At 44.4% G+C, this 126774-nt stretch overlaps 3 protein-coding genes and 1 long non-coding RNA gene across 7 annotated transcripts; 1 reads left to right on the top strand and 3 right to left on the bottom strand.

The window, feature by feature from the left end:
- The first annotated feature begins 50991 nt into the window (after positions 1-50991).
- LOC108925523 (amphoterin-induced protein 3-like) lies at positions 50992-52431 on the top strand. The gene has a single exon (XM_018737539.2). It carries the CDS (start codon positions 50992-50994, stop codon positions 52429-52431), a length of 1440 nt encoding a protein of 479 aa, XP_018593055.1.
- A 30784-nt stretch (positions 52432-83215) lies between these two features.
- LOC108925516 (inositol hexakisphosphate kinase 1-like) lies at positions 83216-89641 on the bottom strand. 2 transcript variants are annotated; one of them, XM_029257748.1, is made up of 5 exons: positions 89348-89641; positions 88060-88234; positions 86694-86875; positions 86269-86444; positions 83216-85424 (listed from the first exon to the last, which is right to left on the bottom strand). In XM_029257748.1, the coding sequence occupies exons 1-5, from the start codon at positions 89568-89570 to the stop codon at positions 84912-84914; spliced, it is 1269 nt and encodes a 422-aa protein (XP_029113581.1). In that variant the 5' UTR covers positions 89571-89641; the 3' UTR covers positions 83216-84911. The 2 variants fall into 2 exon arrangements, with proteins under 2 accessions (XP_029113581.1, XP_029113583.1); XM_029257750.1 differs by having other exon boundaries at positions 86694-86872.
- Positions 89642-89704: 63 nt separating this feature from the next.
- LOC114912177 (uncharacterized) lies at positions 89705-92047 on the bottom strand. The gene is made up of 3 exons (XR_003798131.1): positions 91923-92047; positions 91707-91754; positions 89705-89733 (listed from the first exon to the last, which is right to left on the bottom strand). It is a non-coding gene; the product is annotated as an uncharacterized LOC114912177 (long non-coding RNA).
- Positions 92048-105999: 13952 nt separating this feature from the next.
- LOC108925561 (protein TASOR-like) lies at positions 106000-123381 on the bottom strand. Of its 3 annotated transcripts, XM_018737597.2 has the most exons (24): positions 122990-123381; positions 118856-119001; positions 118551-118643; positions 117017-117089; positions 116704-116795; positions 116212-116340; positions 115926-116056; positions 115786-115817; positions 115482-115596; positions 115135-115238; positions 114939-115039; positions 114755-114827; positions 114586-114660; positions 113616-114263; positions 113197-113510; positions 112961-113075; positions 111251-112704; positions 110889-111011; positions 109812-109971; positions 109553-109661; positions 108880-109058; positions 108469-108627; positions 107507-107560; positions 107001-107139 (listed from the first exon to the last, which is right to left on the bottom strand). In XM_018737597.2, the coding sequence occupies exons 1-24, from the start codon at positions 123201-123203 to the stop codon at positions 107084-107086; spliced, it is 4749 nt and encodes a 1582-aa protein (XP_018593113.2). In that variant the 5' UTR covers positions 123204-123381; the 3' UTR covers positions 107001-107083. The 3 variants fall into 3 exon arrangements, with proteins under 3 accessions (XP_018593111.2, XP_018593112.2, XP_018593113.2); XM_018737595.2 differs by having other exon boundaries at positions 106000-107560; XM_018737596.2 differs by having other exon boundaries at positions 106000-107560; positions 109553-109631.
- Positions 123382-126774: the final 3393 nt, after the last annotated feature.

Raw genomic sequence — 126774 nt, 5'->3', positions numbered from 1 at the left:
ACCTTCCTTCATGGTGTGTGTCCCTCAATGACATGAATCAGACGTGATTGGATGACCAGATCCCACACAGTCTTCATGCCTGGCCTGAGTTGCTCATGATCTGTGACTGCTTCATACCTCCCACGTCAATGACATACTCCCCAAGAATGAGTATTTTGGGCTCACTGGTTATCAGCTCATCTCATTATTTAGGTGCACCCTTCTAAACTCTAAGATCTGTGCGTGCTTCCTAAAATAATGAAAAAAATCTGACTTTTTATTATGAATTGGATACTCATTTCTCTAAGATTATGCATCCTGCAGGAATAGATATGACTGCACAGCACCATGGGAAGTGAAGTGCTGCAGAATAATAAATGACTAACAGTTATGAGCTTTCTCCGTAAAAGCAATGAAGGCTCGCCCAGACACCAGTCACTGATGGTGTGTCTGCAGTCTACGCAAGGGCTCAGACATACTCTTCTTGATGAGAAAAGCTTGGGCTGGCTTCCTGCCCATGTATGGAGCACCCTGAGATCCATCAGAGCCCATGACACATGATGAATGATGTAACAGCATGAACCCCTGTATATAGTTGCTATGTACAAAGTCTGAACTGTTTAGTTCAGGCTAAGTCCCCACATCATTTTGTTTTTCCTAATTAAAAAAAAAAAAAAAATCTGTGCTCCCTGCTCATCAGTGTGTATCATAAATCAGGTTGTTATGTACCATTCTCCCCATAAACACTAACATGTCTGCAATACAAACATTTAAAGTTTACAGATGATTAAATTAGCTGATACTCTTATCTAGAGCCACTTACATGAACGTGATTGTCAAAGTTTCTGTGCAATAATTAACATATTATGTTCTTCTTTGAAGAAGACGATGAAACTGAATAAAAAAGGTTAAAAAATTGAATTTTAATGATGTTATTTAGACTAATCTTCATTTAAAAATTAACAGGGTTCCCATGTGATTGAGATTTACATGCTTTTTGTTTTCTTTGGGTACTTTATTAATCAAATGCCATGACAACATATTGATGTGCCACAGTTTTATGCTGGACATTAAAAAACACCTTTTGTCTAACACAAGCGGGTAAGGGTACAATTGTGGTGTAGCAACATTTTTTTTCTGATAATTTCATACTGGCTAAAAAGTTTTTTTAACTTCACTCCCAACTGAAGAGTTCTGTTGGATATTTGCATGTTTCTTTAATGATGCAGTAGATCAATATTAAGAAATAATTGGCAAAATATAACTTTTTTTTCTTATGATAGTATTTAACAACTTTTAATATTTTGTTTCAAGACTTGGAAAATGAAAAAGGTCAGGTAAGTAATGAAAAAAGTAATACTGCCATAAATTTCTTATTGAATTATTTAAAACATCGTTATGGCTCACGGCTTCTTGGAGAAGGACAATATAGATTTGAGGCATATTTGTAACTGAAACAGGGAATGGGGCGGGGAATAAATCTTTAAAACATGTCCTGTCTGAGTGGGCATGAATTTTTCTTATTATTCAGGATGTGTCTGAAGACAACAGGTAAATAAATAAATAAAGAGTCACAGTGCCAATTAGCATAAAGTATGTCCCTATATCCCTACCTCCCTTTAGAATCAGTATAATGTGGAGACTGTGTGTAGATGAAAAATGTCATGTTTTCTAAAAGACTATGAATATCCTTCTTTCTGTAATTACTCACCAAAACATAATTGGAAGGTCTAACAAAAAGGTTCAGACAAAAAGCCAACAGTTACAAGCATCAGAAGAATTAACTGCAGCGCCTGGCTAATGCGGTATCCATTCCTATAAGTCCGTGTTTACTTGGTTCTCAATGAATATATTCTTGGGAAACTGGGTAAGAACCATAAACCATGAAAGAAAATCCCTACAATCAGAGGAATCATGACCCAAATTCTACACGGTGCCAAATCGTTCTCAGAGCCGCGATGATAAGCTGCAATCCGACTGGCCTTGTGCAGTGGGTTTCTGTTGAGAGCGACTGTCACATAGAAAATGACTGTCACATTGGTGATCGAGCCCCCTGTTCCGTTGTACCAGAAGATTAGGATTGTAATTTGCATATATAACGGCACACTGGGGGATTTAGCAGGGCTGTTAAATATTCATTCTACAGCAGAAATATTCAAATCACAAGGAAGACAAAACAACATGGGGAAAGTGTCTGCATCTCTACCTGTTTACTGATTGTCTGTGGCTGTCCTAAGACTGTTGAATGATTCCACCAGTTTCAGTGCTAATTCCTGTATGGTATCATCCAACCACACAGGTACTCCTTGATGCCTTAATTCCCACTAGGGATTCTCAGATATATAGTTTTCTATAAAAAAACCCTGGGTCTCCAATCATTAATCCTGCTGTCATAAACAGCAACAGACGATGATTACAGTTGAGGTCAACAAAGAATCCAAGTAATTCAAGTTCAAGGAGTACAAGGAATCAGAATGTAGTACACTGGCTACATTGCGAGGGAAGGCACAGTGGCACAGCAGGTAGTGCATTTCCCTCATAGCTCCTGTGGTTTGGACATGGGTACAAGTCTGGCTCAGCCTGCATGGGTTTTGCATGTTCTCATGTTCATGTGGGTTTCCTCTGGGTGCTCTAGTTTCTTCTCACAGTCCGAAGGTATGTGTCAAGATCCTAATAATTTCTTGCTTTCATTCCTATCCTCTCTTGAGTCTGTCCTCTAACACCCAGACAACACGTCCTACCTTCAACTTGTGGTTATTGGATATACTCAGTGCCAACAAGAGCTAAACTCTGCACTGCTGAAGAGAAATGGAGTAAATCTAAAAATCCGAGTTAGCAGTTCATAAGAAGTCCCTTGCGTCCTTTCATTCTGTTTCCCCAGCAAAAACTGCTTTCTTTGTAGAATCAACTGCAGTTTGAAGAAATAATCCCCCTTCAACTTTTCTGCACTTTTTCTTACATCCTTTCCCTTCCTCCTTCTTCCGCCACCCTCACTGCTGATGACTTTGCCTCATTCTTTGGATTCAAAGACCATCACAAACAGTTTCTTAACTTCCTGCTATCCCATCTATCCAAGGACTTCCCATGTCTTATGTCTCATTGCCTTCATTTCAAACCCTTTCTGCATTTCACCAAGCCACGACTTGCTCTCTTCATCCCATCTCTGCTCCTCTCTTAAAGACCATTTCCATAGTTTATTCCTTTTATTTCTTCTATCTATAATTCCTCACTGTCCTCTAGTTGCTTCCAATCTGACTTTAAAACTGGTCACATATCACAACTGATGAAGAAACCTTCTCTGAAAACAATCTAGAATCGCAGGTCAGTCTCTCTTCTCCCTCCAAAACTCTTGAATGTGCACTCTAAAACCAGTACATGCCCAGAATGATCTCCTTGACGGTTACTAGTCTGGATTCAAAACTGGCCACTCCATCCAGATGGCCTTCGTTGCAGTGCTGGAAGCTTTCCATTTGACCAGATCTGTTTCCCATTCCTTGGTTCTCAATCTCCTGAATTCATTTGCTGCATGTGTCAACTATTAGATCTTACCTTCCGTAGTGAAGCAGCTTGAAACCAAAGGATCTTCGCTGAAATGATTTCAGTCTTATCCATTGCATAGATCTTACTAGGTGGCTTGGCATGGCTCCCTGTCTTTCATGCAGTCTCCCTAACCTGGTGGTACACAGCATCCTTTGGCTCTGTCTTTGACTTTTACGGATTCTCCAATAACTATTGTGTTGATGATACTACATTCTTCCTCTCTTTTCCCCTAGCAGTTTTAGATGTATTCTCATGTATTTCAGCCTGCCTTTCAGATATTTCTTTAGATCTCGTTTAGATGACTAATCACTATATAGAGCTCAACTGCTCCAAGACCAAAATCCTTCATCTCCCAGCAGCTCCATTCATCTATAAGGAACCCACTATGAAACTGGACAATTTGCTCATTTCATCTGCTATATTGGTAAAGAGCCTGGAAGCAACGATCAGCTTAAGCCTTTGCTTCTCCAAAAACAGGTCCATATCTCATAAACAAACTGTACTCAGTTGCTCATATCAAGTACGAGACTCTGGTTACAGCCTGCAAGATAACCAAAGGATCTACACCCCAATACTTTTAGGACCTGATCACTCCCAACAGAACAGCTGTGCTCTACGACCTCTGATTGTTTGGTGGTGTCATACTCAAGGTTTTATTACAGAATTCATAAAGGACGTCAAAATGTCAAGATACTGTCTTCTTAGTTGTTCAAAGTTTTCTCTGCATGGTCATGGGATTCATTCTCCGTGACAGGGTGAGGAGTTTGACCATCTGGGAGGAGCTCAGACTAGAACTGCTACTTCTCCGCATTGAGAGGATCCAGTTGAGGTGGTTCGGGCATCTGGTAAGGATGCCCGCTGGGCGCCTCCCTTTGGATGTATACCAGGCACGGCCAACTGGGACGAGACCCCGAGGTCGGCCCAGGACCTGCTGGAGAGATTATATCTCCCAGTTGGCCTGGGAGTGAGCTGCAGGAAGTTGCGATGGACAGGGATGTCTGGGCATCTCTGCGCTCCCTTTTGCCACCGCAACCCTTGCAGGACAAGCGGGCAGGAAAATAGATGAATGGATGGATGAATAATTGTTCAAAGCAAGTATAAACAACAGAGTGGTGCAAAGAGAGCCTTGTCAGCCTGGAGGAAATGATCCATAAACACTGCATTAATTGTTCTCCATCTTCAGGTGATACCTCATGTTTAAACAGTAATTGAGTATCTCATCTGTAGTTCTCTTCTCACCATACACACACAGTCTGAAACCACTTGTCTCAAGTGGGGTTGTGGCAAACTGGAGCCTAACCCAGCAACACAGGGCGCAAGGCTGGAGGGGGAGGGGACACACCCAGGATGGGATGCTAGTCCGCTGCAGGGCACCCAAGACAGGATTCGAACCCCAGACCTACCGGAGAGCGGGACCCAGCCAACCCGGCTGCGCCACCATGCCCCCCTCTTCTCACCACAGACCATATTTATTTATAGCTGAAAATCATTTACAATATATACTTGTTTGTCTTATGATCACTACTTTATATATATATATATATATAAGGAATGCATCCTCATTAAGCATTATATATTGTTTTAACTTGTGGAATTTTTTTATTTTTCAGCATCACAAATTTTTGCATTAATTTTTTCAGTGTGTCATAAAACCCTACATAGGTTACTTTTATTCTCTTTATTACTTATTCTTTTATGCTTTTGCAAGTTCTAGTTAGAACTTTGTCGTTGACCTGTGGTGATTACATAAATAGAATGCCTCCAGAAAGTTTGTTCCTCCACTTGTGTCTTTAGACTGGAAATCTGCTCTGACTGAGTCAGATCCACTTTATTTCAGCACTGGTAGTCATGTAATTTGCTCAGAAAAGTGCTAACCAAAAGCTTCTAACCAACGACATATGACATTCATTGTCATATGTTAGTCTCCGCATAAAATCTGGAATATATAACATCTAACGGACCTCGCTGAGAGCCACTGCAGAAACTCCAAGCGATGTTAAAGCATGACTTGCTAAACCACCACCTGAAAAAAGGCACAATTTTAAATTAGCCCCACCACACCAAGATCATCTGAATATTAACATTTTCCATTGATTCAGACTTTTCGCTTAAATGCGCATCATTATACTTCATTGGTGTTAACCACGTCTTTCTTTTCCCTGGGGTTTCTGCTATGCCAGGTGATACGCCAGAGTGAGCCGTGATTCTGTGCTTCTGTCACAAGCTGAAAAGCCTGTCTTAAAGAAGCAGATTGTCACTGAGAGCCCCAGGCTCAGCCGGCATCTGTTTGGAGGGGTAATGATCAAACACATTAATTCTTTCTAATACAGTGTGCTCTAATTGTTTGCGTTTCGTGCAGTCTGAATAGTCATTTCATTCTCTGTCACAGCTATATTAATTGTTTCACCTCCTCCTCAGCAGAAAACAGTATAGATGTCTATAGGGGATTATTTTCTCTCAGTCCTGCTAGGTTTCAACACACCAGCAAGGCACTGAGACAAAACTCCGACAGGAATCATCGCACCTCCCATTTTCACCTTTCTTTCTTACGCAGCAAATAGCGATCGCTTACCCGTTCCTTGATGAAGCAAGACCCGTCTAGCTTCTTGAATCACATCTTGAGGGGTTAGGTGGTTTTTGGGTGGGGGTGGCTGTACATATAGGATCGTTAATGGATGAAAAACAAAAAAAAAAAAACCATACCATTCTTGCTTTCCCTAGAGATTTCCACCGAGGCAGCTACCCACACACACTTTGAATGTGCTGGTAGCTAAAACTCGCAAGATACTGGGACCGACGTTATTAGTTCGTCTCTTGAACATTTCAAAGAGTTTTAGCTGCTCTTCTGCAGCTAATTAGCACGGTATCTGATGACAGAAGTGCAGGTAAACACAGCAGTTTTGCTCTTTGGAGAAACGCTGCTGGAGAGACTGTCAATGCGTTTAACAGATTAATGATTTAATTCAGCAGGGAGGAGGAATCGATATTGTGAGATGAGATGCTTAACTTGTGGGGCTGGTTTCACCCCTGGGGAGTGAGCGCTATGAGGCCAGCGGGGTGGAGACTGTGCAAAGAGAAGGGGGCAGGGGCACGTGGCTGACTGGTGTGATGCAGCAGAGAAGTAACAGAGTCTACAAGATAAATATATATAGTTTTTGAACTGTTTGCTATAATCGCTCCACAACAACAGTTACATGCTCTTAAGTTGCTGCTCATCGCTACCAGCTGTTCCCCAATCTGTTCTTTTCTGGCAAGAACAGTTTCATGTCTTTATTATGTTTGGTAAAAACGCAAAGGTACACGGCCAACAGCGTCTGCTCCTAAAGGAGGCTGATGGCGTGGGGTGCGTAGGCCCCGCAGGTGCACGTGCGGGAAGCCAGTGTGGGAGGGAGAGAGAGATGTCAGACTGGGTGCCAGCGGGCAGGCGGAGTGGGCACAAGCAAGCAGACGGAGCGAGCAGCACAACGCCTCGGGGTGTACTGGATTGCAGACAAATGCAACATCCTGATCCAGGTGATGTTCAGAACATGGAAAATGTAAATCCTGTAACCTGGCCACTGCCCACACTGGGAAATGGGAAAATAATGATGATGATGCTGATGCTGATGATGATGATGCTGATGATGATGGTGTGCTCTATCCCAATATTAAAAGGGTAATATCTGGAATGTTTATGAGATCCACAATAAATTCCACTCCTATGGCGTATAGCATGAAATGCTCTCAGGTAATAAAACAGATTAATCTGTTCAGGGTAAAAGGAGCCCTTGCCTGTTATCTCACTGTGCAGGCAGTGTGTGCTAATGCTAACATGCTAAAGAGCATCATTAATGAGCTGTCAGCCTGCTTATTCCCATTTTCTCCATGCTAATAGAAAAAGGAATAAAAATGGTTTTACATGGGGTATGTCACAGACTGAAGCCATGCAAGCGCTAAACTGTGGCTCCATGATAAGTTCCACAAAGGTAAGGCATTTATAACTTTTCAGTTTCTCGTTTAACTGGCTGTCAGCGTGTAACACTTGTTAAGGGAATTATAATGAGAGGAGGAAACACTTACTTGCGTTGCAGTGTTTTCAAGTGTCCATCAGATCCTCTTGTTTAAAACTTGCTAACAGCGAAGGCAATGAAACTGTTAGTGATGTTTATGTTCAGTTTTAAGCTTGTTCTGAAATTAATGGGCAAAAACATGATAGTGATTCCATTGGCAGTTTGTATGTCGTTCTCTATTCTCGTTTCTTTTCCGTTGCTGTCGATCGTTTCGGCAAAATCAACACATTTGCAATTTCTATCCGGCAGGACGCAACTCAGCGGTACGGAACTTTTTTGTCAGGTCACACCTTCCAATATCCCCTTCCTTTGAAAAACCCCGGTAAGGGAATGAAGACAAAAGCAGGCCACCCATCTCATTTATAATTCAATCTATATCCATGTACAGCGCAACAATGGGGGCTCTGACCTTCATTATAATTGCAGATCCTGAAAGCCGCCGACCCAGAGGTAATGTAATGTTGCTTGTCGAGGGACCCCCTGAAGCGCTTGTTCAGACGTGTACGGTGTCTGGGTGGCCATCGCATACAAATATCCATGCTAAAACGCTATCAAAGGGGGAAGGATGAAGCATGAAATAGATGGAACCTGAGACATCAGTACACCTGCGTGCCATATGCACTCACATAACATGTCTCATCTGAGCACCTGAAGGGTGCGACCTAGCTGTGGAATCAATGACATGCTGTCGGTTTGGGTTCCCTGTTTCAGGTAGACGAAAAACAAGCTCAGCCTCAAGAACGGAGGGTTGCTTGATGGCATCTGTAGTGTCATCGCAATCGGTCAGCAGTAATAATGAAACAAGAAACAAAACTACAATTAAACGCAACAGGGACTGAAACCAACAAGGATGACCACCGCTGTGATTTATGCTGAGAAGATGAGAAAAGCAGAGCTGTCCAGTGTGAAAAACCCTCCGACCATCATCTTTCAGCATCCAGGTCTAGGCCTCTGGTCTTGCACATTTTATTTTTATTTTATTTAAATATATTATACAAATCTATTTAAATGAAGAGTAGAGATCAACTCAGCAGCGGGAATAGGAAAGCGTTTTCCCTGAGCAGACGTGAACTTACAAACTTTTGTATACTTGGGTAAGGATGCTTATAGCAGCAAAGCAGGGAGCTCAGCAGTTCAGGCAGAAGTTTAAGGATAAATATTAGTGTTGTGTTTACTTTCCTATTGAAACCGTCTCAGGTACTGAGCCCATGGGAGTGAAAGAGAGAAAGTGGTTTGCGGAAAGTTTCCAGAAGCTCTGTCTTGTGTGGCACTGAAGGGCACCTGTACACCACTGTGACTCATTGCCGAGGGCTGAGGACAGACACATCCCTCACGATGTGGCCTTGGCATGCCTCCCCCCCCGCTCGCGAGTAGACCCCGGGGGCAGAGCTCCACAAAACGACCGGCATCGGTAAAAAGATCCAGGTTCTTCCGACGACAGAAGTCACAGCGTACGTTATTCTACACTTTCCAGTCGACTCGTTGTTGAATACAATTAACCATTTGAAATAAAATTGAGGTACAGGTGGTATACGCGTTAAAGCATAAAGGGTGGACTTGCGCGCACGGAGTACTGATTCGCATCTCGCATCTTCAGACTTCAGCAGAAGTGTTGCTTTTCCACCGCCGAGCGTGCGACTCGAATGGCCTCAGCCACCGCATGAATGGGCAAAGCGTAATTGTAACTGTAATCAATCAGAACAAGAGCATCTGCCGAGCAAATAAAATGTAATTTAAAAACTATCATGATCGGTTGGCATTGATTAGGGTATCTTTATTGCAAGACGCATTAGATCGCATTAACAGCAAGGCGGCCATCGCTAAAATCCAATAGAGAGAGGACTGTAAACTAGAGCTGATGTTGCCAGGGACAGCAGGGACGGGGACAGCTCTACGGCCAAGCCGGCACACGGAGGCAGAAGAGATTCAAAAAACGGCAAGCTGTGCGACTATCACACGGCTTTCAGCAGCCTGTGACACCTGTGTCAGTCAGATCAACACCCCCCCTTATGGTTACACAACCACCTGGCAATTGCCTACCTCTTTGAGTGCTTTTATACAGTTAAGTTGGGTCCTGTCAGAAATGACTGAAATTGCAAAGGCAAAACACTAATAAGAAAATTACTGATGGTTACATCACACATGATCATTGAAACCAGCAGATGCGAGGAATATTTTTTTCTAGTCACAGCTGGATCCGGAGACCTACCATTATCAGGGTAGGTACGGTTTATTTTTTTTTATTTTTTTTTTTTTTTTTGTGCTGGTAACATTGCTGTTTAGATAATAACAAGCTTTAAATCAAACTTCGGTGCGTAAACCTGCAGTTGCTATGCTGCCGGACCTGGATAGCAACTGAATATGTCATTATTTAACTAAGCTGTTGTTCCATTGTTTTCTATCTCTGCATCCCATTGTTTCCATACAGGTGGACACGTAGATCAAACACTGCGTCAGATGTGATTCATACTTAGCCTGAGAGCATATGTCACATTCCTCATATCAGACATCAGAAAAAGCACTGCAACCAATGCCTCATTGGATCCCCAGTATCCAGGCAGTGAGACCTTTATGTGTTTTACTTATATACCACAGGTGTGCTGGGTTGAAAAAAATGAAAATGAAAAAAAAAACTTCAGATTCTTTCCACTTTTATTCATTTAGCTGACGCTTTTCTCCAAAGCAATTTATAATGTTAATCTACCTGCAATTATTTACCCATTTGTACAGCTGGGTAATTTTTTTTTTCATGGAGTAATTTAGGGTAAGTACCTTGCTCAAGGGTACTACAGCCAGAAGTGAGATTCAAGCCTGCAACCTTTTGGGTCCAAAAGCAGCAGCTCTAACCACTATGCTACCAACTGCCCACAAGCTGTCTCTTTCTAAGTACATTTTTACTAAAACAGCACAGCTGAGACTAGTCATTGATTTCAGAAATGCCAGTTCCTCTATTATCCAAGAATGTGTTGATTACATAGTGCTGGCTAGCAAGTTCCTTCCATTCTAAATCAATGGGAACATGGTCTTGTCTGAACTCCTTCAACCTTAACAAAAAGCGGCTTCGGAGATTGTCTGCAGAAAAAGTGGGCACAGAGCATATAAAAGACCTGAAAAATGCTAATTATGAAAGCTGATCCATCAACACCTCAGACACTTGAAGACTTTCTGCCTCCAATTAGAACGGAAAAGCAATTAAAGTCCGTCATGTGAATCTCGAAGTGTCTTTGTGTGTGCACGCTCATGGTCTGATGAAGCGTTGATGGATTTTGATACTTCTCGGTCCAGTTTAATTTTTTTGGAGGAAATGAACACTTCACTGAAATGACAATAAGAGCAGAGGAAAATGAGCCAAACGGTAGTTGTGGGCTTGAGGACCGCATGTCTCCCTCATTCACTGGCATGACAAGACTAGCTAGACCAACAAATTTCACTGGTCCTTAATTACGTTCCTGTTTAATTGCACTTGCACACTATTTATGCAAGAGGATTTCAACGCAAGCTTTGCAGTACACATACAATAACAATCCATTTGACTGTATTTTCAGGCAGTGCTGCGGAGTCGGAGTCATGGAGTTGGAATCGGAAGCAATTATTGGGTTACTGGAGTCGGAGTTGGTAAAAATATACTGACTCCAACTCCAACTAAATGCACAGTATACTGTATGCCAGCATATAAACTGATCCTGCATATAAGTCGACCCCCAAAATAACGTTCAACTTTTGGGCAGTGCTGTGGAGTCGGAGTCATGGAGTCGGAAGCAATTACTGGGTTACTGGAGTCGGAGTTGGAAAAATGTACCGACTGTGACTAAATGCACTGTATATACCAGCGTATAAGTCGATCCGGCATATAAATCAACCCCCAAAAATTAGAGGTGTAATACAGGTTAGGCCTATGTTTGCCGTATAAGTCGACCCCCAAAATAATGTTCAACTTTTGAGCAGTGCTGTGGAGTCGAAGTCGGAGTTGTCGAGTCAGAGTCGGAAGCAATTATTGAGTCATTGCAGTTGGAGTCGGTAAAAATGTACCGACTCTGACTAAATCTACTGTATATGTCAGTGTATAAGTCAATCCGGCATATAAATCAAACCTCGAAAATTAGAGGTGTAATATAACTTCAGGCCTATTTTTGCCAGATAGGTCGACCCTCAAAATAACGTGCAACTTTTGGGCTGCGCTGCGGAGTCGGAGTTGGAAGGAATTACTGGGTTACTGGAGTCGGAATAAAAGGTTTTGTGTATCGACTCCACAGCCCTGTTATCAGGGTAGGACAAATAGGAATGTATCCTGATGGGTTTTTCTGAGATATAGATATAGATCAAATGTGTCTGTTCAATTTTTTCTCCCATTTTTTGATTGTTAACTTGGGAATTCTCTGATGGAGTTGTAATTCCTAAGCAGCTAAAACACATTTTAAAAAAGTACTAGTCACGGATATAGCCTATGTTAAAACCTGCTGCCATCACTGTTTACACCTGATTTTAAGAAAAAGTGGATATGAAGTACTTTTTACAAAACAGTCAGCTCTTGAGAAACGGTGAACATGAGTAAATAAATTTAGAAACCATGAAATAGAAAACAGAAGAAATGCCATAGTTCCCGTGGTGCAAAATGCTATGTGCTTCCTTCAAAAATCATTGCTCTCTTAATGTATGCTTTCACATCTCTGCTCACACGTGTATAGGTACATGTATGTATATATATATATATATATATATATATTTTTTCTTTATGATACTTTCTCTACCTACTGCTTTGTCAGCTACATCTCTGCCATGTTTCACCCTGTTCTACCTTCTTGCTCGTGCTAGATATGAATGAAATGAGACACAAACCAATTAGAGTACTCCCAGTGCAGCATGGGGAAATCACACACATTTAGTTCCAATCACAAAGAAAACAGCAGGGCCATCATCTTGTGGGAGACACTATGTCTCATGCTTCCATGGCAACCAGCAGAGAGATGGCAAATGCGCCAAGGTATGGGTACATGTACCTGACTTTTGACAGAGGTGTGTGCTTGCATTGTTACCGTGCTATTGTCAGGCAGGGTAGCAGAAAACGAAGAGTGGGATTTTCAAGGAGAGTTTGTGTTTCTGTGAAGTAAAGTCAGATGTGATGTAAAAAAAGAGATTAAGGAGATAATTAGAAATATCATCAAGCTGTGTATTTGAAAGGTAATTGTGGTCCTAACCTTCTCTGGGTTACATTTATTTAGCAGACACTTTTCTCCAAAACAACTTCCAATTAACTCTATGTAGTGTTATCAGCCCACACACCTTATTCACCGTGGTGACTTACACTGCTGGATACACTACTTTCAAAGGGTCACTCATCCATACATCAGTGGAACACACACACGCTCTCTGTGACTCACATACTACGGGTGAACCTGAACAGCATGTCTTTGGAGTGTGGGAGGAAACCAGAGCACCCAGAGGAAACCCACACAGACTGAGTGGGGATCAAACCCACATCCTCTCGCACCACCCAGGGGATGTGAGGCAGCAGTGCGACTTGCTGTGGCACCGTGCCACCCAACTGAATATGTCATTATTTGAAGGGTTAAAGAAACTGTGCTAAAAACAATGGAAACCAGACCTTAAAGATTCACCAGAGAGATCAAAGCCGAGTGCTGCTGTGTCACAATTAATGTAAGGGTTTCTTCGTAGGAGGTCCACCAGGTCTACCAGATGGTGGGACAGCTTGGATCACACAGATGGATCTTATGGCTGACACCTGGATTCCCCACCAACCTTTGCTCAGTCCACAAGTCCGGCACTGCAAAACTTCACTGGTTGGAACTTTTTACATGTGATCTTTATTGTCTAGACATTTATGGAAAGAAATAAGACCCACTGTATCTGACACTGCTTATACTCTGGTTATGCATCGCTCAGCATTCATTTTTTTTCTTGTACACGACTTAAATATCCAGGAAAAATGCGACTTTAAATTATGCTGGTGGATTTAAATAAAGTTTCCTATGAAGCCAAAAGATAATACATACATATATAAAAGTATAATGCTTCATAGAGCGCTTAGCCTCTGTTCAGTACTGTACATTATGGTAATACGCTGTGAACATGGATTAGCTTTTGGATTAGATACATTAAGGCTCTTCCTTGATGGTGGCTTTCCACTTTTACTTTATTTTATTTTTTTCTATATATTTTACAGAACTTGTCTTTCTCACTCATTCGTGTTATTCTTTTTAATGTACTTTTTTTTGCTAAGTGTTCAGATGCAATTTTTTCTGGTATCTTGTTTTTTGTGTTATATTAAGAATGTTCCCTGGCACTCATACTGTTAACGTCGCTGCGTAATAACTATGTGAACTGTTTGTGGAGAGCAGTCTAACTTATGAAGATTAGGTTTCAGGGTTTTCTAATTTTTCATCCGTGCATGCTAATGCCAAAACAATAATTCTAAGTAGTCAATAACAAATTATATTGCTGTGAATTATATCTGGTAACATGAAGTAGATACATATACATTACATAAAAATGTTGCCACTTTAAATAAACACTTCTAATTGAGTAACATAATGATAATCATTGGATTAATAAAAAGGTTGGCCAGTTTTAGTCACTGGTTTTATTTTACTGTTTGAATAGTCTGAAATCACTAATTATTATATTTTCACTTCCTGCAGAAAACTATAATACAGGAATGTAATTTTCCAGCTTTGTGACACTAATTGTTACGTAATAAGTATTGAGAATTCCGTTTGCCACACTGTATTAGCATGCAGTTCTGTTTCAATTTGTTTTCTGTTTCCTATTTTAGAGATCAGCAAAAAAAAAAGAAAAAAAAAAAAGATTGCGAGAATGTTATTTTCAAAGATGTGTAACATTTTAATAAACACAAATTTCTGTATCAACAATATTCTGAGGGAAGCATTTATTAGCAATATCAGTAATATAAGCAATATAAGCGGACTGACATCTGAATAAAGAGGGGAACAAAAAATATTATGAACAAAATGCTGGCAAATGTTATGAGCCAAAGCTATAATTATGCCTGCAATGCTAATATCCGGTGATCACTGTGCGTTTTCGGGGGATTGAGTGTCCTGCAGGAAAGCTCAGCACTGCCCAGGGCTGTAATAGGTGTTTTCGTCAATCCAGGTTCGGAGCAATATGAACATGCTTAGACGTGCGCACAAAAACACACACATCCACACACATTTTCCTATCATTGTAGGGATTTTACAGTGAATTTCACTCGTCTCACCTTTGTGAAACTCGGAAACGTACAATTTCATAAAAAGTGTTTACACTTACATTTTACATTTACATGTAGGGCAGGATGGTGGCACAGCCAGTAGTGCTGCTGTATGACAGCGCCTGGGTGGCGAGAGGGGACATGGGTTTCATACCCGCTCAGTCTGTGTGGGGTTTGCATGTTCTCCCCGTGTCTGCATGGGTTTCCTCCGGGTTCTCTGGTTTCCTCCCACACTCCAAAGACACGCTGTTCAAGTTCATCCATAGCGTGTGAGTGAGAGAGTGTGTGTCTTCCACTGATGTATTGATGAGTGACCCAGTGTAAGTAATGTATCTAGCAGTGTAAATGACATTAGTGAATAAGGTGTGTGGGCTGATACTACATAGAGTTTACTGGAAGTCGCTTTGGAGAAAAGCGTCTGCTAAATAAATAAATGTAAAATGTATTTTACGGGGGGCATTGTGGCGCAGTGGGTTGGACCAGGTCCTGCTTTCTGGTGGGTCTGGAGTTCGAATCCTGCTTGGGGTGCCTTGTGACAGACTGCTGTCCTGTCCTGGGTGTGTCCCCTCCACTTCCAGCTTTACGCTCTGTGTTTCCAGATTAGGCTCTGGCTCCCTGTGACCCCGAATGGGACAAGCAGTTCAGACGATGTGTGTGTATTTCATGTTTTCTCCATCTTGCATATAGCACAGAGGCTGAGAAAGAAAGATTGAGATGCAGTGTCGTTTGCTCTCTGTTCTTGCATCACCTAAGGACAATGTGTAGACAGGAGCAGCAAGGCCACGGAGCGAGGGGCTCCAAAAAGGCAAGGTCCTGGAGGCTACTGACTCAAACAGGGTCACGGAAGATTCCAGAGCTGCAAGCGCTCCAATCCATACTCGGGGACAAGAGGGTAGACGTCACCGTCATGTTACAAGACAAGGCCTACATACGCAATCGTCTGGTAAGTGTCCGTCAGTTTGTCCCTGCCCAAGGGTCCACGATCACAAATAAACACTGAAAAAAACAGACAAGGCTAAATGTTACAGCTGCATTCTTATTTTTGTTGTTCTGTGGTATGACAACTAGCACTCTGGACTGGGGATTCGGCAATCCAAGTGTACGTTTAACTCCACCTTAAAGTCGGGGGTGGAAAAGTGCTCTAAAAACTGTCATGTTGCTTTCGTTGAGGTTGGTCTAAGGTGAGAATGTTATAGTCTGGTCAAAAATCTACTCTGTTGCAAAATACTGAACATACTGTAGTCTCTCCAAGTCCGTGTCTGCAAATTTCATAACTTAATATTATAAGGACATTGACCTCAGTTTTTTCCAGAGGGGGTTTGCAAACTACAAAAAGGAAAAGCAAAACAAAGACTTGACAGTATTTTCCAGCTGGGTAAAGATATAAGAATATAGGCCAAAGTACATAAATAATACGAAAACAAATAAAATATAGATTGATGCTGCAGAATGAGCTGATTTATAGATGTATGACAAATAAGACACAAAAACTGGAGCTCTAGACAACAGGGGTAGGGAATTTTTAGTATGAACAGATGCATGAAGCACAGAAACATGAAGCAAACCGTCTCACGTGTACCGCAGGCCAGAAGGACCCAATAGTCACAATTCTGAGATGCAAAAAGATTAGAAATATCTGTAAGCAAAGTGAATTCTTCATTAGAGACAATTTTGATTTCCGTTCTATTAATTTAGAGAAGTCAACGGGGACAATCTAGACCTGAAACTCAGTAAATGACTGTATTTGAACTCCTCTTCTGAGCAAGAAGACAATTATTGCTTTATTCTGGGCAGTAACAATAATCAGGCAAAGCCCTGATGAGGCCCTAAGCAAGTCTCTCAACTGCATTTCGGAAAGTTAGATCAGCCCAGGTCAGTTCAACACTATTTAATCTAAGACAAATAGTTTTTGTTAAGGTGTGAGCAAATAATGTTTGGAGGGAAAGCGGCATTATTTAAAACAACCAGGAGTGTAATGCCACAGCAAACAGAGGAAAGTAGACTAAATGAAGTAAAAGGCCATGTGGTGGAAAGAAAACTACTTGATGCGTATCGTAGAAAGCATAAAATGTCCAGCAGATAAGCAATTTCCAGTATAGTATCATCACTTGCACATAAAGGCTAAAGAAAAGATCACAAACCAAGAAAGTTTTTACAGGTCACCCTGGAAGCCAATAGCAATCCTAAAGATTTCTTTTACTATTATTGCCATAAGAGTAATGTTAAAGAAAAGCTGAGAGGTAACAAACCTGGGAATGATGTCTTAATGCACAGGTACATAATCAAAACCATTGAAGTGCAAGATGAAATGAAAAGAAATGATACATGCTGTACTGTATATAATGGACAATCTTTAGAAATGTAATCATATAGGTCAATAATTCTAAGAACTGCTAGGTTTCCTCAGGAAGCTATACAACAATAGTACAACAACAACAACAACAACAACAACAACAATAATAATAATAATAATAATAATAATAATAATAATAATAATAATAATAACAACAAAGAGTTCTGACATACAAAGCTCTAATGTAATTAATACAAAGAATTAAATGAAAAGGATTATGTCAACCAAAGGATAAATTACACAAATCAGAAACATAAGCGTAAATTTTAAGGGTGAATATGGGTGGCACGGTGGCAGAAGCAAGTAGTGCTGCTGCCTCGAAGTGCCTGGGTGATGTGAAAGAACATGGGTTCGATCCCTGCTCAGTCTGTGTAGAGTTTGCATGTTCTCCTTGTGTCTGTGTCAGTTTCCTCCTACAGTCCAAAAGCAAGCTGTTCAGGTTCACCCATAATGTGTGTGAGTGACAGAAAGAGTGTGTTCCACTGATGTATGGATGAGTGACCCAGTGTAAGTAGTGTACGTAGCAGTGTAAGTCACCACGGTGAATAAGGTGTGTGCGTTGATAACACTGCATAGGGTTCATTAGAAATCGCTTTGGAGAAAAGTGTCTGCTACATGAATCAATGTAAATGGGGATCTTGAGAACTTTTCTGCACTGCATACAATGGGCATATCCATAAAAATTTGTTGAATACATGGAAAAACACAAGTTGCTTTGCCCCATTAGAGAAAACACAGCACTGGTGTACCGCAGGGTTCTGTTCTGTGTCCGTTGTTCTTTATATGAAAGCTCCACTTATGAAACCACTTACAGTAAACCACTCGAATCTGCAAATGATGACGTCAGAATAGGAAGTAATATCGAGAGTGCTGGAGACAAATGACAGACAAGTGGTTGATTACATTTGGAATAATACATTGATAGTGGAAGGATTCACCAGAGCTGCTTTGCAGGGCTGATCACTTTAAAGACTGAAAAGTATAACGAGGTACAAATTAACATTATTCAAGATGTAATCCTTGCAGGCAGTAGAGGTAAAACTGTTCAATACACCTTTAAAAGGGAAACAAGTGAAAAAGGGTTGTGGCAAAGGACCACAACTGTATGAGGATAAACTACTGTATGAGGACAGTCTAACAGAGCTTTGTTATGCACAGATTAAGACAAGATATGCTGTAAAATTACAAAATCTTTTCAACAGATATGGCAGTGACAATGCTGTCAGCCTAAGGTCAGTGAAATGGAACAAAAGGGTGGGAAAACAGTGGACACATTTTCAGAGCAAGAAACTATTTTTTATGTGGCGGTTCAAAACTTGCAATATAAAATTCATGGAATAAGATGCGAGTTGCAAGCCTAAGCCTCCGAGATCAATAAAAATGAAGCCTGATACTATAAAAGGTTCAGTCTGAATTAAAGGGAAATGACAAGGTAAGGTGGGCCCAATAAACACATTCTTACTGTTTATTCCTTGCCATTAAGAATTTTATTATACTTTCTGACAACAAAAATTCAGCCAACATAACATCCACTAATTAAACTTTTAAAGTGGCAGATGTTCTAATGGATTACTAGCAAAATCTGCATTACATCTGGTGGTGTTAATCTTCTAGCCAGATGTATGAAAAAAGTTTATTATAACATAACAAACTGCCATGTGCCAGAATTAGCTACATTACCAATGTGATGAAATAAGTTAAAACTTTTTGTCAGAAGAGGACAAATGAGAGCTCCTTCACGCTCGGGCTATGTTGGGAACTTGTTTTACCTGCCACGGGGTGCAGCAGCTATACCTGGGAGGCATACTTTTTGGAGGGTGGTCTGGCTGCATGGATTTTTGTTCCTCTGCAGGATTCTTTCGGATCTTCACTCCTTGTTTAATCAGGCCGATCAAAGGTTGCTAGGCAACGGCTTGAATAATGAGCTGTTTTCCATGGCGACAGCAGCTCTACTGGTAGATGAAATTAATCCCATTAGGTGCAGTGGGTACAGCCTTGATTGTCTTTGTCAATGTGCCGCAGCATCCGCACCCACTTCCTGGCAGTACTGGCCTTCCTCACTCGGGCAAAGGCCGAGCAGGTCACCGAAGACCAAGTAACACGGGAGGCAAACACTGAAGGGTTTCAGGGAAGTCTATCTGATGTGACTTTCCTAGTCTTAACACACTCAGTTAACACCTGTGTTTAAGGATCTTAATACTAGCAGCGGGCCGGAATCTACCCAGCATCATCGGACTCAAGGCCAAAGGGGGAAGGGACACACCCAGGACGGGACGCCAATCCATTGCAAAGCACCCCAAGCAGGGCTCGAACCCCAGACCCACCGAAGAGCAGGCACCAGCCAAACCCACTGCACCACCACGCCCCCCTATGCCAGGCCTACGCAACCTAAACTACTTTTCCAGTGTAAAGGCAACACGACTCATCATCTGACACAAGCGGCATTGAACAACATCCATTCCAGTGAAAACCCACTTTAACTTTAGTTTCCTCTGACTTGGTGCTACTTTGAAATGAATCTGCACGACCCAGGTGTTGTAAGGAGTGCAGTCCTTATTGACATCAGCACTCCTTGCCCTGGGGGCCAACTATGGGAGGAAGCGGAGCGCTGGTGTCAGACGACCAGTAGGAGGACAGTCTGACATGTCATGTTCTTTCCCTGCTCCACTCTCCAGCAGGGAATGTACTTCTCCAGCAGCCTCTGCTGTCTCATCAAAGTACGAATGTAATTATCTGCAGAGAAGAGCGGTGAATGGAGGCTGGATCAGGCACAAGGGTTCGATGAAGTCTACCAGAATTCAGCGCAGAAGTGGTGCATTTCAACACAGATCTATCCCTAATTGACATGCTGCGGAGGTACATTAAAATACGCTTTGAATACAAGGCTAAATAGCTCACCGGCGAAGCTGCTGAAATGCAGAGTGATGGGAGGATCAGTACCGTGCTTAACGGCTTTCGTGGCCGTTTTTTCTGCACGAGGCAGCGAAGCGAACATGCTAGCGGATTTCTGATTATTTCACCATGAATTCCGATGATTTGATTTCCACGTACGGCTCGCGGGTCAGTGTCACACCAGGTGAGAGGGAATCGGCCGAACAAAATTATTGCCATCCTCTGGGGAAACAAACGTGGTTTTACTACCCCGCTGCCGCAGTTAGCGGACGAGTGTAAATCAGAAAATCGTGTTCTAGGCGACTATATATGGAACAAACTTGCACGATAGCGGTAAAGAAATCTCTTTCTATCTGTCTTGTGTTTCACATCACCCACTTTCCCCCACCTACATTCCCACGTAGTTTTAGGGGCCTTTGAAACTAGACGAATGTGTTGATGGCAAGCTTTCCAGCACAGCCTACTCGATAATCTTGTTGCTGCTGTGTGAAAAGCCAAGGTTGTGCAGGAGAGAGCTTGCCTTTGGCCATCCCCATTAGTGACCTCTGGCCGCAGCAAAGTGCGGTACTACCACACCGGCGAAGAGCAGGAACTGAACTAATACAAGTGATCAGAGACACGGCGCTGAAACCTGCTGCCGTTCCTAGGCAGCAGCTCACAGGATATTATTAGGTTTACTAAGGGCGGGGGGGGTCTTTCGAAAAGTTGGGCCATTAAAATCATGTAGTGCTGCTGTGTCGCAGTGCCTGGGTAGTGTGAGGGGACATGGGTTCGATCCCCACTCAGCCTGTGTGGAGTTGGTATGTTCTCCCCGTGTCCGCATGGGTTTCCTCCGGGTGCTCTGGTTTCCTCCCACACTCCAAAGACATGCTGTTCAGGTTCACCCATAGTGTGTGAGTGATGGAGAGTGTGTGTTCCAGTGATGTATGGATGAGTGACCCAGTGTAAGTAGTGTATCTAGCAGTGTAAGTCACCACGGTGAATGAGGTGTGTGGGCTGATAACACTACATAGAGTTCATTGGAAGTCGCTTTGGAGAAAAGCATCTGCAAAATAAATACATGTAAATGTAATGTAAAACGGACTGAGAACGGCGCTATTAACGACCGCCTGAGAGCGCCACTGTAAACTCGAAGTACACTTTCCGTTTTCCTTTTATCTCATTGTACCTCATTATATGTTGAAACAGTAAACATAATTAAGTCTGTCTGATGTATAAAGCCTCTTTTCGCAGTGCGTGCTAAAATGATTAACTTAAATTATAACTCTGACGCACCAAAATTGCTGAACACAGGCCTACATATTAATGGCGGACAGCGTGGTCTGTATGATGTAAAATAAATGAATGGACACTATAACATGAAAAAGAAAAGTATGCATCTAATCACCACAAAGTCAGGGACCTCTGATAGATAAAAAATAAATATACTGAATTAAAAAAAAAAAAACACCCTCTTCGGAATTATATTACATGCTGACCACAATATTTGCTGTGAAAGATGCATTTCTTGTATGTATGGGAAATTTCAGTTTTTTTTTTTTTTTTTTTTTGCAACATATATTTATTCTCTAAATTGAAAAGGAGCAAATGGTTAAGACAGGAGTGAATGTTTAGCTTCTCAGCGCTCTGTTAAAAAATATAAATAAATAAAAACCGGAACAGGGCAAAAGTTAAATTTACTATCCGACACCTTTAAATCACTACACTTCACAATTCACCAGCAAAGACCCAGAGCCAGGTATGCATCAGTCACGCTCTCATCATCCATCACCCACCATTCGCCGTTCCGCAATGCTGCAGAAGTCAGAGTTATGTTCGATCAGACAGAAGAATTCAGCAGGGATGAATAGAAATTTGCATGTGTACTCCTTGCAGAACTTGCTAAACATGACATACAGAAAACAAAGTCATGTCTGAATTTAATTAGCAGCTTGTAGAAACTGAATAATCGCATGAAATACATGTGGTCAGACAGCAAAGTGGGCATAGACTTGTAACTGCTTCAAGCCCCAGATGGGGCCCTTTTGTAGAACCCTTGTGCAAGGTAGTTAGTGCAAATTGCTCCGCTAAAATATCCCGAAATAATACAATATAAGTGTCAGCATGCAATGAAAAACGATGTAATAATGCAGTTAGGGCTTTTTGTGAAAAGGGTAGATTTATTTCATATTGTGGAAGGTGTGTGACCATTTTTTGAGGGGGGATGAGTGTTCACTGGTCACATTGAGTATGTTCAATATTCAGACACGCAGCATATGTGTCCTCAGAAGGTGATGCTCCTCTAGCAGATTTAACATAAGATGTGAAAAAATGGCTTTTGTCCTAGGGGCCATTTGACCCCCGCGAAATAGAGGAGTCTCCTATTACTTTTTAATGAAAAGCTCTGTCATGAATGACCCCGAGTTCTGTCCTCCACACTCTCATGTTTTGTTTCTTTAATTGGTAGTCATAAGCCTGGCAGGCGAAAATGAACCCCAAAGGACAGTACCATATATTTTGCTGTGTCGATAAGGCAGTGACAATAAGGCCGGAGTGAAGCAGGCTGGTCCTTATGCGGGCCTGATGGAAAGCTGTGGTTGTTATGACCTTTACTGCTCCTCACACCTGCAGTCCAGTCCCACCTATAAACGATGCATTAATATTGATGTAATTATCATGTTTGTTCCGATACATCATGCACCTGGTTCGGCAAAACAACATGCTGCATGAATAAAGGGTAAAATCAGAAAAAATAAAAGCACAAAGCAAGGTGGTTTATTCATGAAATTACTGATTTTATAAGCTCGATAATATAATATATAATATATAATGTATTATATATATATATATACACACACACACACACACATTTTCAGAACCGCTTGTCCCATACGGGGTCACGGGGAACCGGAGCCTACCCGGCAACACAGGGCGTAAGGCCAGAGGGGGAAGGGGACACACCCAGGACGGGACGCCAGTCCGTCGCAAGGCACCCCAAGCGGGACTCGAACCCCAGACCCACTGGAGAGCAGGACTGTGGTCCAACCCACTGCGCCACCGCACCCCCCTATATATATATATATGTATATATATATGCAAAACATGTAGAATAAAGCAAATGTCCTAAAATACTGTACATAGTGCATATATATAGAATGACTATATTTACTGCTGAATTTAAAAATGTCCTCTAACACATTACTGGATTGTAGTAGAATAGAAGGGAAAAGGAGACAATTAAAGAGAAAAGAAAAACACCCTTCTTGGTACAGTTCCTTAACTGCAGCTGGTCCTTAACTTGCAGTTGCGCAACCCTTCATCCCGCCCCGATGATGATCTTGACCGCTGAAATATAACCATGTTCCCGCAGGATCGTCACAAAGTCGTCTTACGGTCTGACTTTGCAAAATTCCTTCGAGCTCGAGCTGTGGACATGAGGGATATCTGTCATTCTGGTAGCATTTTAGAGCAGGTTATAATGACCCGGCAGCATAGGAAATTTCCTCTGCAGAGAAGTTGTATTCCACACCCAAAGGAATTTTCTCCCCCGTTCTGATGATGCTCCCATTTGCAGCCCTTGGATGGCACGAAATAACAGTGGAAACGGTATTTCCACCATAATCTTTTTCTCCCTATTAACCTAATGTGTAAATGCTGGGTGTTTGTGCAGAGCCGCTCCATGTTTGCTGACAAGCAGCCAGTGGTGGAGCGGCAGCTGCTCCCGATGTGGAGGCACAAGAGATGGGCAATTTTTAGAAGGATAATCTCCTTCAATGCGATGAACGATTAAAACAGTACAACCCAGCTGGGAAAGGGATAAACGTGTTTAAATGATGGGTTGATTTGCCAAGCGATGACTCACATCTCATATCACAAGCAAAAATCGAATATAAACAAAAATCTGATTTAATTGCTACAAAGAAACTCATTCCATCTCCAACTTTGAATGGCTCAGGCTGTTCATCTGTATGCAAATGCCTTAAATTGATCAGAAGACATTTCTGGGTTCATCGAAACCACGCACAGATTTGTCACATGCAGAGAACATGGGGACGCATCTCACCCGATTGTTTGAGATGAAAAATTAATATTTAAATGACGCTACAGTTCAGCCAATGGCGAGCCAGGCTGCAGCATAGATAACGAGGCCCAGATGCTTGACCCCGCCTCTTCGCAAGAATCTCCTCTGGGGTGAAAGGGAGGGAATCTTTGCAGAGATGTTGATAGGGAACATTAACAACACCTTCAGGTGGATTTCTCTCAGCAGAGACACGAAAATGCTCAACTCTCTGAGAGCCGGCCAAGTTACGCCGTTTTCCGCAAAACGCCTTCGTTTCTGCCCTGGGGGGGTCGCAGAGTTCTGCTGCAGCGGGTCCCGTCGGCTCCCTTGCTGGAGCATTACACAAGACGCTGAAGGCGTGGGAGGAAGGAGAATCGGGGCCCCACTGACCGGGCACACACGTGACACCCGATGTTGTCGGTGGCCCTAGGCTATAGATGCAGCCTACCCCTCCTATAAGACTGAAAGCTCTACTTTCCGCCCCATGGTCACGCTTCCTTATCCCAAGTTGTTTTTCTCCCCTCTGCACCTTAACAGAGACGCATTTTTCAGACACCATCACGCGTTTATTTACCCAAAGCAAATGAAGACAGGGGATCTGAAACACAGCCAGCTCCTAATTGGCAATCTTCATAAAAAGATCCTCCAAGTGAATCTGTCCAAAGACCGAAGAAGCACGTCGATGTGTCACCACACCGCAACAGCTTCCTCTGCATAAAATATCGCTGGCAAAAGGCCTCGTCGAACCGTGCTCAAAACCACAAAAACTACATCCATCCCCTGCGTCGGAAACCACAGCGGTTACAGCAGAAGTGCGACGTCTGAGACTCGGTGCGAATCGAAGGAGAGGTGGAGTGAAGGCCTCATGGCTCAGCATTGTACAAAGACCCCGTGTGGGTCTTTTTACTCTTGTTTTCCATCAGTGTTGTTGAAGGGAAGTTTTATTTTTCGCCGTATTTATGAGGTTCACTCATAATTAAAGATGACAAACAGAGCCGGTACGCCCAACCGGAAGAGAGTCCCACTGGTCTGCAGTGTGATGACTGTAGGCTGTGGGTTTGCTGGCTGTCTAGTCATCTCTCTTGTTCTGGCCCCTCTGAAGTCATATCTCAGCGGTCAGCCGGGGCCAATTCTGAATGTTACGCTCTGTTATGCTGCTCCGAAACAAGAGCAGCAGCACCGGAGAGGAGGGATATTTATTTTACACCGTGAGCCTCAAACGCGTGCACACAAAACTTATTTGCATGCGCACACACCTGCGCATACGTTACGTCGAACCATCGCACCAGTAGCCGGTGTAGTCCTAAATCCAACAAAATGTGTCGCCAAGCTTACTCCCCCGGTCAGATTTCAGTCTGCCTTCCAGCTATCCAGCCGGACCTTCAAATCAACCACAGCTGGGAGCAGAATTATATCTGTGTGTGTGTGTGTGTGTGTGTGTCCATCCAAAATAACATTGCTTCCGCAGGTTCTGGGCCCCCGCAGCTCACCGCCATCATCTGGCCCCCGATTCCTGTTGGAATCGATAGGTGAAAACCATCCGACGGCCCTCGACGTTCTTCGAAACGAGCCGAAACGGGCGTGCGTGTTGGAAGATGAGGGAAAAACCGCGTCGACGGCAGTCGAAGGGAACGAAATGCGGCTGAGCTGTGGAATGCGGAAACGTAAACACGTTTGTGGATTTTCGGGGAAGTTAATTCCTCTTTTTTTCTTTTTTGCAAAGTTAAACTGCCGTACCTTTGATGCTGACGATCATTTCTGGATTGCCTTATCTGCTGTGGGCTAAGAGAGAATGGAGTAAAAAGAGGCTATTTCTGAAATGAGGCATTTCACTTTTTTCTTAGAGCGATGTACAGATTTCGCCTTTTTTCTTCTTTCCTCCGAGAGCCAAGAATCAGTCATACTGGTATTTTGTTGTAAAATAAAGCCACTGAGATTATTGATTCAGGAGTCTCTTTCCATTGACTGTGTTTTGAATTAAAACTAAGTATAGTACCACTGGATTGCACCTACGTTGTGGCTCTATAAATCTTGCTCCGCATACCATGTAATTGCCCTTGGGTTCCTAAGCTCTACCAGGCTTCTTATTTCTTTGTATAGCGGTATGACCCATGTAACAAGCAGTGTGCGATGCATCCCCCGCCCCCCAACTGATTGTTCATTTTAGGCTCCGAAAGGATAATTATCACTCGGGAGAGCAGGAATTGTTTACCTTCAGTCAGCAGGGTTTCTTTGTACCCTGTTGGTCACGTTTGACAACACGAAAGATTCGTCCGCTGCCTTTAGTTATTTAAAATCCATACAGTGTTTTGTACTCCTACTTGCTTTTACTTTGAAAAATCATGCCCAGATAAGCCTTTACACAGCCTTGTATCGTATGCAAATGTTTGTGTGCCTCAAAATAAAAAAAATAAATAAATAATTGTCAGAAGGTGATCGGGAATCGTCTGTTGGGTTTTATACGGCTACTCGTGTGATGAACATCGGTGCATATGGTGGAAAGAAACTATCTTTACTTAAGAAGCACGTCTACTACTACGTCTTTCTCCTAACGTAATGCAAGAATTGTATTCTGAGATATACGTCGCTTTGGAGAAAAGCGACCGCTAAATGACTAAATGTACGCAAACCGTTGAGTTTATTTACTTAGCAGACACTTTTCTCCAAAGGGACTTCCAATGAACTCTATGTAGTGTTATGAGCCCACACACCTTATTCACCGTGGTGACTTACACTGCTAGATACATTACTTATACTGGGTCACTCATCCATACATCAGTGGAACACACTCTCTGTCACTCACACTATGGGTGAACCTGAACAGCATGTCTTTGGACTGTGGGAGGGAACCAGAGCACCTGGAGGAAACCCATGCAGACACAGGAAGAAGATGCAAACTCCACACAGACTGAGCACAAATCAAACCCACATCCTCTCGCACCACCCAGGCACTGTGATAGAGCAATGTTACTCGCTGTGCCACCGCCCCTAGAATTGCTGAGTAACTAGAATTAACAAAAGAAATCTGTATGTTAGGGTTACAGCCAAAACCTGACAGTTATGCTAGAAATCTTGCGTTTCTCTGCACATTCTGTACACACCTTCACCAGCATAGAAACAAATATTAAAAATGAACCTTCAACAAACAAAAAAAGAGTTCTGCACACCTAACAGGATCATCCATGTAATTCTTCAGTGAGGTGTTTCCCTTGTCTGTTTCGCTGACTGGCATGTTAGAGTAACCAATGTCGCTTTCCCTCCACGGCCAATTTGCCGGCAGAAAGCTTTAAACATTTTTAAGAGGATTTAATATTCTGAAGCCCCCTCGGTTTCGCAGTTACAGGCTAAACAAGCTAAATTAAGCAACTGAACATCTGACCCGAGCTTCTTGGGAATTATTTATTTAGAACTCCCTTATTTAAAGTGGGGATGTGGTGGCGCAGCGGGTTTGGTTGCATCCTGCTATCTGGTGGGTCTGGGGTTCGTGTTCCGCTTGGGGTGCCTTGTGATGGACTGGCGTCCCGTCCCGGGTGTGTCCCCTCCCCCTCCAGCCTTACACCCTGTGTCGCCAGGTTAGGCTGCGGCTTGCCGCGGCCCCCGCTCGGGACAAACGGCTTCACCAACTGTGCGTGTGTGTGTGTGTGTGTGTCTGTGTGTGTGTGTGTGTGTTATTCAAAGCGAGATGCGCTTTAGAAGCGGAAACCGTTGAGCAGGGCAGTGAGGAACCCGAGGCCCCCATTGAAAACCTCCGTCATTTTGCGCGATTCCTTCAGATGTGCCGCAGTCAGTCGGTGCTGACTGTCACCTGCCACGTTCGCGCAGCTTCAGTGCGTTTCCAGACGAGCTCCCTTCCCCGAGACGATGGTCTCCAGCTCGCAAAACGCACGATAGAAAGCAGATGGTTAACCGCAGGGAGAAAACGCGTGACATTCATCTCCCATACCTAACCCACCAATAACAGCGGTGGCATTGATGGGATCCAGCTCTGAAGAAGACAGATGAGTTCTCCCGTAGCCGTCCCTCCAGTCGCGGGGGGACGATCCAGTGTTTAAGCGTGGGCTCTACAGGGTGACAGATGGTGCTCCCAGCCACAGCGACCTTACTGGATGCTGATATTTCACCCTGAACATAGCACACCCCCACCCAATGTGCAGCGGTGTCGGTCGACGCGGAAGATGTGCTGGAGGAGCGGTCGACAGGAGTGATTAGACACGGAGAGAAACTGCATGGTCTCTGGACAAACAAGGCAAGGACAGATTGCGGGAGAGAGTCCTGTTATTGGCAGGCTCGGTGCAGGCCTGGATGCCAGCGTGCCCTTGCATTCATCACAGCGCCGGAAGCAGACGGGTGGGAGGGGGGCGGCTGCCGACGGACGGGTCGGAGGGCGCAGGATGGGGCCCGGTAAATTTCGGATGGCTATGCGACCACGACCGCGACCGCATCATCGCCTTGTGCAATTTCGCAGATATCGCTCCCCGCTGCACAAACAGAGCAGGATATTTCCCGTATCAAGGGCTCTCAAAGGATGCTTGTTGAAACAAACTATTGCAGCAAGGATCTCTTGAATTGGAGTATTGATCAATTGATCTTATGCTATATAACTGAGGCAGAAAGCCTGTTTATATATATGCCCTCTTGTCTCTAAACCAGTGATTATATCTCCCATTAAAAAAAAAAACACCCCACTGTCTCTTAAATTCATCCTGTCACCCTTTCTGTCTATGGATGGGCTCTCCTTACGCAAGAAATGCTGACGGGAGCACGTCTTTCCAAATGAGCTGTGGGCTTCCTCACTGTCTCCGCGGAAAAAAAATTAAGGAATAGATGTTGTGAGTAAATAATAACATTGAGAATGTGAGACAAGGTAAAAAGAAAAAAAAAGAAAGAAAGAAGGCCTTAATAAATTGGAGCGACTTCTTGCATTTTGTTGTATCCATTTGAGCCCTGGGGCCACGGTCCACTGAACGGCACGGTGACGGGGACTTGAGAAGAAGAGGCACCGAACGAGAGAGCCCACCAGACAAGGCCGCCTGCATAAAAACAAACGTTTCCTTATTCAGCGTGAGTCTTTTGTTTCGATTTGTTGCTGCCAGCCATCCAGTTGGCAGAAGTGATCTAGTGATCATCTGCCTATGAGCGTCGAGGACCTAAGAAAAAAAACAGTTTGGTAGGTATTGTCGTGAGACCTATGGACACCTAATAACTCTAAAGGCTCTGGGTCCGATGTGGCGGAATGACCTCCCCTATCACTCAGAACTGCTGAATCTCTTTCAACATTTAAGAAGAGTCTTAAAACTCACCTCTTCCAGACTCACTTCTCCCATGATCTCTTAATTCATGTATTGTGTAAATGTTCATGCACTATAATTTTGAGATCATAACCGCTGAACAACAGATAAACCTTTATGTAGCTACTCATGTGATGTACATTAGTTTATTCTTATTTTAGAATCACGCATCTACATCTAAGTCTCTCTTTCTGCTGATGTAATGAACACATAGTATTTTCTCTGAGATGTATGTCGCTTTGGAGAAAAGCACCTGCTAAATGAATAAATGTAAATGTAAATGTAAAAAGTGAGTAAACAGTAACAGCAACAAATGATCGCTGCTGTTATGGTGGAATGTTGGCCAGAATTCTTAATGGGGAGATTTTATTTATTTTATTTAATCGGCCACTGAATCCTCAGCTGAGTGCGGCCAGGAGACACTGACTGCGCTGTTCAGCGTTACTGTCATGAACAAATGTAACGGCTCTGGAAGGACATCTTCATGTCACCAAAGTGTGCAGTGCATCGAACGTTCGCGGTCCTCTCACAGCGGAGTTCGGGGAGCCGCTACGTGACAGCAAGGCGCCGCTCTTTCCTTCCGCGTCATGCTCCGCTACATACCTTCTCAAAAGAGTCACATCAAACCTGCAATCTGGCACAAAACAGGAACCGTAATATGACCTCTCCCTCTGTGAAATCCATATCCATCCCAGTCCTCTCCAAATGAAGGGTATAGCAGAAATAATCACGTTTGAAATAACATCTTTGTACATCCTATCAAAACTGGCTGACATTTCCCATTTTACTGAGGTAGATATGTATTAAAGTAGTGCTGTCGCTTCACGGGTCCTGGGTGGTGTGGGCGAACATGCATTTGATCCCCATTCAGGCCGTTTGCATGTTCTCCCCATGTCTGCATGGGTTTCCTCCAGGTGCTCTGGTTTCCTCCCACAGCCCAAAGACATAAATTGCCCTTAGTGCATGAATGCTGTGGGCGGCTGTGCTTGTATGTGTGTGCATGTGTGTATGGCTACCATGTGATAAACTGGTGGATGAGTGGTCCAGGGTGTACCCCCCCTCTGCTTTGCACCTAGTGCATCTGGCATAGGCTTCGGATCACCGCGACCATGCTCAGGACAAGCAGTTATTGAAACTGGATGGATGGATGGATGGATGGATGGATAGGTTGGGTTGGGATGGATGGATGGGTTGGGTTGGGTTGGGTTGGGATGGATGGATGGATGGATGGGTTGGGTTGGGTTGGGATGGATGGATGGATGGATGGATGGATGGGTTGGGTTGGGATGGATGGATGGATGGATGGATGGATGGATGGATGGGTTGGGTTGGGTTGGGTTGGGATGGATGGATGGATGGGTTGGGTTGGGATGGATGGATGGATGGATGGATGGATAGATGGATGGGATGGATGGATGGGTATTTATTAAAGCAGTTCATGTTAAAAACATCACATCTGGGAGATAAGAGCAGGACCCCCCCCCCTCAGAGATAAACTAGCAGTCTATCAGTGCTAGTCATTCAAATCACGGTCCTGGCCCAGCGCCCCACACTACCCACACTGCTCCATATAATTACGGCACACATGGCAAGGCCTGTCAAGGGCTGCGCCGAGCCCCTTGTGGAGCACCGGGACACTGAGGAGGGACCTGACAGACTCTTCTTGTTTTGGAGAGTGAATTTTTACTACAAAAAGCGAATTCGCTCTGATCCCTCGGAGCCGAAGCCAAGGCTCACTCAGGTACAGCCTGACATCGTACCTTTAATCAAAGGCTTTGCAGATGGTAGTCATTGCTAGCTGTCACTTTAGTTCCCTCAGTCCCTCGATGTGCGAAGGGCAGCAAACATGAAATCAGAACCATGATGGAAAAAAAAGAAAAAAGCTTAATTTGGCAATGGATGGTCGTCACTGTATTTTTATTGCTTGCAGAGGACTGGGTTTTGTGAAATTTACAGCAAATTCCAATTCCCGTTCCCTTGTCGGATTTGCGAAAGCCAACAAATAAGAACTGCGCCGACGCAGCCTGACAAAATCCTTAATAAGAGTCTAACAATTCGCTTACAAAAACATCGTGCCACCCTTCCTATGCGGTCAGATGTTCGAGGAAACGCCCAGGAGATGTTGCGTAAACCTCCCCTCTAAAACTGACTTTACCACTTCTCCGTTTGAAGGCAACGTCCCCTTTAAAAAGGAGGGGAAAATGTTCGCTGCGCAAAACAAACCCAGGTTGCTCCCCCATCTGCCGCCACTCCCAGATGAGCACAACAGGCTGTTTGATTTGATCGCGCCCAATTTCTGGTACCATTGTTGCGGTCAACAGGGCCGCAATCGTGCAGCTCCTAGAGGGAAGAGGTATAGGAACGCGTGGAGAGTCATCTGCTCCTGGTGGCAGGAAGCTCCGTAGCGACGGAATGTAATCGGTATCAATCACCCAGGGGTGAGCCGGGAGGGTCTGGTTAGCCTGGCTATCTCATTTGGCACCTGTGTAGGCACAGGCCTGCCGTGTTTGTTGATCGTTGCCCACGGCAACCAGCTAAAGGATCGCACGGGATGAGACCGCCTCTGCGTTCGGACCACTGAGCGGACGTGGAGGAGCGCGTGGCGCACATCTCGCCACTCCCCCCCCCCCTTTTCGATGCGTGACTGGAGCATGTGCACAAGTTCAGGGACATTTCTAATTACGGAAAAAAAACGCACCAGAGCACACGGGCAAACGCTGGACGTGGCTGTCAGCCCAACGGAGACGGTCAGCGTGCTGCATCAGATCGGTATCGGGATGCGAGCGAGGCTGATCCCTCACTGACACGAAGGCACCCCTCCAGCTGTGAATATATCCGTTCAAAAAGCAATTAGTGTGTTTTGCCGGTTGACGTACAGCATCAGCCATCAATGCTCGCCCGCAACTGGACCTCATGGGGTCGACAGGACCGCTTGTCCCGCCCTGTGCCGAGTCGAGAACCCGCTTCAGGTACCACGGCTCGCAACTCATGTGTCCCAGTGCTGTTCGCACAACAGTGAGCGCATCAAAGACTAGCTGTGGCGGCCGCCGGGCTGTCATGCCAACCTGCCCAAACATAGCGGCGATGGCCGCTCGTGGCGGCCCTGCACCCAGCCAAGCTCCCGCCGCTATCCTAGAACAACACGCACCCAGCAATAAGCCGTGATTTAGAGCACTAATAACACTAATCACCCCTCTTGCCATTTGTGGAAAGCAAAAGGCAATAAAATATTTTATTACTATTATCTGACCAGCTGTAATGCCTTTCCATAACATGCAGAGGAGGAAGCACGGCGGCCAAACCTCCCTCCACGTCCCGCTCTGGGAAAATCTTCCCTTCGTCTCACAAACACAGGGAACAGGACTGAAATCTCCCAGCTAACGTTTGGAAACCACGCTTCGAACGTGGTTAAAAAGCATCGACTGGAGAAACAGTCATAAAAACATATATCTTTATATATATTATTACTTTCACATTGTGTTATTATCATTATTATTATCATATAATTACACACAGACATCATCTGAACCGCTTGTCCCATACGGGGTGACGGAGCCTAACCCGGCAACACAGGGCGAAGGGGACACACCCAGGACGGGACACCAGTCCATCACAAGGCACCCCAAGCAGGACTTGAACCCCAGACCCACCGGAGAGCAGGACCTGGTCCAACCCACTGCGCCACCACAGCCGCCGTATAACTACATTACTATGTTACTATATATTATTGCGTATATCCTTATTATATATTCCATTTTTGATATTTTCCATTGTTTTACATCTGTTCTTCTCTGAGATGCACATCACTTTGGAGAAAAGCGTCTGCTAAATGAATACAGGTAAATGTAAATTTTTGGTTTCGGTGGCAGGAGGTTTCCGTGGACTCAGACCAGGACTATGATGCATTTGTCGAATATCCATATTTGCAGCCAAAGGCGATGTCCAAAAAGACCTTAAATCATTGCTGCGGGCAGGTCAGCGTCCTGAGTTAGTGCTCCGTACGAGAGACGCGTTCCGGAACCGGCGCTTTCCACCGGACACCGTGGACAACCTCCGCTGCGCATAATTTCAATATTTGAGTTGCAAATCATGGGGGAAGCAATACCTGCTGTCATATTCCAAGGTAAGACTTTGTGTGATGCTGCGTTGTTCTCTCATTTGTCTACCGCTGACTAGTTTAGAGAAAGGAAAAAAAAGCCGTGTGGATTGCAGAAGATTCTAGAATAAGAGCGTCAGCCCTGGAGTTAGATTTTTTCGATGTACACATCAAGATGCTGTGTGAGGACCCCAATCCACTGGAGTTCCAAAAATCAATACATAAGAGGCCCACATCAGCGTAAGCCCCGGGGACAGTGCAGCCTTTCTTCTTTCCCTGCCTTCCGAGCTTCTCCTTTCATAAAGCTTTAAACTTTCTGGAATAATTCAGGTCGGCTCTACAGCTCCAGCTTCCCTCGGTGGCGCTCAGCATGGGGCTCGAACCAGCGACCTATTCGGTCACGTACGCTCCTGCGCTCGCAAGCACCGACCGCAGAGGCCATAACAGCGATTTGAAAGGCCCTCCGTGAAAAATCGCTCTTTAGGATGAGTGGTCGATAAAGACGCCGCGGTCGAGACGTGCATTGGACGCGCTGAGCGACGTGGTACTTAGCGCTTGTCCCTTTTTTTGTACACAGGTTACATGTAAATCTGTGTTTTTTTTTCCAAGTATTTTTCATTCTCTTCCGCGTTTGCGTTCTTATGTAACTTATAATTGCTTTTCATCGGGGAACATTTTCATTTTTTTTCATAACTGATTTTTTTTTTTTTTTTTTTTCCAGTTTTGTGCTTCCTCTTAAAATTTGTAATAGAGGGTTATTGTGTTAGGCAGTAAAAAATTAAATTGGGTAATTGATTCAACATAGTCTCCTCGTCTTCCTGCTTCTGGCCGGCTCAGTGTGTTCCGTTTCCCCCCAAACCAATTAGTGCACAAAAGTCTTTAACTCCGGTTTACAATGTCTCCAAAGGGTGTCACACACTAGGGTACAAGAGCTGCATGAACATCACTATAATGTACCGTGTTCAAAATCCCACTTAAGCCATAACAAAAACTCATTGGTTGCATTTCCACGTGTTATTGTTTATTATCAGGTATTATTGTTTGTTATTATTATTTCTTCTCATCGCACAGTCTCCACCGGCCACGCACTTTAAGATTTCTATTCGAAAGCCAGAGGCCCGAAGGAGCGAGAGCGTTCCCCACCACGGCCCCGGCGCTTTTAAAAAATACCGCGCTGCTTAATAACTGCTTACTGATTTGCAGGTTGCATTCAACGCAAGGCTGCGTTTGTAGAACTGGAAGGAAGCTGCAACCGCAAAATCGGCGGCGGAATTAAAAAAAATCCATATTTATTAAATATGAATTTTAATTCTCAGCTGTGTCCGTGTTTGACAGGTTATTAATAATTCCAGCAGGTATTGGCAGGACCATTACATTTTTGTGCAATTCATTGAGCTGATGCTTTTCGCTAAAGCAACTAACAATTATTCACCTGTTTATACAGCTGGGTAATTTTACTGGAGCAGTTCAGGGTAAGTACCTCGCTCAAGGGTACTACAGCTGGAGGGGGGATTCAAACCTACGACCTTCGGGTCCAAACGCAGCAATTCTGATTGTTACACCACTAGCTCTTTAAGTTGGGGCAGATATATTAGCCATAGTGCTCAACAGGGGGACAACTTAGGTTTGCGTGGACTTTAAGGGGGATACGCCTTCCACCCGCCTTACCCCTATGATTTTACTCTGTTTTTGCAATTTGTTCTCTGAACAGCAATGTGAAAAAAGTACCGCTAGAGGGCAACCTTACAAACTCCCGTGCCGGAACAAGGAAGTGGTGTCGAACCACTAGGTGGCGCTCTTCGCCGGACAGAAACTCAAACGTGGCGCCCAGTCCGCCTTTTCTGTGATCATTTTAATAAAGGAAGTCGCAGTAAATGAAACGGAAAAGGAGCAAATTCAGGAAAAGTTTTTGCACAATTACGGAACACAATGCTGTTCCGAACCCAGAGGCCGACGTTCATATGAATATTTACATTTACGTGCATTCATTTGCATCCATTCCATGTAAAATGTACGCCGTCGCAAAAGACAGAGCATCAAACACACGGCTTCTCCTTATGTAACATGTTTGTTTTGCTGGCATAATAACGTCGTTGTCAATTATAATAATTACACACTTGCATTTCGTCGACGTTTCATAAATCAAAACACATTTATGGATTATTTCGTGGCAAACTGGGGGGTGCTGCTCGTTTGAGGAGGTGTCGCACAAGACAAAGTGATGGCCGTGTGTGTGTGTGTGTGTGTGTGTTGGTTGTGCTTATAAAAATGAAAAACCACAAATTAAATGAAATGCCACCCGTTGTCAACGGATTTCAAACAGGTGGTGAGAGCAGTCGTTGGGTCTTGAAGTTGCCGCGACCGATTTCACACGAGTGCGTACGTGTGGAGGCCTCGCACCGCGTTTTACCTGGTTTCGCTAACCCCAGGCTGGTGTAGAACCACCCGCAGAAGGTACTTTTTCAGGCACATCACCTTATTCCCTCCGTTAAAGCATCCAGCTACCGATCACCACGAAAGCATTACCACACCTGGGTGTTTTTTTTTTTTTTTCTCGAAAAATACGGCTTCAGATACTTTCCTTATCTGTACCGTTTTAACACTGTTTGCATCCTGTTAATTTTTAACCTTTATTCGCAATGATGATGAGCCATTAGACTGGGCTCTTCTCTAAACATAATAAACACAGGGCTTCGGGAGAGCCCTGTAGGGGGGTAGGAATGTCCATCAACACACACACACACACACACACAGTCTCTCTCCTCCCACCAAGTCCACACTTCTCTCGGTCGCCAGCGACACCCACAGTGCTTTGCCAGAGGTTCAGTTTTCATGTTTTACACCGATGGGTGGGGGCCTTGATGTTGCTGGAATGTTCCGCAAGTAGGGGATAATACGGCGGCGGCTGCACCGAGTCCGGTTCACGTCTCGCCCTTTTGACCCCTTGCCGTGAGGGCGGCGCATGGGACCGTTAGATCGAAAGCAGAGTGACGCAGAGCAACGGTATTAAATTCTGAACCACCTCCTTTTAATGAATGTGTTGGGATGCGAGCAGATCTGTCTTTCATTCGGCTTATTACTCGTTCGATTGCCTTCGCTAACTCATCCTCTTAACGGGCGTACGGGTCCAACCCTCTATTCTCATCATTCTATTACTGATCTTCCTCAACTAGGTGAACTGTCTTAATGAATTGTGTGGTGACGCAAGAACGGGCTTTACCTGTTTTCACCGTATCGGGATGCCTTGATGCGTTGGGAGCTTTGGCCGAGCCGTATAGGATGTGCGATTGTGCGCAACGAAAACTTATGTGGATGTTTGAAGAATGATATACCATTGTTACTCGTTGGCTTTACTGTTCCTCTGCTCTATGGAGAGGTAAAGCCTTTTCGCATAATAAGATATAACTTCAATTCAGCTATTGCTCAGTTACATCGTACACTGTTTTTACTGCTTTTCCTTTCTTAAAAAAGCTATGCAAATAAATATTATTAGTAAACTAAGCGGAAGCATTCATACCACACTTATTTACCCTTCTTTTGTTCACAGCAGTTAGAGCTGGTGCATTGCACATGTGGGATGCTGCTCCCACTGTTGTACCCTTGAGCAGGGTATTCACCCTGGGTTTGTGTAGTAAAAATTACCCATCTGTAGTAATAGGTAAATAATTGTAAGGGATGGAGTGATACAGCACCTGGGTGGTGCGAGAGGACGTGGGTTCGATCCCCGCTCAGTCTGTGTGGAGTTTGTATGTTCTCCCTGTGTCTGTGTGGGTTTCCCCTGGGTGCTCTGGTTTCCTTCCACAGTCCAAAGACATGCTGCTCAGGTTCCCTATAGTGTGTTCCACTGATGTATGGATGAGTGACCCAGTGTAAGTAGTGTATCTACCAGTGTAAGTCACCATGGTGAATAAGGTGTGTGGACTGATAACACTACATAGTGTTCATTGGAAGTTGCTTTGGAGAAAAGTGTCTGCTAAATAAATGAATGTAAATGTGACTAAAGGGGGGGCATGGTGGTGCAGTGGGTTGGACTGGGTCCTGTTCTCCAGTGGGTCTGGGGTTCAAGTCCCGCTTGGGGTGCCTTGTGAAGGACTAGCGTCCTGTCCTGGGTGTGCCAAGCCTTACGCCCTGAGCTGCTGGGTTAGGCTCCGGTTCCCCGTGACCCCGTATGGGACAAGCAGTTCAGAAATGTGACTAAGTATGTAAAGTTTACATTGTAAGCCACATTTGGCTAAATGAAAAAATAATAGTAACACCTTCAAGACAAACATGTCTGTGGATGATGTGCTACTGAAGGGCGATTATTCATTGCTGATTTTTTTGTATGAAGTCATACACATAACACTGTTTCGTTCACTGGACACTGTACGTTAAATTAAATTCTCATCGGCACAACCGTGCACCACCTGTCCCTTGTTCAAATGAGAGAGAAACAATACGTGAGGTTTACACTAGAGGTTTACTTTTGGAAGAAACGCTGCACCAGGGGGTAAATCCCACCGGGCTGCGGAGGCCAACAGCAAAAAGCCACGTGTCTCCAAGCTGACAGCTCGATGTACGATGTACTTGTGTGTGTTATATAACTGAACAAACACATGTATTTATACTGACTTCTGCTGACATTGCTGGTAACTGGTGCCTCCCAGCACAAAGCACACAAGCAAACACACTCATCCTTTCCCAGAATCCTACACGCTACCTTTGCTCTGTATCAAATGTGCCGTGTGGATGACAAGGCCATCACATCGCTTCCTTCTCCCGTGACCCCGGCATCCCTTTGGCCCATCGAAAGAGCGTGTGCGTTGCTGACAGCGAACAAACAAGTGAGCCCCAAAGACTAGAACCAGGCCCCTTACCCCATTTACCCTTACTCACGCCTTCTGGAAGGTTCATCTCTGTACGGGGAGGCCTGTGCACAGAGGAAACAAATTCTTAAAGCCGTCAAACATCTGCTGGCTTCCCGCAGCAGCAATAATGCGAAGATGTTATATAATTCTGAATGTGGAGGTGTGGAGAATGAATAGGAGGGAAGATGCGGTGCTGGCTGAAAGGATGTGAACCCTCGTGTCCATGATTTTACCACAAAATGGTTATTTAATGAGGTACAGTCTTTCTCACGTGACATAATAGGTGTGTAAAGACCAATTCCAGATCTTGCTTTAGAGGAAATCATGTGTGTAGTAGAAACATACAAGTAGAGTAGGTATAAAAATAAGTGACGCCCAAGCTGTATGGGTTAAACCGAGTAGGTCAATAGAATTGGGGGCGTAAATCAAAGTCCTTTATTCAGTTTTTCTTTTGTTTTAAGACTTAGGGTTTAGATTCTATAAGTTTATTTTAATGTTTCATGCAAGAATAATGAGCATCCTTATAGGGTTCCCATACTTTCAAGAAGCGCTCTACGAAGTGATGAACACACAAGTCGAAGCTTCTATAAATCCAGAGCTGACATGCCGCTGCTCCTCTCTGCATCCATCCTGGGCTAAGAGGACACAAGAGGGTTCCGGAACAAGCTAAGCTCTGGTTGTCATTGGAAAGAAGGATGGAGTCCTGGCCTTTAGATCATTCACTTCATTTGAGGGCTGAAGATATCTTTCTGCAGGAGAAGCGGGGCCTGAAAATGAAGGAATTTCTTCTCCTGGGTCTTTTCTTACTGCCTTTCTTGGAAAATGTCTAGAGTCTCAGTTCAGTGATGAAGCAATTCACTCCACTACATGCGGAGTGTGGACAACACATTTGCGCGAACATGCCGGTACATGTGGAAGCGCAGATGAAAACTGAGCAACGGCAGATGTCGGGTGCAGAGACAGACAGGAGGATTAATAGGAAGATCTTTAACTGTGTGTCTCTAAGGGCGCAGTGGACATCTCACACACTGAAACCACCAGTCCCATGTGGGGTCACGGGGATCCAGAGCCTAACCTGGCAGCACAGGGCATAAGGTTGGAGAGGGAGGGGACACCAGTCCGTCACAAGGCACCCCAAGCAGGACGTGAATCCCAGACCCACTGGAGAGCAGGACCCGGTCAAACCCACTGCGCCACCGTGCCCCCCGCGCAGTGGACATCTGGTGGGGAAAAAAAGATGAACAATATTCCCTTCACCGTGGTTCTTCGATTGCCCCGCTGATGTGTCCACCCTGTTCCAGGACAAATATTAATGTCCCAAAATCAGACAACATATTTCTAGGTGCCCCGGGTATCTGCAAATCTCCGGTCTCCGTACACACAGCTGCGGATTAAATATATTTTTTCATTTATCCCAACGTGAACAGGCTGCTACCCAGTTTCAACGACGTCGCTCGGATGAGCCCCGAAGGCTAATCTCTACTTTTTCATTAACGTCTTTATTTGCAGTCATCCTAGGGTTTTTGTGCAAATCTTCAGTGCAAAGTAAGGTTGCCCAGGAAGATGAATAGCTTTGCTTTGCGCTGTGTCTTAAGCAAATCAGATTCCTGTATTTGTGGGCACTGTAATTGAATTATTTAAGATTTTTGTTTCATTTAAGCAGAACAGGAGCTGGAGAATGGCCTGAAGACTTGTATGGAATTTTAGAATATTAGACTGCTACTTTCCTCCTGTTATCGTAGCAGAAACACGCTTTAAATTTTCTTCTGAATCTCTGCGTGGAAGGTCAGTTAATTTAATTAATTTTGTCATAGTAACAGCCATTATCCAAAAAAAAAAAAAAAAACATCTGCGATAATCAGCACTGAAATACAATGTTTGGCACAGTATTCCCTGCTTCATTCAGTTTAAGAATTTATCATAATTTCAATTTACGTTTTAAAATCCGATTGATAAAAGACCGAAAACAGTTACAGCAACTAAATCGGTGAGGGTGTACAGGTTATTGTCCATCACATGTAGCCAATATTCATAATGATAAAATGATGTCATCGTTTGTGTGAAGGACTAGATGACAGGTGCAAGGCCGTCTTTCTCTTACTTCCGAAGGACATCATTTTTTTGTGTCCACGAAAAGCAGTAGTTATGAGCTTCGCTCTACATAATGTGCATAAATTTACTGGGTTGCTGCCTTTGGCCCCTAAAGGTGCAGGTTCAAATCCCACCTCCAGCTGTAGGGCCCCTACAAGGCACATACCCGAAATTGCTCCAGTAAAATTACCCCGCTCTACAAATGAGTAAATAATTGTAAGTCGCTTTAGGAAAAAGTGCCAGCTAAATGACTACACGTATATTTATTTTGTAAATCGTTGCATGAACTCAACGGTGCCCATGAAGTGGTGTACGAAAACTGTGTGTGAACTGAGTCCGACTGCACGGCCAATGGTGGGAGATGCACTCTCGAGGGAGCGGCAGTGTCGAAGGGACCCCCTCGTTCTGATGCAGAGGGCTTTCGGGGGGACGCGCCGGAAATCCCGCCGAGGACAGGCACCGGACGGAAAAGCTGATAGGGTGCGAGGGCCGTGAGAGCGCTCAACGTAGCGCTCCGTCCCTGTGAAATTGCAAGGTGGTAATAAGAGACTTCTCAACTCACAGTTACAGCACTTTTTCTCCTTTTGCCTCCACCTGGGTAAGTGCCTTTGAATTGCGACTCCCTCGATTCTTCTAAAGACAGCAGCTGTTCGCGGAATTCTCCCGGTCCCTCCATCTGGAGGGTTTTTCCATCTCCGTGGCTTTCTATATCGGAAGTTCAAACGGGGGAGGTAGGGTTTCTGTTCAACATCTGTCTCGCTGACGTCACCAAAGGCTCCGGTGACTGTTTGCTGCTCGGCCTGTTCGTCTCGATACTGCCGCTGACCGCATCTGGATCCGGGGGCCCGTCTAGAAAACAACCACCGTCACCCAGGACAGATCCTCATTGGCATGCAGCGTGCTGTGCGTGCTCACAGGTTGCGTGCCGCCGCTTGGCCTCAGCCCCCACCGTTCCTCCTCGTCACCGATAGAATAGTTTACGAAGCCCCGGCTCGAACGACAGAGCTTCTTAGCGAATCAAACTGTAAATAAACCAACAAAGGCACCGCGTTCACCCCCGCACGCAAGCAACGCCATTCACGTCGATGAAAGCGAGGATCCGTCCCTTGAAACCATCAAAATTTTCAATGCGGTCGGTCACACCGGTGAAGACAGTGACATTTCCGTGATATTTTTGGCGAACCTTCCGTCCAAGCGTAGGCATTATTTCACCATTGATAGATTACCTACACAAAGCCGGTGGGGTTTTCCAGAACCGTTGCCTGGGTTACTGCTGTAGCTTTGATTTAGAAACTGGGAACTTCTACAAAGGCTTTACTGAGCCGTGTACACTATTATAAAAGATAAACCGTAATAATCTCATTAGCATATTATTCACTGCGAGCTTCGTTCTGTGCCGCGATTTCAAGTGAGGGCACTCGGGCACAGTTCACAGTGAGAGGTGCGCTGCGAGAACGCATTTTAATATTCCTGCTGCAAATCCCTTTCCTGTAAGTTTGCTTTTGCAGCGGTAAGTAATATTGTATGAGTAAAGCGAGGGTAATTATGCCTGTAAACATCCCCGATCTGGGTCATGTAGGCAAGGAGGATGAGGGTGACAGAGAGCGAATCCAGATGAGCTGGATCAGTCCTGGCAACAGACAGCAATCAAGTCTACGAGATCCTGGAATCTTATTTTCTGTGGGGAGGGTGGCGGGGGGTTGGAGTGGCAGGGCGGGCAGGGAGGGGGTGGGGGAGCTACTTCCCCAGGAGCAATGACAACTAGAGTGCTTTGCAGGAAAGAGCTGAATAATGCACTAAGGGAGAACTGTTTTTCATTTCACTTCCTGTTCACCCACATCTCGTGCTCCGCTTTCAGCCAGCGCCTCCCCATCATTCCCCCGGGGCAAGTCAGGTTGACCACCCAGCCTGACCTTAGGGCAACTTTCACCCCCGCGCCTCCCCTGCTTCACTCTTACATTCCGAGACGGTCGCTTTACCTCCAGCCGGTCCTCCCGTGAGGCTCACCGCACAGCGCAATTCTATTATAAATAATTAGTCTGCTGAATACCGTCTGAATGTTTTCATCGCGCCCACTCAAATCACACAAGGTGATAGGAAGCGAGTCACTTACACAAACAATAAGCCTTTCACTGTCAGAGAACTTTCTTGCGCAGGAGATGCTCAAGCTGACACTCGAGGGATCCTCTTGGCGTGACTCATCTTGAAATCACGTTATGACGCAGAGATGGAAAGGTTTTTTTTTTCATGTCTTGCCCTTCCAGATGAGGTCCCGGGCAGGTTGGGGATGGTTTATTGGGTCATTTTAATGAGGGAGACATAAAGTGCCTTGCGCCTTTAGCCATCGCTTCGAGCAGCAAGACCAGGGCTGTCTGTATGGAGATGAGGAAAGACTGAGCGGGGGGGGGGAAAGCGTGGCAGTCTGACGATGTGCCATTTTTATTCAAATCACAGGGACAAACTCAGAAATGGAAAGGTTAGACAAATTTGTTCCACAATAAGGTCATGTCTCCTTCCTTGTTTTAATAGATGGCAGATATCATTATTTCATATTGGCTCTTTGCTTTGTTGCTGTGGCATTAAATAATCATGTTAATATCACCGAGATGAAGCAAATGAAATCTTATCGTGTGCATTTTAAAGGGAATTTGGAATGATGGTTTTGCAAGTGCAGACGCCTTTCAGTTCAAGTGGAATCTGGCCAGCCGTGGTCACAATGGACTTTTTATGTATGCCTAAGAGGGACAGTCCAGCAACGGTTCGACAACAGCAAGAGGTATGCTTTAAAGTGCCAGTTTGTGTCACTCCATATCTCCGCGGAGAGCCAGCACAGTACAGGCCTGTGCCATTAAACGGGCAAACAAAGGAAAACCTAATTACCCCATTGATGGAATGGAAAAATTTCCGCTAAATCAGTGCAGGTTAATGCAGGGAACGGAAAGAACGATTCTATCTCTGCCGAGGTCATTTTTCTCATGCTTTTCCCAGATGAGACATCCAGCTCCAAATCAATGACCTATCAATAAACATCAAAACTCCCCCAGCTGTTCACCTCTTGCCCTTCCCTACATCACACACCCAGCTAGCTGTCAGCTCCGAGTTAAAAAGAAAAGGCATTACAAGGGTTATGGTAGACAACATAGCAAGTGTCCACACACACACACACACACACACACACACACATTGGCTGAAACCGCTTGTCCTGAGCAGGGTCGCAGCAAGCCAGAGCCTAACCCGGCAACATAGGGCACAAGGCTGGAGGGGGAGGGGACATGCCCAGGATGGGATGCCAGTCCATCGCAAGGCACCCCAAGCAGGACTTGAACCCCAGACCCACTGGAGAGCAGGACCCACCGCACCCCCCCCAGCAAGTCTCCAGCGAAAACCGAAATGAAAGCAAAGGGTCCTAGTCGAGGGCCAGCACTGCTTTACCCTGCCGACTCCTGGAGAATAGCGTAGGATCCTACAGCATGTGAAGACCATCAAACGCATGATCCTGCAGAAGAACACAGCCTTGCAAAGCCAGGAGCAAAAACACATGAGAGTAAAGCCTGGGGATGTTGGCTAGGCATCGCCCACAAAGACATGACCAGCGCAGGTTCGGATGCATCGGAAGCCTGATGTTCATCCTGCAACGAAAACGGGTGAGCCGTGTGTCTTCAAGGCCTCTTTGTCCACAGCCTGCCAGTTAAGCACAGCAGTAACTGGATGTTCCTACATCAAAAGAGCATCCCATCAGGGCCCTGGCCCATAATGGGACCATTCAATTAAGAGAAAGAGCTTAGCTCTGGATGGGGCCAGAGCCACATCAGCAGACTTCTCCGCAGTGTAGTCTCTTTAAAAGGAAAACAGCAAAGAATGAGAGCACCTCCACCCTCCTCCAGCCAGCCCTAATACTGATTCCCACCCCATCCAGCCAGGTCTTTGGTTTCAGCGAAATAAAGTGCAGAGCATCGATTGTCCTGCCTGGAAAGCCCTGATGTGTCGAGTCTTAGAAGACCTTTTACTAACAGCAAGAGCTGTTTTGTGGTTCCTGTAATGAAACCTTGTGGCTGTTCATACATAAAATTATCAGTATTTCTGGGTATGTGTGCCTGCTATAATCTCAGAATGTGTTCCATGAGGAACAATACAACAGTTAGATGCAACAAAGGAAGTGAAGGACGAGTTTATATAGGCGTCTGTGTAAAATGAAGGCTAAACCACTGTGAGGTTGTTTTTTGAAGAGGGGGGACCAATGATCTGAGCCAGATGATGACTTTTCCTAAATTCTGGACTTCTGAGGGTGGAAGGACTGTGGTATTTCAATGTGCGGCAGAATAAGCCATCCGCCACACCTGGCTTGGCAGCACTGGCAGGGGTTCCTCGCTTAGACATGCGCCCCACGGAGTAAGGAAGTACAGAGCCTTGGAGACCACAGGTCAGGGGGTCTATGAAAACATGGACAGCTGACCTTTTGGAAGAGCTATACAAGGGAGGCAGGGAGAAAGAAACCTTCAGAGCTTCATTTGATACTCAAGGAAAGGAAGGCTGACATATTGCAATGTCCAGCCTTCATGCTGATAGTAGGAACTCTTGATTAGTCGAACAGAAGAGATTGATTTGTATGCATTACTAGTACTGCAGAGGTGTTTGATGGAAAAGTGCCCAGTTACCTGTGCAGATGCCAGTAATTTAGGAGTTGACTTCACACTCAACTCCTGCACTAATGTTAGAGGTATTCTCATTTATTCTCCCTAATTAAGTTTTCAGAATCATAAAGTGCCATTTGTTCCGAACAAATGTTGTTTAATGCTGTGCTTGTTCAGTGAGAAACATTTGTTTCATCCCTGTGGTTAAGGTGACATATTAATTATTGTGACTGGAGCTTTGAGTTATTTACCCAATGAACTCGCCTTTTGAGTTCTATTTCTCGCTTTGGGGCTGAGCAAAGAGTGCCACCAAGCAGCTGTCCCTCACTGGCCATTTTTCAAGTGGTAAAAGACTAATTTTATCCCACTGTTACCACATCCAGATTAGTGACTGGAACGGGACTTGTGGAGCTAAAGAAATGTCAGTTTTCAAGGCCCTTTAGAATCGCTGTAGTCTGAGCATAATGACAGATAATTAGTCCACTGCGGAGTGGATAATTGCTGTTCTTCCAGAAGTGAAGACATCTCCGCACAGAAGGTCAAGTAGCCACACTGGGCTCTCCCAGGAAGTTGCAGTTTGAAGTGCCTTTTAAGAGAATGAATATTTATTTGTAGTGTTCGCACCCCATCGCCATATGACACTCGAGTGCCCTGCTAGGTTACTGGAGAGAAAAGTGGGCTCTTTCCCAACTCTGTGACATCATTATATTTAGAAAAGGCTTTGCTGTGTTGGAGGGGTGCAGTGGTGTAGCGAGTTTGGCCGTGTTCCACTCTCTGATGGATCTGGAGTTCAAGGCCTGCTTGGGGTGCCTTGCGATAGACTGGTATCCCGTCCTGGGTGTGTCCCTTGTGTCTTCTGTTGTCGGGTTAGGCTCCAGTTGGCCACGACCACACTGGGGACAAGCAGTTTCAGGCAGCGTGTGTGTGTGTGTGTGTTATGTTCACGCCCACAACCCAATCAACAGCACCTGACTAATTGTTCACCCTTTAAAAGACCCTCTTCAGTGTCCATACCTTTGTGAAATCTCGTCAGGGACAACCGCCCTCCTTCGTGACGTCCCATTCACACGCATCCCTACTTCCCAGTTCTCGTTCTCCGATTGTTGACCCTTTGCTTTTTTTCCCGACCACATCCATGGATCTTCGTTACAATGCCGACCGCCGCTCAACCGACCCTTCGCTTCGTCCCCTGACCACGCCCATGGATCTTCGCTCTGACTCCTACCAACCCTTCGCCTGTCCCCGACACCAAGAACTTGCCTGATCCCTTGACTCCAGACGAATGACTCTGCACTTGGGTCCAGCCATCCCGGTTCACTCGGTTCCGCGTGACAGCGTGTTTGCTGTGTTAGAAATCCAGGTGTGTAATTTGGATAGCGATGGAAAACATCAAGTGGCAGAAGGTATCACGATGGTTACACCTGAAGGTGGTGAGTCTAGGGATTCATCTCACTTCGGGGGAGGACACTCTTTCCTAGGAGGTATTACTGGCACGAACCTGCAACCCACTGATCCGATTTCTTCAGGGAATACGTATATAAGTATAAAAAGAGGGAAAGTGTCTTTGTAGGAGAAACCAAATTCAGGTAGTGACCTATACTTAGGTCAAGCAGATAAACAATAAAACACGACGGACGGGAAGGGACAGCTTGTGGAAAGACAACAAAGGCTCATGAAAGCCTTGTACTCTGCAGTGCAGAGAGAAAGGTCAGCTCTGGTAGGGGGATGACCGGTGAGGAGCGGCCACCTCACCACCTCCCCCGGTTACAGAGCACAGGTGGGCCGAGCAGCCGCCGGCCTCCTCTAGCTGCTCAGTTACTGCCAGCAGGGGTGACTGTGGCTTCTCCGAGCAGACACAAATCAGCTTTGGCAATCGGCAACATGCCCGGGTAAACATCACGGTGTTGTCCCTGGCAACCCCACACAAACAAGTGAACAGAGGTATGGAGGGGAACAGAGCTTAGCAGATGTTAAATTACTCAGTGTCAGGTTTTCAGACTAACCACTTTGTGAAGTACTGGAGGGAAAAACGCAGTTTTCTTTTTACTGAAAATAACCTATATACTTGTATGCGGATTCTTGCTTAACTCATGTTCCCATTTGCTTCCTGTTTCATCGACTGAAATCTGCCAAATTAAAGTCTTATTTATTTAAAATGTTTAATCATTTGTTTGCACCTGACCGAACACGAATATAATTTGCGATTTGCAACACTCATCGCTCGGGTGATAATTGTTTCTATGGTTCACTTGTACGGGTTGATTTTATAAATACGATAAATGTTTTAAGTAGCTATTGGCCTTGAATGAAAAGCCGCAGCATAAAATTTTTTAGAGAAGTAAACCATAAATAACTTGGGGAAGCTGCTGATGTTCGCTGAATGACTGAAACACTGAGGTTTTAATACCTTTTCATGTGCTGAAGAAACCATCTACAAACTTATTATACCTGAAAGAAAAATATGACGGCAGGGATCCTATTCTTGATTCATTTCTTATATTTGATTTAGAAAAAAAGAAAAAGAAAACTGAGCAGCTAAAGCACAACTGAACAGGTCAAAACTTTCATCTGACAATGTCCGGAATATTCATCCTCATCTGTAACTCAGGTAGCAGAACATACCTTGAAGTCTTTTTTTCCATTTTCACCCCCTCACCCCTGATCCATTCCACTTTTAAATTGCACAAAATACATACATATTTATTCCATTTAAAACTGCAAATTATACATTCAAATTTTCTCTTTTATCAGCAAAGTAATATTTGTTTTTCCCTGAAAAACCGGAGATTGCTCTATTTATGCGGCATTAATGTATCCCATTATGCAACCGGCAAAGGTTCTGCATTAGTGTATCAACTGCTTTCAACAGGTGTTCAATAAGGCCCTTTTCTCACTAATTTTCTCTAAGATATCACTTTTGTTTGCCTTCTTATAAATGTTATGCAGTGCTTTTGTAAACTGCGGTGACACGACACCCATGCTAGCCTGCAGACCGTATGGGGGACATCAATATACAAAGTAGTAGAGCCAAAGTGCCTAAAGCTAAAGGTAAATAATATCATACTGTCCTGCCTTCTATGAATAATTTTTACATATGATTCTTTACGTTAAAAAGACATTCGCTGCACTAGACTAAAAATTCAGCTTTGCTATTGATCAAAATATCAATCCCTCTGGCTTTAATTGCTTAAATAATCGCTTTTTAAGAAATAAATACTATAAATAAATGAATTAATGGAAACTAGAGAGGCAAGTTATAACACCTTTTTCAAATATATTGCATGTCAGAGAGGATGTTTTCGCAGCATGCCAGTTGCATAAAATGTGGCCGCTAACAAACAGCTTGCATGAAAGTAGTAAATCACGAGACATTCAAAGTTCCAGAATGTCGATAAGCTCATCTAGAACAAATTATTATTAGACTGCGAGTTGGGAAGAATTTTGAACGGAAAGTTTTATCAGCAATCTGCAAGTTCCCACAGTCTTTTGAACTTTTTCCTCTCTCGTATCCTCTTTCTCACCGCCTCTCTCCCACTCTGTGCGACCCTTCGTCTTGCTCTCTTCGCTCCCAAATGCTCCCCTGTTGTGCCTGCTCTTTCAGCTCTGGACACAAAAAAATTTCCCCAGGTGACCATCCAGTCACCCAGACCCACACTGTGAGCTCCCCAGAAGCCCCCATGTCTCTCGGTAAAGGCTTCTGGCACTGGACACACGCAGAGGTGTTTATTGGGCCTGGAGCCTAATGTACTGTGACAGCTATCGGAGGTGTCAGGCCCACCGTGACAGAGGGGTAGAGGCAGCTGAAAAATTCACACACACACACACGTACATGAAGCGTGCACAAACACACATACACATCTATGTGTTATATACCTATGTGTGCATGCTTACATGTGTACATAGGTACTCTCTGTGCATAAGCATGTATTTTCTGTATTATCTGGAACTTCGGGCTGCCACACTGTTTATATTTTGTATGATTCTGTCGGAATGCAACTTGCTGCAGTTTGAGTCTTCGAAAGAAAAATGACCACCTTTGAGCATTCCGAGCCCGGGTTAGATTTGCATATACTGCTCCTTGCATCGTCTGCACTCCGTTGTTTTATCCGAATTGCTCGTCTCGCTTCCGAATTAAGAAAATTAAGAATTTGGGACGGACTAAATACAATGGCTGTGTCAATTGTTAGAATGATTGTTATTCATCTTCTAATGCTTTGAAAGGATGACCGCTGAGACAAAGAGATGAGACAAACACGGCGAGCAGACAATTACACTGTCAGAGACGATACTGCCGCTCGACAGAAACCGAGACACCTGAACGCCGGAGCACCTCTCCCTCTGCGACTTCTTCCCAAAGAAGAGCTCGCTAATTAGAAATGTTCATTCTAGCAATTTTGGAAGTCATCAGGACAGTCTGTTGACAAAAAAATAAAAGACAGGAGGAAGCCAAAAGAAATAAACAGAAAGATAAAAGAAAACATTTATAGAAAACGGGGGGGGGGGGGGGGGGGGGCAAGAGAAGAGATTCGTGTCGAAGGCTTTTCCACTAATTATCACTCAATCTTACCAATCATTGCTCTGCCAAGGGCCTTCAGTGTGCCCATTACTCCAAGTCCGCCTGTGAGTTGAGTGGGGAGAGAGAGGCAGAGAGAAGGGAGAGGGTGAGAGAGAGAGCGAGGGAGTCAGGGAGAGGAAGGGGTGGGGAAAAACAGAAAGCACACACCATCGCAGCACAGAAGAGGTATATAGACTGACAGAGAGCGCACAGTACGGGCGGTGGAGCGGAAGAGCCGGGGTGACCGCGGAGCAGCAGGAGGACACGCGAAGCAAGCACTACGGCTCTGGAGAGGGATCGAGGACCGCTCTGGGGTGCCGGCTGGCTCAAAGCACCTGGCGCTCAGGAAGCCTTGAGAAATTTTACTCTCTAGCCAGGACAGACGGCTGCAAGGAAAACACTTGTTCGGGACCTTTTTCTGGAAAAAGTGACTAATGGGACCACGGGACAGGCTCATCGTCTGGAGTTGAGCAGGAGGGCACCTGCCAGCCAAGACAGGATGATTAAAAAGCATCTGCAGGGAACGGGCTTTAGTTGCTCAGTCAGCAGTCTGATTCCTGCGTATTGTCTCGCCTGGCTGGGACCGCCAACGAGAGAGTTCACCACGTGGCCAACACCAGGATCGCTCCTGTAAGTGCAAACAGCTTGTACAGCAGCACTAACCGAATGGCACAGAACGCTGATGATCATTGTTTTTTTGCCCCAGCTCTGTGGAAAGGTCTGCGGCAACTGGTTGGGTCAGCCAACGTTTAGATCAGACTAGTCCTGTCCTGGACAACCTCGCAAGCTGGAGCCACCACAGAGCACCGTGTCACCCACTAGCAGGGACAGGTCTCGGCCCCCAGTGCGGACACAGAGCAAGAGATACACGAGGCGTGATGCCTTGTGAATTTTGATGCAACCAACAGCAGCCTTACTGTCAAATCTCAACTCTTTGGCCTAAAATGAATGGCTGAATGGCAGCAGACTCAAATCGGCTGGGATCTGTGGCTGGATTAAAAAACATTTTTGCAGAGAGGAGATTAAATCTTTCACGCTCTAAGGGACTTGGGGGAGCTGGAAGTTGGAAGTAGAGCGTATTGTACTGTTTCAGAAAGAACCATGTTGCAGATGGTAAAAGACCAACAATCAAGACAATCGTTGTTCAGTGAACTTCTTTAGAAAGAGTCAATCCATAACTTTCCCAAAGGATCTATTTAATTACGGAAAATAGACTGTAGTCACACTATTAATTTTCCTTCTTTCTCTTTTTTCTTCCTGAAATAGTTCTTACAGAGCCCATCTTTGTAGTAGGGTTATGCAAGTACAGCTGGAATGGTTCTAACCTTCTCACAGAGTTCATCTGCGTTGTCACTTTCAGACTTTGCTGCTTCATCCATGCGGCACAACTTCCTGTTGGCACCATGATCTGTGCCCAGAGCGTGGTGCTGAGCTCGCTCCTGTTCCAGCTGGCAGGGGGCAGCTGCCCACCGGGTTGCCTGTGTGCCTCAGACATCCTCACCTGTGTGTCCCAAGGCCTGGAACAACTGCCCTCGCAGATGCCTGTGACCACCGCAGTCCTGGACCTCAGCCACAACCGACTGACCCAGCTGGAGGATGGTGGTCTCGCGGGACTGCTTCGTCTGAATGCCTTGCGTCTGGCTCACAATCGTCTAGCCAGGCTCCTAAATGGAGCGTTCCGCGGTGTCGGCCGTGGCTTGCGACATCTGGATCTGTCCTCCAATGAGTTGCACGTGATAGAGCACCACTATTTCCAAGACCTGGGCGTGCTGGAGGAATTGCTGCTCTTCAACAACCGCATTGTGCGCATCGAGAGCAGGGCCCTGATTGGGCTCAGCCACTTGCGCAAGGTTTACCTGAGTCACAACCGGCTCACAGACTTTCCTTTCTTCTCCATCAAGGGTCACAGCCATCCCTTCCTGAGAACGCTGGACTTGTCCTCCAACCGTCTGCCCCGGCTTCCACTAGAGGACATTACGGTGCTGCCCGTGTCAGTGCAAAGCGGCCTTTTCTTGCATAACAACACTCTGATCTGTGACTGTGACTTGTACACTGTGCTGCGACGCTGGGAGAAGCAAGGCTTTGGTTCGGTCAGGGACTACCGAGAGCAGCACACCTGCCTGGTGTACGGTGAGCACCGGGTCTCTGTGCACTTCCTTCACAACAGTCGCTTCTTTGAGAACTGCACCCTGCCAGGCTCGAGTCTCACGTGGGAGCCAGGAGCAAACCTGTTGGCATCTGCAGGTGATCCTGTCCTGCTGGACTGTCTGACCTCCATAGATGGAAAGAGCTTGTCTTACCTGTGGGTCTCACCCAGCCAGGAGTACATCGCTCCTCCGGGCAACAACCAGACGCTGCGCCTGTTCCCCAACGGCAGCTTGTTGATCCAGGCTGCACAGACCGAGGACTCAGGCATCTACATGTGCATGGCAGTAGACCGGATGCAGCTGTACAACAGAACTTGGGAGGTCAACGTGACAGTGGTGTCACGACGGAGCCCCGCAGACTCCTTCAACACGGGCTTCACTACCCTGCTGGGCTGTGTGGTCAGCTTGGTGTTGGTGCTCATGTACCTCTACCTGACGCCTTGCCGCTGCTGGTGTCGCACACGCCCCCCATTGCCCCCTGCCCCCAGCCCTATCAGTGAGCAGATCACACAACCCAACCTTCACAAGTCACCACCATCTGGCACCGAGGGTCCAGGCCGCAAGCCTGGCACCAATAAACATGTGGTCTTTCTGGAGCCTCTGAGGGAGGTACAGAACGGACGACTCCGGGCCTCACTGATGCCAGAGCCCAAATCCATCAGTTCCTTCTTCGTGGGCAGAACCGTGACACCATAGTGCAGGAAACCTGCTGTTTACTGTGAAAGTGGACTCTGCAGCAGGCAGTCGGCTTTCGGCCATGGCAGTATGAGCATGGAGTCAGGAGGCCCACACAGCTGGCAAATAGAGCTCGGTCGGTTCTGCACCAGCATCACTGGCTGCTAGATTGAAAAGATGTTGTAATGGATTCCGAACGTGTGTGAAGTAAACAAAACTGTGTAAATACAGTAATCTACAAAGAAAATATCGAGTAAAGAAGCACTCCTTAGTTTGAGCCTTCAGTACATCAAAGCCAGGGATGTTCTTTTTGATGAATTAAGAATTGAATATCATTTTCAGTACTAGATTTTGCACACACAGCCACTAACTAAGTAGGGTTGATGTGGACTTCAAATCTAGAAGAACCCCTTACTACAGGCTAGGATCAAGGTAGGAATTAGAAGCCAGAGGATAGGTTTAGGAGTTTCTTCTTTTTTTTTTTTTGGAAAAGCAAAATAGAAATACCACCAACAATCCCAGTGTACTCATAGCAAAGTGGCTGTGTCTGTCAAGAAATAAAAAGATTCGAATCTTGCGGTACAGGAATCTAGAGCAAATGAATATGAGGATTTTTTGAATCTGTGAATTCCATTGCAATTTTGTAAATCAATCCATGCAAAAGAGGACGAGATTAGAAGACGATTTCACTAGACAGTGGCGAAGTTATGTCCACATGGATACACTAAAAATGAAACCAGCCTTCAGTCTTAACCGGTATAGGATGGAGAGGATTCTGAAAACAGACTTCTTGCTACTGAAATATTTTCTTCCTACTCCACCCACTTGTCACATTCCTTTTGAAAATCTCTTAATAAATCATTCTGCTTTTTTCCATTCTCATAAATGTTTGCCTTGTTATTGTGAGCGAGCAAGAGGATGTATCCATGACAATGAGTGCCTGTGTGTTTCACTGTGAATGTAAGATAAAGAGGGTATCTCACAGGTTGGAAATATGACTAATGTCTTTTGAAAGATGGCATGTCATCCATGCACTGCTTTGATTTTTCAAAATATACATGAGATCTTTTAAAATGCCAGAAATATTTTCTGCCATCCTTCCACCAACTCTCACTTTCCATATTTCGTGTTGCTCCCCCCCCCCCCCTTAGTAGCCCTATTCTTACTAGTAGAGGCAGCTAATCACATTCCTCGATCTGCCTCCCTCGGTCCCTGGTTTCCCTGAGGTACGCAGTGCTGTGCTGGTGGGAGGGGAGCTTCACCTTAAACACACCAGAGTCCCATTTGGCTGCGTGAGGAGAACGCACACATTCCTTGAGTAGGTCAGCTTACAGTGCAGCTCCACATTAATATTACAGCCACAGAAATTCTCTGATCTCACCGGTGACACAGAGGAAATAATGACAATATATAACACCAAAAAAACAAAAATCGGATTACAGCTGAAACACTAACCCAAAAATATCGAGCCCCAAAGGGCAACTTCTAAAAGACTATTAGACAAAGTTCCGAAAACCAAACCTTGCTGCTATCAGGTGTTTACAGGGATGCCTTCAGTTTAAACATCATAAGGCTCCTCTGATACTAAAGCTTCCATTCCCCAGCTTTGTGTTCAAAGCCCTTTGAATATGATTGGGCTCACAAGAATCCCACACACACACACACACACACACAGAGTCTGAAACCACTTGTCCCAAGCAGAGGTGCGGTAAACCGGAACCTAACCCGGCAACACAGTGTGCGAGGCGGGGCGGGAGAGAACACACCCAGGATGAGAAATCAGTCCGTTGCAAGGCACCCCAAGCGGGACTCAAACCCCAGACCCACCAGAGAGCAATCGAATATAAAGAAAGAGAGATTTGTGTTTGTCTGTATATACAATTTCTCCACTGGAGGTGATGCACTATTATTGGCATCGATCATCCATCGTTCACTACGTACCCCTTATTACTTGCTTTTACTTTCATTTCCTTGCACCTTACCAGCGATGTCTGTCTGCAGCCCCCCCCTCGTGACCCAAGGGAACACACCACTGCGATGTGTGTGAGTGCCCTGCACTGTGCCAGGCGGCTGCAGCCCATCATTCACAGGTAGGTCATGCTCTGTGGCCCAATGGGCAGGAAGAGTAGCCCTGCAGATGGAGCCCACGCAGTCTACCTGTGTTGCTCTTGAGAAGATGTTCAGAGGAAGGTACATGTGCTCCTGTCTATTTTCACTTGGGCACGGACTCCGACTCGCTCTCTTTCACACTCGCACACTCAGACACCCTCGCGCACACACTATTTCTCAATTCACATTCACTTAATCATCCTCACTCAAACACAACAGTTTTACTTTATTCCTCACCTTCAGGTTTCATCAGCCAAATTCACACCTGCTTACACTTCACTCACCCCCGCATACAGGTGTCACGGTCTCAGTTCAGCAGCACGGGAACTAATAAGGGACAATTACTCAGTTGGCAGCTGCACATGCTGAGAGGTTGGGCAGTGTACTCTGTCTGATTCCTCCTACGGAGAAATTTCCTGCGCTCTCAGCTGTGTGGCTGCGTAGAATGAGTGTGGGGCTGCAGAACGAGTTGGCAGAAAGTTGACTCTCAGAATATTCCAGACTGGGGTTTTATAATGGGCACAAGCGTCACGCGTCTGGTTCGGAGTCAGGTCGTTTCACCCGTCGCTTCACTGCACAGCACGTATACCTGGGACTGTCATAGGAGCACTTACAGCTGTGGGCTGTCACCTTGTCCAGTGTGGACGTGTAGGATAGATCACAGAAGAGGGAATTTTTTAAACAGGATTTAATAGGAGTCAGGCTATATGGCCCCAACTACTATGGGCGACAACCTGCAAACCTCTTCGATTGCTCCTGTTTCCCTCCAAGTCTGAAGACTTGTGATATCAAGAAACTAGAAAGTGGTTAATTTAGATCAGAGATCACATTACCAAGTGACCCATTCCCAGGATCTCCGTGGGTTTTGACCTCATAGTGAAGCGAAGCTTTAGGCTATGAGACTGTGCGGTGAGTCTGGCCCAGGCCGGTTGACGTCCCCTTTCTCTAGACAGCATGGTGTTTGAACAGCCTTCATCCATCCCCCTCGCGGCTGGTAATGGTGGCTGTCGCTCATGAGGACGTTTGTGCTTATCCATCATGGTGCATTGCCGGCGCCAGGGCCAAGTGATCAGGAGCACGACCCACTTTGAGAAAAATGAATGGACAGCGCAGGCAGGGGCGGGAAGAAACTTTACAAACACGGTTATTCAACTCACGCAGTTCTTCAGCTGCAACCGGTCACATTAATCTTCCTGCGTAAATGATGTGGGTTTATTTTCAGCAAAGGCCTCAAAGCAAAACGCATTAATATTCATCAACCCCACTAACTTCACTGCACTCCATAACAGGCTGATGCTTAACCTACAGACACGGGAAATTTGTCACAAATAAACGGGAATTAATTAAAGTAATGCAATTTTGCACATAATGCATAATACAGAGTGATACTTTTCTTCTGTGGGATCAAGTTTTATTTTTTTACACACAAGTGCATGCTCTGTGATTGAAGCAGTTAGAATAAACCTTTGGGGGTTATGGTCCATAGCGCCATGACATAAAAGGACAACAAAGGCATTGAGGGAGCAGGAGATAGGATTGCTTTGCATGCAGAGATACACTCAAGATCAATACAAGGAACTGAATCTCACTCCTTCAGCTTCTAATACTGTACCATCTCTCAGTGGTCAAGTTTAAAGCAAAAGTGACAGAGGATTAAACAGTGATCACCAAGGGCGTAGAAGCCCTTTAAAGCCGTAATCCCAACTAAACCTTAATGAGCAGGTTGCATATTTTATGTTAATTAAGAGTCAGCTCTCATCTGTGTCCGACAGACTATGGATCGGTGGGCAGACTGATGGCTCCAGGACACGTTATCCATAATATAGTCATAAAACTCAACCCCACACCTCGTTTTCATCCGAGAGGGAAGTTTGCTGCTGGCAAACTAAATCATTTCCCCTTCATGATTAAATGCAGTTCACATGAATCAGGAATGCATATTATTGTGCTTGAGTTGCCCGTAGACCCAGAAAACCCCTACCTATCAATTACATGATACTGTCTTACACCCTTTATTACCTTGCAGTCAGAGCAGGTAAAAATGTGGCAGACTCTGCCCAACTACTTGTCCAGGCCATGGTGACATCCCGTCTGGATACTGCAACTCTCTCCTGTCTGGCCTTCCCTCTACTGCCATCAAACCTCTACAGGTGATACAGAATCATGCTGCTGTATGAGTTGTGTTTGACTTGCCAAAGTGTTCCCATGTATCTCCTCTATTAGTTGCTCTGCATTGGCTTCCTATAGCTGCCTGGATCAAATTTAAGACCCTGGTTATTGCCTACAAATGCATCAGTAAAACTGCTCCCAGCTATTTACAGGACTTTATCAACCGCTACACCCCAACCAGACCCCTTCGCTCGTCTACTTCTGCTCGCTTAGTGGTCCTGCGCACAAAAGGCAAAGCACGGAGGTTCTCAGCTCTGGGTCCATTGTGGTGGAACGACCTCCCCCTCTTTTTCAGAACTGCTGAATCTCTGTCCACATTTAAAAAGCGTCTTAAAACTCATCTCTTCCAGATTCACTTTGTCCATGATCTCCTAAGTTCATGTAAGGTGTAAATGTTCATGCACCATAACTTTAAGATCATGCCCGGATAAGCCTTTTACGCAGCTACTCCTGCAATGTTCGTAAATGTTTATGTATCAAAAAAAAAAAAAAAATAGTAGGAAGGTGATCAGGGATCGTCGATACTCTAAGCTTTACGCAGCTACTTTCGTGATGAACATTGGTTCATATGGTGGAAAGAAACAAACTAACTATTTAAGAATCACAAGTGTGCATCTAAGTCCCTTTTTCTCCTAATGATGTATATGCAGAGATTGCAATGTATGTCGTTTTGTACAAAAGCGTCTGCTAAATGAATAAATCTAAATGTATGTAGCTTGGATCTACGCAGGATTGAAGGATGGGTTCACAAACCAACACACATCGGTCTTTAGGGGCACACACCTCCCTGACCTATTCGCATCACAGGAGATGAATGTCAAAGGGCACTACATAAAGCGAGCCGTGATAGATGGTGTTTCTGCACCATCGCTCAGGATACAGTTACGTACGTAGGACATCTTTTTCAGTCATGGCCTTTCACATAAACTTTTGACCTTAGCCATTAATGCACTTGTCATGGATCTCTAGCAGCGCTCTATTACAGAGTCACCGATAACCCTTCGACTATGTTTACCTGCAGCTCAGTCGGAGAATGCTCGGAAAGTGTAGCCAAAGCGATTTGAAGAATAACAGCCTCTTAGAACAGGAGTCAGACAATAGCAGTAGCAACACACAAAAACACGGACTTTTTATTAATGGAACACCAAGTCCAATCTGCTGCATCTATAATGGAGCCGACTAGACAGACGATTCTTTCTTTATTGTAGCATTTTCAAGGTTTCAAATGTCCTTTTCATACAAAAGACTACGGTTATGTATATGCGTCACTACCAGCACCGTGCAGATTGATGCAAGTGCATATAATAACTTTTTTTAATTTGCAGAAGAAGCAGGGCTGATGCAAAATTTAAGCTGCTTTTGTAATTATTCTCAAGAGCAGAAAAATCCAGTTCCCTTATTGCGGTCTCACTGTGTTACAGTGACTGACACAGGGAATCTTTTAAGTAAAAAATTAATGCTTGATAGAAATTTGTCCATTTCTTCACGTCTATGTGATGTGCTTGACCTGACTAAATAACTGAATATGTCGTCTTTTTTCCCTGACCTTTAGTCACCTGGCATGACCTGATCCCATTAATATTTTTAACCCAGACTCCCTTCACCCTGAAAATAAAGCAGTCGAAATTGGGTACCACTGGAAAATGAGAGTGACCATACAGTGACTGCAGTAATGGTAATACAATACAGTAATATGATGGGATATAGATATCGTCATGCTATTAATCTCAGTGTGCAGTCAAAGGTCTTTTGGTACCGTAGAATCCTTGATGATGTTCAAAGAACAAGCTAAAAGCCACTCCTCAAATTCTGTTCCACACACAACATGAAAATGTACCGTGTTTTTTACCTCCACGCAAATAAACAGCAATGATGATTCACGATATTGTAACAACCCGCATTACTGGTTTTGTGTAAATAGTTGCATTCTGGGAAATCTTTAAATAATGTCTGTAACCACTGGGGGCACTTCGGGGGGAAATGGTGAGTTGACTGTGGCTGCTAGTGTGTTAGAGGAGAGCCTTAGGGGGCACTAAGCAGGCTGGGAAGGCTGGCTAAAGACGCATGGGCTCTTTGGACCGAGAGCATTGTTTCCCTGGTGCTGTTGTTCAAATAAATCGTTCATCATGAACGCTATCTCCGTGTCCATCTTCATCCCATCTAAACCCACGGCGCTGAGCGCCACAATATTTATTGTGAACATACAACAACTCAATACCTGGTTGTCCTTCAAGAAAAACAACAAGTTAAGATCCTATCGTATCAATCCTGAAGTTGTCGAGAAACCGAGGGATCCGCCGGGAGCTCTGTGCGTTACTGTGGACGTGACGGTGGAAGACTGATGAAGGAGGAGGAGAAACATACCATTAGCTTTATGTGTTGAGTTTGTGTTTAAGGGGGAAATATTATTGGTATTGGGACAGATTGATGCTTTAAACACCTGAGACAGTCACACAAGTGTCACCTAATTTAATTCACAGATGTAGATACACTCTTGACATAATAATCAGGCGTTTATATATATTTGATATATTTATATAAATATTAATAATATAACACCAGTATGATGTTTATGTTGCTTCATAGGTGTGGAACATAATAAGTGTTAAGAACAAAGTGTTATAAAGTGGTAACTGTTATGCATGTTGTTGTTCTATCAAGAGCAGGAAATTTCACTGCGGTGTCGGTATGTATCTGTATTTCATAGAAGTTCAAGATCTCGGTTCTAGTTTAATACACACCACTTTAAAAGCAGCTAAGAATTTTTACGACAAACTGAAAAGCATACTGAAACTAGTCCGACGAGGTGATTTTTTTGCAAATTTTGCCAAAGATCTCTGTTGGAGGAACATAATTGTAGTCCTGGTAGGAAACAGGCCAACTCTCAGTCATTGCCTCAGTCTGGTCTTGATCATAAAAATTCATAGATCCATTTTACACCATTACATAAAGACAGGAAGAGCCTTAGGTGCCCATTAAGAGGAAGTGTGCTACTTGAAATGTATCATCCAGCACCTTGATCAGGAAGAACACTCTTGAGATAATAATCAGCTATTAAGGGAAGGTGGGCAGAAATTGCTTGGATTTTGCACATCATATTCCAGCTGCAGCTACAGTGTAGGCTGGAACCAAAAAAAAAAAAAAACTGGCATGTAAATATGCAAAACTAAAATGTCATCTCTAATCTGGAGGAAAACCAAGAAAGTGTTATGTCATTACACAATTGCAATAATCTAGTTTAAAGTGCAGATATGTTTCACACCTCTTTTGTGACAAATTTTATATTTATCGCGTTAGAAAATCTCTACTCTCTGATTGGTCAAATCGGCAAATCAGTCTACTGTACAAGCAGAATATCATTGCTAACCTAAGCTTAATATATAAAAGCATATTAACTGGATCCCCATTGTTACTTCTGAACTTAAAGCTGGCTAACATATGTTTTCATAAATTTATGGTTGACTATTAATGTTTATTATGCAACCATTAAAAACACTGATTACATTTGTGTTGCTTTGAGTCATTGATACTACTGGACATCATTTTTTCTTAGAAGCAGTCATGACGGTTGTGAGTTTGTCACTCCATGCGTCTGTCACCACTATAAAATAATAATTTCACAGAAATGATGAGTGAACTGTGTGATTTGAGCAGTTACTTTCATAAAATACTTTAGTGCTCAGATCAGCAATCAAATTTGCAGTCCACAGAATGAAGGATCAAGTTCTCCGCACTTGGGGAGAAAAAAAAAAAGAAAAAACTCCTACAATAAAGAAAAAACTAAATTTTCTCAGTATCGGCCAATTTTCAAAGCTAATTCATTGCCCTCACTGGAATGTGTGCAGATATATGGTTCCATTTCATGACGGTTACCTGCATTAAGAAATTTTCCGTTGCCTAGCAACCCTTTCTTGTTTGTCTGACTCAGGTATCACACCCTTTTATGAAAGTATAACGTATAGCAGACATAAAATAAACGTTTTATTGAAAACAAGTATTTAATGTTGCTTTAAGTATGTTGCCGTGTTTCCTAACAGCAGCACGGCGGCGAAGGTTGTGCTATATGTCAAACACAGGCAGATCTGAAAGGTGAGAGACACTGCATTGTGTCAGACACCTTTAGCTGTGTCTATATATACAATATTGGCCTCAAGTGCCTCGTTGTTTTACTCCGGCACTTAACTCCCACGGCTCTGGTGCTGTTATTTCCACTTCTATACCCAGACGATCTCGTTCTCTCTCTACCCTCCAGGTGCCGAAGAATCCCCACGGAACAGAAAGATCTAGTCCCAGCATCGGGGAACGCCGCTGCACCCGAGACAGACCCCAATCACCAATTCGCACCTTCTGAGAACTCCCAGAAGACATCGCTGCAGTCACACGTAATCCACCTTCACCTGCTCACGAACTTTCAGGATCACCTCCCTTTCAGGTGAACGCGAGGAGAACCTCTTAACTACGTAGAAACTTTCGGAATTTGCCGAACCAAATTCTACCCCAACTTGGAAACATGACTTTTCTGCTGTTCTTAAATGATCTTTTAAATATTTGTGCTAGGTTGCTTGTCATTAAATATAACCTCACCTACTGTGAGTCAATTTTTTAAAACTTTAATAGCTGGTAGCATAGGGGTTAGAGCTGGTTGCAGGTTCAGATCTCATCTGTGGCTGTTGTATTCTTGAGCAAAGTACTTACCCTAAATTGCTCCGGTAAAATTACCCGGCTGTGTAAATGAATAAATAATTGTACGTAACAGCATTAAAAGTCTCTTTGGAGAAAAACATCAAGTAAATGTACGTTTATTTTTTGTTCTGAAGAACTTTGGACAGTACATTAATAACAATAAAAATCTTTGTCATATGAAATTATATAGAATTATTGAAAAATATAAAAACTGTTTTGAAATGACAGTCTCGGGCCAATGTGGCTTTATTAGATGTGCCAACATCGCATCGGCAAAGTCCGTTTTCTAACAGTCAGAATCTACCATCATTTACCAGGGAAAAATGCTGGAAATAATTTATTCCTCTTCATAAAATGTAAGTAAAGGAGGTGAAATTCACTGTTTGTGGGGTGGAGGTCTGGGGCTGCTATAAGCATGGGTGGGTTGTGGATAGCATGGTAACAGTATGGTAAAAGCACGGTGCACGGCCATTCAGTGTTATCGCTGAAACGGCTAATCAAAAAATTTATTGACCTATCAAAGTGCTCCTTTTGAATTCTTCAGCAAGGTCAAAACTTTATGTACAGAGAGCACAGCATGGTACGATGAGGCCAAAAGCGTTTGTCATCCGTAGCACCTCCTGCTGTAGTACCCTTGAGCAAGGTACTTACCCTAAAATCGCTCCAGCAAAAAAACTACCCGTCTGTATAAACCGGTAAATAACTGTAAGTCGTTTTGGAGAAAAGCATCAGCTAAATGAATAAATGTAAATGTAAATGTGGTAAGAACCTGTCCTGATGAAAGTAGCGGTGTTGTAAAATGTGCGAGTTCCAGGAATTCATACCGAATATAAGCAGCGAGAAAGAAGAAACAGGGGAAAGGCGGGACAATATGATAGTCCAGCTTTCCTTACAAATAATTTCAGCGCTAGAGCAAAATCAGAAAAATGAACGGACGGTTTTCTCCGAAATGTAAATGTTTCCTATGTGTGTTTTATATCGGAATGTAATTAAACGTTTATTAGTTTCCGCCGTGGGCTTCGCATATAAAGTGAGCGAAGGTGTCCAGAAAAAGGCTTCCCGACAGATAGCGTGATCCCGTCACCCCGCTGCCCAATGTCACAAGTCACAAGAAAGGCTGCTGGACAGGAAGACAACCTGTCTGTCAGCTGGCAAAACCGCAGACTGGAGCGCGCACTCCTACGCATGACAACACGCTGGTGGCGGGCGACAGAAATAAGGGAAGGACTCTCTTGGGGCCGTCTGCCTGCAGGGGGGACGGAGAGGGAGGGACAGAGCGGAGGGGACGGAGAGGGGGGAGGATGGCCGGGAGCCGGAGGCGGAGAGGAGGACGATGTTTGTGGGGGCTGGGGGAGATGGAGGCGTGCGGCCCCTGCTCCGGCTCTCCCCCACAATGCCCACCAAAGCCCATTACCCAGCGTCGCACGCTAATTCGCCGAGCTGTGCAAGCAGCCTACGATGCCTTCCGCCAGCAGTAATGGAAGCAAATGATTTAAATTGATTTGCTTTGCTGCAGGAGGTTTCGGAGGGAGGACATACAGTAGATGGAGACTGAATTAAATATTCATTTTTTTCATACTGCACTTTTCTTCATGGCTTGGAAACAGCATAGAGGAAATAAATGGGTTTGCATTCATTACAACCAACTCTTTTTAATGTTTATTATTTTTTTTAAATTTTCTTTAATTCCTCCTTAGGTGTCTTAGTATATTTTCACATTAAGGTGCCCCTCTTGCCTCGCTTTTCCTCAATGCTTTCTTCATAATGGTGGGAAGCACTGAGGTTGGAGTATGTCAGCCGATGGTTATTTGTTACGGTCCCACAAATCAAATCACATACCCTCCACATGATACCATGCAATATGTATGATTAGTCAAGGTGACCTTGTTTTTATCCTTCCCTGAAAGTGAGTCAGGATTCATGTCACAGCATGGAAAGAGGATGAACAACTCTGTTGGGTTTTTAAAAGTGAGCCAACGTGTGTATTTCCGGGTGATCGTTCATAAGTGCTATATTTTTAGAGGCCAAAATGCTCAACGGAAACCTTCCTGGACCTGAAAAGAAGACAATTTGCTGGAGACACATTTGGCTTATTGTTTTTGCAAACATTTACTTCTTTGTTGCACTAAACGGCTTTGGAATATAAACAAAAATTTTTCACTCATCGTGGGAGTTTCGTTCTTTAACACTCCGTTCAAAACAATTACATAGTTCCTCATATAAACGACACAACAGTCAGTTGTATTAACATTAAACATGAATATTTTAATTTTTTATGTTGATCCAAAACACAAAAGCTAGCGAGTGCAGGCAGTGGCTTAACTATTAGAGGACAACACTTCCTTGACATTCTCTTCAAATATACATTAGATCCTGCTGGAAAAAAAATGAAATGATTGACTGCTAAGAAAAACAGCTTCATTTGTTAAGTAATATTCAATGATGTGACTTTTGGACAGAAGCTATTTAGTCATCTAATTAGCCATCTTGCCTTTTTTTTTTTTTTTTTTGCCGTCCCAAGAAACAGCGTCATTCCAGAAGTCTTTAACGTTGTGTTTTCCAGTGAAGAAGGCATGGAAAGAGCTCAGCAGCACAGCGTAGTGGAGTCTGCTTGAAATCAGGAGTACCTTGTTAGGGCAATGTGGCCTTGTCTGGGAAAACGTTTAGTGATATATACTGTAAATAAAGGCAGATACTGCATTTATCTTTCATCTGATTGTTTACATTTACATTTATTTATTTAGCAGATGCTTTTCTCCAAAGCAACTTCCAATGAACTCTATAGAGTGTTATCAGCCCACGCACCTTATTCACCGTGGTGACTTACACTGCTAGTTACACTACTTACACTGGGTCACTCATCCATACATCGGTGGAACACATGGGTGGAACAGCCCTCTTATCTTTTTTGGGGAGTGCAGGTGCCGCAAGCATTTAAACTCTGATACCAAGGGTATGGTATGCTATGGGTTTGATCCCCATTCTTTATGTGTAAAGTTGGAATTTTCTCCCTGTGGGTGGATGGGTCTTCTCCTACAGCACCAAGACATGTGTTTCAGGTAGACTGGTGACTGTTGTGTGTGTGTGTGTGTGTGTGTGTGTGTATACAGATGTTTCCTACTGCTAATATCAATACACACACACACACATTTTCTGAACCGCTTGTCCCATACAGGGTCGCGGGGAACCGGAGTCTACCCGGTAACACAGGGCGTAAGGCCGGAGGGGGAGGGGACACACCCCAACTCCAGTCCGTCGCAAGGCACCCCAAGCGGGACTCGAACCCCAGACCCACCAGAGAGCAGGACCCGGTCCAACCCACTGCACCACCACGCCCCCCTAATATCAATATTAATTATATATTAAAATTATTAACAACAATATTTTCAACCCTCTCAATGCAATGATTTTTGCTAGTCTTCAGTACATCACCTACTCCAGGCTGATGTACCAGGATCTGTGTTGCACAGAGCTGTACACCAAGTCTGTAAGTGTGTATCACGCAGGTATGTGTATCACAGAGGGAGTCGATTCATTTCTGAGCGGATAACACTCGGGGACAATTCAGGTTGCCTAAGTATAGTTCAGCTGAAATAAAATCCATTATTTCTTCCCACATCATAAAAAAGAAATTGCTGGACAGCTGAAAAAGCATCCTTGATCTGTCTGGTCAGGGTATGAACACCTGTGATTTCCTGTGACGGGAGGATCACCTGTATGAGTGTGGCTCAGTGCTGCGCGATACGCCTCCCGCTCATCCGCTGTGTGCTTGCAGACTGGAAAAACAACAGATGTGTGCTCAGAGGTTACCTTAGGACAAGCCTACATCTCCTCAGCACCCTTCCCCATTCCAGAGGCACACAGAGGAATGGAAAAGAAAAAGCATCAATGGCACAGCTACTCATAAAACATTCATCCAGGGGAGCCGCATAGGAGCATAATACAAACATAAACTAATGACAGCTTAAGAACAGTTTTGTTACATGTGTTCGCAAGTTGTATTTTTCAAGCTCTGAGCCGCATCGTGAAAGCATGACTAATAAAGCAGTGTGTTTCTGTTTTTTTTTTTCCTTTCTTTTTTTCAAGCTGCATATGCTCAACAGGCAATGCAGATGTCAACCTGAAAGCAGAGGAGAGAAGTCGGGAGCAGAATGTGAGAAATATTTCAAGTCGCCATGCATGAACATGCCAAAAACAGCCTTAATTTAGTGGAACCACAGGGAAACCACTTATCCCCGGCAGTCAGTACTGTCACACGGAGAGAATGGCAAGGAACCTAGGAAGATCTGGATGTAACTGACAAAGTGACAGTTCTCCAGCTGAAACAGTAAAGCATTGCCACCCTTTCCAAAAAAACACCATCCCTGTACTTAATGAGAGCCCTGCAAGGAGTCGAGGGAGAGGTAAGAATTTGTAAAAGGGGTTCCAGTAGCTTGTGGACTCTGTATAACAACCCTCGGCCTCGCCGAGGGTTTGTCAAAGCTTAACCGAGAACATTGGGATGGTATTTTTTTCTGCGACAAAAATACGATTATCATTCCTGTTTTATTTGCTGTCGATTGCCACCGTGGCATGAGTCAGACTTTTCGGTTTGCTAGGATCCAATAAGCATGACCGAAATCTGCATATTTTCCCTTGGCGAAAGCAGGAGATTCTTATGTACATAGAATCTACTCTTTAGCCACAAACAGCTGTTTTACACAGTTTTGGAAGATACATTTACAAAGCGACATACAGTTGAAGGAAAGATGAAGAGTCCAGCTGGATGGAGAAGCTGGCTTGCAGTGTAAAAGTGACATAAATAGATCTATGTAATGTAAACATTTATTATATATACACAGTTGGTTCCCGATTTACGATGGGGTAACGTTCCGTGAAACCCATAATAAGTCAAAAATATCGTTAAGTCGTAAATGCATTTAATACACCTAATACATACCTCTGCGTGACACACCGGGAGATGTAGATCACTGTCACTGCCCAGCATCAGGAGAGAGTATTGCTCCGCATATCGCTTGCCCAGGAAAAAAATCAAAATTCAAATTTCGAAGTGCGGTTTCTACCGAATGTTTATCGCCAGCTCACCACCATAAAGTCGAAAAAATCGCAAATAGAATCATCATAAATCAGGGACAACCTGTATACAGTATATACACCACTCAGCCAATGTTCTGCTGGGAAACCTTCGGTCCTGCCATTCATGTGGATGTTATTTTGACATGTACCACCTACCTAAAGATTGTTGCAGACCACGTACACCCCTCCACGGCAATGTTATTACCTGATGGCAGTGGTCTCCTTCAGCAGGATAATGTGCCCTGCCACACTGCAGAAATTGTTCAGGAATGGTTTGAGGAACATGACAAAGAGTTCAAGGCGTTAACATGGCCTCCAAATTCCCCAGATCTCCATCCGATCGAGCATCCGTGGGATGTGCAGGAAAAACAAGTCCGATCCGTGGAGGCCCCACCCCTCAACTTACAGGACTTAAAGGATCTGCTGCTAACGTCTTGGTGCCAGATACCACAGGACATCTTCAGAGGTCTTGTGGAGTCCATGTCTCGACAGGTCAGAACTGTTTTGGTTGCACGAGGGGGACCTACACAGTATTAGGCAGGTGATTTTAATGTTTTGGCTGATTGGTGTTTATATATGTATATATATTTAGGAATGCCATCAGGAATCATCGAGATTCAAATAAACCTTTATGTAGCTACTCGTGTGATGAACATCGGTTCATATGGTGGAAAGTGACAAACTGTACTTTCGAATCACGCATCTGCATCTGTGTCTCCCTTTCTGCTAATGTAATGGACACATTGTATTTTCTATGAGATGTACGTTTGGAGAAAAGCGTCTGCTAAATTAATAAATGTACATCTAAATCTATGTCGCTATCATTTGCAAATAAAATAGCGAGTCGGACGTCAAACTGCAACACACGATGGTTCCTGCATCAGCTCACCTCGCCGTCCCTCCTCCTTCGTCTCTGTGACGCGCTGAGCCGTGTCGTGTGCAACGGGGGGTGAACATCACTGCCTGGATAACAAGGTGCCATCCAAGTTCAGCCCCTTCCAAAATATACACAACACAAAGAGGTTCATACATGTTCTATGAGGCTGTGATCTAAAGTTTTCTGAAAACAAAACAGTGAAAATACCGCTTTTCAGGTTCGGGATTATGGAAAAGATAAAACATGGTAATTGTACCCCCCCCCGAAAAAAAAAAAACTGATTTAAAGGCTGCTTCTTATATCTCTCCAGCTGTTGGATGAATCAAGTAAACACAATACATTTTAAATAGATTATACATAATCTTAGCAAATCTATTTGTCCTCACTTTACAACCAGTACACAGGGCGTGTAATAAAAACGTTATCGGTCATGTTTGCCGCCCGCAGACGCTCACATCTGCATGAAGCAAAGCAAAAAGGTAAATCAAACAGCTCATGTTGCAATAGTGGGAAATCCTGTATAACAGGACCTTGTAAAGAGAGCTGGAAAGACACATAAAAGACTAAAGAAAAGCTAAGTGCATATGAATGGTGTCCTATTAAGGCAGCCAGAAACAGGACTTGCAAAAAGAATGCTCAACATGGTGGAAAAACATTCTCCGCATAAAAGATGAACAATGCTCTAAAGATCCACAATAGACTGAGTGGCTTCCACACTCTTCTAGCCTGCAATCCCATTCAGCGATAAAAATAAACACTCGGCAATAGCCATGACCTGGAAACAGCCAAGCTGGTACATGTAAGCCCATCAGCAGGCAAACAGAACACAGAACATTGGGTGTTTCCAAGCACAAATTGCTTGGGAATTAAAAAAAAAAAAAAAAACTTGTGAACAAAAGCTAGTCAAGAAAGGTATACTGTAAACAACAGGCAAAGATAAAACTAATGGGAATATTTGTTTTAATATTCTCTTTCGAAGAAAACGTGCATAATGGGATGTTGTGAGAAATGTAAGGTGTTTGAGCTTCCTAACAGAAGCTGCAGACTTAGCCCCACAATAATTATTTGTCAACTAAATTCCCGCCAGGATTTTTCCACATTTAACCCCAGAGTAAAATTAGTGTATATGGCAGAAAAGGGGAAGCAGGTGAGGACGCCAGCACTTCTCACAGAGCCAATCGCACATAATCAAGACTTCTCTGGGGTGACACTGTACGCTCAGATCCTACAGGATGCTCGTGAGCAGCATGTAAAAGTGCCAAAGACACTACAAATGTTGTATGACTATATAAGTAGTCTGTGTTTGTTTAATCATTTTAATAATTTGTTTAGTAATGGAAAAGCCTATATGCAGTGTATTGTGTTTTATACTGTGCTACGTGACACATTGACTGTACTTGAGTATCACGTGCCTGCATCCAAATCGCTGCTCCTGTTGATGTAGTGCACACATTGTATTTTCTATGAGATGTATGTCACTTCGGAGAAAAGTGTCTGCTAAATGAATAAATGTAAATGTAAATCCAACCCAATCTACACGCCAAATAAGTGCCCCGTTTAGAAAAATGTCTAGGCTTTGGGGTGGAAGCACTCCTTTAGGATAATTTCATAACTGATTCCCATGAGAAATTTGGAATGAAAGAAGCCCAAATCAGGCTGGAGAAGTTGACAGAACTCGACAGGACCTCCTGAGCAAAGTAAAATACTGCCAAGGTCCTCATCACATTCTACTCTGACATCACTCTGCTCTCTCATCAGGAGCAGCTGTCACCATGACAACCATTCTAGCTTCGCTACAATTACTGCAGGACCACCAAAGCCCACCTGCTCCCCCTCCAAGTCACCGGCATGGTCTTTACAACAGTCCCTAATGAGACTCCTTGTGCTCACAAAGTAGTCGGAGTAGAAACTATAGATCCCACCCCCATCCCACCTTATTGGATTTCTCTCTCTGTCCATATTCTCATGCTCATCTACATGTTGACATGCTTTCAAGATTTCAGGGCAACACTAAACACTGAAAAATAAACACCGTAAAACTTTGTGCAAGTGACAAAAGAGTCGCGGTGCCTATAGAATGGCACAAGCTGGCATCTGAAGGTCTTAATGCAAACACATTAAAAGGGATGTGGGATCCATCCAGTACGGTCACGCAAATTCTCTGATGAAGGTTTCCACGCTCGTTCAACCTAAGGCTGTTGTCAAGATTTGCTCCAAAAGGCACTTGTGAAAAATGTCAGGTGGACTTGCAAATTTTTTGCAACATTCTTGGACAGGAAATGGCTTTGAAAAGGTAGAGTTACACCATGAGTAACAGCATTCTGACTTAGAACAGGTACAACACAGCGAAGGAAGTGCCACAAACGAGTCATATTTCTGGATTAAAAATGACACTTAGATATGTTGTACTTGGGGGTGCGGTGGCGCAGTGGGTTGGACCACAGTCCTGCTTTCCAGTGGGTCTGGGGTTCAAGTCCCGCTTGGGGTGCCTTGCGACGGACTGGCGTCCCGTCCTGGGTGTGTCCCCTCCCCTTACGCCCTGAGTTGCCGGGTTCGGCTCCGGTTCCCCGTGACCCCGTATGGGACAAGCGGTTCTGAAAATGTGTGTGTGTGTGTGTGTGTATGTTGTACTTAAACTTCTTTTTTCCATTTCATATGGAAAAAGGTTAAAAGTCACTGTTGCCAATACCAGTTATTACACATCTTACAAAACTTTTACTTGTGACCTAAAGCAATAAAACTTTGCCTCTTTGGGGGTATGGCAATTAACAAGTTCTGATATCATCATTTCACACACACTTTCAGAACCGCTCATCCCATACGGGGTCACGGGGAACCGGAGCCTACCCGGTAACACAGGGCGTAAGGCCGGAGGGGGAGGGGACACACCCAGGACGGGACGCCAGTCCGTCGCAAGGCACCCCAAGCGGGACTCGAACCCCAGACCCACCGGAGAGCAGGACACGGTCCAACCCACTGCGCCACCGTGCCCCCTATCACTGTTCCATTCAGTTGCTATTGTTTTACAGCAATCATTGTCATCCAGTGGCTTACTAACTATCCAGCAGTTACGGAATTACTGTTGTCAAGACTAACAATCAAGTCTTTTTGGCAGAGTTCCTAAATAAGGTCCCTTGAGAAATATACCCATACACACACACACTGGCTGAAGCTGCTTGTCCCAAGGGGGGTCACGGCAAGCCAGAGCCTAACCCGGCAACACAGGGCGCATGGCGGGAAGAGGAGAGGATACACCCAGGAGAGGACACCAGTCCGTCAAGACACGCCACAGGGAACTTGAACCCCAGACCCACCAGAGAGCAGGACCTGGACAAACCCGCTGCGCCACCGCACCCCCAACTCAGCTAATCTTCCCTGCATATAATTTTTGAATCAATATTTGTCAATATTTCTTTCTTCTTCTTGTTTACAGAATGTTAATTCAAAGTGAGCAGTTGCTAGTGTAGTGGTTAGAGAAGCTGCCTTTGCACTTAAAGGTTGAACATTCAAATCCAACTTCCAGCTATAAGCACCTTCGAGCAAGGTACTTACCCTAAATTACTGTTACCTATGTTTTCCCAGGGAAACAGCTGCTAGTCAGCCCAATTAATAACTCCAAGCACAATGCAATGGCAGACACGTCCCTCAAAAGCCCGTCCGCTTATTATCGTCAAGTCAGTGCGATTATACAGGTAACTGCAGGTGAAAATTAGAGCTATTCTGTAGTGTGACCCTATTTTATGGGAAAAGCAGCCAAATGAAGTCTTGTACAGTGTGATAAGTGATGGACTGTCTCCTTGCTGAAAGGTTACTTAAGAAGTGTTAGGCGTGAGAAGGCAAAGGGTGACCTTGCCCATTAGGCAAGAGCAGTTTTTCCGAGGACAGGCCATTTGTTGGGGACTGGAACGAGGAGATAGAGGTGCTATTTAGAAATGTGAGGATCGGACAAGAGCTTGTGTGTGTGTGTGTGCAGGTGTGAGCAAGTGAGAAAAGAGCAACTCACCCTTTAGTATCATGGAGCCTTGTATAAAATCACGAAGAAAGCTGCATGGAATATCTTAACCATGCAATTTGGAGGCCAATTGGATGTGTATCATCGAGCAGTTCCAAATTAAAAATAAAACTATGAAGAAACACACACACACACTTTCTGAACTGCTTGTCCCATATGGGGTCGCGGGGAACCGGAGCCTACCCAGCAACACAGGGCGCAAGGCCGGAGGGGGAGGGGACACACCCAGGACGGGACGCCACTCCGTCACAAGGCACCCCAAGCAGGACTCGAACCCTAGACCCACCGGAAAGCAGGACTGTAGTCCAACCCACTGCGCCACCGCACCCCTGTGCCTATGAAGAAACATTAAAAGCAAAAACAAATGTTCTCTATTGTTTGATCAAAGTCTAAACTACAGCCACGTTCAGTTTTTGTAATGTGCCCATAAGTTAACAAAACTTCCACGATTGATTAGCACATTTTTCTTGGAAAAATGAGCATGTCCCCAGAATATACTTGTTTAGGATTTTTCTCCAAAGTAACAAATAATATTGCCCAAGGCAACTTACAACGCTAGATGCACTACAGTAAACTGCAGTAATTCACACACACACACACACACATTTTCAGAACCGCTTGTCCCATACAGGGTCGCGGGGAACCGGAGCCGAACCCGGTAACACAGGGCGTAAGGCCGGAGGGAGAGGGGACACACCCAGGACGGGACGCCAGTCCGTCGCAAGGCACCCCAAGCGGGACTCGAACCCCAGACCCACCGGAAAGCAGGACTGCGCCACCACACCCCCTGTAAACAGATCCATTTGAACCAAACTATATAGCTCAGGCATTCCGAAGCCCAAACGCTACCATCGGTACACACACAGACAGTCTGTAACCACTTGTCCCAAGGGGATCCACAGCAAATAAGGGCCTAACAGGGCACAAGGCTGGAGGGGGAGGGGACACACCAAGGACAGGATGCCAGTCCATTGCAAGGCACCCCAGGCAGGACTTGAACCCCAGACCCACTCAAGAGCAGGACCCGGCCAAGCCCACCATGGCACCACATCCCCTTACCCAACAGCATATAAAAACTAAATGCATTATGTCATTTTCATCTTTTTTTCTGACAAACCGATACAGTGACAAATTTAACATTTAACTTAAACTGGCTAAACTAAACTTATCTTAAACTTTTTGTGAAAGGAAACGCAGCATCAGTCCTTGATGGTCACAGAATGCTGTAAGACATTGCATCTCTGCTATTAATTGTTTAACTGGCAATTGGCTTAAGGCAGTAGATTACCTTATGAATTTAATATGTAAATCAGTCATTAACAGAGAGTTATCTCCGAAACCTGCAGGACTTAAAAAGCTGGGACTGCTCACTCCTGCTGCGAATCATGGGCCCGCATATGATTTCGGTGAGCCTTCTGTGATTGAATGAAAGACTCAGAGGAATAGGAGCAGAGCGTAGGCAGATGAATGCACTGCTGCATGTGGCTGATTGGGTCTTAATCAAAGTCCCGCTATGCAAATGCCACTATCATCTCCCTAGTTACGGGCCAGTTATTATTTCATTACCGGTTACATGAGCGCCACATGAATTCATGACTACAATAATTGTTCATTTAAAGTATATTTTTGCCTGCTTTGCCAACAGCAATCAACTCTCCAGATTTTCAATGAGCAAGAAATAGAGAAATTAATTACTAAAAACAAAGAGCCCTAACTGTTTAGGCTTGCCGGACAGTTTTAGGATTCCCTCTGATTTTTGTGCCCATGCTTAATGTACTTACATCTCACCTTGACCCAAACCCTTTCACGGTGGCTCAGACTCATAACAATTCAAGATTGTCAAAATTCTTTAAAAGTATAGCAGCGTAATACCTATTAACTGGAGGGAATAATTAAGTGGATGAATAATAGGAGACTTATCAAATATTAACTAATATGTAAAGCTGGTATGTAGCACAGGTGTTTTCAAGTAGGAGCTGCCCTTTAACATTAACTGCCTTATTTCTCTACAAGTCTCAGCCAACCGCTTGTTTTCAGGAGTCTAAAACCAGCCTTGCTAGAATAACAGTGTTTAAAAAAACTGCAAAAACACTTTCAGCTCAAAGAATTAGAAAGCAACCGTCTATATACTTATACCAGTTGCAGGTGAATTCATTGACTCAGTAAAATTTGGGATGCACTATTGCTTACATACAAGGTTCTGAAGGGTTTGACCTCTGCTTATGTATTAGAACTCATTAGTATTTATAGGCCAGAATACACTCCAGATGAGGCTTTATTGTGATATCTAGAATAAATACATCGACTGTAGGTGGCAAAACCTTCAGTTAAAGGGCACCCAAGCTGTACGTCACTCTACCACCATGTTTGAGAAGTTCCTTATGACTTAGTGTTCAGGTCCAGACCTCAGACCTTCTACTTTAGTCTAGCCACCACCTCTGACTAAACCTGTTGATGCTGCTGTGCATGTTGTGGTCAGTTTGTGTAAGGTTTCATCTCATATTGCCAGACCAGCTGGTCTAAAGTTGGGTAAGTATTCTTGAATCTGGTCAGACAAAACTAATATACTTCCCTATTTATCAAATGTTGGCATGAGCAGAAGAGTTTGAGGAACCAGGTGGCCATGGAACCCCAGAGGTTTTTGTCTCCTCTACTTGTCTGATAACTTTAGTTTCCTCTTATCTGTTGCCTTCTGGGTTTCTTCCCCACAAGCATTTTGTTAATGACATAATTTTAATAGCCCATATGCCCATCTGTAGATTCTTGATTAATCTTATATTAAGCATGCTGAGGAAACCTAGCTGGGCAGGGAGCTATTTAAAAAAAATTGGACTAAAATTGAATTGAACCTAGGTCCATTCTTTCATCTACACCCAGAGGAGGAAAAAAATTCTCTTTCTTTTGTTTTCCAGGCTTCCACTTTGACAGATCTGACAGCTGTTAAGAAATGTATCAGGGCACCAAAAAGAGGGCCCCCGAGAATATCCTGTGATGTCCATTTACTCCACAGGGTTGAAAATAGCTCCTTTCGTACCCAAGTAAACCTGAAAGAATGGCAAGCCTGTTTTCTGTTACCTGCCATAGCAGTGAGACAGATGCATGCTCTGTGCATAAATCAGAGCAGTTTGAATGGCACCGAACTGACGGTGAAAACAAGCACTAGTCCCAGGGTGCATGGAGCATGCTGCAGGAACGCATTACTGGTGTTCTTCCATTAGGCAGCTCCCTGTGCGTTGCATCATTCCTCTGTCTATTTTCTAAAACGCCATAAATAAATCATGACCTGCTTTTGGAAACCTACTCATCACAGGCCTGCACAAGCAAGCCCGTGGAATCAAGTGGGCTGTGTTTTTCTACCAAGAAGTGGAATAGTAGGAGTATGAGTCGTGCATCTCTGTGCTGGATTTCAATGAAGAGATGAGATAAAAGACCCAGGGAGGCAGTCTGATATTGCACAAGTAGCGGTGTAGCACAGATGTGAGTATTGATGTAAGAACAAGGAGAGCAGCAACCGTGTTTGAGTATCCCCAATAAGGGGTTCCCAGTACTACTCCTTCAGCTCAGCAAATTTTTGTTGAATCGAGGAACCTATGCTCCTGACTAGCTTTTCCTCTGACTGAACCAGCACATCCTTTGCATGTACTGTAGTACCCATTGGTTATTGTTGGATTGGAAACTGTTGGAAAACTTGAATCTGTCCGGGAGAGGGATCCATGCTTTACGATACTGGACGGAACAGGAGCGTGGAGCGTGCTTTGAATAGGAGCAAGAAGTAGAGGAGCCTTGACTTGCGTCTACAATGAAGTCTGAGAAGGTCCAGCTGTTTATGAGCAGAGATGAAACTCTGTTGGATCTGCACCTTTAGGTGTCAAGGAATTTGTCAAAATCCTGTATGTAAGTTTGGAATCGATGAGAAGGTCTTGCATGGTGACACATGGAGGATTCACTTGGTAAGTTGGACAGGCTTAACCTGACTAGCTCCTGATCCTAAACCTGACATCCTGAGAGGGTCTGAACCCACTACAGGAAAAGAACTGTGCTAAGGGGTATCTACAGCAAGAGGCCAATAGCAAAGAGAGACGCGCAAATATAAATAGAAATTCCAGTAAAATGTAGCTCATTTGGCAGACACAGCCAAAGACTGAATATGAGGAAAAACATTTAAACAACAAAATAATAGAGGATGTTGTTTGCACTACAAGGGGAATAAAAAAGGCTCCCGCAGGCAATTTGAGAAACACCTAAAAAAACATTAAACTCCAGTTTAACACACTGTGGAATTAAAGCAAACAGCGCTGCCAAGCAAGTTTCTCACCTCAGCTACTTCTGCTCACTTCTTATTTTAGATGCAGCGTTCATTTTTAAAGACTTTCTTTTTCGTTTCTTTTCTTAACCCACATTGCACATTTAACAAAGATGTAGACGGTAGCTGAGGTGTACCTAAGGTGACTTACACTGCTAGATACGCTACTTACAATGGGTCACTCATCCACACACCGATCGATCGATCCATACGTCGACCCATCCGTAGTCTCATATCTGGTTTCCTTCCACGTTTGTCCATCATATTTCAGATCAGATGGTACCAGAGAGCTAAACGCTCACATGAGGCGTAACACACCATCCTCTGCTCCACTGAAGGCAGACTAGTGTCCCAAAGACCCATTCATAGATACTTTCGATTTCTATTTGCTCCTAGGGAAATGACAATAAAAAGTGCCAGTGGTCAAGGGTCATGCCAGAAGGCACAAAAGACATTTTTCAAAAAACGGACCTGGTATTGGAAGGTTGGACATGGAATCACGAGAGTAGGGTAACATTTGCCCCTGTTTTGCTCTGCTCCCGGTGTAACAGTGATCTAATCCTGCGGGTAATAGTGCCATTCCGTAACGTTTAGAGAACTCATCGTGGACAGCCATCCTCGGAGAGTTAATGGCTAATCTTCATAAAAGTCATCTCTGTAAAAGTTGTCTTGTTAGCCGGCAGCAGTGACACAGCGATAATTACCCCCACAGGCACCCTGACCCCAATGACGTGACATCTGCATTGCCCTTTAAAGGACAGAGCTGTTACCTGTCACAGCAAATGAGAATGGGACAAAAAGGTCAGCCTGTTTTGCCAGTGCAATTGGGGACATTGTAGATGACCCTTAAAAAACTGGTTTGTTAAAAAAAAAAAAAAAAAATAAATAAATAAAAAATGGTGCTCCAGTGTCCCGTCCCTTTGCCTTCAAAGTGCACGGCTGCGAGAGAATAAACACGGGCTGAAAGTCCTAAAACTGAAACCAGCGTAGTTATTATTGACGTCTTATTGTCCTTGTCAGTTTGGACGTTGAGGCTTGTTTTGTGGATGAAGAACTTCGGAAGGCGGTCAAGTGAAAGGAATGAACTCTCTTATGAGCAGAAGGAACTTGGCGGGGGAGGGGCAGGTGGCAGGTATTTCTTTTTAGCTAGTCGGATTCTGCGACAATGGAGTGACGCATTAGTCGGGACAATGGCGTGGTGTTCCAGAAGCTGATTGGTGCGTAGCGGGTCACAGATCATGTAAGGGCTTGCAATCTACATCTGCTCCCTCCAAGAGAGAAGCAACAAGGAACCGGACCCTCCGCTGAAGGCTACGGCGTCGCAGCACGACACGGTGTCCGAAATAGCATCCGACATGCTCTCTGAAGGCCAGAAAGCACTTGTTCCCTGGATGAGGAACAAACCGTGAAACAGAAGTTAGTTCATTCTCTTCGATTCCAGCATCAGGACCAGAAGGACCCTTTCGGAAACGGTGGAGAGTTTCCGAACGGTACACAAACTACCCTCTCCACACCGCACTAGGGCACCGTTGCTTTGCAGGCACTCGTAAAGAGCTTGGAGTGGAATCCCCCCCTTAATTTGCGTTTCCTCTTCATTCTAGAAGTTTTCTCAAAATCTGTTCTCAATCAATCGTTCGAATCAACGTCATGCTCAAATTGTGTTCGATACGTTCAAATTCAGTCATCGCTGAGAGAGCCACTCCTGATGGAAGTGGTACATAGCACTGTTTGAGAAAGTGTTCGACAGCAGCTAGACAGCCTGTTCAAGTAGCCTTTCCTTGTGGAGACTAATTGCTTAATGTGCTGGTAAATTTTAACAGAGTAAGTTTTTCTTATACTGTAATATTAGGTCTTCAATCAGCATTACATTGTACAGTACTGCTTGAACATATGTGAACCCTATGGGGATGGTCAATATTTTTTAATAAAATATTAAAATAAACATAAAATTTAAATCATCTAAATCTGGACTACTGCAACTCTCTCCTATGTGACCTTCCTGCTACTGCCATCAAACCTCTACAGCTGATACAGAATCATGCTGCTGCACGAGTTGTGTTTCACTTGCCGAAGAGTTTGCATCTATCTCCTCTACTAATTTCGCTGGCTTCCTATAGCTGCCCGGATCAAATTTAAGAGCCTGGTTATCGTCTGCAAATGCATCAATAGAACTGCTTCCCACTATTTAGAAGACTTGATCAACCGCTACACGCCAACCAGACTGCTACGCTCTTCCACATCTACCTGCTTGGTGGTCCCGCGCACGAAAGGTAAAGCATGGAGGTTCTCAGCTCTGGCTCCGTTCTGGTGGAACAACCTCCCTCTCTCACTCAGAACTGCTGAATCTCTGCCCACATTTAAAAAGGGTCTTAAAACTCATTTCTTCCAAACCCACTTTGCCCATGATCTCCTAAGTTCATGTAAGGTGTAAATGTTCATGCACCATAACTTTAAGATCATGTCCGGATAAACCTTTACACAGCTACTCCTGTAGTGGAACGGAAAGGTGTACATGTATCTCAAAAAAAAAAAATTAGGAGGAAGGTGTTCAGATATCGTGAATATTCCGATAAAATTTTCTGCAGTTACCCGTGTGATGTACATTTGTTCACATGGCGAAAGAAACTAACTGCACTTAAGAATCACACGTCTGTATCTAAGTCTTTCTTTCTCCTAATGTAATGAACACATTGCATTTTCCATGAGATGTACGTTGCTTTGGAGAAAAGCGTCTGCTGAATTAATAAATGTAAATGTAAATCTTGAAATAACCTTAGAAAATTAATAAATTACTATGATTTACACCCTTGATTCTACTTACCTACTTGGTTTAATCAATACAACTTGGGCTTCACTTATTTTTACACCTGCGCTACTTGTGTGTTTATACTACAAACATGATTTCCTCTAAAGCAACATATGGAATTGGTCTTTACACACCTATTATGTCACATAAGAAACACCGATTCTCATTAGATAACCATTTTATGGTAAAAGCAGGGGACGCGAGGGGTTCACATACTTTCAACCATCACTGTACGTGTTGAATAACAAGCGTTTTCCTCAAAGACAACTGTTCTCAGTAGGATTCTCCCATGCCCCCTCTTGACTTTATATTAAACCTTGCGAAATGTGTGAAAACCCAATCTTTTCAAAGTGAACTTGAGCTCTCGTGTCTCACGCGGTTGTTGATGAAAGCTCAGATTACATGTTTTACCATCCCATTGCGAATCTCCAGCAGGCGCTTCCCTACGATTGGCCGTCCAGTCGGGATCTTGCAGCAGTCACCCCAGCAACAGCTCATTGTTACCATGGCTTCCTTTGACTTTTGAAAGGATAAAAGAGCAAAACAAATCACCGGTCAGGTTCTGTCCCACAGTTCATCTAGTAAATTAAACAAAAGGTTAAGAGACTGCAATTGGGGATTTTCTCATCAAGGGCTGGCTGGACGTTCTTCCTTATGTGCGTTAGATTTACTGTACAGCTCACTGGTTGGAGTACGTTGTTACCACCAACAGGTGGATGGAGCGAACCCCAATCTCCCCGAGATCTTCGCCGCTGCCGCAACGTGGTTCTGATCGTTGTTGTTTGAGATACACACACACACACACGCTTGCAACTTTTGTCTCATTTGCATCTTCATAGCTTTTGTTTCAGTCTTGCAAGAAGTAAATTTGAGACATAAACCAAGCATGCAGCGGAAAATACGTCAAGAAAATCAATATGAATCCAGAGCAGAGATACCGCATGAAGTCCTTCTCTTTACATAGAAGCCTCAGAGAAAGGAGTAGTCCCCTGTCAAGGTTTACGCTGTGTGTGTGCGCACTGATGGTCAAGTGACTTGGGACAATAGGTCCAAAGACTATGTGGCCCTCACCCCCCTCCCCCCGCTGGCCAACACGCCCCATGCCCTACTTCCCTCCATCCATCAAAGCAGGTAATACCCCAGCAGAGTCAATGATGATGTTTGGCTTTGGAGATCCAGCCATGTGAAACACATCAATAGCCACACATAGGGAAATCAATACATCACCTTAACAAGACAGCTCTTTTTTTATCAAGCCAGGGACCAAGCGGCCTCTTTCAAGTGTGCTTTCTTACGGCACCTTTACTCTGATTTAGGGATGAGGAAGCAACCTCATTCACAGCTTACTGGATGCGGAAATAAAATCATATTACTGTTAGAACAATTAAAGTGAAGTCGCCAACGTTTAAATGCCTAAACAGACTTGACTAATGAGGGTGTGCAATCAATTTATAGACTCACTGTGGGACACCCCCCCCCCCCCCCCCTTCCCCAACAGCTTGCCCCACATTACTGGAAATGCGACCGGGAGGATTTTTCGGTCAGCTATGCGTAAGAAATGAGGATTAGCCTATCTCAGAGACTCACTTCAAAGATGGGCATAAGACGAAAATATTCAGACCACCACCCAGGTCGTTTTTTTTTTTTTTTATAATTAATTTAGCTGACAGTTACGCGCAAAGCAAAATGTTGTTTGCCTACTAAGCTTTTTACAATTATGATGTCAATTATTTACCCATTTACACAGCTGGGTAATTTTAAGAGTAATTTCGAGTAAGTACTGCTCTCAAGTTTTAGGCAGGGAAGGGTTCCATCACACACACTTGTGCAAAGCGCTGGAAACACTTAATATGATAAAACATAAATCCTCCTGCTGCAATTTTATTGATACAGAAACATTGATTAGAAAGTTATGCGCAAATGTATTGCAGTAGATTCTGGCAAAATAGTCCATTTTCCAAATATGCAAATTAATTAAAACATAATTCCTACAGGGTTTCTTGTTAAAAATTTGAATAATAAATTGTCTTTAAGTGGTATGAAAATGCTATACGGGCACTTATTTTTATATTTGTTTAAAGTGTGTGTAGAGGAATAGAATACCAGAGCTTTGGGGGGGAATCAAGAATATGATTTTGCAGTGTGTTTACAGCAGAAGTCTCATTTCTCTCTGCAGCACAGGCACTCTTTGTGGTTTTTTAAAGCTCCCCACCAAAACATAGTTCTCCAGTACGCCGCAGCGCAGGAGGACGGCTGGGTATTTGCTTTCAGAGACGTGTCAGTGATACAGACCACCTGGCGGTGAGCTGTTGGGTGGGACAACCGATACAAACATCTCAGTAATCCATGGAACTAAATTTATGACACACCCTGAGATGGAGTGGCATCCTGCCCAGAGTTCCTCCTCAGTCTCACTCAATGATTCTGGGATAGGTTCTGGATCACTCTGACCCTGACAAGTACAAACGGTTAACAGAAGTAAGTCTACAGTGCTGCTCGAAAGTATGTGAACCCCTTGTGTCCCTTACTTTTACCAAGAAATGGCTATGTAACGAGAATCAGTGCTTCTCATGTGACACAACAGGTGTGTAAAGACCAATTCCATATGTTGCTTTAGAGGAAATCATGTGTGCAGTAGAAACAAGTAGTGCAGGGGTAAAAATAAGTGAAGCCCAAGTTGTATTAATTAAACCAAGTAGGTAAGTAGAATCAGGGGTGTAAATCATGGTCATTTATTCATTTTATATGTTTAAGATTTAACATTTAGATTTTACAAGTTTACTTAAATTATACATGAATGAGTATCCCTGTAGGGTTCACATACTTTCAAGCGGCACTGTACTTATGAAATAATACACACACTCCACAAGTCCATGGTACTGTCCCATCCTGACCAGATGCAAGAAGAACAGGCTTCGGTAAAGCTCCGATTGCTGGACCTTCCGGAAGGAAACGGACAACATTGTTCCACATCCAGCTCTTTTGTCTAAAATCAAGCAGTTTTTGAAACATAGTAGTAATAATTATAGAAAATTTTAGAACAATCAAAAGCAATTTTTGCGGCGTGACTCAGCCGCAGCACACTCAACTTGGAAGATCAGGCACCTCGAAGGAGGCCAGCAGAACCTCCAGAGAGCAGATCTTCAGGCTGGCTCTGATGACAAGACTGCCACCAACTGGCTGAACGCAGCACTACAACTTCCTTCTCCATGGGGAAAAGAAAAAAAAAAAAATAAAAGTCTGACATGAGTTTATTTCAAGTTAAAAGTTTGTGATTAAGCAGCGGAACATGGAAGCTGATTTGTTGATTTAGCGCTCAGAAGTCACAATGTGAAAAAATACGGTGCATTAAGAGATGTCTGCGCCGTCCCAGGGTAAAATTCCACCAATTCGGGGTGGACGTCAAGACTTCTGCGATGACGAATTTCGCCTTCTCTCCTATTTCATTTTCGAGGACAGGCTATTAAGGCCGACCTGCGAAAGGGGCCGTTTCTGGTTTGGTGGCACCTCTGCCGTTTACGGACCAGGTTGTGCCCCATCCATTTGACCGGGACCCACAGTGCGATCCCGACTGGATCGCAACCCCACTCGTCATGTGTTACACATCCAAGGTGAAGTTCAGTACCTCCAGAACTGAAGTTATTCTTTTCTCCCTGGGGGGGTGGTGCTCACAAGACTACAGCAGTTATAAGACTAGCAGGTAAATATCTGAGTGTAGTGGGGGTAGTGTTGCACACCGAACTGTAGTGGTGACGTGGCAGCGGAACGCACGGACAGAACTTGGGACCTCCTGGCCGGAAGGATCCTCGATTAACATTTACGGGTCAGTTCCTGGTTGTGATTGAATGAACACGATCGCAGCTGCAAGGGACACGGATGAGTTCCTCCCCCCATAACTGTGGAGGTCACGTTTTAGGAGAGGAAGAGAGGATCGGTGAGGAGCGAGGCTATCAAGACACAGCTGCTCCTCCAGACTGAAAGGAACTGGTTGAGTGGCTTTGGGTAGCAGCTCAAGGCACCCCCAGATGGAAAAGGCCCCGGATGAGACCCGGGGCTCGCTGGATCTTCTCTCTTTCCTGACTTAGGAACACCTGAGCAAAGAGGAGGCTGAGTGTGTCACCAGGCCTGCTCACCGCTGTGAACACTACCAAGACAAGGACCACATGAATGGATAAATATCAAAAACACACAAAAAAAATCCCACCTTCTGCTTGTCTATTCACAGTTGGGGGGGGGGGTAATTATTGCATCTATTTTATGGTTAAGAAAGGTTTACAGGCACAGCAGCAAACCAGCAGGCAGAAAATACACGTTTTACGGATGCTTTTAAAAATATATCCGTTCATTTAGCTGATGCTTTTCTGCAAAGCAACTTACAATGTTACACTACTCAATTATTTACCCATTTATACAACTGGGTTACTTTACTGGAGCAACTCGAGGCAAGTACACTTTGCACACGGGTACTACAACTGGAAATGAGAGTCGAACCTACGACCTTTGGGTCCAAAGGCAGCAGCTCTAACCACCACACTCCCCTAAGGCACAGAAGAAAACACCAGACACTTACAGAAGCCTCTTTTCCTCCACTAATAACATCACATATGAAGAGAGCAAACAGAAAGAGGACACCAGAGCAACTTCATACGTAGAATAACTATCATTTAATGTTCACGTTTTCTCTTCTATTCCCACATAGCCAAAAAAATGTCAAGAACATCTTTAAAACGATTTTAAGTTAGATACATACGTTTTTCTCAAGGACACGCATTGACATCTGTGGCCCAGCTTAACACAGTATAAACATGACTGGTATAAACCGTGATCCAAAAGGCCACTAAAGCAGGGATTTACCAGAGTGACTAACTGGACAAGGCTGATAATACTGTACCCGACCACTGGGGAAAAACTCAACAGAAATGTGCGCAGCAGATCGCTGGAGCCGCATTTTTTCCACGGTTTTGTTGTATAGTTGTCTCCGTTCGCCTCTTTAGTTGTTTCTGTTCAGTGCCAGGGCAGTATTCTATGTTTTATAATGTTTTCAGACAAACTGAACTACTGAAAAACTTCTGGGTAGCTGCATCTAGTCAATGTGGAAACAACAAGACTCGTTTCCGCATTGACTACATGCAGTTACCCAGAAATCAACTCCAAGCCAAAGTAAAAAAGTGAAGTCCATTACTTGTACAGCTAATGTCCTATTTTCTAATAAAAATTCTGTGGGAGTGATGACTTGACGGCCTATTTAACCGGAGAAATTTTAATTGAAGGCAAAAGTTTATTTTAAAATTACACGACAAGACTTCAGACTTCACTTCGATCCCGCATGCGGGCTGATTGAGCCTAAATAGGACTTCCATACCCAGTGACTCTTGTAATCAACTGGTAGGAGAAAACTAAATGCACAAAAATATCTAATTCTGAGAGATATTTAAATTTGCATTCAAATACCTAGTAAGATCAAACGCACTGAGGGCCCGAACAATTTGTCGGCTCAGAAGATGCCGTGCGTCTTTGTAAAATGGAGCGGTAAAATACGAATATCAAGTGAATTAAAGTAACTGCTGCTAGATTAGGCGGGTCTAGAGAGCTCTCCACACCCAGCTTATGTGTCCTATAAAATACTGGGATTGGGCAGATAACAGGAAAAAGATGACAGCTCCTACTCCACAGAAAGAAAATAACATACCAACGGAGATAAACGAGATAAACTCCAGAGATAGACCCTATAACCGAAGCAGAGCCCCGTTATCATGTCTGGTGCGTCTGATCAAGGTTCCGCAGGATACGGGGAGAAAAAAAAAAAAAAGAAAAAAACAAAGGGGGGTGTGCGATAAGCGGCATTGGAACTGATGACTGCAGTCCACAGATCCCACAGCCCACCCAAGTCAATCAGCTCAACGAAAACAAGCAGGGGACTGAGAAAAAGCAGAAGGGAAATAAAAATGATACATTATTAGTGTGATCAATACTGATGCATTTCTGAATAGGTGTTTAAATACAAATATATATGTAGGTTTTATATTACTTTATATATTATATATATAGTGAGAAGGCAAAATGAGATAAAAAATGTGCATTAAAGTCATGGCATTGGTGTCAAACTGGATTCATAAAGTAGTGTATTTATTCAACGGAGATTTCCCGTTTAAGGTAAACTGCGCTCCACTGGAGTCTCTAACGGAAGGCTCACCACACATTCTGTCGGGGCTGCTGCCAAACCACCAGGGTCAGCCCCAGGAGGCCCTGCCAGAGAGTTGCATGGAGCGTAATGTGCCTTGCTGGACTTGTCACAAATGCCACACGGGAGTGAAGAGTCCACTAAGTAAAGCTGCTCCTTACAATACCAGAACATGGTGAAAACATTGCGATCACATCTAATGTGATATTAAGCTGTAGCTCCTGTCACAGTAAACAGTTTCCTTAAAGAGGAGCCGAGCCCTGCGAGAGAAGGCGGGGGAGGTCGTCACGGATACTCGCTCTCCTCCCGGATCCCCTCCAGAACCCTGATGAGGCTCTCCAGGCCAAAGACGAAGCCCTTGTCAGGCCCGTGGTAAACAGTGGGGTCGTCTCGAAACCCTTTGAATGTGGTGTGGGCAAAGTCTATCATGCGCACATCCACGAAGGGTGGAGAAGCTGCTGGGGGCTTGGGGTGCGGGGGCAGTTCTGAGGGTCCGTGACCCAGACCTACGTCCCACACAGACTTCTGTCCTGACAGTTTATGCCTGGAGTCTGTCAGAGGTTCTTTGCCTTCGTAGATGATCAGCAGGGAGCTGGAGTAGAAGCGATAGGAGACCTGTCTCTCTAACACCTCCTTGAGGCGGCGCAGTTTGTCTAGGATGGGCCTGAACAGGTCCCGGCGCAGACGTACACCGTTGTGCATGAACTGGTAGAGCGCCTGGCGGAAGCCTTCCACAGATAGCCCTCGGCCATAGTACTTGTTCCGACAAAGGAAGTGCTGCGTGTCCGTCTGGTACACCTGCGGAAGAGAGGTCACCTATGAAGACTTGAGCTGCTATAAGCACAGGTCAGTCACAACGTGATTGACTTATCAATTCTGTTATTTCCAGGACTGATCTAGCCTTTGATCTTAATATACTCTTATAAAAACAAAACCGAAAACAGAAGAAATGGTCAGAACAAGACTAAGGCAAACACATACCATGGTCAAATATCCTAAGCTATTTATGACAAATGTACATCAGTCGTAGCAAGAAGTCTGCAAAAACAGGCGTTACGGTGAACCACGGTATCTTACAGTGTTTGTACACACGTATTTTGGCCCTCGTTAGTATAAAGCGGCTCGTCCTCTTACAAACAAGATAGATGTCAGTTAAACGCACTCAAAGAGAATGTGGGCTGCCTTAATTCAACTCATTTCCACAATGTTCACAGCTCATGTCCGGTGTTCGTGGGCATCTGTGATCAGTTACGAGGTAACGAACGCGTCCATTCACGGGCCGAATCAGACGACGTTCGGCATTGAAAAAGAATTTGCGGAGACAATGAATTTTCAATTTTCACCAATTAGTCTTAATTTTGATGTAGTGCAATGTTATAATTATTAAAGTACGTTGTCTAAAACATTTATTTATCATAGCCATATCCAAGATTTTTACAGAACTGAACCAGCAAATAAAAAGACCGTCTGTATCCTTAACCATTTACTGAATGTGGCTTAGTAGTAAAAGTGACTTTGTAGTTACAAACAAAGTGAATTACATACAGACTTCCGGTCACAATTGTATTTATAAGCTGCAATGGGAGCGTAACTAGATAACGCAACGCTGCCCTCAGTTAATAGAGAAAACACCCTCTCGCACCTGCATTCCACAGACCCTCACACCAAGCGTGGCAGAAGTGCTCTGCTCGCACTTTCTAATCTGGCGTGCCGCCTTCTCCTCGGAGGCATCGTCACCATGCTGCCGTGTTCCCATCTTGAGGTCCAGGATGCATGGGCAGCTGAAATGGTGCACCACGTTCTCCAGCAGCAGGAACTCTAAGAGGTCACAGTGTCAAAGAGCCTGTCCACACCTGAATGGCCTAAACCTTAACAGTTCAAAGCACGTTTCGCCCTTTAAAACAGGCTGAACCACGACTAAGCAAAACAAGCACTTGGTATATAAGTGTTGATGACCTGGGGTGAGAAACTTGGGCAGCAGAACATAACTCCAGAGTCTGCTACAGGTAAACAGAGTGGGAGGTCAACAGATTACCAAAACAAACACTTGGGCGCAGAGCAGGATACTATATAGTCGACGGTCCTTGGACTCGGAGCGCATGCGGCTCAGCTGCTGCTTATGGCAGCGAAGACTCCAGGGATTGTAGCTGATCCTCTCTGTGCCCAGGCCACTGTTTCCATCTACCATCTGGAAGGGCACGTCCGAATGGAGCAGCTCCAGGCGCGGGCTCTTCAGCTCCTGCTGGCTGCTGGGACAGGGACGCACACTAGCGCTCAGCACAGACCTACGACGTGAAGAGCGGAGCATGACAACATCCCTGCACTTTCCCTTTAAGTGACCTCAGACAAAGGCATCAGAAATATAAATAATAGTAATAGTAACGATGATAATAAAGACAAGCGTGCTTCTGACCTAAACAACGTACATTCGAGTCCCAGGATGATCCCTGTTGTAGCACCCACGGGTGAAGTACATAACCGCACTTAAACAACAACAGCATGCGGCGGTATAAATGAGTAAATCTATGTGGCTTTACACACAGTACTGGCTATGTGTTTTAAAAAGTAATAACAGTTAAAATAAAATAACGCTTCAATTTACCGTTATCATTACGACGCAACTTTCTCGAAATTAAATATTCTCCTTCAAAAGGAGGTCTCGTTTAAAACTGTACAAAAGCCTGTGAAAGCGCTCAACACGTGCTGAACATGCGTGTTGTACAGCTCCTACGGCATTGCTCTCACGACCCAACCCTGTGAATAATACGTTTCATGCGGTCTCCGTGCTTGGGACAGTCAGAAGCCATCTGGCACGTTTAGAAGAGATCACTTGATGGTCGTGATCCTGAGAAGCACAACTGGCGTCCCACTCTAAAAAGCATTCCTGCATATCTGTGTCCGAGATGTTTATGCCTGCGCTTGAAATATGCATCGCGCAACGATCGCTTAAGAGGCTTTTAAAACGAGAACACAAATGGACGGAATTTGCTTGCCCCTACTTTCTGAACTTCAAGAGTAATGTCTGTTTAGGGCCCTAAGGTACTGTTCCCTTGAATAAAATATTAACTCAAGTGTTGCAAATATCAGTTTCAGCATTACAGTGACATTAAATGAACTTTCATTACCATGTTGCTGCAGCATCCCAGACCTTTCTGTGCGCGCCTGAATTCGGTGGATGTCGTCTAAGATATAGATGCAGCGTGCCCAGTGTGGTGTATTCCTTACTTCTTTACACTGCTTCACCTTGCCTGCTCAATACTGTGCCCAGCACATCCCTTATAAATATCAGTTTGGCTCCACAACCACCTCCCCAACCTCCCTGCACCTCTTCTTCTGCTCCAACATCCACCTCTCCCCGTTTGTTCCTATGTATCTTCACGATTTGCCAAGAAGAGCCCCATCGCTGTGTGCATAACTTCCTGTCCCGGCCCACCTGTCCGCAGCGTCGGCCTCCTCCTTGTGCTCGCTGCTGGAGCGCTGCAGGCTGCGACGGGAGTGCTTGCGTCTCGGCTGCTCCCATTCGCACAGCTCTTCGCTCTCTACGTACGGATACGCCACCAGGTTAATGTAGCCGTCGCGATCGCCTTCAAAGCATACGAGCACCAGGCCTGCAAGAGCGGGAACACGATCGCTGCAACAGTGACCATCTTCCATTGCGGTATGTGGTACAGAGCATATATTGGGCATATAATCTGCATATGCAAATACACGTTGCTATATGAGGTGCTTGCACAGTACATTGGCTGCCATTTCCTCTGTTAACATGCTTTAAAGATGCCAACTAAATCTTGACATCATTATTCAACTGCACTTTTAGCAGAGGGTGCTTGGAGATTTTGGGAGGAGTTTAACTAAACGAGAGAGGAGGAGTGATCAGGATGGCCTGCAGACCTAAGAGAGCTATTCATCCCTTCAGGCAGCTGAATGAATCGATGGGCTCAGAGATGATGCCAAACGGAGGCACAAAAGCCCTACCAGGGGCCTGGATGCAATACAAACAAATGCAAGATTGCAATCAAACAACCATGATTTTGTCCGAACTGTCTCTGTAACACCCCGCTACTCCATCCCTCAGAGCCCAAAAAATGAGCTTTTCCTTCTCTTGGCTCAGACTCCCAATATTAACCCCTACACAATGGAGAAGAGGTGTCAAAGTAAGTAGCGGACCCTTTGATAAATACATAATATGTATAAAAATTTATTATATAACAATATAACAAATGCAATCATCCTTCAGTAAAACTAAAGGCAAGTTCCTAAAATTACTGCCTTGCCGTCGCTTCGTTTTACACGAGGATCCTGCCAACAGAACACGATTTGTGATCCAAGAGTCTGCGTGTCAGAATACTAATGTCCTGGTTAGTTTTAACAGTCAGCACCCTAATAAAATGCTGTGGACACACACCCCGCACCATTGTGTTGAAATGAAAAATGTTGTTTTCAATCAAATCCAAGCAGAGATGAAGAGCAAGAGGGCAGGAAAGAGACCATCTGCTCTTGTCGTCCTCCCCTCTGCAATAAAGAGCCTTAGATCACCTGTTCCTTTTGCATTTACAGCTGTTCAGATGGGACAGGGGGTGTGTAAGAACACACCGTAGCTTCGGCTCTGATGGCAGCACAGACACAGGGGAAACCCGCTCGCGCCGGGGTACAAACTGAACCGAGCTCACGGCTCGGCGTGTCACACCGTCTCAGAGTTTCTCTTGGCTCCGCCCCCTCACCTTTGTACTCCGGTGTGAACTCCTTCATCTCAGGGGGCAGCGACTCATAGAAGCGCTGCTCGCGGGCGATGAGGGGCTTGCAGATGGTGTGGTCATCGTAACGCATCATGCTGGAGTGGCCGCCCACCTGGTGGACGAAGGGCTCCAGCAGCACCCCCCCGCGCCTGCCCGACCCGTGCCCAGCACTCTGCTTGCCCGCTTCCATGGCGTGTGGGAAGCACATCGCGTTGGCAGGCTGCGTGACGACGGGGGCATGGGCTCGTGCACGCAGCCGCGGCCAGCAGGGGGAGCAACTGAGGGATGCGGATCGGTCACCGCTGTCAGGATGGGCAAAGCCAGCCCAGTGGTTACACAAGGTGGTCAGCTGATCCTGCCACTGGCTCACACTGGATGACGTGAAAGAGACAAGAGGGGAAAAACACAGAAATGTGAGCTCAGAAGACAGGAAGATGCAATACTTAAATATCATCCATAGCCTTGACAGACTGAAGGGAGGAAGAAAAATTGCATTAAATGCGCTATATTAAAGTGAAAGGAAACATTTACTATGAAATCCCATGACAACCGTGAGGAAGGCAATCCGCAGATCGGCAGTAGTTTGTACAGCTGGGACTGACAGCATCATTCATACCATATAGGAAACAGACAGAAAACACCTGCTTCTCACAAGACTATTATTATTATTATTTCATTGCTTAGCCGAGGCTCTTACCTAAAGCTGCTTACAGTACGTTACCCATTTTTACAGCTGGAAATTGTTACTTTAGAAATTCAGGGTAATGTACCTTAACCAAGGGTAAAAAAAAAAAACAGGAGGAAGTGTGGCTTCAACTCAACAGCAGCCTAATTCACTTTGCAGTAAAATTAAATTTGCAAAATGTACTGCCGGGTAGGCTCCGGTTCCCCGCGACCCCGTATGGGACAAGCGGTTCAGAAAATGTGTGTGCGTCCTTTAAATTTACATGATTTCAGCATAAGCCAGAAGAGAACGATTCATGCATAAATAAATGGCCGGCGGTGCATTTCCATTAAACCAAAATTAGGAAATTGACGTTAAAACTCCACATGGCAACAGCCACTTCTATGACGAAGCGAAAAGGCAATGGTGTAAAATTCAAGGAGAGAGACGTCTACAAACGTTAACTTTGACGGCTCTTCCACGAGGTCTAGCCGAACCACGCGAAAGGTACAAGCGATGCACTCCAACGCTCCCGAACAAATGTACCATGAGATGCTCTTGAGAACATCATTTCACTGTAGCTCTTAAAAACAAAAACAATCGAACTAAAACGGGAAGTAACTGCTGCAGGTCTGCACTGTGCGAGCAATAACTTTGAGTTTCCAGATAATTTACATCATTTACTACAACCTGACTTACACGCTTACCTCACTCTCCTGTGCTACAGTTCTGTTTGTGACACTAAGCCCTTCATGGTTCATCCATCCGGTCCCCTGGACAGTTTTTCTTTTGTTACCGTTTCACAAGTGTGACGGCAGCGATGTAGCTCGTTCAGGGTTGAAGTCAACCAAGAGTTGATGGGGCTTAATGAGGGGCTTAATGAACCTGCTGTGATCACAGACTCTTCCCTCACGCAAAACCCCTACAAGTTCAACACCCAGGTGCGATTACCTGTGAAGGGGCTATAATGAGACTGAGTCCTTGCCAAACATTTCTTAATGCTGACAGTGCTCAGTTGACCAATATCAACCCATGTCTATCTTACAAAGTACAACCAAATCCCCCTCCCCAAAAAAAAAAAAAAAATTAAAAACAATTTCCGAGCTGTAACAACAAAAAATTTCAGAGTTCTTCGTCATGTTGATTTTGATTAAAGTTGGCCGATTAGAAAAATACCACTTGTTCTTCTAGAATGTCGGTTTTAGTTTGGTACTTTACAGCCGTTCGAAGATTCTAGAAGCCACCGGAAAATTCTAGAAAGCATCAGATCCTAAAGGGTACCGGAATATTCTGTGTTTGAAACCCGGTGTCAAAATTTGCAAATTTCAAGAATGTGGAATATTTGTCTAAAAACTAACATAGAATACGAACACGGAACTAACTAAGAATACGAACTAACACCAAAAGTATGTTTCAAATATAAAAAGAAAAAATATATAATTTTAAATTGAAATAGTAAAATTTTTGTTACATTGTGTAATTTATACCTAGCTAGTGCAATCATAGCACTTATATGGTATACAGCATAACATGTTATACTTTAATCCACACTGGAGCTTTTGCAGAGAAGAACCAAAGAGACAGATATAATTGGTACAGCGGGGATTAGACACGGCAAAGTTCATGCCTTCCTTATCTGGATTAGCGTTAACTGCGCATCCCCGACAGCTCACCGCTCACCTGCAGATAAACACAGAAGAGCCGCAGGGCAGATTACATGCTGGGTATCTGATCGGTGCCAAACAGGTGGAATCCCCGTCCAAAAAAAAAAAAAATAAAAAAAAAAAAAAAGGGAGAAAAAAGTCGTAGTTCATTCAATGACTTCTCTCCGGGACATGCGTTCCCAGAGCCGCTGGAGGTAAAACCGTCGTAATATAACTGCAATGTTGCACAAACCTTCTTCAACAAGGTGAACCAAACCTCCATCTAGCAGTGGCGCTCTACGCAGGGGCGCACAAGCCGCGGTCCGCAGCACCGAACCTCACGCCACCAGCTCCGTTTGTTGTGCTCCGGGCCAAACTCTGAACCTGAAACCACCACAGTCCAATGAATGACGCTCAGAAATATGAAATGCTACACGTGCTTTAAATCGCTCTTGTGTAAAACAGATGAAAGGAACTGAAGGTATCTGAACCTCCGAATGGAACTCACCACCCTGCTTGGACAACGCCAAGAGCACACATATAGACCGCAGGCAGACCTACACAGAGCACAAGCACAACACTACAGGACCATAAATAAAAGGTTCGAACAACAGCCATAGCACAAGAAGCGCGTATTGATCACGCTTCACTTTCCCTCCATGCGTGGAAATGACGGCACCGCTGGCCTTAATCTCAGAGACTTCAGCTCTCGTGAATAAAGTCCAAGTCCGAGCGGCCAGGTGACCAAGGTGGCTGATCTTCCGGAGACAGCAGACGCAGAAACGCGTAGAAGGTTCCCAGAGGGGTTGCAGCAGGACCGCGGTCATCGGTCATCTGTTAGCCTCACTCCATCACTGAGCGAAGAAACACTTGCTTCACACATTTAAATAGAGACAAAGAGAACGCAAACAAAAAGGACCATAAAATGGACCAAAACGTTGCTTTTAAATCCCCTTTCTAATACTCTCTTCAGTCCCTTTGTTATTTATGCGGTTTTACTAATTAGACCCAAACAAAAGAATCTGATCGTCCCTGCCCACACCGTGTGTGACCGCCCCCGTGCGTGCAGCTCATCGTAGGCCTGGAACAGGCACGGGTGCGTCGTGACCGTGTAGAACAACAGCGCTACTGCAACCTGCAGGCGACGGTCCGACTGGCAGGAGACAAGGGTTCTGAGCTGATCCATGGCCTGGGGACACAAAGATGCACCTCCAGACCAACAGATGCTGCTTTGATCCTCACAATGAAAAGCACTATAAAAGAGGCGCACAAAGCATCATCAACCATCCAATGATCATACACTGCCAATTCGCCAGGATCACAAGAGCTACTACAAAAAAACAAAGGGGGGGGGACACAGCGATGCCATTTTCATCATTCACATAAATTAGTGTCACTGCATTGAATCCTCTCTATTCTGTGTGTTACAGGCTTTTTGCAAAACCTCATACACCCCTTTCACATTGCAACTTTCTGCAATGCAAAAACCAAGCACCTTCCATACATCCAATAAAAGTTGACTTCTGCAGATACGCGAGGCGCTGTAACGTTCAAGGCAGCAAACAATCCAGGGGCCGAACATGTCGAGAAGAAGCACTAAAATCAAAGAAATCAAATTTGCTTTTCTCCACCGAACTCAGCCACATATTACCCAGGAGACAAGACAAGGTAAAGCAGCGTAAGCAAGTCCTCAGCAGGTGCGTCAGTAAACGTCCGCTCGAACCAGATGCGCAAGGATGTTATCTCAGATGCGGCGTCATCATCAGGTATGATCAGGGACACAAGAATGACCACACAACTACTTCTTGGGTAAAGATCAGAAGATACATGGTAACACCATAGCTGGCTCCGGAGAGCACAAAACTCACCTGTGTCACAGTGAGCAAACTAATTCTGCAGTTCTCCCACCAGGTTAGAAAGACGCAGGTAAATAAACGTAAATGCTGTCGCAGACTGAGGGACCTGAGGAGTGGCCACACTCGGTTCCGTTAAAATGCCGCTCTGGTCTTAGTTTGAGACACATAATCTCAATTTTGGAGACTGTTATAATACACACACACACACACCACCTGAAACTGCCTGTCCCAAACGGGGTCATGGGGAGTCAGAGCCTAACCCTAACCTGACAGCACAGGGCGTAGGGCTGGAGGGGGAGGGGACACACCCAAGAGAGGACACCAGTCCGTCGTAGGGCACCCCAAGCGGGACTCGAACCCCGGACCCACCCAAACCCACTGCGCCACCACGTTAAAAATACCACATATACAAATGATGACCGCCAAGGCGATGAAAAATTGAATCGAGATCAAGGCTAGGGACGTCAACAAACAACTCAATGCCACATGAGCATTTTTAAATATGCACAAACTTTTTTTTTTTCTTAAACCAACTGGCCATTTGTATCTTTATTAAATTGCTCATGGATAATTTACGGAAGTGAGTTTCCTGCAGATTTAGCTACTAAGGTTCAGCTTCGAGCAAACAGAGCTGGGTAACGGGCAGCTGGCAGTGTAGTGGGTAGCGCTTCTGCCTTGGACTCAAGACTCTTGAGCAAGGTACTTACTCTAAATTGCTCTAGTATAATTACCCAGCTTTATAAATGAGTAAATAATTGTAACCTTAACATTGCAAGTCTCTTTGAAGAAAAGCATCAGCTAAATGAATAAACGTGAAGTTGCTTGTACAATGTAATGCTGGGTTTGGATTTCACAGCTTCTTTTTAGACAGAAGTGAAGTCACATTAACAGGATGTCTGTGTAACGGACAGCTGTGAAAACATAGAGCTCCTCAGCGTCTTAGTCCAGAACTGCAGCAAAAAGTCAAGAAACCCAAGTCGAAGCTGCAAAAACTTTAGCAGACACATTTCTCTTTGGGACCTAGAGGATGTCGGACATGTCTTCCTTTAGTTGACGCTTTTCTCTCAAGTAACTTACAATTTTAATCCACCTACACTTATTTACCCGTTTATATAGCTGGGTAATTCTACTGGAGCAAATCAGGGTAAGTACCTTGCTCGAGGGTACTACTGCCAGAGGAGGGATTTAAACCTGCAACCTTTGGGTCCAAAGCCAGCAGCTCCAACCACTACGCTACCAGCTGTCCCCACTATCAACACTCTGTTGAACTTCTTCGTTCTTGTGCCACAATAAACCCACAAACCCCAACATTTTAAAAGGTACAGTTTGTTTTCGCACACTCATCTTTGGGGCTTCCATATGCCTTGGAATTATTTTTAATTCCAGACCGGCTCGACTTCTGGATATTACATTACAATTGCTCCCAGAGATCTGTATGTTCCGACAGACACTAGACCTGCTTCTATATTTGGGTAATGCGTGGTCACGGAGTTCACAGCTCCTTTCCTGCAGCAATGTTAGGGGAAGCAGGACGCAGGTTCAGGCCCGGCTGTGAAGATATGGAAACGGAGAAGTGTGCAGGTGCGTCCATCGGCAGCCTACCGCAACGTCCTCGAGTAAGGAACAGCCACAAAACCAATTCAGAAACAGTCGTGAAAGGGCAAGATGGTCCTTTTTTAACACTCGCATTCCTTTCTCATTTTTAAATACTGAAAATACACCTGGAGGCAGTAAAGGGTTTTTTCTCACAGATCCACACTTCTCTTATTCAGCATGGAACGTTATCACGAAAAATGCGTACATGTCCAAAATACCAGAACGAACGTATCTAATTTCTCCACTTCGTACTCAATACGACTGCTAAGCATTGACTCACCCCCTCGCTGCATTCCAAAGTTAAGCCCATGTTGTTTCAGAAGTGACCTCCAGAAGCCAGAAGCGCACGCTGCAATCCGCCACAGCTCCAGGGTCAAAGGCCGGCCCAGTAACTGCTAGGAAAAGCGTTGAAGTCCAAAGCAGGTAGAGGACGAGGTGGACGGTGGAACGTATTTGCATCGCTGACATCGCAGCACTTCCCAGGCTTCAGCCCCAAAAGGAAGCAAAGCAAGTTCTCAAGGAAAGAGGAAAATGGGGCGGGGAGAAAGCTGCCCTTGGCGGCATACAGGGTGCTATTGTGTCTACAAGGGAGTGGAAAGTTAGAGTTACCCATAAGGGTGAGATGACCTCTCTAAGCCTCTTTCCTGTGGTGAGAGTGGTTCTGCATGCAGAGTGTGGCGGATTACTACTCTGCTCCATGTCTCCTGGCCCAGAGGCGTTGCTGACCTAATTTTAGCCGTTACCCTTCAGGACCAGACGGATGTTAGATGAATCATGGGTGGCGTGAACCTTGGCAGGAGTAAAACTGGGCTTACCAAGGCTTCAGGGCTCTGAACGGAGATTAATTGGCCCCAACCCTTGCAGGATCTCACTATGAGATGTTTTGCTTTCTCTCTTCCTCAACAAGATAACGGTTGGAGCAACTGTTGGGAGCTCAAGGCCAACATGGAACGACACGTAAGGAACACCTGCCGAGCAAAAAACCGAGTGTTTCTTCTTGTGTGTTAAATGAAAACAAAAGACCTGAAGGAATGCTCCCTGGAGCCAAGGGGTTTACAATACATCTCTCGGTATGGCACCCTGTACGCAGGTCAGAAAAACAATGAGGTTTCACCGTACGCGACGTACGGCACCGAGACACGCAAAACCACGCAAAGGTGTGGTCACAGGAACACGCATGCAGATGTAGACATAGCAAGCGCAGAAAAATGCGCTCGAGCCACAAAAACAAACACTTCTAATCTCCACGGCATTCAGGACAACATCTGTCAACCCACCTGAAATCGCTCCGACAGCAAACGAGTGCTGAGACCGGGTCTCTACTCAGCCGTTGTCACATCATATTGCCCATGATGCATTTTGAAAGGGCATTACACTGACTTTGGCGTAAAGAAAACAAAATAAAACGCAGCATTTAGCAGTGCATAGAACACCCCGCAACTGCTGAGCACAGCTGCTCACGCGTGAGACAGACGTGTCCATCTCCCTGCCTAAACGAGAGAACATACGAGCCACGCCACACGCCCCCGCCCCTTCACGAGGAGTCCTGCAGGAAGAGATAAGGGACAGGAAAGTGTATTCTGCATGCAGAAAAGACAATGCACCATTGAGGAGGCTCGTGTACACAATCAGTGTCACACTATAAAGACAAAGAACCTGGTGGTGTTGACCTTGGGTACGTCTTGCCTACACAAACCAGCGATCTGCACTTCGCAAAAAAAGAATGGGTGACAATAACACTTGCGGTCAAAGAAAATGAGCCTGCTCTATCTCAGAAGCCAGACTCCAGCCTGATGGGCAGAAAAACAGAGTTATGAAAGCATGATACATCAATATGTGTTCATTTGACAGATGCTGTTATCTAAAGCAACATAGAGAAGTGCACACAACAGGCAAAGCAAGATCGAGTCTATTGTTCCATACCGCCTAAAAGTGAAAAAAATCAACGGTGAAATCGTCACAACAGGTAAAAGCTCCCTCAAGTCTTGAGTTACATTTATAATCAGACATGTATTTTCAGGATTATGGTGATCAAAGGGCTGGTTGAGAGTTTAATCGTGACTTTCTCCAAAGCCAGTAAGAGATCTACCTCCCCGATGGCACTAAAGCTAAACCACACATAACACGTGAACCTTGGAAGAGACTCAATGGGCGCAGAACGTGGAACATCGTTTGGTTGTCATGTCTGCGATCGCCCTTTTGACTTGGAATGTTAGGTGTTGGGTTTTCATGCATTTTAACTAAGGAGGATCCCACCTTTGCAGACAAACTGACCTGGTAAGAGCAGGAAATGTGGAAAAATTAGAGCTCTCACCTTGACAGCAAAGCTCCTTGGTTTAAATTCCCCATCCTGCTTATCCAGGTACTCACCCTAAACTGCTCCAGTAAAAACTACCCAGCTGCATCAATAGGTAAACTGTTGGAAAGAGCTTTTTATACAAACCAAATATTGTAGTTACCTTTAACAAAAGCACCACATAAATGAATACATGTAAATGTCTGTATGGACCTCAGCATTTTAATCACAGCAGAATAAATGATGGACTAACTTCAAATGTGAAACGAATGAAAAAGACAAATAACAGAAATAAGGTCAATTACCAATTGCGCTTTCCCTCCGCTTTCTACTATACTTTTTGTTCAGGGGTTTGAACCGTTGTCACCAATAAATCTCTGTGAGCGAACAGTTCTCTCCATCGATAACCACTTGTCCAGAGCAGGGTCGTGGGGGTCCGGAGCCTATCCAAGAATCACAGGAAGATCCCAGAACCAAGCCTATTCCAGAAACACAAACTGAGCGAGATTCAAACCCATGCCCACACCCACAGCCTAAGCACTGTGAAGCACCAGCAATAAAAAAAACTGCACCACTGTACTGTACAGCCTGTTTGAGCAGTTATTATTTTCATATGTTATTGACACCATATTTAGCTCTCATTGCTGTGTATGTATTTATTAATATTCCCAGTTTTATATCATCCTCCAGGGATGTTTTGCTGAGTGGGAGGCAAAATCTGAGCAACACCAATTTAAGGAATCACCCCTGCAAAAAGATTGTGAATAATAAATAAAGGAGGAAACACAAAGTCATTTAATTATAATTATAAACTGGAAGGATTTGGAGTTGATTAGGGAGCCGGTGGTCCCAAGGAAAGTTTGCGCTGCTTTTCCACATGCACGGTTCTCAAGTTTGGGGGGGGAGGAATTACAGAGAGATATGTCTTGATGCGGCTGCCCGTTTCCCGCAGGGAGCGAGGAGGCGACGCACGCGCTACATTGTCAGTGAGCGGCAGCGCGGCGCCGCAGCCCCGCGAACGCGCCTCCACAGCAGCGCAGTAACGGTTTTTTTTTACCTAAGCGGAGAGATTCTTTACACCGTGTGCCTTAAGCGATAACTGTACAGGTAAAAGTACGCCTTCTTTCGCCATCATTCGCGATGCAAAGCGAGCGACGGAACCGTGTCGGTGCCCGGTGGCGCTTCCTACTGCACTCACTCCCTCACTCACTCCCTCACTCACTCACCCGGCCCGCGCTCACCGCCGCTTCCTCGCGCCCCTCCGCTGCAGCCGGACCGAGAGCCGCCCCGCGCTGCGCCCGGGCTTCATCCCGCCCTCCTGCGAACTCGCCAGCTACACACACGAACGCGTTGCTAACTCACATTCCACACCGCACCCCTCCATACTAAAATGGTCTCGTCAAATGAAAATCGCTGCAGCGGCGCCTCTGGAGGCTGATTGTCGCGGATATTCGCGCCAGAAGGTGCAACGTCGCCGGCCGGTAAGCTAGCGTGCTAACGACGCGCACTTCACGCTGAGCTCTCCGAAAACCGACAGCTCGGGTACCAAAATAACGCTGGCAGTTTTCTTTTTTGTTTGGATAACACCCTGGGCACAATTAGTACATCCCAGGATTCAAAGTTGGCGACCCTGAATTTGCGAGCCGAAGCCGAGCGGGTTCAGTAGCGCTGACGCCGCTCCTCCAGACAGGGGAGGGGGGATACAGCGCGGGCCCGCGCGCCTCAGCCCAGCGCTCCCGCTCCCCCTGGCGCTCCTTTCCTTCCCGCGCATCGCAGTCACTGGGCGAAACGCACGGCTCGCTAAAGCGTCGCTTATTCCCGGGTGTGGGGCAGAGCTTCTTTCTTGCTTTCTTTCTTTCGTAAAGGTAATAATACATTTAATAACAAATATTACAAGTGATGTACAATTTCTATGTATAAATATAGTGTAATATTTTTATATTAGTATAATATAAATATAGTAAAATATAATATAAAATATAACATTCTTCCTTTGGCTTTCCCTCCATTTTTGTACCAGTTGCAGTATTAGAAAAAGTGTGGACTAATATAAAGGTTTGAAAACACACACACACACACACACACACACACACACACACACGGTGTCTGAAAATGCTCATCCCAAACAGGGTTCCGGCGAACCGGAGCCTAAGGCAGCAGCACAGAGCTGGAGGTGGAGTGGACACACCCAGGATGGGATGCCAGTCCATCACAAGGCACCCCAAGCAGGCTTCAAACCCCAGACCCACCACAGAATAGGGATAGGCCAAACCCACTGCGCCACCACGCCCCCCAAGTTTGAACAGTTACCCAATATTAGTCGGGTAACGGGTATCTTATGGTAGTTAGGGACATACATTTGTAATTCAGAGGCTGCTGGTTCGAATCCCACTCGTGTTGTAGTCCCTGTGTTCAAGGTGTTTATTCCAGAATCCATAAATCATTGATCATTGCCAGAATAAAAAAGTTAATTAATGACAAAAGTTTTCAGGGCTTTGCATACTATGGATTGTAAGAGGGTTCATTTTTGGATCGGCGAGCTAGAACAGTTGAGTCCATGTTTATTTCTCAATTCTGTTAGGGAAGTGGGTTGACTAAACTTTTTCATACAGCTGTACTATGGAGATGCTAGCCGACTCAAAAGTACGCAGTCTGGATGCATTAAAACAAGGATGTCAGTCCAGATAATTGCAAATCAACAGGATGAGCACTTCAATGATGACAGTTCACACACATGTTGTCTGAACCACTTGTCCCATTCGGGGAGCCAGAGCCTAACCCGGCAACACAGGGCGCAAGGCCAGATGGGGAGGGCACACACCCAGGACAGGACGCCAGTCTGTCGCAAGGCACCCGAAGTGGGACTTGAACCCCAGACCCACCGGAGAGCAGGACCCGGTCCAACCTGGTTCAACCCACTGCCCCACCGCACCCCCCTTTTGACAACAGTTCAGTGTGCCCTTTTTCCGGACTCTGTGCAAACTTCAATTTTTGTTTCAACAAAGGGTTAAAGGCTTCCCTATGTCCACAAAACACAGGGTTTCATATCATCATTTACATTCCCTGGACTGCAGCTTAAAATACCCTCATGACTCAGAAGGATTTTTATTGGCTGCCAATAATAAACCAGGTCGTTGATTTTTGGCACAGCTACAGCAATATCTATGTTGTAAAAACCAGCTAAAGCTGGGTAGTATTGTACACTGGGTAGTATGTTTGGCTTATCTGATCTGGTTTAAAGAGTTTTCTTCAAGTTCAGCTCCATTCAAGTTCACCGCATTGCTCCTCCTGAATCCGAGGTTCGACTATCAGTTCAAGGTTCTTTGTGGAGTACTGGACAGATGTCATTAGCATAGTATCCCCTGCACTCCTCTCAAGCCCAAGAGTCATGGTAAAACCAAGGAGACTCGTAGTTCACTAAAAGACCTGATCGCTTCCTATAGATAAGCCAGAAGGAAGCAGGTCTCAGAAACATCTCAGTCAACCCCCGAGTTTGGCGTTCTAAAGTAAATGGGCAGGAAGTATTGAACACTTCTAGAAATTGTGAAGTTTCCATGACATTCACAGTATTATCCCTTTTTAACTTTTCAAAGAGTTAAACTTCACACTCTTCAAACTCATTTGAAACAAAACGGTGTAATAAAGAAGTGGAAGACATGATACTGATATAGCAGGGAGATAGTCTAAATAAATAAAACGGACTAAACAACATGAGAAACAGCCATGTAAACTTGTAACTCAAAATTGCCCTTAGTGTATGTGAGTTGCCCAAGGTGAGAGGCGGCGGGCTGGTGTGGGCTTATTAATAGCCCCCCAGTTCAGCCGCCATGTGTTGGAGTCTACCCCGGTGAATGAGAGGGTCATCTCCCTACGCCTTCGGGTCAGGGAACGGTCTCTCACTGTCGTTTGTGCTTATGCGCCTAGCGGCAGTGTAGAGTACCCGGCCTTTTTAGAGTCCCTGGGGGGCGTGCTGGAAAGCGCTCCCACTGGGGACTCCGTCGTTCTACTGGGGGACTTTAACGCCCACGTGGGCAGCGACAGTGATACCTGGAGGGGCGTGATTGGGAGGAACGGCCTCCCTGATCTGAACCCGAGCGGTGAGTTGTTATTGGATTTCTGTGCTAGTCGCGGTTTATCCATAACGAACACCATGTTCATGCATAAGGGTGTCCACCAGTGCACTTGGCACCAGGACACCCTAGGTCGGAGGTCGATGATCGACTTTGTAGTCGTTTCTTCTGACCTTCGGCCATATGTCTTGGACACTCGGGTGAAGAGAGGGGCTGAGCTGTCAACTGATCACCACCTGGTGGTGAGTTGGATTCGATGGCGGGGGGAAAAGCTGGATAGACCTGGCAGGCCCAAACGCATAGTGAGGGTCTGTTGGGAACGTTTGGCGGAGGCCCCTGTCAGAGAGGTCTTCAACTCCCACCTCCGACAGAGCTTCAACCAGGTCCCGAGGGAGGTGGGGGACATTGAGTCTGAATGGACTATGTTCCGCTCCTCCATTGTCGGTGCGGCGGTTCGGAGCTGCGGCCATAAGGTCTCCGGTGCCTGTCGCGGCGGCAATCCCCGAACACGGTGGTGGACACCGGAAGTAAGGGATGCCGTCAAGCTGAAGAAGGAGTTCTATCGGGCCTGGCTGGCTCATGGGACTCCTGAAGCAGCTGACAGGTACCGACGGGCCAAACGGAGCGCGGCTCTGGCAGTCGCCGCGGCAAAAACTCGGGCTTGGGAGGAGTTCGGTGAGGCCATGGAGGAAGACTTTCGGTCGGCCTCAAAGAGATTCTGGCAAACCGTCCGGCGACTCAGAGGGGGGAAGCGGTGTTCCACGAACACTGTTTACAGTGGAAGTGGTGCGCTGCTGACCTCAGCTGAGGATGTTCTCGGGCGGTGGAAGGAGTACTTTGAGGATCTCCTCAATCCCTCCGACACGCCTTCCGTAGAGGAAGCTGAGGCCGGGGACTCGGAGGGGGACTCGTCCATTACCCTGGCTGAAGTTGCTGAGGTAGTCAAAAAACTCCTCGGTGGCAAGGCTCCGGGGGTGGATGAGATCCGCCCCGAGTTTCTCAAGTCTCTGGATGTTGTGGGGCTGTCTTGGCTGACACGCCTCTGCAGCATCGCGTGGAGTTCGGGAACGGTGCCTCTGGACTGGCAGACCGGGGTGGTGGTCCCTCTTTTTAAGAAGGGGGACCGGAGATTGTGTTCCAACTACAGGGGGATCACACTCCTTAGCCTCCCTGGGAAAGTCTATGCCAGGGTACTGGAAAGGAGAATCCGACCGACAGTCGAACCTCGGATTCAGGAGGAGCAATGCGGTTTTCGCCCTGGCCGTGGAACACTGGACCAGCTCTATATCCTCACTAGGGTGTTGGAGGGTTCGTGGGAGTTTGCCCAACCAGTCCATATGTGTTTTGTGGACCTGGAGAAGGCATTCGACCGTGTCCCTCGTGGCATCCTGTGGGGGGTGCTTCGGGATTATGGGGTTCGGGGCTCGTTGCTACGGGCTGTTCGTTCCCTGTATGACCGGAGCAGGAGCTTGGTTCGCATTGCCGGCAGTAAGTCAGACCTGTTTCCGGTGCATGTTGGACTCCGCCAGGGCTGCCCTTTGTCACCGATTCTGTTCATTATTTTTATGGACAGAATTTCTAGGCGCAGTCAGGGAACGGAGAGTGTCTGTTTTGGTGGCCGCGAGATCTCGTCTCTGCTTTTTGCGGACGATGTGGTCCTGTTGGCTTCATCAAGTCAAGACTTGCAGCGTGCACTGGGGAGGTTTGCAGCCGAGTGCGAAGCGGCGGGGATGAGAATCAGCACCTCCAAATCCGAGGCCATGGTTCTCAGTCGGAAAAAGGTGGATTGCTCCCTCCGGGTTAGGGGGGAGTTGCTCCCTCAAGTGGAGGAGTTTAAGTATCTTGGGGTCTTGTTCACGAGTGAGGGAAAAATGGAGCGGCAGGTCGACAGACGGATCGGTGCGGCGTCCGCAGTAATGCGGTCATTGTACCGGTCTGTTGTGGTGAAGAGGGAGCTGAGTCGTAAGGCGAAGCTCTCAATTTACCGGTCGATCTACGTTCCTACCCTCACCTATGGTCATGAACTCTGGATCATGACCGAAAGAATGAGATCGCGGATACAAGCGGCAGAAATGAGTTTCCTCCGCAGAGTGGCTGGGCGCACCCTTAGGGATAGGGTGAGGAGCTCAGTCACCCGGGAGGAGCTCGGAGTAGAGCCGCTGCTCCTCCGCATCGAGAGGAGCCAGTTGAGGTGGCTCGGGCATCTGGGTTCCGGATGCCTCCTGGACGCCTCCCTGGGGAGGTGCTCCGGGCTTGTCCCACTGGGAGGAGGCCTCGGGGCAGACCCAGGACACGTTGGAGAGACTATGTCTCCCGGCTGGCCTGGGAACGCCTTGGGGTTCCCCCAGAGGAACTGGAGGAGGTGTGCGGGGAGAGGGAGGTCTGGAGTACTCTGCTCGGACTGCTGCCCCCGCGACCCGGCCCCGGATAAAAGCGGAGGAAGATGGATGGATGGATGGATGGATGGTATGTGACTTAAATGTTCTTTATAAAAATTAAAATCTGTAAAAGAAGTTTAATGGAGGAGTATCAAAAACAAGCTTTGAACTGATTTTTTTTTAAACACAAAGAACCATATCTCTCCAGTCATTTCTGACCCAATTATATGTTCTAGTTAACATGAGGAGCTGGTGTACTCATTCGTGCATTCAAGATACACAACAAAAGATGTTATATTCCATGCGTATTTATCAACGGCTGTACACAAGGACCCAGTCCAACCACCAACATGAAACCACAGAGAACAACACCCAGCATAGCCAACATACATCTCCATGACCTGTGACCAAGAAGCTTAACTGAATTCTCCAACCCACCCAACAAACTAATCCCACCAACAAAACCAAACCATCAAACCAAATCTAACCCACCAACAAAAACCAAACCAGGCCCAACCCACTAACAAAAACCAACCAACAAACCAAATTCACCATCTCCAAACCAACAAACCAAGTCTAACCCACGAACAAAAACCAAACCAAACCAAACGCAGCAAAAAAAAAAAAAAAAAAAAAAAACCAACAAACCAAGCCAAACCTACCAAAAAACCAAACCAAGCCTAATCCAACAAAAAAATCCAGCCACCAAACCAACCCACTATCAAAAACCAACCATTAGACCAAGCCCACCAACGCCAAATCAACATACTAAGCCTAACCCACTAACACAAGAACCAATCACCACACCAAATCAAACCAACCCCAACAACAAAAAACCAGACCAAGTTTAACCCACCAACACAAAAACCATCAAACCTAACCCACTAACACACAAAAAAAATTATCAGTTATTATTTATCATTTGCATTTCCTGCAGGAATACTCCTGAGAACCTAGCAGTAAACTGCCATTCAAGGACTGCAGGACTTTGTTATTACTGTTTGAATTGTGTTGTAAAGTTACAAGTCTACTGATAAGAATAACACTGAATAAGAGATATACTTGATTCAATGTATTTTAATAAATGGAGAGTATAGAACATAAATAAATTCAGAAGAAAAACTGATTCCTGCCATCTACATAATGAGCCAACACAACAAAAAAGAAAATATGTTCTTGTCCATCAGCCTAAACTGAGTTGCTACAAAAGAACTGTGAGAGAAAATTTCATCAGTTCATTTTACTTTGTGTAAGGCTCTTTATTCGCCTTTAAACTATGAAAAAGGGATTGTCTAATAATTGCTTGCAAGAATATGTAATACACCAAGTGCTGAGGCTGCAAGGCCACACTAATAACTGCATCTGGTCTGCTGCTACGCAAGGATAAGATGGCAGCATCACCTGAAGAAACTGTTTCCGTGAGAGTTAGCCTACCCACACGTCTACAAGAAGAACAAGGCACAAAGGCTGAACTAACGGCTATAACAGTGGAAATTTACTAACCCCAACCTGCTGTGTATAAATATCTGTATTCTGCTTGCCCTCGGTGTGACTCTCTCCAGAAGGCTCACCTGTATGCACACATATTGCATTAAAGGCTTCTGTAACCTGAGACCAAGTATCAGTGTTGTCCATCATTTTTCCTACTGCAGAACCTTTGCTGAAACTCATGGTTACATACAATATTTGGGTATTAGTCTACTAAATGAGTAACCTGTTATAGGACAGCAGAGCAATTTCATTGTGATTGTAGAGTTCCTATCTTTTGTTGGAAGTCCAAAATCCCATGGTGGGTTCCATTGTCGCTTTCAAAATGACCGAGTAGTCAAACATAAGAAAGAAAACATATTTGCTCTTTACAAAACCATTACCTCATATTTTTATTAAAAATATTCTCTAACAACCTGTCATGTAAAAGAAACAAAATTAAAATCAGGGGCTAACACCACCACTTATTATTGCTTTAAAAAAAAAGCATTTATAGGTAAATAAATACTTTCTCATCCTGTACAAGTTAGAGGTTGTAACAAAAACAACAAATAAAAATAACCTTTGACTTAAAGGCAATGAAGACATCTTGACAGATACAAAGTGTCTTTTAAACAATTAAATGTTTCAGTATACAAATAATACAAAGTAAGTTACCTGCCATCTATCCTGCACAAAACAAGACACCCTTTCATTAAATAGTTATCATAGGATGTGGGCTCACAAACTAGCATACCAGTCTTTTTGACTAGTATAGTCCTGAATCCATGGAAAGTGATGTTGAGTGAAGTCTAAAAATCTCTGCTGTTCATTTTCACTGGCTTGCTGGAGACCCCATCTCTATGCAGGAAGACGACCAGTTTACAGTGATAGGTTCACAAATGACGGAAGGCACCTTAGCACTCTGAATTCTCATTCCTTCTCTTAATTCTGCACCCATAGCCATGCTGTGACTATCAGACCTTGACAGCAGCGCTAAAGTGTCCCTGCTGCCCAAAGCTGCTGCGTTCTCTGTGATATGTTTTAGCAATCTGACTTCCTGCTAAAGCATTCAACTGAAGCTTTGACATGGTGACAACGTTGTGAAATTTTAGACTCACCTTATCCTTAACCCAGGGGTAATTTTGTTGGTGAAAAAATAAGACAGATGTGTGTTTTTCTTGACTATGTAACTAGAGAGACAGCACCTAGTGATGAACTGGTGCAACATTTAAATCATTGGAGGCATCCCTTTGTGTTTGAGTTGTAGCATTAGTACCTCTTAGATGCTTAACTGCAGACACTTCAAGTAATAATGCTTGGAATACAATAATGAGTACTGAGAATTCACAACAGTGAACTCAAGTTACAGAACAAAAGTTCCTGGTGAGGAATTCTTTTTCTACTGGTTCGAGTCTCTAAATAGCAGTGCCTTTAAGCTGCACCGTAAATTCGATGACGTTGTCTTCCTGAGGAAGCGGTTATAGCTGTAGCACGGCTGTACCGGATGTGCCCGACTCTAGTGCTTGCTCTAGACCTCCACACGCGTTGCTTGTGTTGTATTCTTCCTCATCTTCTGGCTTTGAAAGTAGCTTCCCATTCTGATACAAACTGCTGAGTTGATGAGGGTTGAAAATCAACACTATCTATGGCAGCTCCCATTACAAAGCTCCAGGAGCTTGGACTGGGCTCTTCATGTGACCCCTGGCCGATAGAGGTCCATCCTGTCTTCTTTGGTTGTGTGGAGTCTTCTATGCTGCCTGATCTCCTTGTGGTCCAGTAGCAGGAATCTGGCATAGCCTGATGGCTAAGAAAAGCAGAAATGGAAGCTGGAGTGAGAGAGGAGTAGATCTCTGCTCCAAATGGAGACTGGACTGGCCATGTTGAGGTTGGGTGCAGGAAGCTTTGGTAGGATTTCAGTTTTTCTCCCTGAGGCAAGGTCACACCCAACTCTGAGCCAAGACATTGTCTTCTCAGTTGGTGGGAGTCTTTGAATGAGATTGCCTGTTTTAGAGCTGTGAATTCTTTTGGCATTTCAGTGGATGGAGGCTGAAGCTCTGGAGTTAGCTGGTCCACGTAGGGCAACTGAAATGGATCTGTCTGGTGTGGTGGGGGTGGTGGAACCAGGAGCTCTACTTCTCTTTCATATGGTGGTACATTGAGGTTGCATGTACCTGAGGAGCCCTCTGTGAAGTCCAGCATTCTCTTCTCAGCATTCTTTTCTTTCTCTGGAAAAGCAGTAGTGAAGTAAGGGACATACCCTTTGGGCAAAGTAACAGATACTTACATTGTAAGACCCCTTGCACATCTAACCAAATCACAAACATACTTTTACCTCATCTTAGGAACACAGCTGAGACCAGAAGTCTGTTTCTAACTGAAATTGTTCAAAATTCCAATCACTATGTTACAATGTATAGAAGTTTAATAATGCCGCTTAATCCCTCAATTTGCTCACTGGTTAGGTTCTGTTAAAAACATCACATAAAGGCACAATTAATTCAAACTCAATGCAAGACTTTGTTTTCATGAACAGCTCATACAAGTGCAAGGTCTCAGTGTTCTATATCCTGAAAAGGTTGGGCATAAGACGGCGAACACGAAACGTGACGCCAGTTATTTTATCTATTTATCCATCTTGAAGCAACAGTTCAGTCTACCTTAAAATGACTAAAAATAAAAAATGTAATTTCCATAACCTCTTATTCAGTGTGTTATGCTTTATGCATGGAAGATATTGTTGTGTTTATCCTGGGCATCGGGTGGCACAGGAGAATGAAAAAAGTGTAATAGAGTAAGGAGAGTAATCTGAAGTGTAATGGAGGGTCATGCGTGGAGAACATATTAAAAAATAGTGTTTCACCTTAAAATATTGTCTTATTTACAAATGAAGACAACAAAACTTGATGTGATGAATCTGTTGCTTCCTTATGACATGTGTGGTAGCATTTGGTCACTTTCAGTTTGGAATCAAAAATGTAGAACATGTTTACTCCAAAACAGAAACTTTCAAATATAGAATGGTGAAAAAGATGCAATTTCAAAAAACAGGAGATGTCTATCTTCAAAAACCCTAACTCAGATATTTATAACATGAGGTACAAGTGCAAGATGTTATACATCCTTCATTACAGACCTGTAAACATCACCAGAGGACAGGATGGATTTGGTTCTAGGGTCTCTAAACAGCTTGCAGTGGAGCTTGTGCAGCCTGGTAAGCTGTCCATGATGTTACTGATGCTTGCAATCATTATGCCATTTTTGGAGTGGTGTGGAAACATCTCAAAATGTCGCTCTGCCAGGGCAAAATACCAAAGCATATTTTTATATGTCTAAAAACCACTAGTGCCATTGTTTAATGTAAAGTTTCATTTAAAAAGTCTATACTACGTGAGTTCAGAGTTCAAAGACTTTTTTTATCCATGTTCAACACCTATAATGGAGGTAATGTCATTTTTTTCTATGCATGCGTACTCTAAGCATACCGATAATGAAGGGAGAAGTGTACCATTAAATGTATCATTAAGACTGCAAGAATTTCAAGTACCAGTGAGGAAGATAATATGGCGGTAGTGGACATTCTGGGCCTGCAGTTTGATCAGGCATTCAAGATCAGGGGCCTGCCGAGTTCCACAGTCACACTCGTGGTATGGAAGAAACTCCACCACATGCCTCCTCTGGTAGGTGGACAGCAGATTCAACAGACCCAAAGCCTCATTATTCACCCTGAAGAGACAAAGGCAGTCAAAGACTAGGTCATTTTAAGTATGCATCTAGGCCCCGAAGAGGACCTACATAAACATATAGCCGTGCTCAGATTTGATATCAAGAATGTTCATTCCATACAGAGCTTTAACACAAAGCTGACTTAACCAGATGGAGTGCTTTTTCTACTGATGACATATACACTGCCCTGATTTATTTTTAATTGTTGCAATGCAGTAACGTCAGGCACAGGTTATGCCATTTTTTAGGTCAGTGTTATTGTCTATTCCTCTTTTGTTCTTACAAGGTAAGGACTGATACAAGTTGCTGTCTTAACTTTCTCCGACTCCAACTTAGAATCTGAGGTCACATGCCATTTTATAATGTTCACATCTAGTGGTCAAAGGCATACAGCACTTCTTACTTATACCTTGTTCCAATGCCACTGATTCAAGTTAGAAGTTGCAACAGGCTCTGATTAGAAAAGTTGTGAAATCAGTGTAGATCCCACTGACCTGGCCAACTCCTTCAGTTTCTTGTGGGTTTTGCAGTGTACCTTCCAGCACCAGTGGGTATTTGCACAGTTCTTTTCCTCTAAAAATGTTAGTAAAAGTTGTAGCCTGTCTGCACAAAAGCACAATGCAACATTAATACACATTAAATTAAATTATGACTGACAAGAGCATTCTTTCTTACATTAGCCACCTCAGAACCACAGGGTGGCTGTCCTCTAGTACAAATAAGAAACCTCTGAACAGAACTGAGCCAACTCACTTTGAGTGATGAAATCTGGGTTAAGAACAAATTCGTCCGAAACAATGAAGCCACCAGATACAAAGAGCTCATTGTATGTATGGTTCTTAACATCTTCCAGACTGTCTACTCCAGCAAAGCTGACGGAGGAAAGTTTCTTCAGGTACAGTAGTAAGGGGATCTACAACAAGGAGGGCAGAATAAGAAGTGGACCATGAACATACAACCCAAACATAAGAGCCACACTAAACTAATAGGCAATGACTGTTTACAAGGATGTTGTGTTTTCCCAACATCTCACGACTGACACAGCTTATACACTGACTCTTAAGCTTACGGACACAACTGGGACCAGAAGTCGGTTCATAATCTGTAAATCCAAAGTCACTTTTATAATAGAGTCACACACTATACAAGCTTGATGCAGACATCTCTATTTACAGCTTAGGTCCTGAGAAAATCTCAGCTATAATTAAAAAGTAATAACACAAAGGTGAAAGATTAAATCAATGTTCAGCAAACAGGACACATAAAACTACCCAGAATCTTCAAAGGATAGGCTGACTCCCAAAATTTCATGATTTGTAGCATGTTTCACTGAGATGGGAAAAGCTGTAGGTCAGTCAAGCGCTCAGGTACTCCACCAATCTGGATGATATGATACAGGGGAAAGGAGGAGCCTTTGAAAGGATGTGGAAATGAGTTTTGTGGTCTGAAGGGACCTTAAGGCCAAGCACTGTGTGTGGTGAAAAAAAGACCACAGTTCCTCATTTACAAAATCTAATCTCCATGCTGAAGTATGGTGGTGACTGAATTATGTAGAGTTGCTTTTCATTAGCAGCACCTGGTAAATTTTTCTACCGATTTGGCCCACACTCTTGAGTTGTGTGGGTGCATTTTACTGCAAACTTGTCAGATAGGACTGTAAATAAATATCACATTCTTTCTGAAACCAACTGAAATTTGAGAAGACACTTAAAAGAACTCGATCAACTGGAATTACTTTGTCCTTGAAAATTGACTGTTTGTAAGACAGAGGCGGAATACTTGTGGAATGTGGGCGCTTGACAAGCACACAACTCTTTTGATGCAATTTACCGTGTGAATGTGAGCTGCAATATCTTTGTTTTGAATGATGATCAGTAGCTTGTCCAGACTGTTCTTGCTCTCTAGGAAAACATGAGGTTTGCACTCTGCGTTCCCAAGTTGGATTAAGTAGTCCTACAAAAATAAAGAACAAATGTCAATTTTCACCATACTACTACACAAAAAAAAAAAAAAAATTCTGGTCAGCATATATGCAAAATTCACCATTAATGAAGTCAGAAGTTAAAAGAGGAATGCTCTGATTTAAAGCATAACTAAAAATCTCTTGGGTTACTTCCCAGACTTTACTCAAGCAAAACTTGCATATTTTTCCAGCAAAAAATCCTATAAAAAGTTACACTTTTGTGCATTACCTTAATTTCAGAACATACACTGTTCTCCTCCATTGAGTGGACATAAAACTTCACCGTGTTCTTCTGCACATCTTTCATAATCTCCAGGAGGGTATTGAACATATCAGGCCTGATCTGGCTAATCACACTGTTGATGGACTTGGACATGGGCTCTGGGACTGGTACATTTGTGTTCAGTGGTGTGTGTCCTGAGCTGTCAACAACAGGAGACTGGAGGTCTGGACTGCAATTCAACAGCGGTTGGTAAAAGTCTGTGGTAACTGCATGTTGAGGTGGACTGTGAACTGGCTCACTTGTTGGCAGAGTGGTATCAGCTGTACAATTAAGGGAGGTACAGGGGAAGGAAACAGATCGGGCAGGACTATGTGCTGAAAGAGAGGCATGGTCACAGACAGAAGATGGAGGTGGGATACAGACTGTTGCCTTCTCCCAGTGATCAGACGGACAGTTTATCAACTGATTCATATGATCCCGAAGTGTGCTGATATAACTGTGCACGGGAACGGGGTGGGTGTAGTGTGACACATATTCGGAGAAAACAACTTCATCTTGCCACTGCAGATCCTGAGGAAATGTCATTGACATTTCAGAATGGTATTCTACTTGTTCGCCTTTCAAAAGCTTCTGTATCTCAGTAGAAAAGTTGCTGAACTCCTCGTTGAGGATAGTGTCCACTATACTGGGCCCTTGACTAACCAACTCATCTGTGTTTGTTGTGTTATTACTTGGGACAGTCTCTGCTTTCTTCAGATGGTTTTTACCAATACTCTCAATATCTTTGGCTTCTTCAAAAGCAATGTCATCTGCCTGCTCGGGTTTGGCTGGGGAAGCTGTGTCCGCCCGCTTGGGCTCTGCTGGGAGAACCGTGTCCGCCCGCTTGGGCTCCGCTGGGGGAGCAGTGCGGTTTTGCTTGAGCTTCGCCTGAGGAATAGTGGGGTTTCGCTTGGGCTCCGTTTGGGGAACTGTCTCTGTTCGCTTGGACTCCACTGGGGGGGCTGCGTGTGTTTGCTTGAGCTGCCCTGGGGGAGCCATATCTGTGTGCTGGGGTTCTGTTTGGGGATCCATGTCCGTTCGCTTGGGGTCCACCGGAGGAGCTGTGTGTGTTCGCTGGGGCTCTGCTGGAGAAAACGTATCTGTTTGCTTGGGCCCTGTAGTGGAGGTGATGCCTGTTCTCCTGGGCTCTGTAGAAAGAACAATGTCTGCTCTCTTGGGTTCTGTAACGGGAATGGTTTTCATACTTTTTGGTTCTTCAGTAGGAATGCTGTCTGTTAGGTTACAGTCTTTGTTGAGAATGACATTCAAGCCATTATTGACAACTTGCAGATCAACCTCCATGCAGACATGACCTCTTCTTTCAGAGGAAGCACAATGCTCAGTTGAACTGGAGACTGCCATGAAGCGTGGATCAAAGGGATTTCCCTCATTTAAGGAGGAATATTGACATGGCTTGATACCTATTAGAGATGACAGATTGAGACCATCGTGGTTTAATTAAATCGAAAGAGGTAATGAATGACTGCCTGAGTCTTGTTTACAAGGCATACTACCTTTCGAGAACGTTAAAACAAACATTAAAGTTAAAGTTCTGTAGCATTTCATGTAATTTTTAACTTGAAATTTAAAATTCCAGGTCTTAATTTGCAAGGTAACATTATACGATCACAATCTTATGGCAAAGGCTAAATATCTTTTCAGTGTGCACTATGGTACCTGTGATTGGGATCAGTTTCCAGGGCACCTTAGCCAAGTCAGGATCGTCTTGTAATTCATTGTTGTTGGAGGGACTAAACTCATCCGGGCTGCTCAAACTGCCATCAGTCTGCTCCTGAACATACACGTGAAACACAGGAATTCCATTACAGAAGTGCCAGTGACCACGAAGCACACAAGTTCTAAGCATTCAAACTTGAAAAAAACCTTCAGTTTTCAGTTGTCTTAACCCTCACCTCCAGGTCATCTGGTCCGACCACATCAGGCCAATTTCGTAGGTCGATGTCACAGTGCACAGGTAAGCCGAGTTCAAGAGCAGTCCTTAAGGTCTCGTCACCTAATTCAGGATTTTCACCACTGTTATGTAGGCTGTTACTGGCTTCTGAGTGTTGAGCCATAACCTGCTGCAAGGTATCAAACAGCATTGTCAGCATAGTCTGGGTGCTGGGAACTGATGTACTCTGAGGTTCCTGCAGCCTCAGATCTGTGTCATAGACCCTCATGCACCTCATTACAGCAGAGAGGCAGTCCCGGTAGTGGCCTTCTTCACCTTAGAAAGAGAAAGTACATTCATCAAATACATGTTTCCCAACACTCCATCTCTCTAATAGTTGCTCACGTGTAGCGATTCTCCTCTCAAATATATATGCCCCACCTCCACTTTCTCTTCTGTTGTCTTCTGTACGTAGATATTTTTTCACTAGTCCAACTGCCTCATCCTCGGCTTTCCTCTTCCTATCCCCACAGTCTCCAACTAGATTCCTCTCACCCTCCTCTTCAGCTACATTCCTCTTGCGCAGGTGAATTAGCTTCAACAGCTCCTTCATCTTGCCCGGGTCATTCATTGGCTGGGGTTGCCGAGTTCTTGCACCGTCCCTACTGAAAAGCCTGATTTCTGAGGCCCTGACATCCAACATCGAGGTATCACAGACAGGGGGTGGCACGACATCAACAATTTCCTTGGCAACTGCCACAGCCAGCTGATAGAACTTGGGGTTGTAGAAGTAAGAGTGCAATGAGCCTTCTACGTCGTGATTCATCCTGGAATAAGAGTAAACCTTTTTTTGCACTTTACAGTTCTCCTTGTATTCTGCCAGGTGGAAGCTCTGATGGGTTTTATTGCTGCATCCTATCATATAAGCTCGGGCTTCACGTTCCACCTCAGCTCCTGGGTCCGCAGGATGACTAGCACGTAAGGTACACAAGGCATAGTGCAAAGCAGGGAGAAAGGTCTTCAGATGTGGAATGATGGGATTCCTGGCATCAGGTCTCAGATCTTCCACTGCCACAGCCACTCCTAATGCTGCAACCCCAGGATAGAACATGTGTTTTTTTGGAAAGGATACATCAGATCACAGAGTACAAACAGGAGATTAACTGAACAGATTTAAAAGATTTAACTGAAGCTGAGACCAGTAAATTGAAATAAGGTTGTAGTCACATTATTCAGAAGGTAGGAAAAGAAACCTAAGCCAGTTGAAACAAACTTTAACAGAAAAACTAAAGTGAAGCTGTGCACAAATAAAAACATGCAATATGTATTGTTATAAATCCAAATATGTCAAACCTTCATTTGAGCCCGTACCCAAGAAATTATTAAATGATGAGCAGTAACAGCTACTCACATGGCTTCACCTCTCCTCTTGATTCCTGGGATAGAAAGAGTGCTAGAAGAGATTGTGTCCATCCTCTCTCAATTCCTGCAGATGTATAAGACAGAAGAATGATTCTGAAAATTGTCACCACAAAAAAAAAGTTGAATCATCAGCTCTCTATAAGTGGTAACCAACCCACCGTTAGAATTGGTCAGTTGCTTTGATGAGAGAAGGAAGAGGAAACCTTGGTCATCCAAAGGCTTAACCAGCACCTGATGGTTAAAGACTATTTGTCAGCATGTATCAGTCTCCAAGAACACTTCAAAGCCCCTTCTTAAATCAAACAACCAGAATTCCATGAATCAGAAGGACTGATGGCCCACCATTTTTTCTTTCTCCAGCATGAGAAGTAGGCTAGAAATGCTGTTATGTTTGCTCACATCAACCACCTCAAACAAACTACCATGCAGCCCATTCTGTGATCCTGAAACAAAAACAAACAATCACCAGTCACATCAGATCAGAATCCACTTTTGCTTAAATTCACAGTACTACTTAATCGTACTCAGTGCACCTCACCCTTTCCAGTGTCCACATATGTGTCCCAGGACAACAGAGCTATTGGGATCCTCCATTTTACCTCAGCTAGTTTCATTGCCTTTTCCATTTCAAGCTGTTCTGGCCTTAAAAAAAAAAAAAAAAAAAAAAAAAATTAAAAATATATACATATTTTTGTAGGGTCTCGTTCTGTTTAAATATACATATATACACACTTATTTTGTAGGGTCCTGTTTTATTTAATTATTTTATTTATTTAAATATATATATTTAAATAAAAGGAGAGCCTACAAAAATAAATGACAATTTGTAACATAAACATATATAATGAATAATTATTCACTCCCGTGAAACAGGGGGGCACTCACAGCTTGAAAGGGAGGAAGAGTTGGGTAAAGGAGCGGATGGCAACATGGCACAACACCTTGCCTTGATTCAACAGCTGCCCAGTCCATACCGTGTAGATGCTCTTTCTTGTCAGTCCTACATCAAAACAAGAAGCATATACTAATCTGATGACTATGCTCCGGGAAAAAAAAAAAAATTGTACTTTTTTTGGCATTAGCAGAAGTACAATATCACATTACAAGCACATGCAGACTATGGTATCGTACATACAACAAAAATCCTTTGGTGTATGTGAAAAAAGTAAAATGTGAAATGCCATCACACCTTCGCTGCATTCAGAGTTTCTGCTGTTTGACCTAAAGGGAAACAAACCAAGGTCAGACGGTGACAAATCAGAGCTATAAGAAACACTGATGCATAGAAAATAAACATGGCTACATCAATGACACAGCTCATCACAGTACCTGAGAGGAGGCATGGGCTTGTGGGTTGACAGGGCTGCATTGCCTTTGTAGATGAAGGACACCACAGCATGCGGGCGTACGTGTCTGGGCCGCTCCTTGATCTCGTCAAACTTGTACTCATAAAAGTATTGCTACAAAAAGAACTAAATGGGTAAAACAAACCACTACCGCTGCTTTAAATAACAATGCAGAGTAAGACAACAAATCTATACAGTATATCTCTGTAAAACTGAATTGTTGCACAGTTGTATGCAACTTGGTGAGATACAGTCATCCCTGTATGTACCTGAGTGAGTTCAAATGCTCTGTATGATAGACAAGATGTCACTTTGTGTGCATTTGTTGACACATGACAATCAAAGTTGGGCGTGGGATCCAAGATGTTTCTGGACATGCTGATAGTCTTCACCTTTCCCTGAGGGGAATAAACACGTTCATACTTAGCACACGGTCCAGACTGAGCCGTCTATATGAGTGTGAGCATTAGCAGATAGCTATGCTTTTGAACTGCGGGGACCACTTATATCCTGTTTTACTGACTTGAAGTTATGAGACCCTTACACTTTGGTGATTGCAGAGGTATGAATGCAGTGTTAATATCAAAATAAGAATTAGGACCTAAAATTGTCACTCATTTTTGTTGATTAAACCCAACAAATAAGTGAAGCAACACTATTTTAAGACCTCTGTACAATTAAAAATGCATGAGGAATATACTGAAAGCATTCCCTAAAATGCTGGCACTCTTGCTTAGTTTTTATTTGCAAGGACAATTTACCTTGAGTACTTTAAATATAATAATATCTCCAGCTGCATCAACATTGAAAGGATTGATCTGCAGTAAATCGGAGTACCTAGAAAGGTAGACACCTGCAAGATAGACAGAAGCTACTTTAAACCTCGTTTTTTTAATGCAGATTTCTTGAAGTGTCAGGACATATAAAAATGAAAAATAAATCTGGAAAAGAAAAACTATTTCAGTTTGTTTCTTTTGGAAAAGTATGTAGCACTTCTGATTTAGAAACTGCACACAGCAGTCATACATAATGACACATACTGGGTGAGCATGATACAAAGCACGACATACGTACCCTTAGCAGGATCCCCAAGAGTCGTGGTCCGAGCATGCCTGACCAACAGGCCCTTTTTACATACTCCTTGTAGCTAAAAGTGAGGAGTAATAGTAGTTTGAGCACCCTTCCACACGAACAGTTACAAAACATAGCTGCAAATTCAGAGATCTAATGCTAAATTCTAAATATGGCAATAAGGGCACACTTTAGCATGACAAAAAACATCTGCTGATTAAAAAAATATAAATACAGCATTCAGTCCTAAGAACCTTACCAACTAACAGAGGTTTTCTTTTGGAATCATTATAAGTTATACCAGTTCATTGTAGGGTAGTCAAACACACAATAGCACACACTATGCTATTTTGAGCATCCGATTCAGGTGAACTGCAGGAGAAACCTATGCAGACCCAAGGAAAACATACTAACTCCACATGGACTGAGCTGGATTCAGATTTACACCCAAACAGCCCAGGTACATAGCCATACAAGTCCTTCAATTTATAATCTTATCAATTCATGCACATCTAACATCACAACTGAGAGAAGATTCATTATTATTTCATTTAGTTGATTCTTTTCTGCAAAGTGACTTATTGTGTTAATTACAACCATTTAAGCATTTATACAGTTAATTTTTACTGCATCAATGTAGAGTAAGCACCTTGACTAAGGGCACTACAGCAGAAGATGGGATTTGAACTCTGATCCTTTAAATCCTTACTTAAATCATTGTGTTCTCACCAGAAGCAGGGCTGACAATGGTATCAAAGTGCATGTGAAACTTTGATTTGTGCCATGTAGACAAATGGAGACTTGGGGGAGCACTGACTCAACACAATGAAGGTCTATGAAGCAGCTTCTCTGTAACAGGGATACAACCCTCCTATTTCTGGGAAAGGCTTAAACAAATGCTCACTTCCCTCTTCCCGCCATGCTGCTTTGGTCATGTCCACACAGTGATGCATGTCAATCCTAACAGCTTAAAAACACAAATACCCTTAAACTAGCATTAATAATGCCTAGATCATATGGTTAAAAGATGATCATGTAGTGCCAAATGTGTGTCTGTAGCAGTCCACAGTGCCTCTAACAGCATAGAACCCACCTGCTTCGAAGTAACAGACTATTATATGAGAAACATGCATGAAACTAATTATGCAAATGTCTCTGTCCACTGCACCGTGTACTGTGTCTCACAGCCTGTACTTTCAAGGTAGACTTCAGAGCACTGTGATACTGTACTATACTAGACAAGTGGTTACTGATAAATGAAAGATTTCGGTAAAAATGGTCTACACTATGTTGTTTGTCCAGAAACTGATTCTTTTCTCTATGAAAAAAAATAATGTTAATACAATCGTCTCACAACAGGAATTTGCCTAATGGAGCGATTTCATACACTGAGTTAACCCCATAAAGCGAGGCATGAGTGTAATTACATATGACCAAATGTTGAGCTTTAAGCACTCAAGGAGAATGAAAACCTGCTGCCAGCATGGTCCGTCAAGAATAGCAGTGGAGACCTATTTTCCAGCTCCAAAAGTCCCACCTTGTAACTCTCCAACAGCAGGAAGCCATAGGATTCCAACAACTCGCTATCCGTCCGGCCATTCTGTTTCATCTCCCTCCTCTTCTCTGCAAACTGCCATTTTGGAAAGGTTCACGAGAGAATCATGAATATACACACTCCGACAACTTGAACAAACTATTTATATTAGCTCTAAAATAATTCCAGGTCACGTCCATCTCCAAAATCATAAAAAAATGCAATAAAGGAATAATGTTTCCTTAGGAAACTAGAGAAATACATTTCAAATGTTCGTATAGCACGTTGTGAATGTGTCGTGTCCTTACATCCTTTTCCAGAAGTTCATTTTGTACAAGCTGAGCTTTGGTGTAAACAAAGGCTCCTGCTGAAGAGGACTGCAGGTAAGAGGTGGAAAGGATCTTCATGATGTCCTCAAATTCTCGAGACTCTGGGGGCAGGTACTGGAACAGGGCTGTATACAGTAATGGACAAAGGGAATTAATCAAGTTCATGGGTTTCACAGCAAGATTTATTTTTTGCATTGCTGTGGACTGGGCTGAGAAAGGGTGAAAATGAGGAGCATGACATGGCAACTGCTTAAAATGAAATGGAAAATATAGGCTTGAGCTAGCTGATATGACACATCCTCCAAATTTTGGTGGTCAATTAACTGCCCCCGGGACAATCATTTTGTGCTAGTAGACAAGGAAGCGTGTTATGTGCTTGTAGCTACAACATAAGCATTTGCACTGCAGAGACAACATGACTTCTGTAACATCTGTAGCTATGTATTAAAACTGACAGATTGAAAAGGAAATTTTATGACATTTGAGTCTTTTCAATTATGCTAACTCAGGCAAGATATTTCAAAACCCTTTGTAATACTGTTTAACAACTTTCTACAGTCACGTGCCGCTTAATGACGTTTCGCTTAACGACTGACCACATATACGACGATGGTCGCATAATATTATAATGGAGCTAAACAATTATCGACGAGCGACATTGTGGCGCAATGTGTTACTTACATGTTCATAGTGGTGCTGGTATAAACAAACCTACTGCGCTGCCAGTCGTATAAAAGTATAACACATACAATTATGTTCAGTACATAACACTTGATAAACACCTATGTTACTGGTTTATGCATTTACTATACTGTACTTACTAGAGTGTACTCTACTTATAAAAAAGTTTACCGTACAACAGTTTGCTGTGTTACGCCAGCACCAGCATCATAAATCTCATGTTTACAACTTGACTGCATCAAGGCTATACATCTAGGTTTGTGCAAGTACACTCTAGGACATTTGCACATCGATAAAATCACCTAACCACGCCTTTCTCAGAACGTATCCCTGTTGTTAAGCGACACGTCTGTATAACCTACCTATGAACACTCTTTACTTGATTAATAAGTGGTGTATAGTTGCCAGGCATTTAATAGTCTTTAGGTCTTTAAAAAATGAAATAATTTATAACTTAAATTAATTAAAGCTTTCGAGAACAAATACAAGATCTTGATGGCTCTATCTAATGATAACCACTCCATATGCTGAGCTGTAACATCAATTGGCCATGTTACTACAAGGCACCTGTATGTACTACTCTGGGTCTCCATTACTGTTTGGGTGGCTAACATTGAGTTTTTGCAATTCCTTTCCAAGTTATTTTCATTATTGGCTAGCAAGTGGAAAAAGTCAATGTTATGGTGGGCCTGAAAAGAAAACGAAATCAGAGTAAAACTAATCGTGCAGCATGAAAATATATCATGTTAGTACTATTGTAACACAAATGTGCAAAATTTATGACAAAATATAACAAGGTCTAATTACACAAATATACAAGAATTGTACAATTCATTTATGTTAATTGTTTTTACAGACACCCCTCGACTTGCGCAAACAGACCGTTCTTCAAACCCTTACGTAAGTCAAGTTACGTGCCAGCTTCCTCCTCTTTCCCCACCATTCAGCACGTTCCTTTCACGTGCTCCTTTATACGTGCAGCATCCTTCACCATCATATTCACAGTCAATACGGCTAAGCCTAGTTTTCATGCCCTCAATGATAATAAAAGTATGATGGTGAACAAAGATTATTTTCAATTTCATCTCCAAATCAATTTCTTGTAAGATGGTTTTCTTTTTCCTTCAAGTGCACATTTAGCACCAGGCAGGATGACTAATGAAGTGGAGAAAAAAATATGTGGAAAAAGCACTACGCTAATAAGAGGAAATGCATTCACGGCTCAAAACACGCAGGAACTGGAAAGATGCAGCTTCCTGCCTTGTCTGGCTACACCAACTTGCGCTTAACATATTTCAGATGTTTTGCACAAGTGTTGTCCGTAAATAATGTAAATGCCAGAATTTTTTTTTACGTAAATCCAGATTTACGCAAGTCAAATTTACGCATGTAAAGGGGTATCTGTATATCCTTATTGTTCATGTGAACAAATTTCCAGTTACAAACCGGGTCTTCAGAACAGAACCTCATAGAAAGCCAAGGACTGTTGACTTGTTTGAGTCAATGAACACAAACATATCTGTACCAAGGTACAGAAGTGAAATAGGTATGGAAAGGTATGCAGTTTGCTCATAGCCAAAAAAGGAGGGTCTTCCAACCGATAGAATTAAATGGTTTTACACAAAAAAAAAAAAAAAGTAAAAAATAGGAATGTATAAATAAATCACTCTGAGAATTTAAAGGAATTTGTTGATATAAAAAAGTCACAACTTGCTCAAGCATCCCAGAAGCTGATTAACGCAAGCTATCAGCAAAACTGCGGTCTTCACTCTCCGGTGAAGAGTTTGACAAAAACCTATAATCAATCAGTTAATGGTATCATTCAAATGCTCAAAATAGCCTTCCTAAACATTCTCCTCCCACTATAATGCTCACCTATGGTTCACTTGAGAGTACTGGTTTCTATGGCAAAAAAACCAGTAGCTCACAAATGCACACCAAGTGCAATTAACCTGTACAATCCAGGAATCTCTGGAGAGAATTTGTTTTTGGCAGACGTTCTGGTAAAATTAATATTCCAATCCGACTGCACCTCAACCGAGCGTTTCACTTTTTCTGAAAAAGTATTTACAAACTAAATATAAAATTATATGACTGGATAATCCAAATATTTCTTCTTTTCATTAATTCCACTACCTCCAGATAGAATTAATTTGTATTGTAGTTGATGCCTTTATCCAAGGCAATTTACAATGGTTTGATGTTTCTTCAAAGAAACAAGTCACAAATCCTGCACCTGGAACTCTTGATTTCAATTATCTTGAAACTGACCCCCTATCACAAGCTCCGCATGAAATTTTATGAGTCAGTTTCCTGTGTTCACAACTGCGTATTTTGCATTCTGAGCCTGCCAACATAAAAAAGGCTTCATGCTTTTTCCAGGAAGTGACTAATATCAGAATTTCCTAGCACCTAAATGCATAGCATGTTACTACAGTAAGCAGAGTGGAAATAAAACTGTTCATCTTAAATTCCTTGATATATAAAGTGCATGACAAATTACTTATCAAATAACTAACAATTCTAACCTCTGCTGAATACCCTGTTTTATTAAAAGTAGTGAAGTGCCCTCCAATGCCAGCAGCAAATTCAAATAAAAATTTTAAATTACGCTTGTCGACTCTTTGGCCTGAGCTGCAGCTGCAAGTCTCCACAATGGAGAAAGAAAAAAAAAGGTGTCTGCAGTGCACCACTCATGGGTAAAGTGTACCATAATGGTGCCCTGAGGGGCGAGCCCAACCATCACGAAGACAGAGGGCTGCGTCTGCCAAGGCCTCGAGGGCCCCAGTCTCTCAGATGTAACACCACCCAGCGGGGTGTGCATCCTACCATTAAGGTGCTGGGTAATTTATTTGAGGAAAAAAAAAACTGCCGAAATCATGTTAAACACCTTGGAAAAATTTCAACTTTGGTGTTCAAATCTAGTGGGCTTGTTCACCCACTGTAGATATGAAGCACTGTTGCATGGCTCTTATCATGAACACAAGTTCAAGATAATGCCATTTTAACAGCCTCTTTCATATAATGATCCGTATGTTTCCACATCTGCAGGGTTCCAGTCCCTGCAGAGAATAAGAGGCTGAACTCCAGCTTGAGTCTGAAAGCGCCTTAAATCTTTTCCTCCTCGCCGTCCAAGTGTAACAGTCGTCCTATTGGTCTCGGGTTCGGTTTGATTGCAGGAATGTAGGACATGAGTGGATGGAGCTCCGTCTTGGGACATGGGCAGAAGAAGGCGTAGCAGAAACCCTCCTCATGTGGCTCCCTCCACTCCTGGCTGCTGAACTTACCTGGGCTTCCCAAAAAAAAGAAAAAAAAAAAAGTGGCTGTATGAAGCCACGCACGCCTCGCGCGCACCAAACCCGCGAGTGAGTGAACGAACGGACGAGCGCGAGACGAGTCCTCTATGTACGAGTGCGGCGAGGCGAGGACAACCTTGTTTCTCTTTGTTCTTCCGTGGAATGTGGAAACTCCTGCGTGGCAGCTCTTCAGCGGGACACGCCTTGAGAGGAGCACTACTGCTCGCCAGCTCGCGTTCGTCTTTCCCACCCTCCGCAGCCTCCTGGACGGAGGTGAGCGTGGCTTCTTCTTGCGGCGCCCGCTCGCCATCTTTGGTGCGCGTGACCGCGGCGGCGGCCGACAGCGACATGTTCACAACGTCGCTCCTCTGCACGGATTCTTCGACGGCGCTGTTTCTTCTGCTCGCTTCGCTCTCCGATACTTCGTTTTGAAGCCAGCGTGCGCTTCTGTGGCGAACGATGAGAGCGCGGGCTTCCTGCTCGCGGACAGCATCCGCCCGCCCTCAATCTTCCTCCGCCATTCGGGGGGTGACGCGCGCCCCGCTTTTGAGCGTCGCGCCTGCCAAAGGCCATTGGCTGTGGCGCGAATGAGTCAGCGCGCGGGGCGGAGCGCCAATCAAGTTCCAGGGTCGGAAGGCGTTTCAAGAGTTCGCTGAATAGATTTGAGTATTTTTGTTCTTTTGCATAACCTTTATTTAAACACGAAACGAACAGTTGTACACAGTCACATCAGTTATGTAAACACACGTGCGATTATCACTGTATCATAAAGTGATACCAGGGTGTTAGATTAGAAATTTTTTTAAATTTCTGTCTCACTTCTGCCACCTCAGAGCCGTTCAGGCAGCAGAGACCAGCGATCGCTGGGAGGAGTAGGACACAAGAACAAGCAGTGTTTCCTTCCAAATTCTCCTCCTCAAGTTTATTGCATGTTCACAAAGATTATGTACTATTTTGCAGAACAAAGAAATAAGTTCTCATTGGTTTAGAAAGTGAGTCGGGGTCTAGGGACAAAACTAAGGTAATATTAAACAACAGAACACCGTAATTGGTTGCACACATAATATGGAGGATATGTGATATTCCAGTCACGCCGTTTGCCCTTGAACATGGACAAAAAGAGAAAAGTTAAACAGGAACTTCGACTTGCTCGCACATTCTTAACAGGTCCGACACACACCAAAAGGACAGGGAAGACGGAGAGATCGAGGTGGAGAAGAGACACGAGAGCCATTTATTTCTCACACAGGGTTTACAATTACATTTTAAATCAAATATTTAGCTCAAACAGCTCAAAGGGACACCTCTTTCTTATTCTTTGCATGTTGTAATATATTGTAATTCAGTTTTTAACAGGGTTTTATTGTCGTTGTTGTTTGTTGTTATGAGTGGTTCTTTTATGTAAAAAAGTGCTATTGTAGATAATTAAGTTGTTCCAATGTGGCTGTTTTCTGTGCAAGAACTAAAAAGGTGCACCGCACATTTCCGAGTTCCAAGGACCTAAACCTTGGAAGAGGGACTCAGTTTAAACCGGAGGTTGTGAAGAGCTCATTGTCCTTAAGCATTTTCTGGATTTGCAGGGTCTTTAGGAGAGGACAGAAAGTGAAGGCAGTGAGATTTTTTATTTTTTTAACTTAGTAAACAATATAGGGGGACGCGGTGGCACAGTGGGTTGGCCCGGGTCCTGCTCTCCGGTGGGTCTGGGGTTCGAGTCCCGCTTGGGGTGCCTTGTGATGGACTGGCATCCCCTCCTGGATGTGTCCCCTCCCCCTCCGGCCTTGCGCCCTGTTACTGGGTAGGCTCCAGTTCCCTGCGACCCCGTATGGGACAAGTGGTTCCGAAAATGTGTGTGTGTGTGTGTGTGTAAACAATATAGGTGTATTACTCCAACTATGTATACTATATACCACTATAATGACTTTTGTTTTTTTTAACTGAACAAGACAACTTCACTCCAAAGCAATATGCAATGTTTCGTTTTTAGTGTTTACCCGAAACTTTTGTCCAACCTCAGTTACATGTTGAATACATAAACTCCCTGCAATCATTCATCCATTTATTTAGCAGAATGATGTAAAACATACATGCAGACGCACTGCTTCTCTATATAAATGCCTGAATGATTGTATGGAATTTAGAGTCACCAATTCACCAAACACTGGTCTTTGGACTATGGGAGGAAACCCACAAAACACATGCATTATGCTGTAGAATATACAAGCCACCCAGACTGAGCAAATTGAACCCACCGCCAGTCACCCTGCAGCACTGTGCTACCCAGCGTAGTGTCCTGATCTGGTGATTCATTAAATTTCAGTATTTTTTAACATATTGCATGATGAATGCACTCATAAACCTGAAACACACAGTCTGAAGCTGCTTCTCGCAGGGAGGGTCGCAGCAAACTGGAGCCTAATCCAGCAACACAGGGTGCAAGGCTGGGGGGGGGGCACACCCAGGGCAGGATGCCAGTCCATCGTAAGGCACCCCAAGCAAAACTCATCACCCAAAAGGTTATTACACAGAACTGGATGTTTTTACAACACTGAAAAATAAGAGCTACCGAAGTGTAAGCTTTCAGTTTTTAGTGTTCTAGCTTCCTTGGAAGTGGGGAGGCATTTATAGTTTGTCATGGAAGTGAATCCTTTTCAATAAACTATGTCCAAATTTGGATGTTCATTAAAATGTGTCTAAATCAGGATTATTTTCTTCACCAAGTGACACTTTACGAGGGGGTGCGGTGGTGCAGTGGGTTGGACCACAGTCCTGCTTTCCGGTGGGTCTGGGGTTCGAGTCCCGCTTGGGGTGCCTTGCGACGGACTGGCGTCCCGTCCTGGGTGTGTCCCTTCCCCCTCCGGCCTTACGCCCTGTGTTGCCGGGTAGGCTCCGGTTCCCCGTGACCCCGTATGGGACAAGCGGTTCTGAAAGTGTGTGTGTGTGTGTGTGTGTGAGACACTTTACTTCTAGTTCTCAGAATGTTTGAATGTAATGAAGCAGGCAGAACTGTAGCCCAGTGCACTGTTCACAGACAGTGTGCCGAGTGGAATAACAAAGCCTTAATAAGAGCTTGGGGACAGTCTCTCTTGCGGCCCCACTGTTGCATCAGTGTTGCATGGGCCCTAGACGCTGTCACTCTGCAGGGCTGTCACTGGTCCCAGGTGACAAGGTGAGTTCAGCTGCCGTGGCAACGTTAAAAAGGTGAGAGGACTCAGGTACTCTCTTTGTCAGCCCCAGAATTGGCTGACCAAAACAGACCCATTTTGTTGCTTCCAGCAGAATTTGATTTTGGTGTTTTAGTGGCAGGTAACTAATACGGTGCAATGTTTTGATCAGAAATGATCACGTAAAAGTGCAAGTCAAATTATTTATTTAGCACCTTATGGCAAGTGCAGCTTTTTGAAAACACATAATCGCAATTTGCAAAAATAGTTATATAAATATGCTTTGTATGTGTTACACGGATGGAATTGTTGTGAGAGCTGCAAAGGAGAAAGGCGACTTTCCAGGTCAAGGTCCCTGTAAATTATCCAGCAGAACAAAGGAGGGACGTCAAATGAGAGAAGGCAAGAAAAAGGAGACTCCAGAAAAAGAAAGGACTGAAATGTACAAATACTTTGAAGGACATGAATAAGAACAAACTGCATTTAGGGGAGTTCCAAAGAGCCGACAATAATATCTGCCAATGCAGACACTGCTTTGCTTAAGCACATGAAAACAGCTAAATAAGGAGCTAAAATGACTTGAGTCAGTTCCCTGACAATAACAGTATGCTGTGCGTGTAGGGAACAGTGAGGGCACAGTGAAACTTGCTTTAAGACTGCTGAAAGAACTAAATCATCACACACATCGTCTGAAACCGCTTGTCCCATAGGCCGGAGGAGAAGGGGACACACCCAGGACGGGACGCCAGTCCATCACAAG

Source organism: Scleropages formosus, chromosome 1 (genome assembly GCF_900964775.1).
Source record: "Scleropages formosus chromosome 1, fSclFor1.1, whole genome shotgun sequence".
Taxonomy (NCBI): Eukaryota; Metazoa; Chordata; class Actinopteri; order Osteoglossiformes; family Osteoglossidae; genus Scleropages; species Scleropages formosus.
This window is presented reverse-complemented; position numbering and strand designations above follow the sequence as displayed.

Coding starts and splice junctions, on each gene's coding strand:
- LOC108925523 (XM_018737539.2), top strand. CDS start 50,992: ATGATCTGTGCCCAGAGCGTGGTGCTGAGCTCGCTCCTGTTCCAGCTG.
- LOC108925516 (XM_029257748.1), bottom strand. CDS start 89,570: ATGTGCTTCCCACACGCCATGGAAGCGGGCAAGCAGAGTGCTGGGCAC. Junction 86,445..86,693: donor CAAGGACCGTCGACTATATA/GTATCCTGCTCT, acceptor GTGACCTCTTAG/AGTTCCTGCTGCTGGAGAAC. Junction 85,425..86,268: donor TGAGGGTCTGTGGAATGCAG/GTGCGAGAGGGT, acceptor TCTCTTCCGCAG/GTGTACCAGACGGACACGCA.
- LOC108925561 (XM_018737595.2), bottom strand. CDS start 123,203: ATGTCGCTGTCGGCCGCCGCCGCGGTCACGCGCACCAAAGATGGCGAG. Junction 113,511..113,615: donor CAACAGAAGAGAAAGTGGAG/GTGGGGCATATA, acceptor TCTCTTTCTAAG/GTGAAGAAGGCCACTACCGG. Junction 108,628..108,879: donor CCATATTATCTTCCTCACTG/GTACTTGAAATT, acceptor TTGCCCTGGCAG/AGCGACATTTTGAGATGTTT.